Source organism: Vulpes vulpes, unplaced genomic scaffold, assembly GCF_048418805.1.
Source record: "Vulpes vulpes isolate BD-2025 unplaced genomic scaffold, VulVul3 Bu000000636, whole genome shotgun sequence".
Taxonomy (NCBI): Eukaryota; Metazoa; Chordata; class Mammalia; order Carnivora; family Canidae; genus Vulpes; species Vulpes vulpes.
This window is the reverse complement of record NW_027325694.1, coordinates 107,625-251,803: the sequence shown is the minus strand read 5'-3', so window position 1 is coordinate 251,803 and position 144,179 is coordinate 107,625. Positions and strand designations below refer to the sequence as shown.

At 35.9% G+C, this 144,179-nt stretch overlaps 1 long non-coding RNA gene, 1 other non-coding gene and 1 pseudogene across 7 annotated transcripts; 2 read left to right on the top strand and 1 right to left on the bottom strand.

Annotated features, from left to right (window-relative positions):
- Positions 1-3,474: 3,474 nt before the first annotated feature.
- Positions 3,475-3,579, bottom strand: LOC140596660 (U6 spliceosomal RNA). Its single transcript, XR_011998566.1, has one exon. It is a non-coding gene; the product is annotated as a U6 spliceosomal RNA (small nuclear RNA).
- A 63,693-nt stretch (positions 3,580-67,272) lies between these two features.
- LOC140596656 (uncharacterized) lies at positions 67,273-141,432 on the top strand. Of its 6 annotated transcripts, none has more exons than XR_011998556.1 (5): positions 67,273-67,366; positions 75,611-75,647; positions 123,995-124,151; positions 138,978-139,105; positions 141,097-141,432. It is a non-coding gene; the product is annotated as an uncharacterized lncRNA (long non-coding RNA). The 6 variants fall into 6 exon arrangements; XR_011998559.1 differs by lacking the exon at positions 67,273-67,366 and adding an exon at positions 137,595-137,768 and having other exon boundaries at positions 74,692-75,647; XR_011998557.1 differs by lacking the exon at positions 67,273-67,366 and adding an exon at positions 137,564-137,768 and having other exon boundaries at positions 74,692-75,647.
- LOC140596655 (ras-related C3 botulinum toxin substrate 1 pseudogene) lies at positions 126,049-126,805 on the top strand (annotated as a pseudogene).
- Positions 141,433-144,179: the final 2,747 nt, after the last annotated feature.

Genomic DNA, 144,179 nt, shown 5'->3' with positions numbered 1-144,179 from the left:
AAAGAAAGAACCAAAAAAAGCTTTATATTACATAAATCTCTTAGTAGGAACTTGAGATGGAAAATTACAGTAATTTATTGGGACTCCTGGGTGGCTCAGAGGTTGAGAGTCTGCCATCAGCTCAGGGCATGATCCTGGAGGCCTGGGATCGAGTCCCACATTGGGCTCCCTGCATGGAGCCTGCTTCTCCCTCTGCCTGTGTCTCTGCCTCTCTCTCTGTGTCCTCATGAATAAATAAATAAAATCTTTTAAAACAAAGAAAGTTACAATAACTTACATTTTCTCAGTATTCCAGACTTTTTAAATTATCTTCTCCTTGGATTGGAACATTTTCATTTTTGAGAGCTATATGTAAGGTAGTTTGTGTTGCCAAAAGATGTTTGTAAAGGATTTTTATGTAGTTCCCAAATATTTTAATTGCCAGTATTATCAGACCATCTATCAATAAAATGGCCTTTCACCTAAAAGCCAATATCAACTATTTTGAAAGTTTTACAAGTTACTCAAGAAAAATGTGGAAATTCTATTTATCTATACCTAGCCACATATCCAAGCTACTGCCTGATATTCCATTGTGAAATCATATAGCTCATTAGTAAGAGAACTTTTCTCTCCTCACCAAACCTAGAACTTTATGACTGGCAAGCCCATTATATTTTAATTTCCAAATGCAATAGTGGGTTCTTCTGACCTCATTGGAGAATATTTGTTAATTTTGTATTTGCACTTGATTGTTTATTATTAATGACCATTGTTCCTGCATGATGCTTAAAAATGTGATATCATTAATTTGCTTTGAAATTTACTCAAGTATAACTGTTACATTGAACAAACATCCTGTATGATGCCATCAGAAAGTGTAGTTCTTAACTCTTCCTATATGTGTAGTGTATGTTAATACAGGGTTGCAAGACTATATCTTCATCATCTTCATCAACACAAAAACATAAATATATATTGCAAAAGCTCATTATGTCTTATATTCAAACTCTATAAATTGTTTCTTTTTCTTTGGAAATGAAAGTTTTTGAACAAGCTAGGCAATGGAAATTATTTTTATAGATATTTATGCTACTACTCTCTTGGATTTAGTAGAAAAAAATCAGCAACATTATTATGTGTAGTCAGGGACCCTTTATTATTTCCCAGATGAGCCCTCAGATTTCTTTTACTATGGAATATCCATCTCTTTATCCTGATGTCTTCTTTAACTTTTCATCTTTGATTTATCTCTTCCTGCCCATATGCAGTTCTATTTTCTTTCTCTTCCAAGCTTTCATTCTTTCATTGAAAAATTTTGTTTTAATAGAAACAAGGAAAGGAGGTAAAGGCACTTCATTTTTAAGTATATGTAACTTTTATTTTAAACCTCTCTTCTGGGATGCCTGGATGGCTCAGCGGTTGAAAGTCTGCCTTAGCCCCAGGGTGTGACCCTGGGGTCCTAGAATCAAGTCCCACATTGAGATCCCTACATGAAGCCTGCTTCTCTCTCTGTGTATATCTCTGCCCCCTCTCTGAGGCTCTCATGAATAAATAAATAAATAAATAAACCCCCAAAAAACAAAACAAAACAAAAAAACCTCGCTTCTGTTTGCAACCTTCCCTGTGAATCCTATCTTTGGGGTTCATGTGCTTACTAAAACAACAGCAACAACAACAAAAAACAAAACAAACACAACAAAACAAAACAAAAACCGAAAAGACCTTGATAAAAAGTCCAGAAAAAAAAATTGTCTAAAGAGTATTGAGGGACCTCACATAAAACTTGCAGTTACAGGAAGCTTCTCTCAGTTACAAAATCACTTCTTGCTTTACAGAGTGTGATTTTATTTACTTTACTCAAAACTTCAAGATTGTTTTTAATCTGATTTGCCTATTGAGACCAATGTGATATTTAACCAGCCTCTGTTTCCTGATGGTTTCCCTCCCTGGCTTCTGAAGCTTCCCAGATGTATACATGGTGTGCTCTCACATCCTGTTACCGACATTAATATATTTCACCCTTGCAACTTGTCCTTTATGACTCTTCCTACATCCACCATTGCAGACTTCTCTATTATAATGTAATCTCGGCTACTATAAATTTACATTAGTTCAAATTATGTCTTTTTTTTAGATGAAATGCAAGCACCTTGTCCTTCAACTTTCAAGAAGGCTGTCATATAACACCGGAGGAAGCTGGCAACTTTATGGGAAGCATATGTTGAGCCCTCAACATTCACCAATTAATGACCCTAATGCAAAGCAATTTAAACAAGGAGGGAAACATGCTCCAGTGTCTAAGAGAAAACAAAACAAAATAAAACAGCAAGAATAAGATTATGTGGTTTGAAGTCAAGAGGATAAGTTTTCAAAGCCTAAACAAGTGATTTGTAAAGAATAATTCCACTTTCCATAAAACTGAGAACCTGTGAAAGCTGAGAACAAGAAATCTGCAAGCAAACTGTGGATGGCAGGGCAATAGGTTATGGTCCTGAGAATATATATATATATATATATATATATATATATATATAATCCATTAGGATATATATCCTGTATATATATATATATTATCCATCCATTAGTTCATTAGATCATCATTTTATATATATATACTTTATATATATAATATATATGCATATATATATAAATTTTACATCCTCCCCAGCAATAAAGGGAGATATATTTGTGCAAAGGTAAATCTGGATGCAAATTATTATTTTTGGAGAGAAAATTATAAAAGCATAATCTGTTGGTACTGAAAGAACACAGAGGTTAATCAGTCAAAATCTCTAATCTTACAAAAGAGAACACTGAGGTATTCATTATTGAAAGTATAACTCTTAGAATATCTCTTAATTCTACTTTTCTGTTCTTAACTTTTACTACTTGTCCTTGGCACAATATTTTGACATACATTCTTTTTGTTCTAGAACATGTTAACTGTGCTTATAAAGACAAGGTCCCACAGAGAATCAGAATAACTTTTCAGAAACTCTGCCTCCCTCCCAAACTTCTCAATGTAAAATTATAATTTAGAGAAATAGCTGATTAGGGGCAGCTGGGTGGCTCAGCTGGTTAATTTTCTGACTCATGATTTCAGCTCAGGTTATGACCTCAGGATCCTGAGATAGAGCCCTGCTTTGGGCTCCACACTAGGCGTGGAGTATGCTTAAGATTTTCTCTCTCCCACACTCTGTCCCTTCTCTCCTTGTGTGTTATGTTCTCTCTCTGTCTCAAAAGAAAAAAAAAGGAAAATATCTAATTATTCATTTCAATAAAGATATAAATGTTTTTCAGTTTTTTATTATGAAACAATTGTTAAATTTTAATTCTTTTCTAATTCAAAGATATATACATATAAAAGTTGCAAAAGACAAAAAACTTATGAAGAGAAGTAGGAGAAAATAATCAGATATCCAATACTACATTTTGATGCAGTTTTTCCTATTTATTCTTATGTTTGTTGAAATAATTTTCTTTTCTTTTTTTTTTTAATTGGAATGCTTCATGAATTTGGGCGTCATTCTTGCACAGAGTTTATGCTAATCTCCTTTGTATTGTTCCAATTTTACTATGTGTTGCTAAAGTGAGCACTATTAAAGATTTTATTTATTTATTTGAGAGAGAGAGAGAGAGAGCATGAACGAGGGGAGGGGCTGACAAGGAGGGAGAGGGAGAGAGAATCTCTCTCTGAGCACAGAGCCCAACGTGGGGCTTAATCTTATGACCCTGAGATCATGACCTGAGCTGAAACCAAGAGTTTGACACCTGACTGAGCCACCCAGACACATGAGAAGCAAGCACTATTGAAATAATTTTGTACATACAGAGTTGTGATCTATTCTATCATTTTAACATTGTTTGAGACAGTTTTTTTCTATTCCATTACACATTCAACAGGTGCATAAAATTTTGTCATGTGGCTGTATAATTGTGTGTGTGTGTGTGACCTCCACCATAATCATTTATTCCAGTATTTTATATATAAAATATTAGTTTTAAACATTATTACATAAAGATTTTTCCCCAAAATTTTAATGAATTATTTCCTTAGAAGAGATTCCTAGAAGTGTTTAAAATGTACTGACATTTTAAAGGTTAATTTGTTTTCTACAAATCTTTCCTCAGTTTATACTCTCTCACTAGTATATGAGCCTGCCTGCCTCACTACAGTTTTGCCAGTAATGAGTCCTAGAGACCAAATTATTTGACAAGATCAGGCTAGAAAAGTCATCGGTTAATTTAAAAATCTAATTAAAGTAGAAAGCACATTTTTTTCATAATTTTTCATAAAATTGAAGTGTGTATATGTATGCTAACTTGCCTCTGTTGGTTCAGTCAAGGGCTTGATTTGTTGGCCTCTTTGCTATTATCTTTCTTGCATAAGAAAGATACATCCATCTTACATCACTACATTTATCAATTTTTGGTTTTTTAGCAACAAATCAAGGATACTTATGAATAGGAATACAGAAACATTCTGACCTTTAAAGAAAAAATTTGCCTCTGTTTTTATGTTGTTTCATCCAAATTGGTTTTGACATAAATTGTTTTAGGCAGTTTACTCCTTTCAAAGCATACAATTGAATGGATTAGTTACATATAAAAGGGAAGGTAAATACATCTCTGTGGTCTTCATAATCTTTTTATTTGGTACTGGACATTCCCTATATCTCATTATTTTTGGAGTAGAAACTCATATGGAAAGTACAGGAAGATAAAGTTTAAAAATTATATCGAGCAGATCTCTTATCTTTATATTATTGTGTACACAGTAGTCTTGACTTGGCCACATGGCTATTTAAGTAGCTTTGAGTTTGTACATATTGCAAGAAGTTTTCTCGTACTCTTTGTCACTGATAAATACGGTGCTGAGCTGGAATCAGGATACCCGATCATTCCCCCACAAGAAGTTCCTGTAATCTAAGGAAGGACACGGGGGGGGGGGGGGGGCAAACGGCCTGGGCAGCAAAAGAGAATTTCTTCCCCTCACAAGAAAGCCAGAGATCTGAGTGCTGCAACCACACTTCCAAGACTGCATCCTACTTTATCCCTAAGGATGACCGTGGAGGTGGTGACAATGACCATGACCATGACAGCAGGCACTGAGGAACTGAGCTAAAGGCTCTACAGCATTATACCATCGAAGTCTTCACAACAACTCTGTGGAGAAGACGTGAATGAGGAAATTCATGACTGGAAAGGTTAAGTACCTTGCCCAGTGTCTCACGTGGGGCTGTTGGAAAACCAGAAATCTGGTTGACTTTTGAGATCATGCTATTCTAGTCTTTTGACTGGGTCTTCCATCAGATCTTCCTCCTCTGCCAGACCTTATAAGCTGAAATTCCCCCTACTTCTCACCCTATGTCTCCATCAAGATAGCTTTAATGATTGACCATACAGACTAAGAACTTCAAAGTGTTAACAACCCTAGATTTTATTTTTTTAGCTCCAAGTACATATATCCCATGGTCACTGTGAAGACAAAAAAAAAAAAAAAAAAAAGATAGGAATTCCCAAAACTTATGAATATATTGCCTTATTTTGACAAAAAAAAAAAAAAAAGAGTTTACATTTGTGACTAAGTTAAGGATTTTGAGAAAGGGAGATCATTCTGGGTTATCCGGTGTGCCCATTGTAATCATGATTCCTGATATAAGGAAGGCAAAGGTGTCAAAATCAGAGACAGATGATGGGATGACAGAGGCAAAGCTTGGAGTGGAGTACTTTGAAGATGAAGGAAGGGACCTGAGCCAAGGAGTATGGAGGGCCTTTAGAAGCTGGGAAAAGGCAATGAGGTAAAGTTTCTTTGAAGTCTCACAAGGAACACAATCCTGCCAATACCTTGATTTTAGCTCAGTGAGACACATTTTGGACTTCCTTGTGTTGTTTCAAGCCACTAGGCTTGTGGTAATTTGTTACTGAAGCAACAGGAAACTAATATAGACCTTTTTTTGTGTGTAAAAACTTAATTACTTTATTTAGTTGAGAGAGAGAGAAAACATAGGGAGAACAGTGGGAGAGGGACAAGCAGGCTCCATGCTGAGTGCAGAGCCCATCACAGGGGCTCAATCGCAGGACCCAAGATCAAGACCTAAGCTGAAACCAAGGGTTGGACTTTTAACCAACTGAAACACAGGGGCCCTGGAAATTAATATAGTCTTATAAATGATGTTTGTACTTACATACTTCAGTCATGTGCTACTTAGTATGTGAAACTAATACCAGCCAGAAACTGTTATACAGTAAGGAACAATTCTTATGTCTCAGTTTTGTAAACTCTATTATGCTTCTTCTCAGGACATTAGTCAACATGTATACTTTTTTGGGGTGTCTTAAAGTTTAGTTTTTAAAAGAACAATAACTTATGAAAAGTTAACAATTATAGCCTTAAAGTGTTGTAGAATATGTCGATCAATTAAACCTCTGACATTTCAAAATAAATCAAGGAGAAATGAGATCTTGCAGAGCTATTTGTCAGAATTGATTTTAATTTATAACTAGAATGTGAATCATGGGTAGATTCTGTAGAATATTTAAAAATCAATTATTCTTTTACCTGAAAGTGAATAAGGAAAAGGAGGACTTTAAAATGTGAAGAACTTTACAGGGAAGATAGTGACAGTGAGAAATTATTATGAAAAATATTCAGACCCAGAAGAGTCAATACAATATTGAAAGACAAGAACAAAATTGGAGAACTGATGTTAGTTGACTTCAAAATTTACTATAAAGCCACAGTAATCAAAACAGTACTGTACTGGTGAGAAAAAAAAAAAAAAAACAGATAAAAAGGTGAATGGAACACAACAGGGAGCCCAGAAGTATATCCATGTACATGTAGTCAACTAATCTTTGACAAAGGAGCAAGGGTCATAAAATAGAACAAAGACAGTTTTCTTAATAGTAGTACTGGAAAACTGGACATCCAGATGCAAAATAATAATAATAATCTACCTGCATACCATGCATCCTTCACAAATGTTAAATCAAAACGTATCACACACTGAAATATGAAATGTAAAACTATAAGGCTACCAAAATATAACACAGGAGAAAACTTAAATGACATTGGGTATGGTAATGACTTTTTGTGGATAATAACAAGGGCACAGTTCATGAAAAAAATAATAGATAAGCTTGACTTATTTAAATCAAAACCTCTGATCTGCTAAAGACAATGTCAAGAGAATGAGAAGACAAACCACAGACTGGGAGAAAATATTTGCAAAAGACACATGCAATAAAGAATTATTGCCCAAAATATATGAAAAGCACTTAAAACTCACAATAAGAAAGCAAGTATTCCAATTAAAAAATGGCCTAAGACTTTAACAGACACTTTAGCAACAACAGCAACAACAAAAAGTAGTAATGGCAAGTAAGTATCTGGAAAAATGCTTCATATCGTGTGTTATTAGGGAATTGCAAATTAAAGAAAAAAAAAAACACTGAGATACTATTACACATCTATTTGAATGGCCAAAATCCAGAACACTGACAACACTGGCGAGGATGTGGAGAATCAAGAATTCTCATAAATTACTGGTGGGGATGTTAATAATATAGCCACCTTGGAAAACAGTGTGATGATTTCTTGTTTGAACTTACTATATGACCCTGTAATCTTGCTCCTTGGTATTTACCCAGAAAAGTTGAAAATTTTGTCCATAAAAATATCTGCACATGGATGTTTATAGCATTTTTATCTGTAATTTTCAAAATTTGAAAGCAACCAAAATGCAGATGACTGAATAAATAAGCTGGTGCATTCCAACAGTGTGATATTACTGAGTGCTAAAAAGAAATGAGCTATCAAGGCATAAAAGACATGGAGAACCTTAAGTGTATATTACTAAGTGAGAAAAGCCAATCTGTCATGGCTACATGCTGTATGATTCCAACTATGTGACATTTTGGAAAAGGTGACATTATGGAAACAAAAAGATTAGTGGTTGCCCAAGGTGTGTGTTTGGGGGAGAGATGAATAAGCAGGGCAGAGAGAATTTTTATGGCAGTGATTGCAATGATGGAAAAATGTCATTATATATCTTTCCAAACCCATTGAATATATATTAAGAGTGAACTTTAAGGTAAGCCACGGACTTTGGATGATTATGATGTGTTAGTGTAGGCTCATTGTTGGTTAAAATGCACCATTCTTGTGAGTGGGGATGATCTATCAGGGAAGCTCTGAATATGTGGGGCAGAGACTGTACAGAAATCTCTGTACTTCCTTCCCAATTTTATTTTAAACCTAAAACTATTTTAAAAAATAAAGAAAAAATATTCAAGGGAGAATATATACTTAAAAACCCTTTGAAATAATTGTCCAGAAAAAATTTGAAATGTTTTCTATTTCATCCTCTAAAGGAAATTAAGATTTTTTTGAAGTAGTTCAACTGTATTTCTACCTGCACAAGATATAACAGAACCCAAAGGTTTGCTTCTAGCCCCATTAGGTTCAATTTACATATAATGGAGATTTTGCATCCATCAACACCCAGTGATGGATAAGAGCAATTTCAACTTGACCTCCATTCTATGGATAATTTTAAAAGCAGAGTAATTTAAAAGTTATAATCAATTATTGATATTACTTGGCTTCTTAAACATTATGTGATAGGTAGTGGTTTAATAATGCAATATGAAAGTGATTAGATACATGAATTAGGGTTGTTGGTATATAACGTTGCTGGCTTTTTTATATGCATTAATTAAAATTATTTGTCTGATATATTTGATTCATTAGTGGTGTTTACAGAATTATATATTATTATGATTTAACAGGGATAATATTGTCTTGTTACAATGGGAAAATTCTTACCTTCATTCTCTAAATACACTAAAGTCCTGAAAACATTTGAGTACTTTAAATAATGGATTTAAATGTTTTGCAATGGTATTAAACGTCAATGGGCTTCTGTTTCTAAAACTTCATATATTACTTTCTTACATTTCTCCATTTATATTGAACATGTTTGGGTAAAAACAACTTATTGTTGGAAATAATTGCTTTGAAGAAATGATCTGTTAATAGACATTTTTACTTCAATATGAACATTTAGCAGGAACAAAGTATCCAAATTTGGATAATTTGATTAAATAGATATGATATTGGTTCTTGATTAAATACACATGATATTAAATTTTACTTCTAAATTTCTATTCTTCAGTAGAAAGCATGTGAAAAATCAGGGTGCCTAAGTGGCTCAGTTAAGTGGCTCAGTCAGTTAAGTGGTTCACTCCTGATTTCAGCTATAGGTCATGACTTTAGGATCTTGGAATAAAGCCCTGTGTTGGACTGTACACTCAGTGGGAAGTCTGCTTGTGGATTTTCTCTCTCTTTCTCCCTCAGCTCCTCCCCCTGCTCATGGTCTCTCTTCCTCTCCTCTCTAAAATAAATAAGTAAATCTCTTAAATTTTTTTTAAAGAATGTGAAAAATTACTAATATAAAAATGAAAAATATATCTGTACATGAGAACTTGAATATTTATATACACACAAAGATTTGTATATACCAAATTTATGTCTTTAACTACATAAATACGTATGCATATAAATGTGCCTCTATTTTTAAATATACAAAGAATTCCTAATAATCAAATAATCACTAGTCAAATAAAAATACTTGATAATTACATATAAGTTAGCAATTTTAATATATTCAAGTATATTCATTTTTCTTGTAAAAATTACAACCTACATGACAGTTCTCTCTATGTGATAATTCCTACATTTATAATATATATTATTTCTTTTAATTATCATAATAATCATGAGGAATATATTAAAATGAGAGGTTGAAAACAAAAAAAATAATTAGAAGGCATCAAAGAAAAGATTTGAAAAAACATGTATCAAATACACAAAAACATACCTTCTTAAAATATATGCATCATTCACATATATAATAGAAAAACAACCAAATCAGTAGACAAAGGGGAGCAGACACAATGAATAGCTTACAAAGGCAGAATTTGTTTTGACTGTCTGTAAAGAAACATAATCCTTGGGACACCTGGGTGGCTCAGCAGTTGAGCGTCTGCGTTAGGCTCCAGGCCTGATCCTGGAGACTGGGGATCAAGTCCTACACAAGTCCTACATCGGAGCCTGCTTCTCTCTCTGCCTGGGTCTCTGCCTCTCTTTCTGTGTCTCTCATGCATAAATAAATAAAATCTAAAAAAAAAAAAAAAAAAGAAAAGAAAAGAAAGAAAGAAAGAAACAATCCTAATAAGACCATACAAGCTCTCACCCAAGGCAAGTTTCACCCATGAATTTCCAGGAGCTGTCAGGTGGCAACATAAAACCCTGCTCAAGGTTCATGCTGGTGGCAACAACTTTCCATTCCATAGAGTTAGAGCCATACAGGTGTGGTGATGAGAAAGAATGTAAGCACATAACAGAGCAGGTACCTATTGTAGTAGTTCAGTTTTTCATAATGTTTTCCACCTTAGAGACTGTGGGTGAGCAATGCCAGATGCCCATATACTATTGTCCATTGCTACTCTACTTTGCAAAGACATTGGTGGATATTAGTGGCTTCCAATGGGAATAATAATTCAATCAAAATAGGCTGGATCATAAAGATGGTTCTTTATTTTGTGAGTTTTCCAAAGTTTCTAGAGCTTCTCTGTGAGCAGTTTTAAATTTCAACCTTACATAAAGTACTTTAACAGCTTAACTTGGCTTTCTATTAAAGCTATCTTTCATTGTCAGTTTGACAAACAGTAATAAAATTAATTATTTGTTGCAAATACCTGTAGTATGCCAGGTACTGTGCTAAATTTACATACATTATCTCATTCAGTCTTCATAATAGTCCTATAAGATAGGTACATACATAAAACACATTTTTTTTCTTTCTTTCTTTCTTTCTTTCTTTCTTTCTTTCTTTCTTTCTTTCTTTCTTTTCTTTTTTTCTCCTTCTTTCTCTTTCTCTTTCCTTTTTTTTTTTTTTTTTTTTTTTTTTTAACTGATGAAGGATGTAACACATAGACTGCTCAAAGTTACACAACTGGTCAGTGTAGAGCTGGACAGTCTGATTCCAGATCTTACACCCATTGTAGTCCTTGGACACCAATAATCCAATCATAGAAATAGGGGAACTATTCAAATAGATGTTTGATGAACTTCATTAAGAGTCAAGCAGAGTCAAGCTAGTAGTTAAGACATCCTCATTCCAGTGCTCACATTCTTAATCACTACTACCTACCCTCTCTTCAAGAGGAATCAGTGACCAAATTGGTTTGTAATGCTAAGACACATTTTACATTTCCCAACTAAGTTTGTTCTGAATAAAAAAAATGAGCAAACATCTGAATTTCTTCTTTTAGGATACCCAAAGAGGAAGACTTATTGAAAAGTCTGGGAAAAAAAAAGAATGGAAATATTCTTAACTTTATGTTTACCTATTACTTATTTAAATTAACAAAATTAATCACAGATTTAAATTCTGTTGTCACAGGTTCAGAATTATTTCCCATGCATTATTGTGCCAGAAATGACACGGGGAAATTTCTCTCGCATAATTTATTTTGGAAAATTTAAAATTATAGAGTAACTACATCCTGATAGAGGTATTTGTGAACATATTACCAGAATCATTGTTTTTTTAATTTCCCCATGGGAATATGTTAAAGAAAGTAGAAATACTAATCTAAATAATCTACCTTAGAATCATCTACCTAAAAAAATGGTAATCATGGTGAAAAATGTTCCTACCCAAGTATTCTAGCATTGTTAGCCACTACCATAGTTCCATGTTTGGGATATCTGAAATGTTATATGAGGTGTGATGTAGAGGGAAGCACTCTTTTGGATGTATGCCTGTTTCCTGGAATTTACCCTGCATCAGCTGTGAAAGTGATCCAAATGTTTAGGTTTATTTGAAGATACAGCAACTTCTGGCTGACATCTGGTCTAGTTATTTGTGGTCAAAGTACACAATTTCTCTTTTTCTTTTTCTTTCTTTCTTTCTTTCTTTCTTTCTTTCTTTCTTTCTTTCTTTCTTCTTTCTTCCTTTCTTTCTTTCTCTTTCTTTCTTTCTTTCATTCTTTCTTTCTTTCATTCTTTTCTTTCTTTCTTTAGATTCCTTCCTTCCTTCTTTCCTTCCTTCCTTCCTTCCTCCCTTCCTTCCTTCTGTCTCTCCTTTTCCTTCCTCTCTGTCTCTTCTCTTCCTTCTCCTTTCCTTTCTTCCCTCCTGTCTTTCTTCTTGTTGTTTTTATTAAAATTTCAGATAAAGATACAAGGTTGGTAATAGTACCTTTTTGAAACATTTTTATAGAAAGATAATTCGGAGGCTGTGATATATTCTAATGAACTGGACATTTTAATGTATTGTTAACTTTAATTTTTACTGTAAATTTCTAGCTTGGAATAAAAAATTACTTTGATATGTCATTGCATTATATTACTTTTCATGTGCAGCAGAAGGCATTAGTCATTTATCAGCATCTTGACCTGGTGACATAATAATAATAATACCAAGAGTTGAAGTTAAAAATTTGAAATTACAGCTCTCAAAAGTAGAAAATGTTGGAGATAATAGAAAATTATTCAAGGGGCACTCAGAACCTAAGTCTGCCTTAGGTTCGGATTGTGATTTCAGGGTCCTAGAATTGAGCCCCACATTGTGCTTCCTGCTCTGTGGGGAGCCTACTTCTCTCTCTGCCTTTGTCTCCTGCTCCCTCTGCTTGTGCTCTGTCTCTCTCTCTCTCTCTCTCAAATAAATACAATCTTTAAGAAAAAAAGAGAAAAGTATTTGAAGTCTGTGATTTGTCATTGATCTTATAATTTTTTTTATATTTTAATCAAAATTTTAGCTGATTAAAAATTTTTAGCTAATTTATACCACTCTTATTTGGTAAGGAAAGTAACATTTTATTCTTTTGGTTGTTATTGTATTATTTTTAATAGTCCTGAATACTATTTCCAAGGTTGTTAATATTTATGATTCTTGGAGAAACAAAATTACAGTATCTGAAGGCTAGCCTTTTAAGGGAACTTTAATTTCACATTTTTGATTCCACATTTTACAGTCTACCTGCTTATTAACCAATACCTGTGTGTATTTTAAATATTTCATGACTTCACTACTATTAACTGATTTATTACTGAAGGTCTAAACCAGCCCATTTGAAAAATTTACTTCGTATTTGTATTCTAGTTTCCTATATTGAGGCATTCTATTAGAAACTTTTCAGAACTTATATTTTTTATAATCCAAAGGCATACATGACATTTCACAGAATCTATTAAACTGGAATAATGATTTTATCATAAGATACTATTTAACTCCCAAGACTAAATATTAGATAAACATAGACATTTTAGTTTAATGAGAGCTAGTTCTTAGCTATTTTACATCTTAATTTATTTTGGATTATTAAAAGTCATATCTAGATTAGAATTCTTGAAAGTATATATATTTCTGTTTTGAAAGGGGTTTATTGGACAAATTTAGCAGAAATTAAAATTAAATCCTGCAGCTAGAAGGAACATGCTCAAAAGTAGACTAAAATGCTTCTCCTTGATTATGAAGTTTTTGATTAATAAGAAATGAGACTATCAAACATGTTAAACAAAAATGAAAAAAAAAAAAACTTCCTAAAACCTAAGGTAGTACTTAAAACCAAATTCCATTTTATTCTAACATTTAATTAGATTAATAGATTTTGGTAGATAAAACTAGATAGATCTTGAATTACCTGAACATCAACATATTTATCATCTCTTTTTGTAATAATACAATATGTAGGATATTATTTTAGAAAGTAAAGAATCTATAGCATCTGTGAGTCTTCTAAAATGTCACACAAACTATATGACAGGTTGGTTATCATGTGTAATTGTTCCTAAGTATTCCTAAGTATTCATTGTTTCTATGGCAACAGGAGGAATAAAAATGTCTCTGCTTCACTGGTTCTTAGTTCATCATAAAATATTGTTTCATTATGCTTACAGAAATTCACAGAAGAAAAATAATCCTCATTTAAAAAAAACTTATAGATTTATCTGTATTAAGAATGGGTCCTTTGTGCTGATACAAACCATTTCATACTTACATAATGCACAGGTTTACTGGTTTCTATCAGACTTTCTATTTGTCAATCTTCCCTCCATTTTCCTCTATAACCTATCTTTTCACTAATCTACATTCATTGCTTCCTTCATCTTAGCTCAATTCAATATCACATGATTATCTCCTTAAATACTGAGAAAGTTCTAGACAGATTCAATATACATTCATGATGAAAATGATAAAGAAAATGGGACTGGAGAGATATTCTTTTAATATGATTATATTTCTCTACTAAATATCTCATATATATCTCTATGATTTGGCAATGTAGTAGAAATATTCTTAGCCAGGACAATTAAATAAGAGAAATCAGTTAGAGTTGTAAAAACGGGCAATTTAAGGAGTAAAATGATCTCTATGTTCAGTTAATATGATAAAATACATAGAAACGCCAGAGAATCGATACTAAAACTAATTCAACTATTAATGAATTGAGTAAGTTGACCAGGATATAAAATTATCATATAAAGTCAACAGTCTTCATATATACATTTAAGATTGCAACAAAGAAGACTAAATATAAAGACATAAATTTCACAAGAAATGTGTAAGATCAGCATGAGGAAAAAAATTTAAAACTAAATAGAGATGAATAGATAGAATAGATAAAATAGAAAGTCCAAAACTAGATGCAAATACATATAGAAATTTAATATATGATAAACTGGCAAATCAGTTTACCAGGGTAAAGATTGACTCGTTAATAAATAGTGATAAGACAACTAGGTAGCCATATGGAAAAAGCTAAAATTAAATTTGTCTCATATCATATAAGAGATTACTACGGATGGATTAGGTATCTAAATGTAAAGAATGAAGCCATGGATCTACTACAAAGAAACATTCATGAATTTCTCTTTAGTTTCTGCATAGGGAAGGCATAGTGAGTGTGATATAAAATTCAAAGGCATTAATTGAAAAGACTGTTGCATTTGACAACATAAAATAAAAATGGTTGAAAAAAAACAGTATTTAAAAATATAACTGACTTAACTTGTAGAGAAAAATTGCAACATTTAAAACCGACCAAAGGAAAGTGTCCTTTTTAAAATAAAGAGACAAAGGATCAAAACCCTGATAGAAACTGAGAAAAAAAAAAAGAAATAACTAAAAGAATCACAAAAAAATAGAAAAAAATGTTCTTAAAATATTCTATCATAATTAGAGAAATAATAGTTTAAAAATGCCGAGATCCTACTTATCATGTATCTAATGTACAAAAATTAACTACGTAATATTGAAATTTTCAGTGAGGCTGTGGGGAAACAAACTCTCATATTTTGCTAATGGGAAAGAAAATTAGTAAAATACATTTTTGATAAAATCTGGTAATACTTAACAAAACTACCTACACACTTACTCTTCAATCCAGAAACATTTAAAAACATACACTAAAGATACACCCCCAGTAGTAAGAATACATTTGTGTACAATGTTATTCGTTACAGCATTATTTGTAATTTCAAACTATTGGAAATAACTAATACTCATATACAGGAAAGAGATTAGATAAAATATGGTCTAAACAATGGAGGACTATGCACAAAAGAATAAGGAAGATTTGTATGAATTAATATGGAGTGATTTGTAGGATATATTCTTAAATGAGAAAACCAAATTAGAAAAGAAACTATAGTGTACTATCTTTCATATAAGAAATGTGGGGATATGAGAAAATATACACATACTTGCTCATTTGTGTGAAATAAACATAAAAAATGATACTTTTTTTACCAAAAAGTAAAGACATGGTTTATTTCTAGAAAGTGGATGAGAAGTGGTTGTAAAGGAGAAGGGAGTGTGAGCAGGGATAAGGACAGAGTAACTCTACCCTGAATATATCTTTTTGTATATTTCTGATTCTTAGATGTACAGTAATGCTTCATAGATATCTCATCTCCTCAAAACTTAGCCCAAAAAACTATGTGAGGAAAACTTATGTCACATGGAAACATGTACAAGTGAACCAAACTGAATTACAAATGAATAAAATAATCATATTGAAATAGTACAGAAAAAACAGCTAACCTGATAACTTATAATTGTAACTTTGATTGCTTACCATAAGGCAAAAAAGGCAAAAAAGAGCACTACACAAATGATCCTATCTAATTAGTAAATGTGTTTTTTATAGGTTATAGGTTAACAATTTCAAAACTATGTAATGATATAACATGTGTACTAGAACTAAAAGAAAAAAATGAAAAGGAAATATATTGATTGCATGCAATGAGAGCTGGAATTCTCATCTTTGGAAAAAGATATTAAATATAAGGAAAGGGGAAAAGCTAAATAAACACTGAGATGTTCGACTGGAATCAGATATCAGTATAAACTCATTGTTTTAACAGTTATACAAATAGATAGATCTAGAAATACAGATGTCAGTGTACACATATATTCCTACCTCTATTGGTTGTGGCCAAAAGCACTATAATTAATGACACCCACAAGCAGTGAACACACCTACAACCCAGATCTTGGAAGTACTTAATGAAAGATGTGAGCTTGTTTAAAACAAATGTAGGAGCCATCTGGAAGGAGTTTGAAGGGCCAAAACTGAAATAATTTGAGAAGAAAAAAAAGATAATTATATTGGTTTTTAACCCACATAATAAAATAAATATCCAAGAGTTTATTTTGACATGAGCAACTAATTGAATAATTAGATAGAGGACAAGAAATATTTTTTCCTTACAGAAGAATTTCAATTAATAAATGCAGGAGGTGAGAAGAAAATAGAAAATCACCATTAGACAAACACCACAACGACTGTGGCAAACCAGTCTATTGATGCTAAAAGTGTAGGGTAAAAATTTGAAGAGAAGCAGTATCCTTACATAGTGCCAAGGACATCTCTCCAGAAGGTTTTTTTTTTTTTAAGATTTTATTTATTTATTTATTTATTTATTTATTTATTTATTTATTTATTTATTATTTCTTGAGAGACACACAGAGAGAGAGGCAGAGACAAAGGCAGAGGGAAAGCAGGTTCCCCATGGGGTGCCCGACGTGGGACTTGATCCCAAGACCCTGGAATCATGCCCTGGGCCGAAGGCAGCTGCTCAACCACTGAGCCACCCTGGTGCCACCAGAAAGTGTTTACATGGAAAAAGAAATAGTAGCTTTTTAGAGGAGAAACCCTGCAGTCAACACTTTAGCCAAATCAGCAAAATTAATATCACCAGTACTGAGAAACAGTAACATTATGACTTCTATTACATGATGGCCTGAGAGGCACATAGTATCATGTTTATTCTAGTTTTACCAAATAATACATACATTAACTTCTGTCATGAGGAAGCATCAGAAAAACCCAAACGGAGGGAAATTCTACAAAATAATTCACCTCATTCTTTAAAATGTGAAGGTCCTTAAACAAAGGGAAAAGTGTGTAACTTTGCAGACTGGGGGACATGAAGGGCAAATAGCAGCAAAACAAAATATCAGATCCTGCAGATGATTCTAGAGCATAATTCTAGAGCAGAAGAAGTACATCAGTGGGGAAATAGGTTCACAATAAATAAACATAAAATAAACTCCATACTTTAGTTGATGGTAATATATCAGTATTAATTACATGGTTGTTTTTTTTTTTTTTTTTTGAAGATTTTACTTATTTATTCATGAGAGATACACAGAGAGAGGCCAGGACACAGACAGAGGGAGAAGCAGGCTCCATTCAGGGAGCCCGAGGCAGGACTCCATCCAGGGAACTTGGAATCATGACCTGAGTTGAAGGCAGATGCTCAACCACTGAGCCATCCAGGTGACCCTAATTTCCTGGTTTTCATAATTAGACTATGACAATGCAAGATGTTCACTTGAGGAGAAACTGGGGAAGAGGTATATGACAACTCCCAATTTCTGTAACTTTTCTTTAAGTCTAAAATTAGTTTAAAATGAAAAGTTGAAATAGAAAAAAACTTCAAAAACACTCCTCAAACTACATTATTGAATAAATTATCAATTTTTTTTTTTTAAATTTGAGAATTTCTTTTCTTGATGCTACTTTGTTTACAGTAATGGAATTTGTAAAATTCCTCTCAGAGAGTTCTTTGTTCTGAAAAACATGAGTGTTTTTCTAAGTCAATTAGATTGGCTCCTCTCTTCTAGAATCCCTCAGTTCTCTATCTCAATCCACACAGAAAATTTGTCTCTGCAGTTTATATTGAAGTCCCAGCAACTTACCTAGTAGCTTTGTCTACAATTTCCTTAGTATCATCCCTATTATAAAATCCTATTTTCTTAACAATTCTTTTTCCAAAATCAAAAGATTTTGGTTTGTTGCCTTATGTAAGTTTATATTTTAGCCATTTAAATCACTTTCCTAGGTAAATGAACTAATACAAGTACATGGAATTTGGGCCATATACATATTCCTCTTCAGGATTCACTAAATTTAATAAAATAACTGGTATCTGTGCTGTGATGTCCACTTATCTCACATTCCTTAAGGCATTTGCCGTCATTATTTCTACACATGTGAGGTGTCTTACATCACATTTGGGCCCTCTCTGCTTATTGCCTCTTTCAAAGGGTTGTTAGTGCAAGAATTAGAGATGCCATTGGGTTTACCTGCAGCCAAAATGCTTGCTAGATGATGGAAATTCATGGCTCTGTTTCCTTGGGACTTACTAAACTCAAGTATATTCATGTGATCCATGGAATTTCAAAGACTAGAAGAAAAAAACTCTTGTATTCTCCGTCAGATGTTCTGTAAACTCCTTATCTTGAATGTTTCTCCCCAATAACTACCAGATTTAATGACAGATTTTTAATTCTGTTCTTGAATACTTTACATACTTTCATACTTGGTTCACACAGGCATATGGTGACCAAAAGTAAGCAATAATTTTTTGTATATAATTCCTCCAAAACTATTTTTCTTTTTGTCCCAGATCTTTAATTTTCAACATTTCACAATAAGTAAAGCTTGATCACATGCATTCCTGGGCACCAAAAACAGTGCTAATAACACAGTTTCCAGAACATGGTTGTATTTCCAATAAATGTTTGTTAAATTAGTGGACAAATAGCATATCTGCTTTCAAGCTCAATGATTATCACCATGAGTACTAGCTTTACTCCCTGTTATAATAGAAATTGATTATCTCTCAGTAATTTTTCAGTGTGGTGGTTAGATTTTGCTAAGTTACATAGTAGTAATAAACTCTACGAGAATCTCAGTGGCAGACACCAATATAGGTTTGCTTCTCATGGCTGTTACATATTGGCTAACAACTGCCTGTCATTCTACTCTACTTCTCTCCACTTAAGGACCCAGGCTAGATGAATAGCCACTATCTAGGATAGTCTTGGCACAATGGAAAGAGCAATGACAGATCCACTTGACATTTTATAAAACTTCCCAGAAATAATACACATCATTTTTACTAGTATTTCTTGGCCCCAAACTGCTACTTGGCTAAGCCTGACATCCTGTAAGGATAGGCTCAGTAGGAGAGGTGATACTTTGACACTAATACGATCTATTACAGCTGCCCTCTTAATTAAACATATTTGCTTTACTTCCCACACACATAAAATATACTCAACCCCTTCCCAAAGGTTAACCCAACTCAAAGGTCCCAGTTTTAGGATATAGTGATAATCATAACATTCTCTCTATGTGGATCCTCTTTATCTGTAGACTCATTAAGTATAAAGACAATTTTTCTATTTCCCTTCACACACACTCATAAAAACAAGGGTTGAACAAATACAGAAAACCACAATAAAGACTCCTTTACAGAAAGAACAGCAGAGGCACAGGGCCATCCCTAGTACACAGTAATTCTGTAGAGTCCCATTTTGAAAATATGAGAGCCCTACCCTAAGGATGGGCAACGTTCCTTGGTTAAACTCCAGTTCTGCTCCCTGGGACTAACTCCCAAATCCATGGTTCTCTATGGCTTTTGACTCCATCATCTGAAAGATATTATTTCTTTTAATCATAGATGAGAAGACATTGGAAAATATGCTATTTTGGAAGAATGCAGAGATCTTTTAACCTGCCTCCTGTTAACAGAAGTTTCGAAGTAGGGGCATCTCAAAAGCTGTCTTAAGTCTTGGACAGGATGGAGGAAGGTTAGTCTCTTGGTTCAGCCAAGTGGTTCTTTTGATGGTGGTACCATCTCAAAACCTGAATTGGATCTTAATCTATTTGATTTCAGTCAGTAACCTCACAATTCTTTACAAAGTATGACTTGATTATAGGTTTATTAAGTTTTTCAGTTTGTCGGTAGTTCCATGTATTATTTTTCTTACTCTGAGTGATGGTGCTTTACTTATTTTTTAGTTCCAATCCCCATTTGGTACTGTGTAACTGTAATACTGAATTACCGAATTTAACACTAATCACACATCTTATATTAGAGAGTATAGGAATGGCAAGGAGAGAGAACAAATTGGTAAAGAGATACAAATAAATACTTGTCAAAGTAAAAGAGGGGCATGCATCTTCCTTTGTTCTCATTTCTGTAGCTGGTCACATAGTTGTTGTTGGTATTTACAACATCCGTTTTCCATCAGCCATCTTGCGCATACTTTAGGGTCAGTCAGTGTCTTATTTAGTGAAGTGATCTAAATCTCATTACCTGGTCAGGTGGTCCAAAAATTTTTTTTTTGATCTTTTATTTTGATATAATGCAAATTTACAGAGAAGTTACAAGAATAGTACAAAAACTCCCATATATCTTTTATCCAGGTTCACTAATTATTGACATTTTTATCTCACTTATTTTTTCACCATCTCTCTATATTTGTATATATACATAATACATTTTCCTGAACTATTCAAGAATTAAGCTAGAGGCTTTATGCCCCTTTACCACTAAGTATTTTAGCAGACACTTTCTATGAACAAGGACATTCTCTTGGCACAATTATCAAAATTAGTAAATGTATCATTGATAAGAGACTATTAGGTGATCCAAACTTTAAGTTCTCAAGTTCCTGTGTCAGTATTGGTCTTGTTGCTTTGTCTTTCTGTACTTTACCACTAACATTTGCCATGATATTTGCGAATATTATCACGTGCCCTAGAGAATTTCCTAAGTTGTAGACACCAATCAGTATATTAACCTTTCTTATTGCTTGTTGGCAAAACCATTAATAGAGGTTACCTCTACATGATGAGATGATGGTTGACATACCTTGCTTGTGTGTGAATGTGTGATTTCACATGATTTCCATGGAACATACAGTTTCAATAGAATTACAGAAAAAGCATTTTAGAATAATATCCTGCATAGAATAATTCATGAGTCAAAAGTGAAGAAAACATCACATCGCAAGTACAGGCATTTATCACTCCAGCTCATTGCCGTTGTAGCTATCCCCTCCCAAACCATATCTTTTCACACTACTGCTATGCTCTCTCTGGGTAGCAGGTATGGCATGCCTGTCCCCTTTGTCCTCTCTCCTCACTCAGTCCTGGCCCTCCTCCCAGATTGCTCAGGCTTAACCACTTATTAAGCAGCATTTTACTTTTTCCATTGAGAAACAATTTTAGCCTGGATTTTACAAAGTTAATTTACTATGAATTCACATTTGATCAAGTGATAAATATTTAAGGGAAATGAGTTAAACAAACGTGTTTTTCTTTCATAAATGGCAGAGAAAATATCTAACGTATAAATGAAAAATATCGAAAGAAAACTGCTGTAACTTAATTGGATTAATTAGATTATATTATACCTGTGGATCCATATCCTGGCCTTTATACTCTCTACATGCATGACCTGGGGCAAATTGCTTAGCTTCTGTGCCTCACTTTTATTTTCCATGAAAATGGAATCACTATTATACCTACCAAATGCAAGATTAAAAACAAAAACAAAAAAAAGAGTATGTGAGATAGCTTTTGTTAGGTTTGATGACCAAAGTCACAAATCTGAGTCTTTTTAGAAATGTAAATTAGTTTGCTCAGGGCTTACTAATACTCTTAATCACAAAACTGTTTTCTTTGGATAAGACGTCTCAACATGTTCAGGGAGGAACAATTTGAGAATTACTTTAAAGGAGTGCATGATGAAATACTTAAGGAGTGGGATATAGTGTTCTGAAAAATTGATTTAGAGTGCACAATGGTTTAAAAGCAAGAAAGCCTCCTTTTATTCCTCCTTGGTCTCCTGCATAGGTTGGGATCAAGCTGGTCCACCAAGTTGTACAGGATCAAAGGCACTTGAGCCATAGATGACATCAGTTGTTACTTCCCACATGCCACCATCTCTGGGATTAGACGGCAGCTTTATTTTGGAGTCTGGAGCACTTTGCAGACGTGGACTAGTTAATGTGCAAATCATTTGTTATTTAGATTGTGCAGATGAAGGACTAGAGGTATGTAAAGGTTAAGGACAGGGCCAAGGTTTAGTTGTGACTCAGTTTATTGAGCTACTTAACTTTATCAGAGAGATTACAAAATAAATTGTTCCTATCATCTATCTATGGTAACAGGAGACCCAGAAGGATTAGTTCTAAAAATATTTTGTTTTCAAAAAAAAAAAATTTGTTTTCTCTCTTGAGATGAGCTTGACTCTGGCAATTCTCTCATGTAATATACTTCATGACCATCCTTCAGATGAAAATAAACTTAATTTACAAGTCTTTTTAAATTTTCGAATTGAAATCATTTTTCAACTACCCCATCCTTTGATCCTCAGCAATCACCCCAGCCATTCCTCTTTACAACCTTCCCAGCCTCACTTTGCTTTTGTTTGTGGAATTCCTAAGTGACACATCCCAGTCTCCTCAGATCACTGGATCTGTGGCCAGAGGGCCACTTCTCCTTTTGTTCAAACAATGTCAGGAACATTTATTTCAAGATCCAGTTAAAATTCTTCTGTTTTAAAAACCCTTTAGGGAACAGTTACTCTGTGGAACTTGTTTACTTAATTCCTTTCCTACTAGTCTCCTCGTTGGTTTGAATTTTGCTTCCAACCTGTTTTTCTGGGGGCCATAGAACCAAAAGAGAACAGCGTTTGTTAATAGTTTCTGTTGGCTCAAGCAGCTTTCTCTCATTTCCTTAATGTGTCAATTTTCTAGCTCAGGAAATAAAACCAAAGTAAAATATTATTTTCTTCTGTTCTGTTAATTAGTTTATTTTTCTTCAAATAGTTTCATATCCAAGCCCTTATATTATAGTTAATATCTTCACCATAACGGAGGTGATACAGTAATGGGCAATAGGTAGAAAAATAAAAAGGATGTTTATGAAAAATAAAAAGTTTTAGAGAAGAAGAATAGGCAGATAGGGAGAAGGGGGAGGGGATATTCTCAATACTTCCCTACAAAAAAAAAAACAACAAAAACCAAACTTATAAAAAAAAAGAAGAAAGTAAAACAAAACAAAACAAAAAACAAAAACAAACAAACAAAAAAAAAAACAAACAAACTCCTCTACAAAATGGCCTTAATAACACATAGATAAGAATAATGCTAACAATAGCTAACCAAAGCAGAGTGGGGAAAAAATGGAAACTTTAGGATTATTTTCTAAATAATGTTAATAACTGCTTTCACAAAGCCACAGTAGAGTGGAAAATAAAATCCAGGATTAACTGGTAGTATTTCCAATTAATACATATATAAAGAATAATGGAAATAAAAATCATATTTTGGCATTACCATAGGATAACTTTTGCAGAATTATTGATGAATGCCAACATTTGTGAGCAAAAGTATAATGAGAAACAGGGTATCTGCATACTATTGAATAGAGAAAGGATGAAACTTTAGGCAGGGAAAGAATAGAGGCCTCAACCAGACTCTGAGGGAATTTCAGGTAGGAAGATCGGACAAAAACAGAGATAAGGAAAATTTAGACCACCTATCCCAGTTAGTAGGGTTAAAATGTTTTTCCTGATAATTACATTGTAGCCACAGAAAATAAAAATAACCACAAAAACTAATCAAGCCTCAAAGGAAATTTCACTATAAAGATTAACCAGACCTAGCAACCCATATCTATAGATCATAGATGTCACAGAAATGAAAACTCTCACACAATGTATAAGCACCATGTCCAGTTCCACCAACAAGTTTCCTGGTAAAGTCCTAATAAACGGCCAGAGATGAAGAGCGAAGAGCCCTCATCGGCAACCTAGTTGAAACCCTCTCATTCCTGAGAGCTTTTTCTGTATTCTCGCTTAGTAAATCTCTGTCTCTTTGCTCATCTCCTTTGCGAGATTCAGTCTTTACCTCAGTGAGACAAGAACTTCACTCTTCTGCTTCACTATCGAAGTGCTTCCCTACAAAATGCTTTTTAATTATAAAGAGAAAATAATTATAATAAACTAATAGTAATTATTGTACTAGTATATGATATCAAGATACATTTTTTTAAAGATCCTATTTTTGTTTATTCATGAGAAACACAGAGAGGCAGAGACATAGGCAGAGGGAGAAGCAGGCTCCATGCAGGGAGCTGGATATGGGACTTGATCCCAGGACCCTGGGATCACAATCTGAGCAAAAGGCAGATGCTAAATCACTGAGCCACCCAGGTGCCCCTTATAACGAGACTTATAAATACCATGTACCTCTTAATGTCATGCAATGGAGAGGCACAGAACTACTTGGCACTTTCGCAAAACAATGCAACTTAAATATAAACATGAGAAGATATCAGACAAACCCAAATGAGGGACAATACACGAAATGACTGGTGAATATTCTTCCAAAGCATCAAAGTCATGAAAGACATGAAATCATGAAAGACAAGAAGGCTAGAAACTGTCCACAGATTTGGAGGACTTTCAGGAGAGGTGACAACTAAATAAAATATATGATCCTGATGGACTCCTGGACCACAGAAAGGACATAAATAGGACAAAAAATAAATCTGAATAGGGCATATAGATTAGTTAATATCTTATTATTGTTAATTGCCTGGGTCTTGATAACTGTAATATGGTTTTATAAAGACATTAGTATTTGGAGAAACTGGGTAAAGGATATGGAAGTTATTTGTAATATTTTTAACCTTTTGGTAAGTTTGAAATTACTTCAAAATGAAGTTTTTTGAAAAAGGGACTAATAGCCTTTATAAGCACATATGATCTCCAATAAAAATTTGAAAGTTTAAAGATAAATTCAAGATATCCAAATAAAATTTCCAGAAAAGGCCTCTTTCTTATTTTATTACTTATAAAGTAATAAGTATATATACTTTATGAAGTATCCATGGAGCTATAATGGTTTTGGTTGACACTGGTAAGTCTTCTCTATTTTTTTTTTGTATGACACCAAATTAGAAGTCTAAAATTTTATTTTCATTCTAGAAGAAAAGAAAATATCAAATTCTTTCTAATTAATAACAAGCAAATGTGGGCTCACTTACCTGTTCCTTTACCCTAATCTCTTCCTAAAATAGAAAACACACACATATACCCCAAACATGCAGTTGTGCAGTGTTCAGAAAATATTGTGAAAGGTATGAAGCTAGAATGTTTCACTCAAACTCAAAGGAAGAGACTAAATTATTATTACTTAAAAAACCACTTTAACACTGTAAATATAGTATTAAAAGTTGGTAATTTCTTCCAGAACTTCAATTTAAATTGTAAAAAAGAAAAATCTACAGTGTAGTTACAACCATAACTTGGTTCTTTATCAGTAACCTGTATCTAGAAAAGCCTTCCCAGGGTATTTCTTAAACCTGATTTTTTTCCAATTCAACCAAAAATGATACAGATTTTACGGGTAAATAAAACAACCCTGAAAACTGAAAATTTTGTTAGATGAAGTTGCAGATTTTAGATGGTCACCCATTCTTTGATAATCCCTCTAATTTAAGATAGCATCAATACCCCATATCTCCCCTCTTGCATCTGATGGGATGTTGTGCCAGCTTCAAGGCCTAATTATTAAGAGTCTGGCAGCTTCTACTTCCTTTCTCATAGAATACTCACTCTTGTAGTCTAAGCTACCATGTAAGAGAGCACCTACCCACTGGAGAGATAATGTAAAGAAATCATGAGGCTTCATGAAGAAGGGAAGTGGACCAACTCAGCCCAATCTTCAGATCATGCTCCCCAAGGCTCAGAAATGAATAAAGCCTTTGTGAACTCTTCAGACTAGCCTAGGGGCCAGCTGAGTACACCGAGTGACTCCAGTTGATTCCTGGAGTAGAAAAATCACTCAGATGAGCCCTACTCAATCTCTTGCCTCATAGATCTTGAATATAAAGAATTGTTGCTTTAATCCAGTAATTTTGAAATAGATTATTATAGAGCAATAAATAACCAGAAGATATGGATGTATGTTTTTTCATGTCTGAGAATGCAACTATATATCCCATTCTCACCTTACCTTTAATATATGGATCCCAAATGTGCTGTGCCATATGCCTGGTTTAAGGACGATAATTCCCAGGCTCCATTGAAGATCTAGTCGTCAAGTGACAAGTTTCTTATACAAGTAGAAACACTGCTTGCACACTCTAGAAAATATCCTTAAAACAACTCCCCTTCTTCCCTCTTTGTACTAGTATATGTTGTGATTATTTGTATTACAACCACCATCTTGGACCATGAAGAGGACGACTCTCCCCTCAAGGTATTAGAGTTTAGTGCTGTAAGGATAGTGAAACTTTGTGATTTCAAGAAGCTAGTGAATTTATTTTCCATGAGGGAAGAATATTGTATATTACTTTATATTTTTTGATAAATGAGGCTGAGACTAATCAATTCAGTGGGTAATTAAAGTAAGACAATATAAAAGACAAAATGTAGTTTAAAGAATGGTAACAAGTATAAAATGTCATATTGGCTGGCTGTCATGATTCTCATATTCAATTACCATATAAAAGAACCCTTCATTTGTCCATGTCCATCATTAGTCAAGATCCAGAAGTTAGTGGCATGACACATCCTAGCATATGTTTGCCCATTCTTAGATGTTTAATTTACCTAATTTTGTTGTATTTTCTATTTTTTAAAAAATCATTATTTTATTGTATGAAAAATATATAACAAATGATAATATCTCCAATCTAACCAAAGAAAGAATAATCGCAAATGCAACTGAAACATTTCATATACCTCTCCCCAATTCCTTTGCATATCTTTCTAGTAATCACTATTGTGAATCTGGGCTATTTACATAAGCTAACTTTATTCTATATGTATTATTATTAATAGGCATGTAGTTTTGATTTGCATGGCTTTGAATTTCATAAAAATACTCTGATGCTGTATGTATACTTCTGCAACTTTTAGTTTTCTTTCTCTTTTAAAAAATATTTTTGTTTATTTATTTAATGGGCACTTGAGTGGCTCAGTCAGTTAAGTGTATGCCTTGGACTCATGTCATGATCCAGGGTCCTGGATGGAGCCCCTCATCAGGATCCCTGCTCAGTGAGGAGTCTGCTGTTCCCTCTGCCCCTCCTCCCTGCTCATGCTCTCTCTCTCAGATAAATAAATATTTTTAAAAAAAAATTAAGTAAAATAAAGATTTTATTTACTTATTTATTTAAGAGAAAGAGTGAGAGAGAGAGATAGAGTACAACCAAGAGGGTGAGGGAAAAGAGGAGCAGGGAGCCCAATGTTGGGCTTGATCCCTGGATTCCAGGATCGTGATTTGAGCCCAAAGCAGATGCTTAACCAAATGAGTCACCCAGGTGCCCCAACTCTTATTTTTCTAGCATCACATTTTGGAGTTTAGTCATAAATTCATGTAGCTGGTAAATTTATAAAACTTCACTGATCTACAATATTTCCCTGCACAAATATCCTAAAGTATATGATGTCATTTTATCTTCAATTAATATTTAGATTTTAGATTTGTGACTATTTCAAACTATAACAAGACTCTTGTGTAAGTGTGCTGCATGCTATGTGCTTTTACTATCAGCAAATCCTGTCATTTTCTCCATCCCCAAGGATTCTAAATTTTTTTCTTGCAATCTTAGAAACAGTTGGAGAGAATTGGTAGGAGTGGTGATTTCAGGATTTCTTTCTTTTTTTTTTTTTTTTTAATTTATGATAGTCACAGAGAGAGAGAGAGAGAGAGAGAGAGAGAGAAGCAGTGACACAGGCAGAGGGAGAAGCAGGCTCCATGCACCGGGAGCCCGACGTGGGACTTGATCCCGGGTCTTCAGGATCGCGCCCTGGGCTAAAGGCAGGCGCCAAACCGCTGGGCCACCCAGGGATCCCTGATTTCAGGATTTCTGTCTTCTAATGTTGAATTTGACAGAAATAAGCAATTCAATGCAGGACAAAATCCAAGAAATTTAGTACCTGGAATGCAAACTTTAAATCTGGTTTGGAGTATTCAAAATATCATTTTCCTTTGTCTTACTTTAGATTTTCTAATCACCCAAAACTTAAGAATGAGAAAAGAGGAAGAACCATCAGCAGATTACTATAATGATTGTGAATTTCTTGTTCAGAAAATTGTATCTTCTAATTACTCAATTACATGAAATCAACTCAATTTTCCTGTCATTTTTATGGAACAGTTTTTTTTTACCTTCTTACTGTTAGTATTTTTGAAAAATGAATAGTGATTAGGGAATTTTAGTGTAATATTTAGATGGTTTTGAAAACAGGAAAACATTTGTCATTTTTTCCATATCACCTGACTAAAAAACTAGACTTTCAGATTGTAGGGAAGGGTAATGTAGGTCAATGTGATGCAAATATATATTTAATTTACCTTGTAAAATCACTTTAGCTTTATGTGTATACTGCTTTTACTTTTCCATACTTATCTTCTTCTGTAATATAATTGCTTGGTGTCTGCTTACACTGAATTCAATTCTTACATCAAACATTTATTCTTTTATCCAGATTTACCTGGAGGAAGTATATCATGTGTTGTGCTCATGAGTAAGGTATAAAAACCTAAGAACTTAAAAAAAAAAAAAACATGCAGCAACAGTGGTTATTGCTAGGGTCTTCGTAAGGTTCAATGCCATTTGCTGAATGAAAGATCTCAATTTTTGAAAAATCAAAACTTTATCAGCACCTGGCAGTAATAGATATGAATACCCTCTGAAGAAAAGGGAGAAGCCACCCTAGGGAAGGGAACTAGATAGAAATATGGGTTTTGTTTCATCTTAAAAATACAGAGGAAAAAAAGCAAACTTTTAGGATCCGCTCATTTGAATTTTAATTTGGTGTTCTTGAGATTCTCTGAACTTTGCAATTTTACTTTCTTTTTGTTTTGTTTTGTTTTGTTTCTGCAAGTTCAGTGCTGGCCATAGAACAAATGATTCTGTGAACATTCTCTGTGAACAGAGAAGAGAAACATTTCCAGTCTGTCTCATGGTCCCCTCAGTCACACTAATTCATTCAAGATTGATACCATTCCTCCACCATGAGTTTTAATTTCTTTTTGAAGTCAACTAAGTGTCTTGATTTTTATTTATTTTTATTTTTTAAGATTTTATTTATTTCGAGAAAGAGAGAGGACACATGAGTGAAGGAGAGGGGCAGAGGGAGAGGGAGGAGCCGACTGCCCGCTGAGCAAGGAGACCAGCAGGAGACTTGATCCCAGGACCTCGGGATCATGATCTGAGCCCCTCAATATACACAGTTTTACTTGATTAATAAGATTTTCCTGGATGGTAAGAATACACAGTACAGTGAGAAAACATTGCAAAGATAAAATACATCAAGAATTATGCTTATATTTATAATTGTTCAATTTCTTAGTGGCTTATCCATCAAAATACAATTTGGAAGTATGTGTGCATGTGCACCTGTGTACAAATTTACTTCCTGTGTACTCTGCATTCTTTTCTGGTATAATGTATGGAAGCTTTCGCTAAGCCTTTTAAAATCTTTTCTACTTTTACATCAAAACTCCTTTTGGGGATAGGAGTTTGAAAGACCCCATGAACATGCAGGAAATTCATTATTCCCATTTCAAAATCAGGACACTGGGGCTCCTGGGTAGCTCAGTCAGTTAAGCATCTGCCTTTGGCTCAGGTCATGACCCCAAGGTCCTGGATCCAGCCTCCCATCGGGCTCCCTTACTCAGTGGGGAGCCTGCCTCTCCCTATCCCTCTATACCTCCCCTCCACTTGTGTCCTCTCATTCACTCTGCTCTGTCTTTCTCAAATAAATAATCTTTGAAATGTGTATTTAATAGGAATTTCCAAATTATGTATTTCTCCTATATTGAATCATGCTGGTGGGAATCAATAAAGTAGAGTTTGATATATAAAATTGTCTTCAGAAATCTCAGGTGCCAATTTTCAAAATGGAAAGACCACCATATATATGTCCCTGATGTTTGTGTTTCAAAGAAATGGAGAAGGAATGGAAGATGTGAATGAAGTTAATAGGACACAGGTATGAGGCAACCTCTAAGATGGATGATTTGATGATGTACCAGAGACCCTCCCCAAAGGCTAAATTAGTACACATTTTTCCCACCATCCTACAGTGTTGTTGTCCCTATGTTATTTAATGAGCTGAATCATCAGGATAATTTGATATAATTCAAATTAACAATTATATTAAATCAATGTAAATATTTGTAAGGAGCTGAAGTCAGTGCTTGGCAAATAATAAGCCATATGTAAGTGTTTATAAATCACATAATAAAATTAGATCCAGAGATCAATAATATTAGCTCTGGAGACCAAGCAGTTAGTTTCATGTGACAGTCTGAAGTTGTTTTATTGACAGAAGGCTCTTTCTTCTAGCTAATATACATTAAAGTGCCTAAAATAGTATTTGACATTTAAGGCATAATCATATAATAGAAGAGTATTAACTGTAAAATGTTTTGTGAAAGCTATTATTTTCAGTACTTTGCATATATTTTTTTTTAATTCCTGGAATTTCTATACATTTTTCTATTAGTTTCTTTGCAGCAGGGGTTATGATTTATCTATATTTCTGGGTCCTGGTATAAGTTAGAAATATATAGCCAAATAGCCTTGTATATTATCAAGTTAAAGCTCATTTGAGGGCTTACAATAGGTACATTTTAGCTTATATTTTTAAAAGTTTTAGTAATTGCATAAATATAGGGCTGATTGCAATTTATATTACAAAATGTATTACAGAACTACAAAATTATTTACAGAATTTTTAAAAAGCCTCACTTCATTTGTTATTTGGTAAGTTCTTTATTCACGAGCAATGCTGTGTGGAAAAACATGATGGCGTATAAAGCATTTGTAAGTCAATTGCCCACTCATTGTGGGCAGAGAAGGCAATTCCATACACAGAATAAATACTTATTCCAGTGAGAACAAAATGCAATCCCTTTCAAGGTAGAAGTGGTTAAGCTCTATAATCAGGTATCACTCAGTTCCTTATGAGAAACTCAGATCACATGGGAACCTGGTGGCTCACGGTTAAGTGTTCAGTCTTTAATAAGGCCTAGTAGCATCTGAGCTACTTTTCAAAATTAGAAGAGTTATTTATAAAAGATGGCAGAGCATTATTCAGAAATCCTCAGCTTCTTTGCTATGATTCCCATGGAGGTCTGCTAATGACTCCACACGCCACCACCTCCCATATATACCTGAAGCATCATGAGAGCTGTGATTCACATGACCCAGATATCTGAGCAAACCACATGGCAGCCTGGATATGCTGCATATCTTTCTCTTATTCAAGACACCACTCAAAACCAGTAGGTTTGGGGGTTACTTAGTAAGAGGATTGGACTGAATGTTCAAATAAGGTATATGTCTCCTTCAAAATCCAAACAAGCCTACTAGCCATTGTTTTTCTCTGTTCATAGTAGGAAAGATGTAATCCTTCATTTTCAAAGGATATCTCAACTTGCCCTAGATCACTGAACTCCTAATGGTTCACTAAAATAACAGCTTCCTGAGGTCTTGTGGAATTTGTTTCCTACCAACCCTTTGATTTGCACCTGTCTTAATAACATGTCAAAAGCATTTGCTACTTTCTCATCACCTAGTTCAATGATCAAATTATCACTAATGCAATAATCCAATGTGTTGTCCTATGGGATAGAGTGGAACTATTCTTGATAGATAATGACAAAGGAATGTAGAATTTTGGAAATTCTGGGTAAGAGAGTGAAGGTATATCACTGGCCTTGTCAGCATAAAGAGAGCCATTTCCAATGGTCTTCATTAAGAGGTACAGAATAAATAAAACATCATTGCATGAGAATTTACCAAACTTAGCAATATCACCAATTCAGTTCAGATAATTCTTTCTTGTTGGCTGCTTCTGTGCATTGTAGGATTTTAGCAGTGTCTTTGGCCTCCAACAGTAGCAACCCTCAGTTATAACAACTCAAAGTATCTCCAGAAATTGCTCGGTTTTTTCCCTACTGGGAACATCTTATGACAAAGCTATGGTGATGGGACGCCTGGGTAGCTCAGTGGTTGAGCGTCTGCTTTTGGCTGAGTTCGCGATCGTGGGTTCCTGGGATAGAGTCTCACATCAAACTCCCCGCAGGGAGCCTGCTTCTCCCTCTGCATATATCTCTGCTTCTTCCTCTGTGTCTCTCATAAATAAATAAATAAAACCTTTAAAAATAAATAAATAAATTGTAGACTTTACTCAGAGTTCACCAGTTTTAGCTCTCACATCCTTTTTCTGTTCCAGGATTCAATCCAGAATGTCATGTTGCATTTAGCAGCCATGCATTAGTCTCCTCCAATCTGTGAAAGTTTCTTGGTCTTTCCAATCATGATGGGAAATTTTGAGGAGGAATGGATATGTGTTTTGTAGAAAGGCCCTCAACTTGACTGTTTTCTGAGGATTAGACTGGGGATTATGGTTTTGGGGGAATAATACCCAAGAGGTGAGTGTTTTTCATTGAATCATATCAAGAGGAATAAAATATCAACAGAACTTATTATTGGTTGTGTTAATATTGATTAAGTGGGTAAGTGGTGCCTGCCATCTTTCTAGTTTTCTGTTGTGTTTCAATTAGATGATTTTAGTTTGAATTTATTATGAATGTATATCTTTCTTGAAAATGTGCTAAATATTTTATCAAAATAATTTACTAATTTCCTAGGTTTCATCTCTTTGCCAAGAACCTTTGAAAGTCATATTTTACTTTATTTACAAGCTAAAAAATTACTTCATATATTTCATGGATGCTGATAGAGGATAGATTTCTGAGTCAGAAACAAAGGATTTTATCACTATGGTCCAGCAAGGCCCATGAGAATTGTATTGTGTTGGTTCCCTTTCTCCTAAACACGTGATGGAGAGGGCCTAGGCAGATGACACACTGAATCTCAGCTACAGAACCCAAATCTTTTATGGTATGGGGTGAACCTGACTCTCCTTCAACCCAGATGGATGAATTATCCTTATTATGCTGAGCAGCATATAAACTTTCTCTTTGCTCCAGCAGAAGTTACTAGCTCCACCTTGTAAGACCATTTGTTACGAAACATCATTGAAAAGATAATCTGGAATAAAGATTATTAGTGTTTCTTCTTGTGTGATATACAGAACAAGAGAGACCTATGATGAATCATCTAGCAACAATATTCATCCATGGTTCCCATATTTTCTTGGCTCCAGAAGCATTTTCCCATGAGTGCACCCCTGTCAGCCACTCTGATTAATTTTACTCACAGGGTCCAGGACCAAATTTGTTCAATTTTCCTTGTATAGTATTTAGTTAAGTTTTTTTGTTTTTGTTTTTGTTTTTTTTTTTTTAGTTAAGTTTTATATCAACAGGAATCCAAAGAGCACAATGGAGCTTATCCACACTAATAACCTCAACTATACCCTCTAACATCCTGGATCTAACCAGTTAAGCAAAGGGTCAGGCCTTTTTTCAGAAGTTTCTGTATGGACTTTCACTTGGTCTGAGACATTATTTCAGGTATAGAAGAACATACAGCTTCTGCCTGGAACCATAAGGAGGAAGACTAGGACATTTTTCTCATAAGAAACCCTAGTCAGTGAGTTAATATAGATCTAAGGCCTTTGGGGGCCAAGATAGTATCACAGATCAGTGCAGAGAAAGTGAGGCAAAATTTTTTACTTACCCACCCATTGGATGATCTCAATTGTAGAGACAACTGCCCATAGGGTAAACAAAAAGAATGATTCAGCATCCACTGAAGTATCTACATAGTTTACTCTGGTCAGTTAATACATGTACAGAGATTTCCTTAAATTCCTTGAAACTGTAAGTCTTCCAAACTTTCCTGAGTCTGTGGTGTGTGTGTGTGTGTGTGTGTGTGTGTTTGTGTGTGTGTGTGTGTGTGTGTGTGTGTGTGTTGAATATAAAGCTCAGGGTTCAGGAAGTTTACAACTCTGTCATACTCTTAACTTCTTATTTGGGCAGGGCTACAAGGTCACCCAGGGATGAGAGACTAGAGTCTTCTTCTTTTGTGGGCTTATCCACAGTCCTGCATATGCCTGTAACTGTCTTGTCTTCCAGGTGTACATAGGAGCTTTCAAAGTACTTTATGGATATCTCATTCCAGAGATCTTCTTTCTACAGTTTTGGTCAGACTCTTGTTTACCCCAACTAGTCTAAACCTCAAGAAGAGGCTGCATTAAACAAGTGATTTGGGGGGGAGCAAATTCTTGGGATATGGTTTTTCCTATTCAGCAAGATCACCTTTCCAGAGATCTGCAAGACCTATTGACTAGTGACACAGTTCTGAGGATGGGAATTTTTAAGATCTCCAGTCTCTTACTCTCTCTTTTGGTGGTGGCCAGGCTGTATTAACAGCTACCATGGTGATGAGACTGCTGGCTCTGAAGAGTCTATGAAGCTGGGGAAAGAAGGATGAGAACAAGCAAAGTTAAAAAGCCCCAAATTCTGGGAACCTGGGTGGCCTAGTTGTTTAAGTAGCTGACTCTTGATTTCGGCTCAGGTCATGATCTCAGGGTCTTGAGATGGAGCTCCAAGTCAAGTCCCATGTCAAGCTCTGCATCAGGCTCCATACTCAGTGAGGAGGAGTCCACTTGAGGATTCTCTCCTTCTCTCTCTGCCCCTCCCCTGTCCCCACTCTCACTCACACACAGGTGCTCTCTCTCTTTTTAAAATAAATAAACCTTTTAAAAAAAGGCTGCAATCTGCTGTTTGCCCTGAAGTTAAGCAGCTTTTCTTGAGTAAATGATCCTCTGTTGTTCTTTTTTTTCCCCCCAAATTCATTCAATACCCAGAGTTTTGAAAAAGTAAATTTTGAAATATGGTCAGCATTTTGAGTTTTTTTTTTTTGTTGTTGTTGTTGTTTTTTAAGATTTTATTTATTTATGAGAGAGAGAGAGAGAGAGGCAGAGGGAGAAGCAGGCTCCATGCAGGGAGCCTGATGTGGGACTCAATCCCGGGACTCCAGGATCATGCCCTGGACCAAAGGCAGGCACTAAACCACTGAGCCACCCAGGGATCCCCTGGCCTTTTGATTGTTTATGTTAAATAGCAGATTTACAGAAGATCTCATTCTCATTCTCTGAGTTTTGATTTTCCTATGAGAGGTTCTGTTGTAATTACTTTTCAGTGTCTGGTGATAGTTGCTTTATATATTCTGTTGTCCAGTGTTTTTAGTTGAAATCAGTAGGAAGGATATGCTGGTATATGATCACTCTGTCTGAAGTGAACCTGGAAACTCTACAGTATGTGCTTTATTCAGTCAAAGCAGGAACATTATATAACAGACTCAATCTATTCATCATTGACTCATAACAACAACAAAAACCTTATTTTTTATTTTTCAAAGCCCAAAATAACCAAGATTATTATAAATATGTTTATGCATTAAGTGTAATTATACTGAAAGAATATTTTTTCCTTATAATACATATTTTATAACATATAATCAGTCAATGTTTAATATCAAAATAATTTTAGTTCATATAAATGCTTTGATTTGGTTATTAACAAAAATGTGCATACATATGTATGTGTAACCAAATAAAAATTTTGTTGGACTATATAAAAGGTCCACATTAGACATTGCCTTTAAAGACAGTTTTACCATTCCATTTCTGGTTGTTATTAAGTAAACAGTATTTTGAGAAAGATTTGTTAAGTGCAGGAGGATTTAAGGACAAATGCTCACAAACTCTTCATTTTCCAAGGTCTGAAAACGCTTTCTAAAAATATACATCCTATGTATACCACACTGTTGACGTATAAGGAAGTCTGTGTATGTCAGATGGGCATGTTGGAAGGATCACAATTTGAGAAACATTGAGGTACATGCTAGTTATGGTGCTACCCAAAACATTCTACAATGATGGCAAGGAAAATGTCCACAAACATACATATGTTATTTAATGTAACCTTAAAATTCATTTGCTTTCAATAAAATCTACATTTTAGTAATGGAAAGGACAATAATTAACTAAATATAACACTATATAAAGAAATATGTCTTAGCCAAAAATTTTACAACCATTGGTTTATTTGTCCTTTTCAATAACCATTTAGAAGGAAAAAAATGATTTCCTATTCAAAAATTCTAGAATCTCAGGTGCAAAAGCATAATAGTAGAACACAGTAGTGGTGTGTCTACCATAGAGCCCAACAAATTAATATATTTCTCTATATTTTACAAATTTAACATGATTCCTCTAGGATGTTTCAAAAAACATTGTATTTAAGTGCCCTGATTATTAATAAGGGAGCCACATATAACCATAAACAATATTTTGTGAATACTATTTTTATTCATAAGCAAAATGGCTTATTGCAAAAGGAAAATGAGAAATGGGATTCATAGGAGGTGATGTTATCATTTGGTACACTTTATTTCTGGCATTACAAATTATATAATCTCTCTCCACCTAGACAAACATGAATTATTATAGTACCATTTTGATTATTTATATATTTATTTGAGAGAGAGACAGAGAGAGAAGGAGAGAGAGAGAGAGAAAGAGTTCAAGCAGGGGAGGGGCAGAAGGAGAGGGAGCGAGAATTGCAAGCCAACTTCACACTGAGCAAGGAGCCCAATTTGGGACTTGATCTCATAACCTGAGCCAAAACCAAGAGTTGGATGCTCAACCAACTGAGCCACCCAGTGGCCTGATCATTATTTAAATTAAGATACTTTAAACTTGGAAGAATTAAGAATGTTTGTCCTTACGGGAGAAATGGAATGTATATACTGAAACAAGTTGGAAATTACTGTATTTCTAATTTTATGACACAAAAGTAAAACTATAATCAGAAATTATCAGGAGAAGTTAAAATATACCAAGTATTTTGGCCTGAATTATCTATCTATCTATCTATCTATCTATCTATCTATCTATCTATCATCTATCATCTATCTATCATCTATCTATCTATCTATCTATCTATCATCTATCTATCTATCTATCATCTATCATCATCTATATATATCTGTTCTTTATTGCACTATGTTTTTGAGACACAAACTTAATTTTAATTTCATAAATGTGGTGAAATCTTAAAAACTATTTCTCTAAATGCTTCTTTTGGTTTTTTATTATACTTTTGGTTCTATTCTAGAGCCTGAATGCTTTGTCATCTCTCAGCAGTTGAGCGACTAAATTAAAGGAATTTTAGGTGAAAGAAGTGATAGTTTTTCCATGCTCTTGGGTAGACATCAAAGGAAGAGGGCTTTATTTGATTCCCTGTGATTTTCTTCAGGTTTTGCGAGCCAACAAGTATCATCAGAGAACAAAACTTCCAGTTCAAAGTGAAGAAGCAAAAAAGGTCTTCACTACCAAATAATGTTCTCAAACTGAGGAGAAAAGTTTTGAAAGGGATATTAATAGATCTCTCCAAACAAAACTGCTCTGAATGAAAGAAAATGTTTTCACTTTACAGAATTTTTTGAAATTATGAGAATGCGATGTTTGCAGGCAAACGTATGGCAAAAGCATACTATTTTCTGTAGTTGTCAAACAATTGTACCAAGGAGAAGGAGTGCCTCAAGGAACTCATGAACCAGTAACTAAGTGAAGACAAGCACAGCTGATTCCAGTTTTAGATGCAGTTTTCTGCCCTGGAAGCACACCTTTGGGGAGAAAAAATAGAGGAATTCTTAGTTTCACATATGTGAGGAATTCTTAGTTTCACATTTGTGAAGCCTCTTCCCAGACACTGCCAGCCTGGCATTCTCCTTGTTGCTATCAATAATCAAATATGACTGTTTTTAGTAATATAAGGACAGTTGGGTAGAGTGATTGAGGATAGCTACTATTCCTAAAGCTTTCTGTTTCTTCAGTCTGACTCAGAGCAAATATACAAGAGACAGTAATGAAGGTATATAATGCTCTTAAGAGGTCATCAAGTTGATGTAAACAAACCCATATATAATTGAAGATATGAAGATTTGAATTGTAATTATTAATAGTCACTGACGTGAGGCCATGTTCATCTGTACTATTGCATCATTTCGTTTTAAATATAAATGCTATTAAATGTTCTTCTTAGATGAATGGAATGAAATAAGTCCAATTTCTTACCTTATGCAGGTAATCTATAAAGTAGTTCAAGACACTCTGTCATTTAGGATAGTTCTGTCCCACATGCTAAAAAAAAATCTAATGTCTTATTCAGCAGTTATATGTAAAGTATCCAACAAGTGATATGGCCTAGGCACTGAAAAACCACAGTGTGGTACAGCCAATCACAATGGTCCTGGCCCAAATGACCGGCAGGACCATACCAGAGTTATACCACACCAGGTGGTGTGTCAGCATTGGTCGTCTTGAAGTATCTTTGAGTTCCCAAGGGCTCACATTTTGATAGTCAGCTCCAAATTTCTAATGTTGCACAATTACTGCTTCCTATGCTCTTTTGTGGCTTTTCATATATTTTTGACAAATCTGTATTAGTCAAATAACCAAAGGAGAAAATGAATTTGTTAGGTGGCTATTAGTGTACAGAATATCTGGATCTATGGGTAGTCTTGAGAACCAAGTATCAAGAGCCAAGAAAAGAAGTAAAGTAACAAATCAGAGCTGCTGGTTAATGGATGGCCCTGCTGCCATGCAACCATGAAGAAGTTTTGAGCAGTGCCTGTGTCTATGTATTACCTGCTGAGGTTCCAAGGTGCTGGGCTGAAGCTTTTTATTATTTTTTTTTTTCTGAACTTCGGTTCACTGGAACTTGCATTATTACACCAGAAAACCATTGGTTTAAAATTTAATATTATACTATCCTGCTGTTAAAAAGTCCTCACACAATTTTTCCATCCTTACTCTATACTCTTCCCAACCTGCTAGATCACCTTTCCTTACCCAGAACTCTTGTACACTTATAACAAATTTTGAGCCTTATTCTAATTCTTTCCTTTAAGACTCTTCATTTCTCACCTCATGGATTTTCTCATTATTTTCCTGAAAATAGATACTTACATATATATTTAAACACATAAAGTCTTTTTCTTCCCCCAAATGAACTTTCTTCTTTGTTAAATCGTGTTAGTTTTCCCATCATAAAGTGAGATACTTAGTGATAGTGTAGGTTTCCTAACTTCCTAGTGCTAGTGTAGGATTTGGGGCCTGTGTGTGCCCTGAAAATACTTCCAGTGGGAAATGGTATACCATGGGGTAGGGAATGATGTTTTGTCAATTCTTCATAGTAATGGTCATTTATCCCTACATCTGTTGATGAAACTAATAGTAAATTTCTTTAAACCCTTCATGTCCAGGAGTTTGCAAACAATAAAAACGTCTATATTTAAATATTTAAAATAATTTTTAGTCTACTAACATGTACAAAGTTAAAAACACACGTTTGAGAGCAACAATTATAAACATTTAATATTAAATATTGCATTTAAACACTTTGTAATAGGAAAACATTTATTAATTGCTTATTTGTATATGATACTAAGCTAGGAGAAACTTAAAAACAAGAGAACTAACATGATCTGGGCCCAATTAGTCTGTGAATGATTAACTTGCTTGCTTTGAGCATGGTGCTAATGAGGCCCAGACCCCAGGTTTGATCTCCTCATGGGCTGGTTAGTTTGGCTCTTTGCCATTGCCATGTATCTCCTTTCTAACTTCCATAAGGAAGTCTGACACATAGGTCACTGGTCATATGGACAAACAAGATAGAGAGTATAGACGTACATTTCCAAATTTATCAACTCAATTGGAAAAATGAAACATGCACTCTTTTAGGGGGAAGTCAGTCATCTTCACTCAGCAACACACGTTGACTTCTAATAGTATAGCCATTATCAAAAATGAACAAACCCTCTTTATGTAGAATGCTTGACAGAGTGTAAACAGTGCCTTCAGGTATGCTATAACATTATTTATAAGCATCAAAAGATACTTAAACTCTGTACATCTATCCATCTCATCTATATGCCAGTAGGACACTAAAAAGTAGAAGATAATTTGAGACATATACTTCAACAAGGGGACTAAAACAATTAGTTACATATAATTTAATTTAGCTATACCTCACTGTTTAGATGATTTTTGTTTATGAAACTTAGTCATACTTGGTTTGCTTCAGTTTCAATCTTTTTTATATTTTTTTATTATTTTTTTAGAGATGTTGGGGGAGTGTGGGAAGAGAGGTAGAGGCAGAGAGGGAAGGAGAAAGAGACTCAAGCAGGCCCCACATCCAGCGCAGAGACTGATGTGGGTCTCAATTTCATAACGCTGAGATCATGACCTGACCAAAATCAAGGGTTGGAGGATTAACCAGGCACCCAGTTTCAATCTTTAAAAATTTTTTTTGTCAATGTCAAAAATTGTTTTAGATGAACCCTCCTTAAAGTAAAGCATTCTGCAGTTTTGTTCATTTTTATACAATAAATCAATAAATGAATATGTGAATTGGAGCACAAAAAATACTCCAAAGGTTGAAAGCTAGTTGTCTTGAAATTTCTATCTCTGTCAAATGATTTTTTATTGCATATGTGCTAGCCATTCTCCTAAACTCTCTATATTCTTGCATATCTTGCCTGAGGAAATTGTATGGGTCTTTAATAATAGTAGGATAAAATCAGTATGTTATTGCTTAAAAAACTTATTTTGGACATTTATGAGTTCTGTAACTTATGGGGAGCTGAAAACAGGTACTTAGCCAAATAACTTAGGTTAAAATAAAATATTATTTTAAAGTTAAAATCATTCCCAGGGTTTTGAGATACTACGCTAGTTTTGTTTTTTGTTTTTTGTTTTTTGTTTTTTTTAATTTTCTGAAGCCTGAAAAAATGGTTTACTTCCGCATTCATTAATTTCTGTACCAGATGTATTTTGATAATTAATGGGGGGGGCTATAATTTTTTTATTAATCATGAGTAGTTTATTAGGGCTTTCTTTATATATAGTTCTGGTCAATAAAAATTCATCTTTGAAAGATTTATTAAGGTTGACTAAGGAATTAGTACTCAGATTGATGAAAAGTGATTCAGAACTGCTTTACATGGACTAGACTATTTTTAATGATTTCTTTCTAAATGCACTTTCATCAAAAAATAAATATCTTGGGCAGCCTGGGTAGTTTAGCAGTTTAGTGCCGCCTTGGACCCAGAGCCTAATCCTGGAGATCTGGGATCGAGTCCCACATCGGGCTCCCTGCATGGAGCCTGCTTCTCCCTCTGCCTGTGTCTCTGCCTCTCTGTGTCTCTCATGAAAAAATAAATAAAATATTAAATAAATAAATAAATAAATAAATAAATAAATAAATAAATAAAAATATCTTACTCCTAACATAATTACATAATTTTAAAAGAAAATATAGTGGCGAATATAATTTAATTATAATAAAGAGAATGCTGGTGTGAGCTATACATAGGATACAAGTTTGTAAGCATTGCTGCTTTCTACATTTTTTATGTTTCTTTTGATCATCAGGGGAAATTCATTTTATTGGGGATGCAATAGGGAGGTTTTTATAGTGCAAAGCCCCTGTATGCAAAATTCAGAAAGAAGATATGATGTTATGGTAATTAAAGGATAATTCAATTATTTCTATGATTTCAATTATTATATTTTTAAGAGATTGGTGGGGGTTTGGGACCAAGGAGGAGAGAGAGAGAAAACCCTAAGCAGGCTCCACACCAGCCTGTGACAGAGCTTGGTCTCCCAGGGCTTGATCTCCTGACCCTGAGATTATGACCTGAGCTGAAATCAAGAATTGGATGCTTAACCAGCTGAACCACCAAGTGCCCCTCAACTATCATTTTTAAAACATGGTTGGTTATAGGGACACCCTGGTGGCTCAGCAGTTAAGTGTTGCCTTTGGCCCAGGGCGTGATCCTGGAGACCGGGGATTGAGTCCCCCATCGGGCTCCCTGCATGGAGCCTGCTTCTCCCTCTGCCTATGTCTCTTCCTCGCTCTCTCTCTGTGTCTTTCATGAATAAATAAATAAAATCTTTAAAAAAATGGTTGGTTATAGTGAAAGGAATAAGAATTACACAGGGCTGTGGTGCCAGCACTTACTGGGCAGTTCAAAGTGGGCAGTATCAAGTTGAATAAGAAAACACAAATATCCAGTTTTCAGAACTAAGGCATTTTGACACATCTTTTGAGATCCCAGAGAACTAATAAAGAGTACTTTCTCTCTTCCATTCACTTTGAGACTTGGCAGTAGTTCCTGAATGTATTTCTTGGAAGAGATTTTCACTTTCTTTTCTTTTCTTTCTTTCTTCTTTCTTTCTTGCTTTTTGAAGACATGTTTAAAATGTTAGGGGCAGCAACAAAACAATATATGAGAATACTGGATTGGTTAATCAACTTCCTCTCTCTTACATGTTGAAAATAAAAATTATGATCACAAAAGGAGTGGATTTCCTCTAGAAGTCATAATTTGTTTAGAATGTCTTCTTTGATCCCCCATGTATAGTTATCTTGTGTTCAGTCCCTGAGTCCAACAGATCAATTCTAGTAGAAGCAGCACTTTCACAGCAATGAGCTCAAAGAGCAAAGTTGCAAGCATAAGAACAATTTTTGTACTACATTTGCAGTTTTCAAGGAAGTTGAGGGTGAACATGTAACTTGCAAAAGTATTTGTTGATATTTAATATCTGTCATCAGGATTATGTCATTAGCCACATGCAAAACCAAAAACAAACAAAAAAACTGCTGAAAAAACATTAGCACTTACTTCAAGCTTTAGTAGTTACATTAATACGATGATGGAAGGTGAGACATCTGAATTTAGCTATCATTCTGTAAAACATGGATACACTTAAAACAAATCGGCTGTTCTAAACTGCTCATATTTTATTGCAAGTTTTTTATGCATTTATAAAAAGTGAAGGGATAGTAGGCAATGAGTTGGCTTCATTAGTAAAAGAAGAATTTTAAACACTTAAAAGATACCAATTTTATACTATCATATGATGTTTCAAATAGAGAAAAATAGTTAATTACAATGATTATTTGATGTCTTAATCCAAGTTATTAAATTTGAATGGTATATTGAGTTAGGGATTTAACATTAAATATTAAATTTTTACTCGCAGTTGTAAGAATACTAATTTCCTGAGAGCACAGCATCATGTCACAAACATTATTCTTGCTGAATTACAAAAGCGTTGGAATAAAATTGTGCTTGGAATTGGTGGTGATGCACACAAAGCTCATAATTTTGTCATACAAATTGTAATACTCTATCAATTTAAATATAAGCTTGTTGTTAAAATTTACAAACATTTCTATGTATACACAGCTATAGCAAATAAACAATAAAAATTAAGTGATGAAGCTGTTATTATTACAAAAATGTCTGTGCCATGGCAGTAAATGTCATTTCTATTTGCTACTTATTATCAATTAAATTTCGGAAGTGGTTTTGCATTGTAATTATTGAAAAGCTTTCAAAATGAAAGATATTAAAATGTATTCCTTTAAAAAATAAGAAAAAAATATGTACCATGAGAGGTTGATCTGTTTACAAATATAAGCTTGAAATTTTATTATTGGGGTTTGGAATACTTCATGTTGTGGGATAATTTCTTTATGTATCTCCTATATTTATTGGTTATGTTTGCATTCTGTACTGGAAAAGAATGCATTTGAATGGGATTCTAATTTCCAGCATCTATATTTGCCCAAACATTCAAAACAATAATAAACTTTAAAAACTTATTTTATAGGGTTACCTGGGAGCTCAGTTGGTAAGTGTCTGCCTTTGGTTCAGGTCATGATCCCAGGGTCCTGAGATGGAGCCCTGCATCTGGCTCTCTCCTCAGTGAAGAGCCTGCTTCTCTCTCTTTTTCTGCCTGCCGCTCTACCTACTTGTTCTCTCTCTGTTAAATAAATAAATAAAATTCCTTAAAAAATAAAAAAAAAACTTATTTAATAAATTTTAACTCATAAAAATATTTCTTGAAGAGTTTTATTGAGAATGGAGACCAAAAAATGATGGGACAAAGTATTTACACGTTTTATAATGTAAAAATAATTATAATTGAGAATCTTCTCCACTTAGTATTATTTCCTCTGAGCTTATTGGATATTTCAACATCTGTTGGAAGACTTTACTCAATTTAAAATATTATGAGCTGAATAGGCAGTCATATGAAAAGTGCAGCATAGGGAAAATAATCAATTATATTGTAATAAAATCTATTATGACCTGAAGGAGAAAAATCAATTGAAGACAATTATTTTTAATTTTTTAAACATAAAATAAAAGTTTGAAGAAGATTATATGAGTTTTATAAATTACAAAAATAGAGCATATTTTTAAAATAAAATTCCAAATAAATAACAAGTCCATTGTATTAAGGACATTTATATATATTTATATATACATAGTTTATATATAGATGTATAAATATATATATTAGATATAGTATATATATAATATACACACTTCAAGAATAATGATTCTGCAATTCTGCTTATGGTACTTTTAAATTAATGTTCAAATAAACAATAAAAATGACCCATTTTTCAAAATTTAATGTAGGCAGTTATATTTTATTTTTAAAATAAAAATAAGAAAGAACCTTATCTTTGAAAATAGTTTTGAAAATAACTTTTGAAGATCCATGGTAAAATAAAACATATCACCAATAAATAACTATTCAATAAAATGTATGATTTAAATTATTTTAACACACTTTCTCATCAAAAATATCTTGACTTGGATGATACATTATATAATCACAATATTCTTAGTCATCACTTCCTCCAGCAGGGTCTAAATTAAGAGCCAAGGTACCTGATGGAATATTTGAGACAATATTTGCTCACAAAGTGTAATAATCAAACTTTGAGCACTACACAGTTTTAGAGAAGGAAAAACTGAGTAGACTATAACAGATGAAACAAAGTTAATAAACAGAGAGAGAAAAAATTTGGAATTAGACTAAAAAATATTGTCAAAGAGATGAAGGACCATATGTGTAAAGCTAAGAAAGAAGGAATCATAAAGAAAAGCCAACTGTAAATAAAGTCTATGAGAAATAGTGAGGCTGAAATAGAAATTTAGTGGATGGATTGAATACTCTGCATGGGCCCAAAATAAATGTAAGCATTAGAATATTGGATTAAAATCTTTCAGAGACCACTGGGAAGCAACAAAAAATAGAAATATTAAAAGAACATTAAAAAAAAGTATGGGTGATAAGATAAAACAGAAGTGCTGTGATACCTAAATTAAGAGACTCCACACAAAAGCAAAAGTGGCAGGAAAGAGAAGTGCCTGAGTTCTGCTCAGGTCGTGGTCTCAGGATTAAGTCCCACATGTGGCTTCCTGCTCAGTGGGGAGTGTACTTCTCCTTCTGCCTCCGCATCTCCACCCTGCTCCTGGGCTCTCTCCCTCTCTTTCTCAAATAAATATATTTAAAAACTTAAAAAAAAAAAAAAAAGAATGGCAGGAAAGAAAATATTTAAGGAAATGGACTCATGGAACTTCGACTCAGAGTTTTTCCTAGTTAAAGAAAAGTGAATTCAGATCAAAAGGTTTCCGAAGCTGCCATGCAAAATAGATTTTAAATTTTCTTCATATAGACACATTATATTAAAACTAAAGATTTAAAAGATAAAATCTTCCTGAAAGAAAAAGCCAATCATCCATGAAGAAATAAGATACAGATTTATATCAATTTTCTCATTAGCAATAGTTGGGTAAGCAGGAGAATATTTTCACAGTGCTGCAGGAAAAGAAACTCTAGTCAAGATATATATATATTTTTTATCCCATGCAACTACTGTTTAAAAGTGAAGACAAAAAAAAGAATTTAAGCATACAGAGTCTCAGGAATTTTAAACTCATATAAAGACTCTCTTGGAAAATAATCTTGGATGAGGTAGTCGAATAAGAAAAATAAGTCCAGAATTCTTCAAGATAAATGGCTATGTAAGATATGCCAGTTGTGTGGTTTCCAACACTCTTCTATCTTTAAATATATCAAATGCAATGTCTTTTCTTGACTAAAACCTGACTGACAGGTCAGAAAACAAAAACAAAATCCAAAAAAAAAAAAAAGATCCAGAAGATATAATGATGAAAAAATGAAAAACATTTTCATTATTTTTCATAACATGAAAAATATTAATCTTGCAATGCTATCTCACAATTATTAAGCAAAACTTTATAGAATTTGGGTGAAGAAAGTCATCTATGCCATCAAAATTTTTTTTTTCAGGGCAGCCCTGGTGGTGCAGCAGTTTGGCGCCACCTGCAGCCTGGGGTGTGATCCTGAGGACTTGGGATCGAGTCCCACATCAGGCTCCCTGCATGGAGCCTGCTTCTCCCTCTGCCTGTATCTCTGCCCCCCTCTCTCTGTGTCTATGAATAAATAAATAAAATCTTTTAAAAAATATTTTTTTCATATAATGATAGATTGATAGAGTGAGTAAAAGTTAAGAAAAATATTTAACAGTTAATCACAGAGGATAGCTATAAAGATGGCTTATGGTCTGTACAATAAAAATCTATCAAACATAATTTGTGTAAAGAGAAATTTGTGAAACACATTAGACTTGAGTGAAGAAAACCTATTACACGTCAAAATTTAACAGATACAACAAAAAGTATTTACAAGGAAATTTATAACTATAAATACATGTATTAAAATAAATGCAAGTGACTAACAATTGAGTGATCTTATTGGAATAAAATAGAAGAAATTTTTTAAAAATAAAGATAGACATAAGTGAATAAGTGCATTGAAAATGCATAAATAAATTAAAAATAGAAAAACTATCCTACAGGTTAAAAACCTGACATTGACAAGAAATAGGGTAAGAAGGAAAAATAAATTACTTATAATTATAATATGAACTTAATCTTGTTTCTATTTGCTTCTTTCTCTAATATGTATTAGAAATATGCATGTAGAAATATGCATGTTAGGGGTGCCTGGGTGGCTTAGTTAAGCATCTCCTTTGGCTCAGGTCATGATCTCAGTGTCCCAGCTGGGGTCCTAGTATTGAGTCTGGTGTTGGGCCCCCTGCTCAGCCTGCTTCAGCCTTCCTCTCTCTCTTGCGCAAATAAATAAATAAAAAATTTAAAAAACGATATATGTCAAATATATTTTCATAAGTATGTATACATATATAATTCCCAAAACACAGCAGACATTAAAGCAAAAATAATATATGAAATTGATGAGTTATACAGTTGAAAAAATATAAATATCTAAATTTTAAAAAGAATGTAAAATTTAAAGTTGATATAAGAAAAAAAGAGAATGCCAAAAACCATTAATGTAGTTAAAATAGGAATAAAGGATTATGCAATTAGTAAGCCTAAGTTAATAAATATGAAGGATGATTTTAGTATAATTTTTATGGTCATTCATTTATTTCGTTATTTCTTAGTTGTAGAAAGCAGAAATTGACCTGGTATTTAAATGTACTGATTATATTAAGCTTCCTTCTCCAGATCAATGGAATTTATTACTTTTGGTGAAGAGTGGGCTGATCAAAAATGGTAGCAGGTCAGTTTTTTCCCCATTCGCATGCCATTGTATCACATTTGTTTTTATTCGCTCTGGCCCACTGTGCTGATTCACCCTTACTTACCCTTTGGTCAAGTATGACCATTTCTAAATTTGTCCTAAAATATTTGCACTAAGGTGAATTCATCCCACCTGGTATTTGTGGTCTTTAATTTTCTTCCATGTGATTTTTCTCTGTGCATTTTTCTTCTGAGCTTAACCCTATTTGTACTTGTTACTGTCTCTAACATATATTCGGGTAGAAATGTTAGACTAGCATTATAACTCTTAGGGGTTACCCACAGAAATGTGAGGTCAAATAGTTATTTAAATATAACTCAATTATTCACCAACAAATTTAGGGACAATAAATATTATGTAAGAGATGATCTGTTAAATGACATTTTTTGTCAAATGTTAGGATCCCAAGAGAAATGCATCAAATTATGAAATTATATAACAGTTTTAAACACGACGAATGTGTTCTGCAAGCGGAGTTTCTGTGCTACTTCATTGTTCTGTTAATTGCAGGTTAAAGACTAAAATAAAGTTATTGATATGACATTCCCTTTCCGACACTGAACACTAGGTACACGCGGAATATGGTCCTGTAGTGAACTGCCTCTATTTTTTCCCTTGAGGTTTGTCCCCATAGTATTAACTTAAAATTCTCATCTTTAAATGTATATATTTTTTTGAGAATGGATATAGAAGGAGCATCCCAGAATTTTACTGTTCTACTGCCCATATGTTTTTCTTTCTTTTTTTTTTTTTTTTGAGATCATGATTCTTTTTAAATGGATGAGTTATTTAGAACATCAAGTTGTGAGGATAAACTCCATTTGTAAGAGAAAACAGAAGAGCAGAGGTAGTCTTGAAGCTGAGGAACAGTTTTAATTTGTAGCAGAATTTGATTAACTTTGCGCTGTTCTGTAATCTCCTATTTCTCTTTCCCTGTGTCAGAGACCTCACCTTCCTGGCATCTGGGCTTGTGCAGCTTCTTGAAGCAAGCATCAGTGAGATGCCCTGGGATTTTCACACTGCTGACACCAATTTTGCTGGAAGTGGCATTCACAAATTTCTGGTGTGTTCTCTACAGAACTCAATTGAGGGCCAGAGGTCAGGTTACAAGCAGCAAGTCACTCCTCAGTGGCTTGAGGAAAACCACCCTCTTGACTCTTCGGGTGAGGATGACCAAAATGGTGCCGGGAGTGATGCTGGCTCAGAGTTTGCACACATGCTGACTGAGATTTCTTGCTGTGGCTCAACAGCTTTCCAGGCACATCTTCAGTAGAATAATATACCCAGGCGTTTTGCAAAGTTTAACCACTTGGGTACCACCATTCTTGTAACCAACAACTAGTTCCCTGACAGGAGCAAGAAACTTCTCCTTTGGCTTTTCAACTCTGGATTTGGCTGCTGAATATTTCCCCTTGTACATGGCCTTCCTGGAATACAGAGCCGATCCAGAAAATCTGCCTCCCTCCTCTGACTGGGACAGGGTTTTGGCTGCCATGGGGCTTCATCTTCTGTCTGCATTTTAGCCTTTAGGTTACCCTTCGAGACCCTGCTACCAGCATCACCTTTCCTGTCTTTAGGTTTCTTCTCATTAAAATCTACTATCTCAGTTTTTTCACCAACTGTCTTGCTTGAGGATGGAAAAGAGCTTGAGGCCCTGTTTTTTTGACTGGTCAGCACTATAAGAGTCTATGCAAGATCTAGACTAATGACAATTGGAGAGAGGAAAAGGCTGTAGGGGGAAGCCCCTGCACCAAAAACCAGCCGCATTTTTGCAGGTGGATCTATATGTACTCTATTGGCATCTTATTAGTAAACCACCCCCAAACCGTGAAATACATGGATTTAATTGTTTTTGAATCTCTACACAGAAGTACTTCATAGTGAAATTGGGCACTCCATGGGCTATTGTAAAATGTGAGGTAAGTACACTTCTCATTAGATAATCAGCACCTGCTGTTTCAGGCAGCTTAGTTGCCTAAAAATAAATTAATTTAATTAAATTCGAATATAGGATACCTTCATCTTTCTGCACATTTACATGCTTAGGATGTCAAGCTTGAATGTGAATTCCAAAGGAAATTCTGTTGTATATTTTTTTTTGCAGAGAAGCAAAAGCTGCTTTTCCCATTCCTACTGTAAGCTGCTTTGAACATCATTTCCAATGAATGTGCCAATTTGGTGAATGGTGTGAGCCAAGGTTTGCTGATTTCAAAGCCAGCTCACATCACTGCAAATATTTCATTTCTGTTTTTTGCATGCAGGATCAAAATGATGAAAGCTGACTTGTTCTCTTATGATCTAGAAAAGACTTAGTTTTGGGTCAAGAATCACTGACAACTTTACCAAATGTTTTCTTTCATGTTTTGTTTTCCCTTACTCACTCACTCACTCACTCACTCACTCTCTCACTCACTCACTTACTCACTTGGAAAGCTTGAATTCATTATTACCAATCACTACATGTACCTAGCTCTACTCGGCTGGTAGTTTTAAGGATCAGAAATGTGGTATTGGAGTAAGGGACTGGCAAGGGCTATTCGGGGGTTGGCGATCAGGACAGGTCTCCAGCTTCAGGAAAGAGTTGGAACCAGAACACGAGGGCAAAAGCATAGTCATGAGAATTGAACAGTTATTATGCAGAGACAAAGATATTTAAGAAAAAGCAGAGCCCAAGTATATGAGCAACTCAGACCAATTAAAAATTTTTCCCCAATGACATGTCAGCCTACTGATAGCTGAATGTCTGTAAATACCTGTGCCAGTCCTGGACTTTACTTAATCCCTGTCCAACTACCTGCCCTGATAATATTTCTGGAATCCCGAATTACCTAGAGTTTCCAATTAAAAATGTGGATGTCACATCTATATTTCCCTTTATTAAAGGAAGTTGGAGTCCTATTAGTTTAAACAAAGGAACACAGAGGCTTTAGAGAGCTCTGGTTCCAGATGACGACATGGAAAGATCCTGAACTCCCCTCCTCCGCTGACACACCAAATCCACACCTAGTTGTGCAACCACTCCTCCTGAAGAAGAAAAAAACTCAGGTTTTAGAAATGTAACTATCATATAATAGGGATAAAATAATAGTACGAATTTAAGCTACCCTTATCTTCCCTGCCAAAAACAAAAACAAAAACAACAACAAAAAAACTCTGATGATGGAAAAAATATACTCCTATTGTTGTAAAACTTTTGCTCTGCATTTTGCCTTTTGCATGTAGACCTAACGTTCAGTTTTTTATTTTTTTTAACATTTTATTTATTTATTCATGAGAGACACACAGAGAGAGAGAGAGAGAGAGAGGCAGAGACGCAGGCAGAGGGAGAAGCAGGCTCCATGCAGAAGCCTGACATGGGACTCGATCCCAGGTCTCCAGGATCACGCCCCGGGCCAAAGGCAGGCGCTAAACTGCTGAGCCACCCGGGCTGCCCACATTCAGTTTTTTAACATGCAAATTGTTCCCTTACCACAGCTACATTCTCAACCTTCCTGTCCTTCCTTATACCATCTTCATTGGAGACATTGGGAAAGCATAATTCTTTCCCACCAAGTAAGCGATGCTTCTATCTCTAACCCCATCCTCTCTTTCAAGCTCCAATACTTTATCTCTAAACCAGCCTCTGCCACCCCCCCACCTCAAGCTGCCTCACAATGGCAGCTTATCATTTCTCTGTTTCTGACAAGTTTATTACATAAATAAATGCACATTAGGGGCAGCCCTGGTGGCTCAGCAGTTTAGCACCACCTTCAGCCTACGGCCTGATCCTGGAGTCCCGGGATCGAGTCTCACCTCCGGCTCCCTGCACGGGGCCTGCTTCTCTCTCTGCCTGTGTCTCTGCCTCTCTCTTGCTCTCTCTCTGTATCTTTCATAAATAAATAAATAAAATCTTTAAAAAACAAAAATAATAAAAGCACATTAATACACTTTTCATATTTAGGTGATTTTTTATCACAATGTCAAAATGGGCCTTCCTATGAAAGTTTAATCTTTCTTTGGCCACCTACACAACATAAAGATAGATGGGTCAGGTGATCGATTGTACAGGATGGATTCAGCTGTCTCTATCATGGTCCATTGGTTTGACAGATTTCTTTCTTTAAACTGTAGTTGTTATTTAACATAATAATACAATTGCTTTGGAAACATATGAAAGGGTTAAATATGCAAAAACGAAGGAAGGAAGGAAGGAAGGAAGGAAGGAAGGAAGGAAGGAAAGAAAGAAAGAAAGAAAGAAAGAAAGAAGAAAGAAAAAGAAAGAAGAAAGAAAAAGAAAGAAAGAAAGAAAAAGAAAGAAAGAAAGAAAAAAGAAAGAAAGAAAGAAAGAAAGAAAGAAGAAAAGAAAGAAAAAAGAAAGAAAGAAAGAAAGAAAGAAAGAAAGAAGAAAGAAAGAGAAAGAAAGAAAGAAAGAAAAAAGAAAGAAAGAAAGAAAGAAAGAAGAAAAGAAAGAAAAAAGAAAGAAAGAAAGAAAGAAGAAAGAAAGAAAGAAAGAAAGAAAGAAAGAAAGAAAGAAAGAAAGAATTGCCTGAACTTTTTGTGCTATCCATCCACTTTCAAACTGTCAACAGAAAAAAACAGAAAAGTAAAGTTGAGAAGAAAGAAGATAAGATCCCCTTCTCCTATCGTTGCTTAGAATTTTTAGAATTAGAAGATAAAGAGAAGGTACTTTAAAAATGATTTTAGACCCAGGGATTTGGGCTCTAGTCTCCCAACCTCTCTCCTATCTCAGTATTTCTCATTCTTGGCACTATTGACATTTTGGTCTGAATAATTTCTCGTGCATTGTAAGATGTTTCACCACATTCTTGTCCTCTACCTATTGGATACCAGACAATACTCTTGAACTGTGACAACCAAAAATGTTTTCAGGCTTTGCCAAATATCTTCTGAGGAGCAAAACCATCCTCCTTGGGAAATCACTGCTTCAGCTCAACGCAAGTGATGGAGAAGGCTGTGGCTTCAGCCCATTGTTCAAATGAATCCCCTAGGCATTTTTACATTTGTGGGTTTGGCCCCATCTCTCAGCTGACCCTTAGCTGATGAATTCCTTTAATGTTTAATGTCCCTTTTGCCCCTTCACTCCTCAAATCTGTAGGTGTCATGGCAAGGCTATATCCCCCAATTGTATTTGCCCTTCGAGGTCCCGTGGGACCCTGCAGAATGCTCCCCCTGTATCCTTGGAGAAGGTGTTTCTGCTCCTTCTCGTGTCTGCAGCTTACCCATACGCACAGATACACACATTCCCTCCCCCCTCTCTTTCTTTTCTCTTTCCAATTCTCCTTCCTTCTGTTCATTTAGCACAGGAGAATTTCAGCAATCCTTGTTCCAAGCACATGTATAAACAAAGAATGAAAACTGTTTCCTCTTCTTGAAGCCTTTACCAAACTTTCAAAATAAAATTCATAGAGCCCCCTTCCATGTCCCCAAAGTGGGAAGGCTTTCCATGAACAGCAATCTCTGCAACATGTCAACCATAGTATTATTTTCCAATGTTCATTCTATAGTATTGGTAGGGATGAATGAGCAGGGTTAACGTGTGTCCTTTCTCTAACCGGCACCTCTCAACAATTCCAATTTCCGGTGGGTCTCTGAATTTAGAATGTTAAGTACTTAAAACAAGGTCCCGTCAGCTTACACCATAAGTCCAGAATACAAGAAACCACCCACATTTTGTTACACTGGATCAAAGATGATTCATGGGAGAGAAAGCAGTGGTTGCAAAGGCCCTTAAGGGCCATTGTCTTCTGGCATCTTAACAAACTCTGACTTCATCTTTGACATTTAACTGCTGAAAGTTTTCAAGCCCTGTGTCTTCTGCCCCACAACTGGCTAAGCTGATAAGAAAGGCTGGGTGCTCCCTCCTTTGGCAGGAGTAGGAAACTCCAACCATGCAAATCCCAGGAACATTCAAGGGAACATTCACTCAAGCAGATCCCCTAATTTCAAGAAAAGCCTAACTGGTCTCTTTTATCTGTTATCTCCAGGCTCTGCTTTTGGACCTGCTCGTGAGATAACAGTTTTTTTTTTTTTAAGAAGGCTTCATTATGTGAGTAATAAACCTTTCTGTATCCTCTCTGTTTTGTGGGGGTTTTTTTGTTTGTTTGTAAAAAATCACTTTTTGTTTAGGTATCCATGACATGTAACGTCATGTTGCTTTCAGGTGCACACATAATGATTCAATATTTGTATATATCATGAAATGATCATGATGCAGACTCCTGACCGCACTCCTGCCAAGGAAGAGAACCTGCCCCTGAAGCAAGCCCGGGAATCATCCTTATGATGATCCTTTGAGAACGTACCTTGCAGAAACGTAGTAGGCCTGGAGGGAGCTGACTAGTTCCCGGTGAAGACGGCCGCCTTGGAGCACTCCCATCCCCAGCTGAGGAAGCTCGACGGGGCGTCAGTTGTCCAACGTGTCGTGGAGGCCAAGCATCTGGGCAGGCAGCCCCAACTGGTCGAGGGTCTGACTAGGGGCCCAGTCACCCCACAGTGCAGCGCATCCCTGGACAATGGAGGGAGCCGGTCCTGTCACGGCAGGGAGGTGCCCCTGGAGATCTGGCTGGAAGCCCTGGAGGAGGCTCCCCACATCCAGGACCCGCCCCGTCATCCTGTGCCATGGAGCCGGCCGGCAGGTGCATGTGCTCTGCCTGCCCAGGCCTCCCCACGCAAGCAGCGCGGCCTCCCTGAGGAGAACACACACGCCGCGAGGACCCGCCAGATCTGGCGTCTTCGGCCCACGGCCCAGACCCGGGCGCTCTCCCCCGGACCGCCAGGAGCGTCTCGTGTGTGGACGAGACCCAGGACAGGCGGCGGCTCACGTCTAGGACACCGCCGAGGAGGGGCGCTGCGTGCGGCCAGCGTGCGTGACGTGCGTGCGTGACGTGCGCCTGACGTCCGGTACGCCGTGCGCAATGAGGTCACGCGGATGCCCACCGCGGAGCGCTGAGGGTGCGGCCGGGGTGTCGCCCCTGTGTCCTCTGCGGAGGGCTGAGAACCCAGCCGAGTGGTGGGGGCGTCTGTGGGCCCCAGCTGGAGCGGGGCCGCGTCGCGGAGGAGGCCCAGGAGCGCGTCCCCGTGTGTGTGACGGAAGCCGACCCGCTCTTCAGCGAGGCCCAGGCCTCCGTCCAGGCGGCGAGGCCTCTGCCGCGAGCACGTGGGAGCCCTGCAGGCCCTGCCCGGAGACCCCGTGGACAGGCCTCGCCGCAGCCGGGGACAAAGGCTGCAGGACGGCGTCCAGCTCTGGGGAACGTCCTGGACCAGCTGCAGGCGGCCTCGGGAAGGGGAAGTCGGCCCGGGCGGAGCTGCGGTGGCCCCGGGGCCTGGCGCACGGCGGCCGCGGACCCTCCACGCCCTCAACCACGTGGCGCTGCCCCTGTCGGGTGTGGGCCGGGTCCGTGCCAGCCGCTGTGCAGCGCTCAAGCTCGACGTCCTGCCCTGGATCCTGATTCCAGGACGTCAGAGGCCACAAACGCCTTCACAGCAGGTACTGATTGGGCCCGTGGGGGAGGGGACGGCGCACCACACCCTGCTGCTTCTTTTTCTTTTTTTCTTTTTCGTTTCTTCAGAGGGAAACTCAAACACCCTTTCTTTTCTTTCCTTTTCTTTTCTTATCTTTTCTTTTCTTCTCTTTTCTTTTCTTTTCTTTTTTCCACCTTTTCTTTTTTAAATGCACCAAGAGGTTTATCTGTGTGAACAGCTCATATGCATTTCTCATACGGGAAGAGGATGAAGCAGGTGCACATGTTCTTTGAACAGAGATTAGAAGGTACAAACTCCTCTGTGGGGTCCCATAAGCACCCCCAGCTATCGTAGTACCATGGGAATAATAAGTTGGATGTGCTGAAGACTGTGAGGAAAATAAAAAAATTAAAAACCACTTGAATTGAATGTGGCATAATCGGGCTTAATATCCTACCCAAAGTTGAGGTGGCACCAGTGTGCGGGTACATCCCACTTCCATGGGCGAGTGAAACAACTGGCTCTGCACGGAGGCTGGCGAGGGACCACTACCACAGGCTCTGGCGGCGGCCGGTTCCTTCTTCTAATGCCTTTTTTGGTAACTTGGTTCTGCTGCCTACTGGCAGGCTTTCACGTGAGCTGCTGAAGGACGGTTTGTGCCGTGAACTGTGTTGCACCAGGCTGCATCTGCCGAGCACTGCAGCATCTCCCTGACAGATTCAGCTGACCAACACGGGCAGGTTCTGTTAATTGACAATTAAGGACAGGAGTATGCAATTAGGGGCCTCCTTAACACGGCTGTAGCTCACGTGTGTTGTCTGGGAACTATCCTGGTGTCTCAGGCACAATCCTCTGTCTTAATTCTAACATAAGCCGTAACTGCCTCTAACTCAAAGGAATGACTTTCATCCTGTGACCATGGATTGTGCGTCTCAACCTGGCACTGGTTGCCATTATAGGATGCACTTAAAGGAAAGACTGTAAATGAATGTGGACCCATCAGTGGTTGCTGATGGGGAGCAAGAGTAGTCACTGTGTAGCATACAGAAGACCACACTCCTAAAACAAATAACACACGGTAACTTTTAAAAGTGCCTTTGTCTGTGTTGCAAAAAAAATCCATATAGTCTGGAATATAGGGAATAATATCCATAGTGCCCTCATGACACAGCTAAGGGGCTATTCCAAACCAATCTCAGGCGAGGGTTCTTAAACCCAATAAAGTTATATTGCCATGGAAAAGCCTCTAACTCTATGACACTGATTTGTTACTTTCTGGAGGAAGAAACTTATGTGAGCAGGGTATAGATTCTGGATTCCCTCAAAGTATATCCAGAAACTACAAAACAAAACATAAACCCAAAAACCAAACCAAAGGTCCGCAGTTTACTAAATTGGAGATCCAAACTTCACTGGAAATTCAAAATTTACTGAAAGAATTTCTACAACAAACAGATAAAAGAGTGCTAATTAAATTTTATGCCTTTACAACACAGGTACTGAATTAATTTTAACATCAGCTCACATACACCAATTGAAACATTTCATGGCCTTTATCTGTACTGAAGCTCAAATTTCAGTTATCCTTGGGGATCCTACTAAATTTCAGTAAGGTATCCCTTTAAGGGAAGTTACAAAATGTAAATTGGGGGGGGGGGAGTAGTATGCTTCACTGTAACTGTCAGAGCTATTACTTTGCTTAATTCCCCATTGTCAGAATACCCATTCACCTAAAATATCCCTGAGTGGCGTGGGCTCCAAGCCAAACAGTAATAAATTAAAATTAAGCTAAGTATTTGGCATTCACAATTAGATTTTTAAACTGGGCTCCGCATCAACCTTTCTACTCAATTTCCTACATTTTCTGGTTTGAGAAACAGAGGTTTCTGGTTCATTTGGTTGAGCAATGGCTTCAACAGTGTGCTTCTTTTTAATCCACACTGCCCATTCAGTGTCACTGACAAACTCAGAGTGGCAAAAGAGGAAGCCCCAAACTAGGCCATGAATGGAAGGTCTCACATGGATGAGGTGAAAAAGGATCAGGTCCGTCGTGCCTTTGGTTATTCTCCATCACCTCATTTCAACCATGGAGGATCTTACTCCTTTAGTTATAGCTACTGGTAGTCCAGATTTTGATGCGGCATCGATTTGGTGAGAATATTTGAGGTGGCAAGTAGGATGTGCTGTAGAGTGGAGGAAGAAGGAAGATGAGGATTCCCAGGAATACCATGGAAGTAAAGGATACTCAGTTTGAATTAATCTGTACAGAGAGTAATTCCTGAATCAGGACACTTAGGCTACTTTAAACTTTCTCTACCTAAAGGCAGAGTGTAGCTTTTCGCAAAGGTAGTGTTTGTGTTCAATTCTCCTCTCTGAGTAGCTTTTAGAGAAGGTTGTGTTTTTGTTCAGATGTCTGTGATCAACCTCTCTTTATTCAAAACCACTTGAGACTCAGTTTGATGAATTTAAAGTAAGGAAGATTTAATTTAAAAAAAGAAAATACAGTGCTAAAAAACTAGGTACAAAAGAAATCGCTACCAGGTGTAAGATTGAGGTGAGTTGTCTACTTGAAATAAAACAGCACATTTTCATGCAACTGTTTATTGGTTATTTCAAGATTCTAAATTTAAGATAGTAAATGATCCTTCTTGAGTCACTGTTTGTTATTAAATACGTAATACAGCAAATAAAGATCATTTTTAACAACATGCTTTTAATTTTACAAATAATGATTCTCAAATAGATAATCTTATTAATTTTATTTTTCTATTCTTAATAGAGCATATGGACATGATTTGGTTTTCAGTTACTCAGGAAGTGTTTATAGAGTCTCTACTATATTTCTATGCCAGGAAAAAAAAAATAAAATAAAAAAGGTAACGTGAGGCAGAAAAATACTGAGGAAAATAAGAAAACACAAGCCATGGACTATGATGTATATTAAAATACTTTAAAACTATTTCTGTTTCCCCAGAGATGTTAGATATACACAAATAGTAGCTTGTGAACCTTTCTCAGAGCCATCATATTTAAATAAAATCAATTACTTTTTATCTGTCATAAGTCTGACAGAGACACATACTATTGATTTCTTCTCTCTGTATCTCTAATGCCAACCTTGTCTGCTAAATGATGGGATCTGTAAAGATTTGATAAATTGGTGTTTAGTTAATGTGAGCCAATAAGGAAATAAACTCTTATAAAATGGAAACACATAGAAACATTTGTATGTGTTAAAAAAAGAAATTAAAAATAGTATATGTAGCTCTTTGTTTTAAAACCATTAAAGTTATCTTCTCTGGTAAGAGGAATATGATACCTAGATCATTTAGAGTTGAGAAGACCCAGCCTCTTCATTGATGGGATGCCAACTTTGAAGTAGGCCTGAGGGACAGCTGGTGTTTCAGGAAAAATAAGATTACTTTAACACTGATAATTTCAGCACAGAGTGTGTCATCTGTTTGGAGAATGTTTAATCAGAAGATATTGACTCCATTTTCCCCAAAAATAATAAGATGTTCTCACAAATGGAAGGATTTGGTAAGATACTTCAGGACAGGTAGAAAACAGGAAATTATCAGTGGGCGTCACAATGGCAACAATCTGAAGCTTCATCTTTACATGGAATTTACATCTTGAGTCCAGCTATCATTACAGAAACAGCTTTAAAATATCTGGATTATATCTTCACAGGAGTATTTTGTCCCTCGAAGTTTATCTATTTTTGTTCTTTGGGATTATTATTATTTTCAAAAATACACTGTCACTTTTATCAATTGTTCCCATTGAAAAAAATAAAATCATGACAATTGCCTCTACTTCATTTCTAAATAAAATTGTCTCCAAGATCTATCAATTCAACTCTACTTGCTAATTTATTTGTTTCTACCCTATTTCAGAGTAACATCAACTATGGCCAGACTAAGACCCTCAGAGTAATGCTTCTTATAGTTAACTGTTCATTTAAGTGATCTGCAGATACTGGGAAAATGATAATGGGAGTGGGTCTGGAGTGGGTCTGAAATTCTTCATTTCTAATAAACTTGCAATTTTCGGTGCTGCTGAGTTCAGACTACATTTTAAAAAGGCTTTAGAGAGTTTACCAATGTCCCCACCACTGCTACAGATGCATCATTCCAAAGAAATAAATAAACAAACAAACAAACCGATACATGGAATAAATGTACAGAGATTAAAATTCTGATTTTTTTCATATTTTAAAAGTGTATTATCTTGGAAATTGCAGAATTCATATAATAATTTACTCTGAATCTGCCTATAGAGCAATTTAGCTCATTTTCACCTCATGTTTGTATGTTTTTCTTTTTTTTCTTTTTTTTAATAAATTAATTTTTATTGGTGTTCAATTTAACAACATACAGAATAACACCCAGTGCTCATCCCATCAAGTGTCTCCCTCAGTGCCCGTCACCCATTCACCCCCACCCCCGGCCCTCCTCCCCTTCCACCACCCCTAGTTCATTTCCCAGAGTTAGGAGTCTTTATGTTCTGTCTCCCTTTCTGATATTTCCCACACGTTTCTTCTCCCTTCCTTTATATTCCCTTTCACTATTATTTATATTCCCCAAATGAATGAGGACATACACTGTTTGTCCTTCTACGTTTGACTTACTTCACTCAGCCTAATACCCTACAGTTCCTTCCACGTTGAAGCAAATAGTGGGTACTTGTCATTTCTAATGGCTGAGTAATATTCCATTGGATACATAAACCACATCTTCTTTATCCATTCATCTTTCGATGGACACCGAGGCTGCTTCCACAGTTTGGCTATTGTGGACACTGCAGCTAGAAACATCGGGGTGCAGGTGTCCTGGCTTTTCATTGCGTCTGAATCTTTGGGGTAAATCCCCAATAGTGCAATTGCTGGGTCGTAGGGCAGGTCTATTTTTAACTCTTTGAGGAACCTCCACACAGTTTTCCAGAGTGGCTGCACCTGTTCACATTCCCACCAACAGTGTAAGAGGATTCCCTTTACTCCGCATCCTCTCCAACATTTATGATTTTCTGCCATGTTAATTTTCCCCATTCTCACTGGTGTGAGGTGGTATCTCATTGTGGTTTTGATTTGTATTTCCCTGATAGCAAGCGATGCAGAGCATTTTATCATGTGCGTGTTGGCCATGTCTATGTCTTCGTCTGTGAGATATCTCTTCATGTCTTTTGCCCATTTCGTGATTGGATTGTTTGTTTCTTTGGTGTTGAGTTTAATAAGTTCTTTATAGATTTTGGAAAATAGCCCTTTATCTGATACGACATTTGCAAATATCTTCTCCCATTCTGTAGGTTGTCTTTTAGTTTTGTTGACTGTATCCTTTGCTGTGCAAAAGCTTCTTATCTTGATGAAGTCCCAATAGTTCATTTTTGCTTTTGTTTCTTTTGCCTTCGTGGATGTATCTTGCAAGAAGTTACTGTGGCCGAGTTGAAAAAGGGTGTGGCCTGTGTTCTCCTCTAGGATTTTGATGGAATCTTGTCTCACATTTAAATCTCTCATCCATTTTGAGTTGATCTTTGTGTATGGTGCAAGGGAGTGGTTCAGTTTCATTCTTCTGCATGTGGATGTCCAATTTTCCCAGCACCATTTAATGAAGAAACTGTCTTTCTTCCAATGGATAGTCTTTCCTCCTTTATCGAATATTAGTTGACCATAAAGTTCAGGGTCCACTTCTGGGTTCTCTATTCTGTTCCATTGATCTATGTGTCTGTTTTTGTGCCAGTCCCACACTGTCTTGATGACCACAGCTTTGTATTACAACCTGAAATCTGGCATTGTGATGCCCCCAGCTATGGTTTTCTTTTTTAAAATTCCCCTGGCTATTCGGGGTCTTTTCTGATTCCACACATTCTTAAAATAATTTGTTCTAACTCTCTGAAGAAAGTCCATGGTATTTTGATAAGTATTGCATTAAACGTGTAAATTGCCCTGGGTAACATTGACATTTTCACAATATTAATTCTTCCAATCCATGAGCATGGAATATTTTTCCATCTCTTTGTGTCTTCCTCAATTCCTTTCAGAAGCGTTCTGTAGTTTTTAGGGTATAGATCCTTTACGTCTTTGGTTAGGTTTATTCCTAGGTATCTTATGCTTTTGGGTGCAATTGTAAATGGGATTCACTCCTTAATTTCTCTTTCTTCAGTCTCATTGTTCGTGTGTAGAAATGCCATTGATTTCTGGGCACTGATTTTGAATCCTGCCACGCTAGCTACCAAATTGCTCTATGAGTTCTAGCAATCTTGGGGTGGAGGCTTTTGGGTTTTCTATGTAGAGTATCATGTCATCAGCGAAGAGGGAGAGTTTGACTTCTTCTTTGCCAATTTGAATGCCTTTAATGTCTTTTTGTTGTCTGATTGCTGAGGCAAGGACTTCCAGTACTCTGTTGAATAGCAGTGGTGAGAGTGGACATCCCTGTCTTGTTCCTGATCTTAGGGGAAAGGCTCCCAGTGCTTCCCCATGGAGAATGATATTTGCTGTGGGCTTTTTGTAGATGGCTTTTAAGATGTCGAGGAAAGTTCCCTCTTTCCCAACACTCTGAAGGGTTTTGATCAGGAATGGATGCTATATTTTGTCAAATGCTTTCTCTGCATCTAATGAGAGGGTCATATGGTTCTTGGTTTTTCTCTTGCTGATATTATGAACCACATTGATTGTTCTACGGGTGTTGAACCAGCCTTGTGTCCGGGGATAAATCCTACTTGGTCATGGTCAATAATTTTCTTAATGTGTTGTTGGATCCTATTGGCTAGTATCTTGTTGAGAATTTTTGCATCCATGTTCATCAGGGATAGTGGTCTGTAATTCTCCTTTTTGGTGGGGTCTTTGTCTGGTTTTGGAATTAAGGTGATGCTGGCCTCATAGAACGAATTTGAAAGTACTCCATCTCTTTCTATCTTTCCAAACAGCTTTAGTAGAATAGGTATGTTTTCTTCTTTAAATATTTGGTAGAATTCCCCTGGAAAGCCATCTGGCCCTGGAATCTTGTGTCTTGGGAGGTTTTTGATGACTGCTTCAATTTCCTCCCTGGTTATTGGCCTGTTCAGGTTTTGGATTTCTTCCTGCTCCAGTTTTGGTAGTTTGTGGCTTTCCAAGAATACGTCCATTTCTTCTAGATTGCCTAATTTATTGGCGTAGAGCTGTTTATAGTATGTTTTTAAAATCGTTTGTATTTCCTTGGTGTTGATAGTGATCTCTCCTTTCTCATTCATGATTTTATTAATTTGAGTCTTCTCTCTCTTGTTTTTAATAAGGTTGGCTAATGGTTTATCTATCCAATTAATTCTTTCAAAGAACCATTTCCTGGGTCTGTTGATCTGTTCCACAGTTCTTCTGGTCTTGATTTCGTTGAGTCCTGCTCAAATTTTAATTGACTCTCTTCTTCTGCTGGGCGTAGGGTCCATTTCCTGTTTTTTTCTCAAGCTCCTTTATGTGTAAGGTTAGCTTTTGCATTTGAGTTCTTTCCAGTTTTTGAATAGATGCTTGTATTGCGATGTATTTCCCCCTCAGGACTGCTTTTGCTGCATCCCAAAGATTTTGAATGGTTGTATCTTCATTCTCATTAGTTTCCATGAATCTTTTTAATTCTTCCTTAATTTCCTGGTTGACCTTTTCATCTTTTAGCAGGATGGTCCTTAACCTCCACGTGTTTGTGGTCCTTCCAAACTTCTTGTTGTGATTAAGTTCTAATTTCAAGGCATTATGGTCTGAGAATATACAGGGGACTATCTCGATCTTTTGGTATCGGTTCAGACCTGATTTGTGACCCAGTATGTGGTCTATTCTGGAGAAAGTTCCACGTGCAACTTGAGAAGAATGTGTATTCAGTTGAGTTTGGATGTAAAGTTCTGTAGATATCTGTGAAATCCATCTGGTCCAGTGTGTCATTTAAAGCTCTCGTTTCTTTGGATATGTTGTGCTTAGAAGACCTATCTAGTATAGAGAGAGCTAGATTGAAGTCACCAAGTATATGTGTATTATTATCAAAGTATTTCTTCGGTTTGGTTATTAATTGGTTTAAATATTTGGCAGCTCCCCAATTCGGGGCATATATATTGAGGATTGTTAAGTCCTCTTGTTGGATAGATCCTTTGAGTATGAGATAGTGTCCCTCTTCATCTCTCACTATAGTCTTCGGGGTAAATTTTAATTTATCTGATATGAGGATGGCTACCCCTGCTTTCTTTTGAGGACCATTTAAATGGTAAATGGTTCTCCAACCTTTTATTCTCAGGTTGTAGGTGTCCTTCTGTCTAAAATGAGTCTCTTGTAGACAGCAAATAGATGGGTCCTGCTTTTTTATCCAGTCTGAAACCCTGCGCCTTTTGATGGGGTCATTAAGCCCGTTCATGTTCAGAGTTACTATTGACAGATATGAGTTTAGTGTCATCATGATATCTATTCAGTCCTTGTTTTTGTGGATTGTTCCACTGAACTTCTTCTTAAAGGGGAATTTTAAGAGTCCCCCTTAAAATTTCTTGCAGAGCTCGTTTGGAGGTCACATATTCTTTAAGTTCCTGCCTGCCTTGGAAGGTCTTTATCTCTCCTTCCATTCTGAATGAGAGCCTTGCTGGATAAAGTATTCTTGGTTGCATGTTCTTCTCATTTAGGACCCTGAAGATATCCTGCCAGCCCTTTCTGGCCTGCCAGGTCTCTGTGGAGAGGTCTGCTGTTACCCTAATCCTCCTCCCCATAAAGGCCAGGGATTTCTTGTCTCTTGCTGCTTTAAGGATCTTCCCTTTATCTTTGGAATTTGCAAGCTTAACTATTAGATGTCGAGGTGTTGAACGGTTTTTATTGATTTCGCGGCGGGGGGGGGGGGATCTATCTATTTCCTGTTTCTGAATGCCTGTTTCCCTTCCCAGATTAGGAAAGTTTTCTGCTAGGATTTGTTCAAATACATATTCTGGCCCTCTGTCCCTTTCGGTGCCCTCGGGAACCCCAATTAAATGTAGGTTTTTCTTCCTCAGGCTGTTGTTTATTTCCCTTAATCTGTCTTCATGGTCTCTTAATTCTCTCTCTCTTTTCCTCAGTTTCCCTCTTTGCCATCAACTTGTCTTCTATGTCACTCACTCGTTCTTCCACCTCGTTAACCCTGGTCATTAGGACTTCTAGTTTGGATTGCATCTCATTCAATTGATTTTTAATTTCTGCCTGATTGGATCTAAATTCTGCAGTCATGAAGTCTCTTGAGTCCTTTATGCTTTTTTCTAGAGCCACCAGTAGCTGTATAATAGTGCTTCTGAATTGGCCTTCTGACATTGAATTGTAATCCAGATTTTGTAACTCTGTGGGAGAGAGGACTCTTTTTGATTCTTTCTTTTGAGGTGAGGTTTTCCTTCTAGTCATTTTGCTCAGTGCAGAGTGGCCAAAAACAAGTTGTATTGGCAAAAGGAGAAAAATAGAGAGAAGGAAAGAAAAGAGAAAAAGAAAAAAGAGAAAAGAAAAAAAAGGAAAAAAGAGAAGAAAAAGAGAAAGAAAAAGAAAGAAAGGTGAAAAAAAAGGGGTTGGGGAAGCAATCAGAAATCAAAAAGAAAGAAGAAAAACAAAACAAAATAACAAAAAACACGGGGAGTATCTTCTGTTTCTGTATACTTTAAGTCCCTTGACCTCCTCTTGAAATTGTCCATCTCGCTGGTCTTCTGGGGGAGGGGCCTGTTGTGCTGATTTTCAGGTGTTAGCACTTGGGGGGCTGCTCTGCCCCCTGCCTGGTGCAGGGCTCAGTGGGGGTTGTTTACCCCGTGAGGCCTCAGGAGGAACATCCGCAGTGCTGGCGGAAGCTCTGCAGCCCTGGAGTCAGCTCCCGCAGTAGCTCCAGGGCTCTCCATCTGCAGGGCCTGGAGGCTCCAGGGCAGGGCTGCTGATCTGCTCAGCTCGGGGCAGGAGCATCCTGGCTGTCCTGGGCCCTCCCGGCCTCTGCCTGTCCCGGGGAAGGCCGGATCATGGGCTGTGTCCCAGCGCCCTGTGCTCCGGGGCCTGCGCTGTTAGATTCGCTCGCGCCCCGCAGCCCCCTCCGCAGAGCCACCGCCCGAGCCCCTCCAAGCTGCTCTGGGTCCCGCCATGCGCGCTGCAGCCCTTAGGGAGCTCGGCGCACTCTCCAGGGGGCGCCGGTGCCTGTTAGTGTCCCAGGGAGCCCGAGGGCATCCCCGCCCTCCTGGGTCCTGCTCCACTTCCCTGCGGGCCCCTTTCCGCCCGGGAAGGTTGGTGTAGCTCCTGCTTCTCTGGGACGGGGCTCTCCTGCCTGGGGACACTCGCCCTGGCCACAGCCTGGCTCCTCGTGGATCCCTCCCCCTTGGAGGCCTTTTGTTTCTTTATTTCTTTTTCCCTGTCTTCCTACCTTGATAGAAGCATGAACTCTTCTCACTATAGCATTGCAGCTGGTCTTTCTTTAAATCTCAGGCCGAATTTGTAGATTTTCAGGATGATTTGAAGGTTATCTAGGTAATTTGGTGGTGACAGGTGATTTGGGGACCCTCCTCTTCCACCATCTTGCCCCTCCTTCATCATGTTTGTATGTTTTTAAGAATACCCTATTTGGTGTTCAATCGTTATCCTTTCCAAAAAAAGTTTCCTAGAAACTGTGTGACCATTATCATATAAATGCATATGAATTGAATGTGAGAGCTAAGAAACAAAAAAACAGAAAACTTAAACCTTTACTTTTTGTTGCAAAAAAGTTGTTACTTTTTTTATTTTAAAATATGTTATTACATAATCTTTTCATGGCACCATCAGGAGTAACAGAAAACATTATTCCCAGTTCCTAACCACATCCTGATTTTTTTTTTCAAGTATCACAATGTTTATTGATAGATATAAGCATATAAAATCAGGGCATGAACATGACTTGATAAATTAAGTAGACTTAATTTCAATACTACAATAAGAGGGACCAATTCAAATTCTCACCATTTGTTTCACACCCACAAAATCACTTCAAGGACATTAACAATCTCTCAGAAGTGATCAGTTTTGTGCAAGTAAACCATGTTTCTTTTAAAAAGACTTGTGCACTTGCCCAGGCTCAAGGATATTAAAATCTAGCACATAAAGCCCATTACTAGAGGTAGAAATACAGGCTATATACTATTATAGCAACAACCATCAATTACACTTAAGGACTTTTCTGTAACAACCAAGGGCCTATGCAAATAAGTTAGAGAAGCCAAACTGTCAACTGACTCCTTCTAATCTATTTTCTAACTTGAATATTTCTTTTGTCTAACTTAGTTTCCACATGACTTCTGCAAAGATTGAAGACTTATTGCATAATCATGTACTCATTTATGTATCAGCAGTACACAATGTTGACTCTGATAGGTGCTATTTTATGTTTTTGGGCTATATTGATGTGGAAGACAGATACAGTTCTTATTCCTATGGGATTCATATCAGTAGGGGAACCAAAATATCACACGGGTTACACAGGTAAGTTATTGTGATTATGTTTTTCAGAATTCAGTGAGATTTTAAATGAGTAGAAGCTACTATTGATGTAGGAAAAAAACATTAGGATTTGAAGCCAATGGCTAAGAAAGAATTCTTGAGACATCTTTGGTGCAAAAGGTGATTTAATTAAAACATGGGTACAGGTCTTGTGGGCAGGAAAAGTTGCACTGGGGGCATGAGAAGTGGCCCATTATATACTTTCAAGATGGGAGGGGATTAGGGAGAGTGTAAGTCTCTAAAGAATTTTGGAAGCAAGGTTTCCAGAACCGTGAGGGGGCTGGCTAAAACTGAGAAAAGGTGATTTATTGTCATCTATTAAAACCTTAGTCATGAGGCCCTTCAGATGTGTATCGGTGGGCCATATGCTTGGGGGATGATTGCCAACATGTATCTTGGGAGGCCTAGAGATAAATTTTATAAAGGAATTTTTTCGTGTTAAAGTAGACTTAACAGGATCCTGGGGGTCAGGCTAAGGTTGTCTTTTGCCTTTAGCAAAGTTTTAACATTGAAACAGTTGAGTCCCTGGAGGAATGTTGGTCTGCCTTTTTCATGGACTTGTCAGTGTGCTGTAGATGGTAAGGAAGTTTAATAATTTTTCTTCTGCCTTTGTTTCCCACATCATTCAAATTGGGATGAGTGTCTGTTTCAGTGAAGGTATTCCTGAAGAAGAGACATTAAATTCAAACTTGAAGAATGAACAGTTTTTAGGCAAATAAAAAGTAAAGAGTATGTGTGACAATCTGAAGGCGGGAATAATCAGAGCATGTTTAACAGAGTGAATGCCAGTGTAGCTAAATGACAATGAATGTAGTTGAGATGTCTTGAAAGGAGTTTAGAGAGGTAGGTAGCAACTAGATTATACAGGATGATGAAGGTCGTGTATTGAATTTCTTTAATGTAAGCCTTTACTCACACTCTCTCTATTAGCTGAAATGATTTTTTTCTTAGCTCCTCTGTGCTAATTCTTCTCATCCTCCCAAGTTCCACTACCTGGAACCTAATCATGATGGCTAAAATTTATGAAGTCTTTGTCATTTGTCAACTGCAATAGAAAATGCTTCAAGGACAGCACCTATTTATTTCCTAACTTTGTTATACATAGTGACTCTGTCATCCTCCTTTTCGAGATGTGATATGTGGAGAGATTGCATAAATTGTCCAGGATTATATGTGGCAGATCACATTACAAAGTCAGGCTGTCTGATCTAAAGATTGTTTAACCACTAAGCACTCTTGGCTCTTTTAAAAGAAATTTAATTCTATTCACTGTGTTCTAACTCTTGACAATGCAACTGATATTCTGGGGTTCTTAGTCTTTAAGGTACTTTATTGGTATATATGATCCTAGTGCCACCCACAACTTGGCATTAATTTCTGCCACTGAGACATTATGAAAATAACACGCAGGAGCGCCTGAGTGGCTCAGTTGGTTAAGCATCTGACTTTGGCTCATGTTTTGATCTCAAGGTCTGGGTATTGAGCCACACATCGGGATCCCTGCTCAGTGGGAGTCTGCTTGTCCCTCTCCCTTTGCCCCTCCCGCTGCTCCCACTCTCTCTAAAATAAATAAATTCTTAAAAAAGAAAAGATTCCCCAGTGACGCCTGGGTGGCTCAGCAGATGACCATTTGCCTTTGGCTCAGTGCATGATCCCCAGCCCTGGGATCGAATCCCACATTGGGCTCCTTGCGAGGTGTCTGCTTCTCCCTCTGCCTGTGTCTCTACCTCTCTCTCTCTCGTGAATAACTAAAATATTTTTTTTAAAAAAAGGTAAAGAAAAGATTCTTTGGAAAAGAATACTCAAACCAACCAACTTTGCCTACGATGGAGCTAGATCCACAGAAGGCTTCCAATTAATATTTTGGAGTAGATGCCTCAGTGACCAAATTTCAGATTAATTTGTGGTTTGGCCTTGATATGACCATTCAGAGGCACAGTCTCCCTGAATCATTTTATTTTTTTTTTAATTTATTATTTTTTATTTTTTATTTTTTATTTATGATAGTCACAGAGAGATAGAGAGAGAGGCAGAGACACAGGCAGAGGGAGAAGCAGGCTCCATGCACCGGGAGCCCGACGTGAGATTCGATCCCTGGTCTCCAGGATCGCGCCCTGGGCCAAAGGCAGGCGCCAAACCGCTGTGCCACCCAGGGATCCCTCCCTGAATCATTTTAAACCAGGCTGGGACACAAAGAAGATAGCCATTGTTTCTTCCAAAGGTTGTGAAATCCAGTTTTGCCCCAAGAACCCTTCAGCACCTCCTAGTGAAGGAAACAGAGGCCTGAGAATGAGGCTCTTCATTTCAAACAATATTCAATGAGCTCAATTTTCCACCTATAAAATGTAATACATTTAGGAATCAGTGGAACTCAGAATTCTAATAACCTGGATCTTTCTGGCATAACAAAATGCACAGTATTAATGACAATTAATTATATATCCATTTAAGAATTGGGATAATACTATTGAGTCCAAGCTTGCCTGTGTGGTGTGTGAGTGTGTATTATGTAGTATATATATAATACATTTTCATATTAGTATATATATATAGCACAGTGTTATGTTAGTTTCATTTTATATATGTATAATAAGGCAAAATTAAATAAATATAAATATATAAATGCAAAATTATCAGTGCCCTAGTTGGGGTACCAGTTTCAAAGGAGAATCTATTGTGTATGTTAACCATTTCTTAAAAGAGCTCTTGCAAATTAAAATCATATTTATTAAAGTAATAGAAATGATTTAACCATGAGTTAATATCTGGAGACTTTTGAATTGAGATTTCTCTCCAATTCTTGAAATGGCTTACAAGCAAGGGAGCTTAATTAACAGGGACACATGGCATAAATTTTCCTGTCTGCTATCATTGGTATTCTGTGAACATAAGGAGGAAAATCCATAGTTTGTTCAAAATCACAGTTTTCTGAACTAAAATGGTGGTAGTTTATATCAGGTGAGGAATAGTTAAGATGTTTTAACATTCTATGTCCCAAGAATAGTTCTTCCATTAAATATAAATGTTCTTAGAACTAGGTTTATCCATTGATACATCATTAAATTTAGTTGCTTTATTTTTTAAATGCATATTTGTGGTTGATATTCTGCGTCTATTGAATTTATTTCACCTTTTTTATTAGAATATTTACTTGCTCACTTTCCCTCTTAAAATTCCCATAATGAACATTCTTTAAATATCAGGGTAATAATATCATAATCTTCTTACATGAAGAAAAATAAAAAACACTTTGCTATAAGAACTTATTAAGAAAAGGTTGTAAGAATTTGTGATAGCATTTATTAGTAACACAATATATAAATATATATAGAGAGAATACACTATAGAAAGGTTCTTATTTTTTATTTGTATATATGTATATTTAGAAATGTTTACCACAATAAGTTTAGCTAACATCCGTCTTCTTACACAGTTGCAATCTTTTTTCTTATGCTGAGAATTTTTAACAGATATCTTTGCAATTTTCAATCATGTAATACCTTATTAACCAAAGTCATCATATTATGTGAATATACATTTCCTTATTTTATTTCAATTCCAGGATAGTTCACATAAAGTGTTATATTAGTTTCAAGTGTACAATACAGTGATTCAACAATTCTATGCATCACTCTTCATCACAAGTGTATTCCTTAATCCCCATCTGCTGTTTCCCCATTGCCCCAGCCACCTCCACTCTGGTAGCTATCAATTTGTCTATTTAGTTAAAAATCTGTTCCTTAGTTTCTGCCACTCTCTTTTTTTTTTTCCTTTGCTCATTTGTTTTGTTTCTTAAATTCCCCTGATGAGTGAAATCATGTGTTATCTATATGGTATTTGTCTTTGACTGACTTAATTCACTTACCATTTTTCTCTCTAGATCTATCCATATCGTTGCAAAAAACATTTCATTCTTTTTTATGGGTGAATAATATTCCATTACACACAGTGTGTGCCCGTGCAAGCATGCACACACACTACTTTTTTATCTATTCATTATTAGTGGACACTGGGCTGCTTTCATAGTTTGGCTATTGTAAATAATGCTCCTACACACATTGGGGTGCCTGTATCCCTTTGAATTAGTGTTTTTGTATTTTGAGGGGTAAAAATCCAGTAGAGTGATTACTGGATCATAGGGCAGTTCTATTTTAAAGTTTTGAGGAAACTCCTTACTGTTTTCCACAGTGGCTGCACCAGTTTGCATTCCCATGAACAGTACATGAGTGTTGCTTTTTCTCCACATCCTAACCAACACCTGTTGTTTCTTGTGTTTTTTATTTTTGCCATTCTGATAGGTATGGGGTGGAATCTCATTTTGGTTTTGATTTGCATTTCCCTGATGATCAGTGATGCTGAGCATCGTTTTATATGTCTGTTGACCATCTGGTTGTTTTCTTTGGAGAAATGTCCATTCAAGTGATTTGCCCATTTTTAATTGGATTATTCATTTTTGGGGTGTTGAGTTGTGAAAGTATATATTCTGAATACTAACCCTTTATTGGACATGTTATTTGCAAAATATCTTCTCACATTCAGTAGGTTACCTTTTAGTTTTGTTGATTGTTTCCTTTGCCGTGCATAAGCTTTTTATTTTGATGTAGTATCAATAGTTTATTTTTGATTTTGTTTCTCTTGCCTCAGGATACATATCTAGAAAAATGTTGTTACAGTCAATGTCAGAAACATTATTGCCTGTGCTCTCCTCTAGGATTTTGATGGTTTCAGGACTCACAATTAGGTCTTTAATCTATTTGGAGTTTACTTTTATGTATGGTAAAAGAGAGTGATGCAGTTTCATAGTTTTGCATGCTGCTGTCCAGTTTTCCCAACACCATTCCTTGAAGAGATATTCTTTTTTACCATTTGATATTCTTTCCTACTCTGTCAAAGATTAATTGACCATATAATTGTGGTTTTATTTTTGGTCTTTCTATCCTATTAATCTATGTGTCTATTTTTGTGTGACTATCATATTGTTTTGATTATTATAGCTCTGCAATATAACCTGAAGCCTGGGATTGTGATGCCTTCAGCTTTTTTTTCTTTTCTTTTTAAGATTTTATTTATTTATTCATGAGAGACACACAGAGAGAGGCAGAGACATAGGCAGAGGGAGAAGCAGGCGGTGAGCCTGATGTAGAACTCAATCCCAGGACCCAGGGATCAGGTCCTGGGTCAAAGTTAGATGTTCAACCACTGAGCCACCTAGGCATCCCAGCTTTGCTTTTCTTTTTTCAAAATTGCTCTGGCTATTAAGAGTCTTTTGTGATTCTATGTAAATTTTATGATGTTTTTGTTCTAGCTCTGTGAAAAATGCTGTTGGTGTTTTGATAGGCATTGCATTAACTATGTAGATTATTTTGGGTAATATAGACATTTTAATAATATTTGTTCTTTCAATCCATGAGCATGGGATGTCTTTCCATTTCTTTGTGGTCTCTTCAATTTCTTTCATCAATATTTTATAGTTTTCAAAGTACAGGTCTTTCACTTCTTTGGTTAGGGTTATTCCTGGGTAAGTTACCATTCTGGTGCAATCGTAAATGGCATTTTTTACTAATTTCTCTTCTGCTTCATCATTAGTGCATGGAAATGTAACATATTTCCACCCATTGAGTTTGTAGACTCCAACTTTACTGAATTTGTGTATTAGTTCTAGTAGTTTTTGGTGGAGTTTTTCAGGTTTTCTATGTATAGTCTCGTGTCATTGGCAAATAGAGGGAGTTTTTCTTCTTCCTTACCAATTTTGATGCCTTGCTTTCTTTTTGTTGTCTCATTGCTGTGCCTGGGACTTCCAGTACTATGTTAAATAACTGTGGTGAGAGTGGACATCTTTGTCTTTTTCCTGACCTCAGGGGGAAAGCTCTCAGTTTTTCCCAGTTGAGATGATTTATGCTGTAGGTTTTTCATATATGGCCTTTATTATGTTGAGGTGTGTTCCATCTAAACCGACTTGGTTAAGGGCTTTTATCATAACTAGTTGTTTCACTTTGTCAAATACTTCATGTCTCATGAAATGATCCTATGGTTTTTATCCTTTTTCATATTGATGTGACATATCACATTGATTGATTTGTGAATATTTGAACCACCCTTTCAGCCTGGGAATAAATCTTACCTGATCATGTTGAATGATTTTTTATGTGTGTTTCTGGATTCTGTTAGTATTTTGTTGAAGACTTTTACATCTATATTCATCAGAGATATTGTCCTGTAGTTCTTTTTTTCTGTGTGTCTTTATCTGGTTTTAGTATCAGGATGATAGTGGCCTCATGGAATGAATTTGGAAGTTTTCTTTTTCTGTTTTTTTGGGGATAGTTTTAGAAGAATAGATAATTAACTCTTTAAAAGTTTGATAGAATTCGCCTGTGAAGCTGTTTGGTCCTGGACTTTTGTTCGTTGGGAGATTTTTGATTATAGATTCCATCTCCCTGCTGGTAATTGACCCATTCAAAATTTCTATTTCTTCCTGCTTTGGTAGGTTTTGTTTCTAGGCATTCATCTATGTCTTCTAGGTTGTCAAATTTGTTGGCATACAGTTTTTCATAATATTCTCTTACAGTTGTTTTCATTTTTGTGGTGTTGGTGGTTATTTCTCCTATTTGTGATTTTGTTCATTTGAGGCCTTCCCCCCTCAATGAGTCTGGCAAGACTCATTAATTTTGTTGATCTTTTTGGAGAACCAGCTCCTGGTTTCATCAATCTGTTCTATTGTTTCTTGGTTTCTATATCCTTTGTTTCTGCTCTAATGTCTATTATTTCCTTCCTCCTACTGGTTTTGGGGTTTCTCTTATTCTTTTTCTAGCTCATTTAGGTGTAAGGTTAGATTGTTTACTTGAGAATGTTCTTGCTTCTTGAGGTAGCTATCAGCTGTCACCTTGGGAATGCTTTTGCTGCATCCCAAATGTTTTGGACCATTGTGTTTCATTTTCATTTGTTTCCATGTCCTTTTGAATTATTTGTTTGGTTTCTTGGTTGACCCATTCATTGTTTGGTAGCATGTTCTTTAACATAGAGTATTTGTGGTTTTTCTAATTTTTTTCTTGTAGTTGACTTCTGGTTTCATAGTTTAAGGTCAGAAAAGATGCATGGTATGACTTTGATTTTTTTGAACTTGTTGAAGGTTTATTTATGGCCTACTCTCCGATCTGTTCTGGAGAATGTTCTGTGTGTACTTGAAAAGAATGTATACTCTGCTGTTTCAGTATGGAATGATCCAGTGTGTCATTCAAACTCACTATTTCCTTATGGATTTTCTGTTTGGATTATCTGTCCATTGATGTACGTACACTGTTAAAGTCTCCCACTATTTTGTATCACTATCAGTTAGTTCCTTTATGTTTGTTATTACTGTTTTATGTATGTGGGTGTTTCCATATTGGGTGCATTCATATTTATAATTATTATATCTTCTTATTGGAATGTCCCCTTTATTATTATATAGTGTTCTTCTTGATCCCTTTTTACACACTCTATTTTAAAGTCTATTTTGTCCAATATAAATATTGTTACTCTAGCTTTCTTTGGACATCTTTTCACATGGTAGATATTTCTCTATCCCCTCACTTTTAATCTGCAGGTGTCGTTAGATCTGAAATGAGTCTCTTTTAGGTATCATATGGATGAGTCTTATTTTTTATCCACTTTGTCACCCTATGTCTGTTTTTTCATTCTTTGTCTTTTGATTAGGGTGTTTCATCCATTTACTTTCCAAGTAATTATTGATAGACGTGTATTTATTTGCCATTTTGTTATTTGTCTGTGGTCGTTTCTGTTTGTAGTTTTTCTCTGATCCTTTCCTCTCTTTCTCTCTTTCATGGGTTGCTCTTTCTTTAGTGATATATTCAGATTTCTTACTCTTTTAATTTTTTTTTTGATTTGTGGTTGCCATTTGGTTTATATATGACATCCTGCATATAACAGTCTTTATTAAGCTGATTGTTGCTTAATTTTGAACTCATTTTTACTCCGATCCACATTTCAGATAGTTGGTATCATATTTTACATCCTTTTATCTTGTGCTTTTATTTGTATTTTTACATAACAGTTTTGCTTTCTTTTTCTTTCGAGCTTCTGTTTCTCTTAGTCTTACTTACAGTTTTGTTTTTCACTCACAGAGTCCCCCATAACATTTCGTGGAGGACTAGTTTAATGGTTATGAATTCTTTTAATTTTTATTTGTCTGGAAAACTCTTTATCTCTCCTTCTATTGTGAATGACAGTTTTGCCAGTAAGACTATTCCTGGCTGCAGATTTTTCCCTTTCAGCGCTTTGGCTATATCAGGCCACTTTCTTCTGGCCTACCAGGTTTCTGATGAAATATCAGCTGATGGCCTTATAGGGTTTCCTTTATATGCAACTGTCTTCTTTTCTCTTGCAACCTTTAACATTCTTTATCACTTTTATTTCCACTTTAGTTACTGTGTCTTGGTGTGGACATCCTTACATTGAATTTGTTGGGGATCTCTGTACCTCCTGAATCTGTATCTCTGTTTCCTTCCCCAGCTTTGGAAAGTTTCCAGCAGTTATTTCTTCAAACACATTTTCTGCCTCCCTTTCTCTCTCTTCTTCTGGAATCCCTATAAAATGGATGTTAATACACTTGATGGAGTCACTAAGTTCTCTACATCTATTCTCATTATGCAGTATTTGTTTGTTGCTCACGTGGTCAGCTTGATGCTTTGCATTACTTTATCATCCAGGTCACTGATACATTTCTCCATTTCCTGTATCCTACTATTTATTTCATCTAATGTATTTTTAGTTTCATTTATGGAGTTCTTCATCTTTGATATGTTATTTTTTATCTCTTTCTCAAGGGTCCCATGGATGCTGTCTATGGTTTTCTGAAGTCTAGTGAGTATCTTTATCATCATTGCTTTAAATTTTCTATATGGCATATTAATTCTGTTTTGCTTAGATCTCCTGCTGTGATTTTGTCCTGTTCTTTCATGTGGGTCATATTTCTTTGTATCCTCATTTTTCTACCTCTCTGTGTCTCTTTCTCTGTGTGAGGAAAGTCAGTTATATCTTCTGCTCTTGAAAGTAGTGGCTTTATGAAGAAGAGGTCCTGCAGTGCCCTGCAGTCCAGTGTCTTCTGTTCACCTGAAACTGGCACTTTAGCGGAGTCTTCTATGTTGTTTTCTTGCATCCTTGTGCTGTATCTTAGTCATTTTTCCTTTCAGTCCAGAGGTCTTTACTGATTCTCTGCCTGTTGTGAGCTATGCTTGCTCTCTGTGATGTTAGTGAGACACAGGTAGGCCAGTTCAGGGGGGGCATGACTGAAGAATTGCAGGGAGTGAGTTGGTAGTGTTAGCAAAATTGTAGTGAGCACTAGTCTTATGTGAGATCCCCCCACCCCCGTAGGCCAGTGGTCACTCAGGGCACAGCACACTGTGGTGGTAGTGGTGGCTGAGGATGCCCTGTCTGTATACAAGGTGAATGGGCAAGATGCCTGTGTGGGATTAGCAAAGTTTGCTCTGAGCCACTATTTCTGGGTTGGAGATCTGAAGTGTGGTGGCTGAAGTGTGGTACCAAGCACTGGGGTGGTGATTGGGCAGGGTGCACACAGTATTAACAAAATTTGCCCAGAGTCGAAGGTTGAAGCCAGAAGGCTTGGAGTGGGTGCATCTTCAGGAGAATTCGTGGGTGCGGTACACTGCTAGTAGGTTAGGTAGCAACTGTCTGTGCTGCAGCACCTCCTGCAGGTGGCTCTGTGTTTATGTTGGTTAGAGGAGGAGCAAAATGGCGCCTACCAATTCCTTTGTTCTTGGAGAAGTCCTCCAATACACTCTGAAATGAGTATAAACAGATCTCCCTCCCCTTTGCCCCTGGTTTGTGCAAACTGTTGCTTATATGTTGCCTGTCTGTGGCTTGTTCTCTCTTTAAGGGTAGGAACTCATTATTACTTGTCTTCCCAGCTTTCTCAGTCCTGAGTCAGCTAATTTTTAAAGAACCAGGCCCCCTGGTTATACAAACTCAAAGATTTGGCCCCTCTGGTTTTCAAAGCCAGACATTACGGGGATTCATTTTCCCCTGGTAGGCTCCCTGGCATTTTCCCTTTTCAGTGCCCACAGGTCCCTCCCTCCTGCAGGCAGCTCCTGATCACCATTTCTACCCTTCCTAACCTCTCCAATGTGGCTTCTCTACACTAGTTGAGAAGTTTGTTATGCCAGTCTTAGCATCACTCTCTGGTTCATTTACTCAGCTAGTTGTAAACATGGGATGAGGTGAGCTTAGAGTCCTACTACTCAACTGTCTTCCCAAGCCTTTTCCTCTCATGTATTCTTTCTTGGAAAGTTGCATTTATATATAAATTTTCTAAATCTAGCTTACTTTCTTATTTCTTCTGTCCTCCCTGTGTTGTACTTTTTCACCTCTATCTATAGAAACAATGTCAAGGCATGTTCTCAGGTGCCTGTTCATTAACAGCTCTGCAGGTGATGCTCCTAGAGAGGTCTTATGTGTTGTGATGTTCTCACACAAACTATGTTAAGTTTTGATCAGTGATTATGAGGTTTTTTTTAATTTTTATTTCTTTACGATAGTCACAGAGAGAGAGAGAGAGGCAGAGACACAGGCAGAGGGAGAAGCAGGCTCCACGCACTGGGATCCCGACGTGGGATTCGATCCCGGGTCTCCGGGATTGTGCCCTGGGCCAAAGGCAGGCTTCAAACTGTTGCTCCACCCAGGGATTCCAGTGATTATGAGTTTTAATTGCGTTTAGGTAACTGGAGGTTTGGTAAATAGGCCTCACTTTGAAATGCTAAATTGGAGCAGGGAATCTTAAAACCAAGGAATCCCCTAACTTCTTGTGCTTTATTTTTGCATGTTAATTCCTGAAGAAGAAAAACTGGTAGGTCGATAAGATGTTTATACAAGCCTGAAAATGTGAATATGACTATTACTTTAATTTTTTATGAGCATGATATTTACTGATGTGTGTGTGTGTGTGTGTGTTGCCTTGCAAACTTAATCTTTAACAAATAGTCCCAGGAGCATGGAGACAGAGGGGAAGGCGTATTTATATTTTGGTCAAGTTTGCTTAGCTAGTATGATTCAGAATTTGGATTCAAATACGGGCAGTCTGACTCCTATGCAGTCTCAAGTAGGACTGATTTGGAAATTCTGGGTCTTCTGTTATATATAAATATAGGCCCTTGCCATAGAAATAAACATAATTTGTTTCTTTTAACTTAAGTATTTTCATTTTTTTCAACATTTAGACTTCTTCACATCAAGGTTCTTAGTGACTGCTTGGCACTCATTTTATAGTATATTTTATAATTTCTTACTGTTTCCCTTGCTAGTAACTGTCTCTCTGCCTTTGCAGACAGATTACTCAGGACAAAGCACCTCTTTTTGCCTCGTCAAACTCTCTCACTGTAGTTTTCTTTTTCATGTATGTTGGAAGAAGAGAAAAGAACAGATATTGCTTTTCCTTGAGATAAAATTATGCCTCTTTCTTTCTTCATTTCTTCCGTACTCCTTCTTATTGACTTTCTTAGGAAGAATTGCTGAGTCCATTGATAAGTTATTTTTGTTTTAGCATTCAGTACCCTATTGCTATTTGAGATGGTTTGAGAATAGTGACTTAAGGTAGTCAAGAAAATTTATTTAATACAACTTTCTGTAATTTATTTTTAAATAAAGTATTATTTCTGTCTCTGAAGTTGGTTTTGACTACTTAAAAATGCTAATGCAGTTGCCCCTTGAATCATATTGAAGTTAGGGACACCAATCTCCTGCACAGTTAGAAGCTCACAACTTTTGACTATCCAAAAACTTAACTGTTGATTAGAAGCCTTACTGATAACATAAACAGTCAATTACATATATTTTATGTGTTACATGTATTCTGTACTGTATAATAAATAGCTAAATTAGTTTAAAGGAATGGGTCAGAAGGTCAGAACCTGACAAGATGTTAATTTGTCCAAATTTTACCAAGCAGGTTTCCAATATTCAAGTTCATTTGTCAGGACTGAGAAGGACTCTTTTGGGCTACAATGTAAAATACTTGCATATGTGAATTATGTAAAGATTCTAAAAAGTTTGGCTTCTGATCTTATATTTCCAGAATTTGAATAGATTTTAGGGAATGATATTGGTAAAAAAAAAAATTTAGTGTTTTTATTTTTTTTTAATTTATTTATTTATGATAGACAAAGAGAGAGAGAGAGAGGCAGAGACATTGGCAGAGGGAGAAGCAGGCTCCATGCACCGGGGGCCCGACATGGGATTCGATCCCAGGTCTCCAGGATTGGGCCCTGGACCAAAGGCAGGTGCTAAACCGCTGCACCACCCAGGGATCCCAATTAGTGTTTTTAGATTAGAAGTAGGGTGTAAGGGATTTTGCTGTTGCACTTAGAAAAGTTTAACTGGATGGTAAAAAACTGAAATATTCATAAACATCATATTTCAGGAGCTATCTTCCCCTTAAAAGGCATACTCTGTTAAGGTCAGTTAGTAGTTCTTACTACCTCTGTTGTTACCTAAATTTGATGTACCCTGATGGCCCCAGGCTTTCACTTGATGATCAGGTGTGGATTGACCTTTAGAAACCACAGCTTTATGCAATGATTTGGTTTCTTATAGATCAATATTAGTTTCTGTTTCTATATAACTTTGAGGTAGCTCTTTGAGGGATCCCAGGACTAGGTGAGGCTTCATGTATGATGACAAGGCAGTCTAATTAGGGTACTCTTATATTACCTAAAGTTACAAATTTAGGTTGTAATTGTAGGGACTGCTATGAAAAAAAAAAAAGAAAGAAAGAAAAGAAAAGAAAAGAAAACAAGCAAACAAAATCCTTGAGGAAACTGAGATTCTAGCTTTCTAGCTTGTAAAAATACTATTTCAATATTTCTGTGCATATCCGTTCTAAAAATAAACTCAAGTCAGCATAGTAAGGCCCTGTCATTCACAAGCATGGTAAATTGAAGAGATACAAAAGAGAAAAGGCATAGTTCTTTACCTCAAGTTTTCAAAAATTTGGGTTTTTCTTTGTTCTTGGTAGCTCCTTGATTGGATTTCGACACTAAGTTTCTGGCCTTGTTTAAAAACAAAGCAAAAAGACAAAAAAAAAAGTGGAGAAAAAAGGGAAAGAAAGAAAAGCGGAAGAAGAAAAGAAAAGGAGAGAGGGAGGAAGAAAGGGAAGGAAATAGAAGAAAGGAAAAGATTAAAAACAAGTAAGAGGTGTATTCACATATACCTGAAAGTTGGTTGTGCTTGCAGAAAAGACAGGTATAAAATATACTCCAATTACATCTGCTTAATTTTGAGCACAGCATAAAGAATAGACTTCTCTAGTTATTTAGTGATGAGCTTAATAAGAAAATGCATTGTTTACTTGCACAATAAAGTTTTAATAACTTAGGAGAGTGTACTGGTAATTTAGAGAAAAAGCAAATCTCATTAAAATCTGTTTTTAATAGAATTATCATGTACTTAAAATTAGATGATAGATTATCATCTTCACTAGTTTTGTTTTAAGTAAGAATTGTATACAACCAAAATATCAGTGAAATTTATTCTCGGAGACCATAGGAAAACCAAGTCAATATCTCCATAGCTACATCATATTGATCATTCATTTGATTTAGGGAGAAAGAAGACAAATATGTTAGTGAAAGAGAGACAAATGAGTAGTATGCCTGGCTAATTCCTGACTCATTTACAAGGGAAGCTAATGCAACTCTCTTACTTATTTATGGGAAATGTGATAGATCTGCTTGTATAATTTATGCCTTCTCTTAGACTTTATGTACCCCACTAATTGTCTCCCTTTCTTTTCTACACTTTTTGCTTAGGTATTTGGTACGATTGCACTTTTGGAAATTTGTTTGTTTTTGATTTGTTTTGTTTTAGGATGTTACTATCAATCTTTCACATATATCTAAACAGCATGCCTATGAATAAAACCTCATTTTTAGTCTTAATATTTGAAAATTACTTGAGAGGTAATATAAGGAAAAAGTTAAATATTCACCCATATATGTCACTATGGTTTCAACATTTTACTTAAAATTGCATAATCGAAGCCTATCACTATATTTTGCTCCAAAGTGTTAAAAATAGCAAATTGATTGCTTTAAATGGATTTTTCTTTATCTTGGAACTTTGGTGCAATAAATTATTTTATGTAATGTTAATTTGGACTGGAATTGTAAATCACAGTTTTCTGAGTTAAATACATTTTAAAACTTTAGTTTTAAATTTCAGGATGCATGAATAATATTCTAAAGTTTCTGGTATTAACATACACACACACAACTCTTGAAACTTTATAGACATCAAAAGTATGCTTTAAAAAATTTAAATGTAAATAAGTTCAAAATATATAGATTGAATTCCTTTGAAATACATTTGTGTTTAAAATTTAATATGAGTAATACGTAGTTTGAATGTGTCTTGGGTTTGCCTAGTACAAACATTTGAATTATCTTATTGAACTGAACTTAGCGCTTGTAACTAGGAAAGAATATGAAAATATAACTTCTAAATCCATTGAAATAAATGCACAGTTAGCACAAATTTCTAAGAAATTCACATGAAATATAATTTATATTTTTGGTGAAAGTTACCTACACCAGTGCTTCTCAAACTTTATTGTACATATATGATTTGCCTGGAGAATTTGATAAAAACAGAATCTAATTTAGAATGTGTGAGATAGGACCTGATAGTCTGCATTTCTAAGGTGCCTCCTAGGTCTTGATGCCACTGATGTTCCATAAACCATGCTTAGGGTGGCAAGAATATTGTTCAGAGACCACAGTAGAGAGGTATTTTTTATTCTTTGTCTTAAAACTTCAAGAAAAATGTTTCTTTTGCATGATCTGATATGTGGAGTATATATTCTGAATCCTTCCTTCTAGACTTCAATTCAGAAAGTTTTAGAGATGGCATCCTTTGAAAGTCTAGAAGCAATGTACATGCACGGAGAAAATGCCCATGTCTATACTTTTCAAGACCAAAAACAAGATAACAAAGTAGAGGCAAAAAGTGTAGAGTTAATCTGATGATAGATTTTGAATTTAGGAGGCAATTGACCAGCATAATTAAAATAGCTGTCAGACATGGGCACAGGTTTCAACTTCAAGTATATTTAAGCAAAGTGTAAACATTAAGAGAGTCATGGTAGTGGTTCCAGCCATATTAGAAATAAATTTTAACAGTACCTCAGCAGAACTAAACTTGACAGGGAGACAGAACAGGCTTTGAAATTTTATGTTTTTGGTTATTCACAATCATAATTATTCTTAGGTCACACAATCATTTTAATAGGTATGTTAAGTATGAAGTGATTGTCGGATATTGTTACATCTTATTAAGATATAAGATTTTTGCATTTTTTGCTTTGTCATTTGATTTAATGAAGATACTAAATATAGAAAGATCTTAATACAAAGATTCTTGTTAAGAATGATGAGAATTTTCCACTTATGATACCTAACCAAAAATAATGCGTTCAATAAATTTAACTGAATTATAGTTCTATATTTACATTTATTGATTGGTCAAGTTAACCAAGACATACTGGGCCCTTTTGCCTATGGTCAGTTGACTGTATCAGTTAATAGAGATTCACTGGCAGTAGAGCTTAAGTAGAGGATGATTTTTAAAAAAAGAAAAATAATTGATTTTGCACATAAGAAATCTGGCAGTAAGTGAACATCAGTAACCAAGGTAGCAAGATGGGTGACCTTGGAAGATGGCTAGCTGGCCAGTTCTTAGTGATAGCAAACAACAGAAACAACAACAAGAATAACAATAACATTGGCAGTACCATTTTTAGATCTATTAGATATAGCAATATACAAGCATTTTAATATTCTATTATATAATTCCCACCAGGAACATATGAGTTAAGTATTATTATTTACTGTGAAAAAGAAAAAGAAGAAGAAAGAAAGAAAGAAAGAAAGAAAGAAAGAAAGAAAGAAAGAAAGAAAGAGAAAGGAAAGAAAGGAAAGAAAGAAAGGAAAGAAGAGGGATCCCTGGGTGGCGCAGGGGCTTAGCGCCTACCTTTGGCCCAGGGTGCGATCCTGGAGACCCGGGATCAAATCCCACGTCGGGGGAAGCAGAGCCTGCTTCTCCCTCTGCCTGTGTCTCTGCCTTCTCTCTTTCTCTCTGTGTGTGACTATCATGAATAAATAAATAAAATATTTAAAAAAAGAAAGAAAGAAGAAAGAGAAAAGGGAAAGAAAAGAAAGAAAAAGAAGAAAAGAGAAAAAGGCATCAAGTAGAATTAGTGATCTTGCCAAGTCAAGGGAATCCTAGTCAGTTGGAATACATAGCAGATCTGGGATTTGAACTCAGCTGAGTAAGATTCCAAAGCCTTTTTCTATTTATTTGTTTTACATCGTGGACTCCAGTGTCTTAAAAGCCAGAGCATAGTAAGTCTTTTATCATTTTATTTTAGACATACATTTGAACCAAAGCTGATGTACTATTTTTTTTTTTACAAAACAAAACAAAACAAAACAAAACAACAAAGCCTAGGAATAGAAACTCTCAGACTAACAATTACATCTGAAACACTAATATGAAAAAATAAGACCATAAAAGGTAACAGAAAAATGCTATAGGATGTCAAAAAAAAAAAAAAAAAACAACCTAAGAAATACAGTTTGAAAGAATACTTAATGAGGCATTTTCAATATTTTTAAGATTCCCTATCCTGTTCATTAGATTTCAAACTAAAATTAGATTGACACAATTAAACATTACTGAGTAATTATAATGAGGAAGTGTCTTTGGACTATTGATACTTCCACATCATCATATAAAAATATGGTTTCTGGGATCCCTGGGTGGCGCAGCGGTTTGGCGCCTGCCTTTGGCCCAGGGCGCGATCCTGGAGACCCGCGATCGAATCCCACGTCAGGCTCCCGGTGCATGGAGCCTGCTTCTGCCTCTGCCTGTGTCTCTGCCTCTCTCTCTCTCTCTCTCTGTATGACTATCATAAATAAATAATAAAAATAAAAAAATAAAAATATGGTTTCTTAGGATGGGTAGAGTATTGCAGCATTGAGGAACACAGGCTCTGGATTTTGTTTGCTCAGGTACAACTTAGGGCTTTGCAAACAAGCAAATGAATTTATCTATCCCTCAGTTTTTCCTCTTAATGAATAGAAGATTCACAGTACCCAGCTCAAAGGATGTTTTAAAAATTAAGTAGGGGCAACCCGGGTGGCTCAGTGGTTTAGCGCTGCCTTCAGCCCAGGGCGTGGTCCTGGAGACCCGGGCTTGAGTCCCATGTCAGGCTGCCTACATGGAGCCTGCTTCTCCTCTGCCTGTGTCTCTGCCTTTCTCTCTCTCTCTCTCCTCTCATGAATAAATAAATAAATAAATAAATAAATAAATAAATAAATAAATAAATACTTAAAAAAAATAGGACAGGTACTTGCTCATCCAGTTGGCCCATAGTAAATGCACAATGAAATTATTTAGTTGTTTTTGTAATTGCATTTTAACTTGCTTATACAATAAAGCTCAGACTGCTTACCATGACACACAACTCCTGTATTGATCTCTACTTACAACATAATCTTCAAGGCGCCTGGGTGGTGCAATGGGTTAAGCATGCAACTCTTGGTTTCCACTTAGATCTTGATTTCAGTGTCCTTTTCTCCAGGTTGTGAGATCTAGCCCCACCGCAGGCATGCTCAGCATGGAGTTTACATGAGATTGTCTGTCTCCCTCTCCCTCTGCCCCTCCTGCTAGTGTTCTCTCTCTCTCTCTCAAAATCAGTCTTTTTAAAAAACCGACATAATATTCTGCCCTTATGAGTTATTTTGCATTTTTATGTTCCTTTGCAACAATACCCTCTCACGTCTTTTCTTTCTATTTGGGATGGCCTTTCTTTCTTTTTTCACTCTACAGACATCTACTCATTCTTTACCAGACTTAGATGCAACTTCTTAGTAATACTTCTGCATATTGTCTATAACTGCTTGAATTTTAATTTCTTCTCCTCTGTACCCACAGTATTGTATTTATCTCAATTATGATAGCTATTTAGAAAACTAAAATTTTGTCATGTTGGAAAAATAACATGGCAAGGATTTCCTTTTTTTTTTTTTTTTTTCAATTAATTTAAGGCCAATGATAAAGTCGCCAACCTATTTTTCATAGTCCTTTACAATAGATAAATTCAGGTCACCAAAAGAGTAGATACATTGAGGATATAGAGGATATAAAGGATTTTTTCTGAGCTTTATTTAGTTCTTGATTTATTCTTATACAAGGCCTACCATATCTAAATTGGAAAGATTTTTTTCCAAAAGTCTCTGTGAAATCTAAAGTATACCTACTAAATATGTCTTAATTGCATGTTGTCTGTATTCTGTAGAAAGAGTAGAAAACTAGCATAAAATAGGTCAAGTTGATGTCTTTTAGCAGAATTCTTTAAAGAAAAAACTACACTTACAGCCAAATTTTCCATAGTATATGAGTTCATTTACTATGTAGATGAAAACCCACAAAAAAGCTCTGTACCATGTTTTTGTTGTTGTTAAATCCTCTTTGTGGTATTATATTTTTATAAGAGGTTGTGCCACATAAAGAGTAATGTTCTCCTTCAAAATGCCATAAAATGTAATGTTTGTAAGGCACATAAATACTAAAATAGAGTCAAAACAAAAGGACACTTTAATTAGGGTGGTGGTGATAGAAATTACTGTATAGAATTAGAAGTTTCTTATCACACATAAATTGACATAATTTATTATTTATTATTGGCTTGAAGGGAAAAATGTGATTTTTTGTTTTCTTAGTGAATGAAGAGAGAGGAAAGTCTCAGTACTTCTTCTAATAGGTTTTCTAGACTCAAATTGCAAAATGCAGTCTTGAGATGAATGATAGATCACTGGAATAGGTGTCTTGTTATACTGCAAACTAACCGTTTGACATTAATAATGAAATGTTGAAGATGCTATTTAACCTGGTTTCTATACACCATAGTGTTAACTGATACACAAGAAGTTGTGCTAATTTGCAGAATTATTTTAATGATGTTTTTGTATTTTGGATGCCCAGTTCACCATCTAACTATCATTTTTACTTTTCATCTGGCTGGAAAATAAAGGAAAATTTCAGTGAAATTATGTAGCATTTATTGACGCATCTCTAATTTACATGTCAATATTGGGAATGTGGACTTGCTTACTGATGTATGTAAGTTTACCACATATGGTTTAAAATTGTTGAAACTAGATTAAATTCACAAAATTTTGAATTATAAGTTTTTTATTTTTAATACCACATGTCCTCTCGAATTTCTTATTTCCTTGAGATTTGCTATTTTTTCAAGATTTTATGCTTTTGTCCCTGAAGAAAACCAAGTTATTTATAATGTCAAAGTCTCTCCTGTTGGGGGAAAAATATGCAACAAATATGCATGTTCTTTAGGCTCATTGCTACTACTCTTTCACCCTCTCTTCCACTGGCCTATGTCATTGCAAAAGAGATTTTGGTCTCTTATGTCTCCATCTCCTATTTCCCTAACAGTAGTATTTCATCTCCAGGTAGAAAATATGACTATGACTCCATTGTAGTATATTTTCAAAAGTAGATAATATGTAAGTAGTTTTCTCTAACATTTTCTGTTTCTTCTATTTTTTTATTTCTTTATTTTTTTTTGTTTTTTTTTGTTTCTTCTATTTTTTGCGCAATAATTTTTATTCCTATTTCCATCTCATTTTTTCACTAAAATTACGTTTGTTATTGATGTTTTTTTTTTTAATTAACTTTTATTGGTGTTCAATTTACCAACATACAGAAAAACACCCAGTGCTCATCCCGTCAAGTGTCCACCTCAGTGCCCGTCACCCATTCCCCTCCAACACCCGCCCTCCTCCCCTTCCACCACCCCTAGTTCGTTTCCCCGAGTTAGGAGTCTTTATGTTCTGTCTCCCTTCCCGATATTTCCCAACATTTCTTTTCCCTTCCTTTATATTCCCTTTCACTATTATTCATATTCCCCAAATGAATGAGAACATACACTGTTTGTCCTTCTCCGATTGACTTATTTCACTCAGCATAATACCCTCCAGTTCCATCCACGTTGAAGCAAATGGTGGGTATTTGTCGTTTCTAATCGCTGAGTAATATTCCATTGTATACATAAACCACATCTTCTTTATCCATTCATCTTTCGATGGACACCGAGGCTCCTTCCACAGTTTGGCTATTGTGGCCATTGCTGATAGAAACATCGGGGTGCAGGTGTCCTGACGTTTCATTGCATCTGAATCTTTGGGGTAAATCCCCAACAGTGCAATTGCTGGGTCGTAGGGCAGGTCTATTTTTAACTCTTTGAGGAACCTCCACACAGTTTTCCAGAGTGGCTGCACCAGTTCACATTCCCACCAACAGTGTAAGAGGGTTCCCTTTTCTCCGCATCCTCTCCAACATTTGTTGTTTCCTGCCTTGTTAATTTTCCCCATTCTCACTGGTGTGAGGTGGTATCTCATTGTGGTTTTGATTTGTATTTCCCTGATGGCAAGTGATGCAGAGCATTTTCTCATGTGCTTGTTGGCCATGTCCATGTCTTCCTCTGTGAGATTTCTCTTCATGTCTTTTGCCCATTTCATGATTGGATTGTTTGTTTCTTTGGTGTTGAGTTTAATAAGTTCTTTATAGATTTTGGAAACTAGCCCTTTATCTGATATGTCATTTGCAAATATCTTCTCCCATTCTGTAGGTTGTCTTTTAGTTTTGTTGACTGTATCCTTTGCTGTGCAAAAGCTTCTTATCTTGATGAAGTCCCAATAGTTCATTTTTGCTTTTGTTTCTTTTGCCTTTGTGGATGTATCTTGCAAGAAGTTACTGTGGCCAAGTTCAAAAAGGGTGTTGCCTGTGTTCTCCTCTAGGATTTTGATGGACTCTTGTCTCACATTTAGATCTCTCATCCATTTTGAGTTGATCTTTGTGTATGGTGAAAGAGAGTGGTCCAGTTTCATTCTTCTGCATGTGGATGTCCAATTTTCCCAGCACCATTTATTGAAGAGACTGTCTTTCTTCCAATGGATAGTCTTTCCTCCTTTATCGAATATTAGATGACCGTACATTTCAGGGTCCACTTCTGGGTTCTCTATTCTGTTCCATTGATCTATGTGTCTGTTTTTGTGCCAGTACCACACTGTCTTGATGACCACAGCTTTGTAGTACAACCTGAAATCTGGCATTGTGATGCCCCCAGCTATGGTTTTCTTTTTTAAAATTCCCCTGGCTATTCGGGGTCTTTTCTGATTCCACACAAATCTTAAAATAATTTGTTCTAACTCTCTGAAGAAAGTCCATGGTATTTTGATAGGGATTGCATTAAACGTATAAATTGCCCTGGGTAACATTGACATTTTTACAATATTAATTCTGCCAATCCATGAGCATGGAATATTTTTCCATCTCTTTGTGTCTTCCTCAATTTCTTTCAGAAGTGTTCTATAGTTTTTAGGGTATAGATCTTTTACCTCTTTGGTTAGGTTTATTCCTAGGTATCTTATGCTTTTGGGTGCAATTGTAAATGGGATTGACTCCTTAATTTCTCTTTCTTCAGTCTCATTGTTAGTGTATAGAAATGCCATTGATTTCTGGGCATTGATTTTGTATCCTGCCACGCTACCAAATTGCTGTATGAGTTCTAGCAATCTTGTGTTATTGATGTTGATATCAGATGATACATATTAGAAGATGATGAATGTTGGAGTTTTTTCAGTGGATATTTTATTAATGTACATATTAATTGAGTATTAAGTTATTCATAATTTTCTGTGTAAATTTTCTACATGCAGTATGACCCACATGAGGAAAAGGTAAGTTTAATTTTTTGACACTATCTATGGAAATTTTCAAAATGGCCAAGTCTTTAATACTAACTTGAGGAATTTATATTTTAATGATTGTCCTTCCTTTTATATTTTACTCTACCTCATATCTTTGCTTTGTGTTTTTATGTTTTACAAATAGAGTATGGTATTTATTAATCAGTCTTGTTTTGTTTAAGAGAGAGTGTATAATGGGGGAGAGGGACAAAGAGAGAGAGTGAGAGAGAGACAAGGAGAGAATTCTAAGCAGTCTCCACACCCATAATGGAGCCTGATATGGAGCTTGATTTCATGACTCTGAGATCATGACCTGAGCTGAAACCAAGAGTTGGAGGCTTAAATGACTGAGCCACCCAGATGCCCCGGTTTGTCAGTTTTTATTCATAAACTTTACCATCTCCTCCGGTGTTACTTCTATCTTTATCTCATAAGTTATGTACTCTTATAGTCAACCAGTTACAAAGACCATGATTCTCATTTTAAAGTGCTAAATACCGTGCTTCCATAACTAAAATGTCAAAACCTTGTTGTTTTCCCATGTGCTCTAATTCATCTTTTTTAAGTTTTCCTGATTCTATTCAAATGCAATATAAAATGTGACTTTATTAGACTATCTCATATATTGAGTATATCTTTGCTAAAGTTTAGTTATGCTAACTTCTCTCTCCATTACTATGTATTCGTAAAGCAGGATATAATTTTAGTTTTCAATAAAATGTTTAGGGAAATAAACCAAAACTTAAGGAATTTGTGTGTACATTAAAATCTTGCATATTAAACTTTTTGATTAGATTATTTTAGCTAGTTTTGCAATAGTATTCTGGATGCCCCTTATAAAACTTTCCTTAAGTTGGTGTTTTTATATTATACAAATAAAACCATTATAGAAAAAAGTGTTTTTAATTTCCTATATATTAAGATGGAAGAGATATTATTAAATGCGGATGAGAAGATGGGAGATAAGGCAAAAAGAGTTATTCAAAAAGTAGAGGTCCAACTTTGCAATATTTACCATTTAAATGAGAAAGTTTGTAATACGAGTCACCAGACACAGTGTTGACTGGCATTGCTTATTACTAAGTAATAATTCCAGTCAACAATACATAGTTTCTATGGCCTTTTCCAGGTGCTATTCTCTTGAGTGTTACGCTGGGCCCTGCAGGCAGCCATACTGAGATGGTTGGCAGTTAGGACAGCTCCATTAATGATGTGAAAGAGGGACGCCTGGTGGCTCAGTGGTTGAGCATCTGCCTTCAGCTCAGGGAGTGATCCCAGGTCTGGGAATCAACTCCCACATCAAGCTTGCTGCATGGAACCTGCTTCTCCCTCTTCCTATGTCTCTGCCTCTCTCTCTCTCTGAGATAGAAAGGAAAGAATATTTTGAAAAATAAGAGAAATAACAATGTGAGAGAGAAAGGAAAGAATATTTTGGCACACTGCCCAAGTTTCTTAGGAATGAGTATTTAAATATTAAATTATTGTTTACATCAATTTATTTTTGTCTTTCTGGTACCAAGGGGATATTTCTTAGCAAAGTGTCCCCAGTTACAAATACCAGTTCCCCCTCTCATGATATAGTTTCAATTTTTTTTCCATTTTCCACATCTGTAAGCAAAACCACTATTTTTCCCAATCCCTATGTTTACAGATGAGACCTGGCAAGTGATTTCTGCCCAGAGGAATGTTGGTGAAAATGCTTTGTGCCACATGCATGCTCCACCATATAATCCCTCACCCTCTCTCAGGTGTTCTCTTACCCACACTCCTAGACATGAAGGACTGAGAAAAAAGTTGTGTGAGGGAAAGAGCCTAGATTCTAAGGGCACTGTGTAGAATAAGCTTGCCTACCATACACCTGATCAAAAATATCTGCAATGGATTTGCTTGAAAGAAATAAAATTCATGTATTACACTAAGACATTTGGGATTGGTTTATTTTATTAAAACAATATCTAACACCATGTCTCAGGAGGTGGTAGCAGTGAAAACTAGGCCTTCTACTCTGTTTGACCTGTGTCGGAGAGTGGTGTCCCACCCCCACCCACCCCACCCCACCGCCCATGTCACAAGCCCAGTACATCAAGGCATCTTACCTTGGCTCAGTATGTATTACGTTGAGAAGACTGAGGAAATAGACTTCAAGAAAGGCCACTCTGCTTAGGCTATTTGATGCTCACTCTGATATGAGCTGATAAAGATTAGGCCTTCAGTTTGGTTATAACACAAATCAGAGAAGGGCAGAAATCACAGTGAATGATAGAATCAAGATTCATAGAAGTCTTGTCATAGCTGGAGCAATGGAAAACTCTAACAAGAGGAATTTAATAGAGATAAACCAACTCTTCACACATGCCCTCTACATAGCAGGTGAAGGGTCTTGCCTTAGTAGCAGATTGTTTGAAAAGACTTAGGAGATTTAGTTCACAATATGCTGAAGCAATCTCACAGTGACTGTGACATAAACTTGTGAACTAGGGATGCCTGCTGGCTCAGCGGGTTTAGCACCTGCCTTCGGCCCGGGGCATGATCCTGGAGACCCAGGATCGAGTCCCACGTTGGGCTCCCTGTGTGGAGCCTGCTTCTCCCTCTGCCTGTGTCTCTGCCTCTCTCTCTCTCTCTCTTTCTCTCTCTCTCTCGTCTCTCATGAATAAACAAATAAAATCTTTAAAAAAATAAACTTGTGAACTGTAAAATATAAGATGAAGGACAGGGAGAAGGGGGTGGGAGGTTGATGGTATAGCATAATTCTATGGTGGTCAGCCTACCTCTGAAGAATGGAGACAGAAGTTGGAACCATACTGGTCAGCCAAATTTGGAAGACTTGGAATATTTTTTTCTGAAATAAAAAGATACTATATCTTGAAATATTTGAATGGTTGTGATATGAAAGAGCTATCAGTAGACTTGCTTTGGGTGGAAGTTAAAGGAGAGTAGGCTTTTGCTGACCTGAAAGTAGAACTTTAAAGCTTTAAAAGTTTTATAAGTTTAAAACTCTGAGCCTACTGGTAATGAAATAAGCTAATTCCAGAAGGTATATGCTGCTCATCATTAAGTGTTCAAATAGAATGTAATGCGTAAATTCACGCATTAGAAGAGGTGTTGTACGAGATGACTTTTAGGCCTGCTTGTGGCCCTGCAAGTCCATGATTCTTTGATTCAGATATAATTTACTGGGACCTTCATTTAAACAAAATTTCCTTTGCTGCTCCATTATTAGGTGACAGAACTAATTTAATTCAATAAACATGAACTAAAACTTATAGTGTATAAACCCATAATACTTAGTAACATAATATTAGTGGAATTAAGCCACTCTCTAGTAGTATTTTGCACTTGGAGGATGTTGGATACAGTAAACAATTGAGTATTTTCACTATGTTCAGCTCAGTATTTTAGGTGTAGTATGCTCTAAGAGATCTGTGGGGTTGTAGTACACCTCCGTGGGGTAAATGTAAACCCTTGTACATTTATGAAGAAACCATGATCCACATTAAGTAACTACTTCCTTTGTCGAAATAACCATTATCTTCCGTGTTTCTGTTCTCAGTCATTACTCCTGTGTTTCTAGGACTTTTTGCTCTAGCATACCCTCTAGTCCTTTTATTCCACTACACCTTCAAATATTCTTGCTGACTTAATCATAGCTCTTTTGTGCTACAATCAACTTTATCAAGAACTTTCTTCTCTAGGAAATTTACAAAAATAATATTTTTGCTCATAGTCTTGGGGCATCTATTGCTTAATTAATAAGCTGTTTCCATATTTTAGTAACATGTTTGAATTTCACCAGGAATCCTTAAATCATCAACTTCAGGGAATTTTTATCAAGGGATATTCAGGCAACATATCCAGTATTTAAAAGATATTACTTTGGGCATGTGTTCTGTTTACAGCCCTAATATCCTTTAATCATGTTCTATTGTTGTCATGTGTGAAGTTGATTCTATTAAATGTTTTATTTTTCTTTTGACTTGTCATTGGATTATAATGTTAAATCATTTTCTATTTTCTTGTCCTTATACTTGTGAATAATATATGTTTACTTTTTGTGTTTGAAGCTGACTTTCATGTTTTCGCTTTTCCCTTTTTCGTAATTGAACTTCTTTACACTGCTCCAGAACCAGAATTTCAAACAAAATGTAACCACATAAACACACATACACAAAGACCCTTATCAAAAAGCAAAAAAAAAAAAACAAAAAACAAAAAACAAATTTAACTTTGATCTTGATCTTGTGCAGCTATGGTTTCCTTAGATCTATACTAAGAAAAAATTCACAAATCTTGTTCTTAATTTTTGAAGAGCACCTAAACACTCACACACAGCCTGCAGAGTGCAACACATCGGTTAATTGAAAAGACTTATAGAGTCACCATAAAGCATATTAATGCAAATCTTTTAATAAGGGCAAAAGATACTATAGAGCAGAAAAAAAGAGTTCAGGCAAGATTTAGGGGCCCCAAAACTTCCAGAAGCACCTGCCTTAAGCATTACTATGAACACAAGGATGTATTTTGTTTCTAGATTGAATTACCAAAATTTGTAAAACAAATACTAATTTGGGGAGAGCAACTGGAAAGTTTCCAGTGAGGTCTTTCATGACCCTGTTTACATAATTAATTCAGGCTAACTGGTTACACAAGGTGTAAGCTATCAATAAACCAACTGGGCCTAAGAGCCACAAGGGAGTTTCAGGTATTAAATAGCACATGATAAATCATTAGTAAATGCCTAAAGGTAAATGCCTTTATCTTGGCTGAAAGACAGTGCCGGATTTCCAGGCATCCACACAATAAGCACAGAGCTGTGTGACTAGAGCTGAAAATAACTCTATACTAAATGATAATTGCATGTTCATTATTATAGGGCCTTTATAAAAATAATAAAAATATCAAAATTCAAACAAATTGCCTTTTTAGAAATATTAAGTATGCTTGTATAATAAGATAGCTTTGGCTATATAAAAAATCATCCCAAAGATTTAATGGTTTAAAACAACAATCTTTTATTTAGCTCCTGATTCTGCTATTTAGCAATTTGGGCTGGGCTCAGCTAGGCTCTTCTTCTAGTTTAAAATGCGTCTGTTTATGTGTGTACAGTGAGCTGCTGGGTTGATTGGTTTCTTGTTGCTTTGGAAGACCTCTGATATGGTTCATTGCTGTTTTATTGGCCTCTCATGACATGTTGATAGGATGCCTTGGTAGGGTTCCCAGAGTGAAAGTCTACAAGATTTTTTGAAGTCTAGTCTCAGAGCTGGTACAGTGGCCACATTTTATTGGCTAGAACAAGCATCATAGAAGCAGATACTGTGATGGTAGTTGGGGTGTAAGTTATTTATTATGAACTAACATCTATAAAAGAAAAAGAGAGGAAATAGGATTGGGTGGAGGAAGAAGTTGATCTGCATGTAGATCCAACAGTCTCAGCCAATGTGGAAAGCTTCAGAGTAAGGCTTATCTGTCAGAGTATCCTGCATTACGCCACAAAGACTAGATTCTTATTCTCCTGTCTTGCTCAGGCACTGAAATTAGGAAAAAGAATGACTTTAGGTAATAATGGTTCTTTCTAACTGAGGCAGAATGATCACAGTAAGCTCTCTAATGACTATATCTCATAGCTAGTCAGTAAGTATTCCCTTGAAGGGGAATCTGGGCAACCCAGATTCAAGGAGAGAGAAAATAGATTTGGCAACCTAAGGCCAACTGACACAGGTGATGCCAACTGTGACCATGTTTACCTACTTTCATGACATTCAAGGGTACCTTGAACACAATTTGTACTTAATACAAATTTATCTAATTGAATGAACTGCTAAAAAGCAAATAAGTACATGGAAGGTTATCAAGTAGGTACATTGCATGGTAAGTAGGTATAGTAAGCACATCTACTTTCTTGTTTCTAGATGAAATTATATGATCTCTGCTCTTAGGGATGACTATTGTCAACTATACATTCAGCATCCTAAATACAATTCTTGAGTTGCTAAGTGGTTTCACTTTATAATTAATGGTCTTATCCTTTTCCCATTCTAGACAGGCCAGGAACTTTGATATCATTTCACTATCTGAAATATGATTTGATTTTTCACTCATCTACTAAAATTTGATAGCCTGGTCTGCCAAAAAGAAAAACTTAGACAAGAGTCCAAGAGGACTGAGATGTAACCCAACATATTCACCTAAATTTTGTATTAATTCTGGGCAGAACATTCTCATTTGTGGCCTTATCAGTAGTAAAATAGAAATTCCTAAGTACTTTGCCCTCTTTATCTTTTACCATTTTTTTAAAGCACAGGTTTTGTGACTTATCTTTTCAAAGTATTTTTCATTTGGAACTCTTTCCATCTAGTAAATGCTTCCTGTTAAGTCCTTAATTACAGACTTCATTTATCCACTTTTATTTTATTTCACATAGATTTTTCTCAGGGTGTCTTTCATGAATCTGCATCTTGGTATCAGCTCCCTTCTCATTTTGCAGAGGTGAGCTATCAGATGGCAGCTGGTTCATAAATCGGTCGACTTGTCATATGCTTTTCAAGTTAGCAAAACTAATTGTGGATGAGTAAAGGAAAGCCTGGCATTCTTTTTGAAGCAACAACAAGACACTTGAAGGATTTGTTCTTTACATTGGGTAATTCTCGGTAAGTGGTGGCTTAATGTAGAACAACTGTAACTATGTAGCCTTCAGGGAGATGTTCTCTATTCCTAGCAATGGGTCTCAGCTGTCAGTGTGAGAGTCACTTTTCAGAAAATCCCCAAATTTTGCAGTCTGAATCTAAGCACTGTGTCACCAACATCAGTGACTCTGCCCTGGACATGACAAATAGTAATAAGAGAAAAATATTTTACTGCTATCCAGACAAATTCATTGCTGTAATACCAACATATAATGTGGTAATAATAGTATAAGATTTCTGTATGTGTGATAACACTGTTGCCAACATGTTCTATAGGTAAAAATGTGTCTCACTGGATTGGAAAGAAAAACACAAAATTATGGGACACCTGGTGACTCAACAGTTGAGCGTCTGCCTTTGGCTTAAGGCATGATCCCCAAATCCTGGTATTGATTACCACATTGGGCTTCCTGCATCTCCATCTGCTTATGTCTCTGCCTCTCTCTCTCTCTCTGTCTCTCATGAATAAATAAATAATAAAAATTTAAAAAAACACACAAAATTCTGACTAAACACTTCATCAGTAAAGAATGTGCTAGCATAATTAAGAACTATTTGGATATGATATTTATTAATATTATTATATTGGAAAACAGCAAGCAAAAACTAACAGAGAAGTGTGAGGTGAGTAACAGAAACAACAAAACTCAGATGTAGTAAATGTGGGCCATTCTTTGAGTTGACACTCTATTCATGATTATAAATAAAACCTATTGTTAGTGTTATAAATGAGACTTATATTTAATATTTCCAGGTAGGTCCAAATGTTTTCTAAAACAGCAATTAAAAAACAGTGTCTGTCCTTGGCTGAATTTTAAGTAATTCATCTAAAGGGAAATGCTTTCAAGCTATATATATATATATATATATATATATATATATATATATATTTGTCCGAAAGTGGTTTCTTTTTTGTTTCTTTGCTTCAGAAGGCAAGAAAGGTTGTTAAAAATAGGCCGGGTTAGAATATACCATATTGGCAAACAATTTACTCAGGAAATCTACTATGGGGAATTTACTGTGGGTATTTACTCCCCCAATTTACTATGGGAAATGTGAAAAGTTGTAAAAAAAATGACAAGAGATTATTACCTCGCTTTTTTCATTGAACAATTCAATTCTAGTTGAATTTCTATAACATTGATTAATTTAGAACACCAAGATGCAGAAACATCAACTCATGGTTGTGTAGGGATCCCCTGATTCAGTTGAAGTAAATGTATCACTCGATACATTTCCTTTTGTCAAAAGTTTTGTATTATATGACTTAAATTATTCTGTATATAACATTTTGAAATTTAGCATTTAGAGGAAACTTCATATATAAGTGCTAGGTAACTCAAGCTACCAAATTTCAAAGCTATTTTTGTCCCCAATTGAGTTAATTCTCTATTTTCCATAAACTCTTAAACACTTCACTTGGAAATAGAAGACATGTTTCACCAACTGCTTGTTTAAATTTAAAATTCCACAGCTATAGGATCAAGTAGGCAGTAACGTGGCAAGTGTATTTTTTCTAGGGTTTAAGGTAAAGAAGCTAAAATGAAACATGAAATAGTTAAGATCATTAATTGCATATATATAGAATCTTGAATTTTATCTGGGTTGTAATTCTTTCGTTCAGTTAAGTCAGCTGAATTCAAATTTCCTTTTTATTTATGGTCTTTTCTTAGATTCTTGAAATGGATAAAGCAAAATCAAGAGAAGATATTCATCAACACACATTGTTGTGACTTATAAAGGTCATGTTACTCCTTATCAGAACTAAGCCACAGTTGACTACTCACTCCCCCTGACATTGAGTCACTGCCATATTCTCCATCAGCTCCAAAATAAAGTAGCAGATTTTTAAGGGTGGAATAAGAAAAGCACAGGTGGTACCACCTACTGTAAATGCTTTAGTTCTTCTTAGATCAGTAACAGCTGTTGGTCTTCTCAGTGTTAAAAAGCAAAACAAGGCGTAGAATGTGGGCTATTGACGTTGTGCAGCAATACAATTTGTTTGCTCAGATCATGATAACCAATAGCAACTTGAGAAGTGTTTCCTTTTTGGGCTTTTGATAAAAAATCTTCAGGCCTGACTGCCTACCTTGCAAATAGTGCTGTTGATCTATTGATTAATTCTGGACACATTATAAATTATATAACTACCATGTGTTTTAATCTCACTAATCTGAGAGTGTACATTATATAGTTTAAAGGGATTTTAAGAATTAATGAGCATCTGTTTCATCCTGTCTAGGCATATGGGGGAGAGAGGTGAAAAGAAAAGGGGACAAACTGTTTTGAGGTTTGTGATAATGTTACCTTAAATGCCCCCTCTCATTGAGGATAGGACTACCCTCTCTCATCTTTTACAAGAAGCCAGGCTTTCCACTCATTGAGGGTACAGCAAGAAGTAAAATTGCATATTTGTGATTAGGACTGGGCCACCGAAGAAGAGTCTTAGGTATAGGGCTGGTCATTTGTTGGAAGAAAAGGAGTCTTAATTAGAATAATTAAAGGGAGGTAGCACATGTGGGCATGATTTAGGCTATCTTCAAGATGCTGTGTGGTTCACCTTGATGGATAAAGTGTGTAATAGGATATTCTAGATCACAGCATCAGTCAGGCAAGAGTGTGTTTCCATTTGGTCTATTTTGAAACAGGATCCTAAGTAAGGCATAAATAGGAGAAAGCAGTCAGAAAATAGCTCCTAGGGAGCAAGGTTTATAACAAGATTAACATCAGCCTGCCCAGAACGATGACGTCTGAGGATATCCTGATATCCTGAAGATGTATTCAGAAATAAATCAGCAGCTCGGTACGGCTGAGGCTGGGTATTAGTAATGATTAGGCCAAGAGTTGACAGAAGTTGGAAAACACAAAGGTAAATAAAAGAATTTATAGCAGTAGCTTAGTAACACTAAGCATTTAAAAGAATAAAGTTCAGTGTATCATACAGAAAATAATGGCAAGTCTTCCTGTAGTTCTAGAATCAATTCCAGGAATTTGCCTTTTAAAACCCCAAATGATTTCAATATGGAAGATCCTTCCCCCCAAATTACAATTTATAAGCAGTGCTTACTGTCTATCAAGGAAATAAATGAATGTCTAAACAAACATAATAAATGGTAAAAAGTGGTACATTGCAATAAGAGAGGTATGGGCATCAGGGACAGCATTAGGATTGTTTTGAATTCACTTCGACTTTTAAGAGTATTCATCAGGGATAATGTAAAGAGGGGGATAATCTCGGGGAGTTGTAAACTGCTTAGCAGATGTATGCAGGTGGGTTGTCTCATGTTACACTCACTCTAAATATCCAGAGGAAGATAATATCGTGCAAGGTGCCTGGGTGGCTCAGATAGTTAAGCATCTGCCTTCTGCCCAGGTCATGATCCTGGAGTCCTAGAATGGAGCCCCACAGCAGATTCACTCCTCAGAGGGGAGATTGCTTCTCCCTCTCCTGTAGCTCTGCCTTGCTCATGTGGTCTCTCTCTCTCTTTATTAAATAAAGAAAATCGTTTTTAAAAAGATAACACTGCAATAGTAAAACTGAAAGGGATATTAGAAACCACCTCATCCAAATTAATGAGAAAACAAGCCTAGAAAGCTATCTCATTCTATCTCTAGACAACCTTAACTATTCTGTAATGTCAAAAAAGTGTAGCCCCTTAATTTTTAAACACTAATCTGAAAACTATAGTCATGAATCATGAATAATTGATCTATTTTCTCTTCTAATAAAGTATTTAAATATTGGAGGACACTTTAAAAAATGTTTTTATTCCTCTTTAAAAAATTTACTCCTAGTTCTTTCATTTCTAATTCAAATGGCTTCTTTCTTTTCTCCTTTCTTTCTTCTTTGTTCTTTTTTCTTTTCTTTTCTTTCTTTTCTTTCTTTCTTTCTTTTCTTTCTTTCTTTCTTTTCCTTCTTTCTTTTTTCATTCTGTTTTTAGAATTATGCCAAACTTTATCCCATAGGTACTTTTCAGTAATATTCCAGGTTCTGTTTATTTTGAACATAAAAAAAATAAATCTGCAAGATTATAAATGCCATGAGTAAGTTTCCTCAATGTCTTCTCTTTGAAGATGCCTTTCTTAGACTTTGTCCTTCCTAAAATGTGAAGGAAGTTAAACTATAGGGAGTTAAAAGGAAACATAGTAGTTACCCTGAAACTGTGTTCTGAATTTCCTCACTAGCTTGGAAATATCTGGAGAAGACAATATAAATCATGAAAAATTATAGAAGTAATGGAGTGGTGATATCAGTTAACCACACAACCTACTCTTAAGTACATCCTTACATGATTCTACTTAGCCACAGAATTCTTCCCTTGAAGCTCAGTTTTATACTGTTTTGACTTTAAAACTCTTTACTGAGTGAAAGAACAAAATAATAATTTCTATTTGCCATAAATTTGTACTATGGAAGTGTAAAACATTTTCAAAAAAATAATCTCAAGTAAGTTGAATAACAATAATAAATTATAGAGAAACAAATATAGAAGAAATGGATGCATGTTCATCTGACAAAATATTTTATTCCATGAGCTTTTCTCCTTATTTTTAAAATAAATCTGTACTATTTTTACAAGGATGTTGAGATGATTAAATAAGAAAAAATATAAAGCAGTATAGAATCTGTTATTAATATTAAAACATTGAAGTATAAAGATAAAATGTATTTTAGTATAATAGTATTAAATTTGTGCTATTTTTCCTTGTGGCTACTGCTAGATATTCAGTATGAGATATTGAAATATATTTTAATATTTTTATAAGTCCAAAATGAGGTTAAAAAATAGATTTTAATATTGACATAGGGAATCATTAGTTTTAGTGAGAATGGTTTTCAGTGAGGACTCAAGTAACATTTAATTGTTTTATGGTATCTTTTACAGAAAGAGAGATTCTGTTGCAACCATTTTGGTCTCAAAGGTCCCTTTAGAGAGAGCTAAATACTGTTAGAATCTTTTAATAAGTGAAACTACCAAGAAGTTCATAAAGATAGAACAGATAAAGGTAGAACAGAGGTTACATATAGGATGTCACACAGATTCTCATTTAAATTAATTCCATTACCATATAATGAGGAAGAACTGTATTATATACTAAAATTTCTTTCTATTGTCCTTCTTTTATTATATTTAAAGGTAAAAAGATCTTCACAGTTGAGATGTACTTTATAGTACATATTTATATCATTTTAATAATTCAGATATTTGGCATTTTGGGGGTGTCCTCTTAACATAAGTTGACATCTTAATTTCTAAATATTTGATTGAGCTAACCCCAATAAAGTTCATCTTTATTAGACCTAATACTTTTAGCCTAATATTTACATTTATGCAATATTGATGGTATTAAGATCTTCAATATATTTATAGTACATTCACTTTGGGTTTGTATTCTGTGTTACTTTTTTTTTCTTCTTTTTACCTACTGCCTTTCTCTTGTTAAATTTTTTTTATTATTTTTTTATTTTTTAATTTTTATTTTTTATGATAGTCACACAGAGAAAGAGAGAGAGAGAGAGAGAGGCAGAGACATAGGCAGAGGGAGAAGCAGGCTCCATGCACCGGGAGCCCGACGTGGGATTTGATCCCGAGTCTCCAGGATCGCGCCCTGGGCCAAAGGCAGGTGCTAAACCACTGCGCCACCCAGGGATCCCCTTTCTCTTGTTAAATCACATTTTTTTCTCTTTAGCTCTCCTTCTATTTTAATATTTACACGTCAACATCTGTGTAATATTTATATGTTGAATACATAGAATCCTGCATGTCAAGGAGCCAAAAGGTCACTTGATTCATGTTTAATTAAAACTATGAGCACATCAAGAACACTTTCTTTCATTTTTTTTAAAGATTTTTTATTTATGTGAGGTGCCGGAAGAGGTTGTGTGAAAAGCATGTGGAAGCGACAGGACTCTACTTCGTGTATCTGAGTTCAATGCAGAGATTGCACACGTCCTTCTTCAATGAGAGTGTAGCTCGGTCCTAGCTCCCATCAGTAAGTAAGTGTCCAGCACACGTCGGCCTGCACAGCTCACACACGTCTGAGAGTTGAGCTCATGGCCTGTCCCTCCCGCATCCTGACTGCCTGTACGGTTCGCTTCCACAGCATTTCGTTCGGTTATTTTCATGTCGATTTGATCATTTTGGTTTCGATTTGATTATTTTCGTTTGGATTGATTATTTTTGATTCGATTTGATTATTTTCGATTCGATTTGATTATTTTTGTTTCGATTTGATTATTTTCGATTCAATTTGATTATTTTCGATTCCATTCGATTTTAGTTTCGATTTGATATTTTCGATTCGATTTGATTTTTTTCATGTCAATTTGATTATTTTGGTTTCGATTTGATTTTCATTTCGATTGATTATTTTCGTTTCGTTTTGATCATTTTCTATTCGATTCGATTATTTTAGTTTCTATTTGATTACTTTCGATTCGATTCCATTATTTTCATGTCGATTTGATTATTTTGGTTTCGTTTCGATTATTTTCGTTTTGATTGATTATTTTCGATTCGATTTGATTATTTTCGATTCAATGTGATTATTTTCGATTCAATTCAATTATTTTCATTTTGTGTGATTATTTTGGTTTTGATTCGATTATTTTCGTTTCAATTATGTTTTTATTCAACTCGAATATCTTCGTTTCGATTCGATTATTTTCATTTCGATTCGATTTTTTTCGATTCAATTCGATTCCATTCCATTCGATTTCTATCGATTCGATGCGATTTGATTTTCTTAGATTCGATGCGATTCGATTCCATTTTTTTCATTTCGATTTGATTATTTTTGTTTACATTCTATTCTTTTTATTCCATTCGATTATTTTCGTTTAGATTCGATTATTTTCATGTCGATTCGATTATTTTGGTCGCGACTCGATTATTTTCGTTTCGATTCGGTTATTTTCGATTTGATTCGATTATTTTCGTTTCTATTTTATTATTTCGATTCGATTATTTTCATGTCAATTTAATTATTTTGGTTTCAATTCTATTATTTTCGCTTCTACTTGATTGTTTTCATTTCGATTCGATTATTTTCTATTCAATTTGGTTATTTTCGATTCGATTCGATTATTTTAGTTTCGATTTGATTATTTTCGATTCGATTCGATTATTTTCATGTGGATTTGATTATTTTGGTTTCAATTTGATTATTTTTGTTTCGATTGATTATTTTCGTTTCGATTCGATTATTTTCATGTCGATTCAATTCGTTTCTTTTCGATTCGAATTTTTTCGATTATTTTCGATTATTTTCTTTTCGATTCGATTTTTCTCGTTTCGATTCATTATTTTTGTTTCGATTCGATTATTTTCTATTCGATTTGATTATTTTCATGTCGATTTAATTCGTTTCTTTTCGATTCGAATTTTTTCCATTCCATTCGATTATTTTCGATTCAATTCAACTTTTCTCATTTCGATTTGATTATTTTCGATTCAATTTGATTTTTTTCGATTCGATTCAATTTGTGTCTTTTCAATTCGATTATTTTCATTTCGATTTGACTTTTCTCATCTAAATTCGATTATTTTCATTTCTATTTGATTATTTTCAATTCGATTATTTTGATTCGATTTTTTTCGCTTCTACATGATTTTTTCATTTCGATTCATTTATTTTCGTTTCGATTCGATCATTATTGTTTTGATTCGTTTATTTTCTTTTTTATTCGATATTTTCGATTCGATTTGATTCGATTTTTTCAATTCGATGCTATTCGATTCGATTTTTTTCTTTTCGATTCGATTATTTTTGTTTTAATTTGATTTTTTTCATTTCGATTCGATTTTTTTGTTTCGATTAATTATTTTCGTTTTGATTCAATTATTTTCATTTCGATTCGATTATTTTCTTTTCGATTGATTATTTTCATTTCGATTCGATTATTTTCTATTCGATTTGATTATTTTCGATTAGATTTGATTTTTTTCGATTCGATTCAATTCGTTTCTTTTCGATTCGAATTTTTTCGATTCGATTTGATTATTTTCAGTTAGATTTGTTTATTTTAGATTCGATTCAATTATTTTTTATTCGATTCGATTTTTCTCATTTCGATTTGATTATTTTCCATTCGATTTGATTTTTTTCGATTCAATTCAATTCGTTTCTTTTCGATTCTATTATTTTCGTTTCTATTTGATTATTTTCGTTTCGATTTGATTATTTTTATTTCGATTCGATTATTTTCGATTCGATTTAATTATTTTCGCTTCTACTTGATTTTTTTCATTTCGATTCGATTATTTTAGTTTTGATTTGATTATTTTTGATTCGATTCAATTATTTTCATCTCAATTTGATTATTTTCGTTTCGATTCGATTATTTTTGTTTCGATTGATTATTTTCGTTTCAATTTGATTATTTTCAATTCGATTTGATTATTTTCGATTCGATTCTGTTATTTTCATTTCGATTTAATTATTTTGGTTTCGATTAGATTATTTTCGCCTCTACTTGAATTTTTTCATTTCGATTCGATTATTTTCTATCCGATTTGATTTTTTTCGATTCGATTCAATTCGTTTCTTTTCGATTCGATTTTTTCGATTCGATTCGATTATTTTCATTTCGATTTGTTTATTTTTGATTCAATTCGATTATTTTCGACTCGATTAGATTTTTCTCGTTTCGATTTGATTATTTTCGATTCGACTTGATTTTTTTCGATTCGATTCAATTTGTTTCTTTTTGATTCGATTATTTTCGTTTCAGTTCGATTATTTTCATTTCGATTTGATTATTTTCGTTCCTATTTGATTATTTTTTATTCGATTTGATTATTTTCGATAGGATTTGATTTTTTCGATTCGTTTCGATTTTTTCGCTTCTACTTTGTTTTTCGTTTTGATTCATTTATTTTCGTTTCGATTCAATTACTATTGTTTCGATTATTTGTTTTCGTTTTGATTCTTTTTTTTCCGATTCGATGCTATTCAATTCGATTTTTTTTTTATTCGATTTTTTTGTTTCGATTCGATTTTGTCCGTTTCGATTCGATTTGTTTCGTTTCAATTTGCTTATTTCCGTTTCAATTAATTATTTTTGTTTCAATTCGATTATTTTCATTTCGATTTGATTATTCTCGATTCGATTTGATTACTTTTGATTCTATCCTATTTTCATTTCGATTTGATTATTTTCGATTCGATTCAATTATTTTCGTTTCGATTTGATTATTTTCAATTCGATTAGATTATTTTCATTTTGATAGATTATTTTGGTTTCGATTCGATTATTTTTGTTTTGATGCGATTTTTTTCGTTTCGATTCGATTATTTACGTTTCTATTATGTTTTTATTCGATTCGAATATCTTCGTTTCGATTCGATTATCTTCGTTTTGATTCAATTCCATTCCATTCGATTTTTATCGATTCGATGCGATTTGATTTTCTTCGATTCGATTTGATTCGATTCCATTTTTTTCATTTCGATTTGATTATTTTTCTTTTGATTGTATTCTTTTTATTCCATTCGATAATTTCGTTTCGATTCGATTATTTTCATTTCGATTGGATTATTTTTGTTTCAACTCAATTATTTTCGATTCGACTCGATTATTTTCGATTCGATTCGATTATTTTCGTTTCAATTCGATTTTTTAAATCGATTCGTTTATTTTCATTTCGATTTGATTATTTACGTTTCGATTCGATTATTTTCGTTTTGATTCGATTTTTTTCATTTCGATTCAATTATTTTTGTTTCGATTCGGATATTTTCGTTTTGATTCGATTATTTTCGATTCGATTCAATATTTTTGATTCGATTCGATTATTTTTATTTTGATTCGATTATTTTCGATTCGATTTGATTATTTTCATGTCGATTTAATTATTTTGGTTTCGATTCGATTATTTTCGCTTGTACTTGATTTTTTTCATTTCGATTCAATTATTTTCTATTTGGTTTGATTATTTTCAATTCGATTCGATATTTTAGTTTCGATTTATTTTCAATTCGATTCGATTATTTTCATGTCGGTTTGATTATTTTGGTTTCGATTTGAATATTTTCGTTTCGATTCGATTATTTTCGTTTCTATATGATTATTTCCGATTCGATTTGAATATTTTAGTTTCGATTTGATTATTTTCAATTCGATTATTTTCATGTCCATTTGATTATTTTGGTTTGATTCGATTATTTTCGTTTCGATTGATTACTTTCGTTTCAATTTGATTATTTTCAATTCTATTTGATTTTTTTCGATTCAATTCATTTCTTTTCGATTCGAATTTTTTCGATTTGATTCGATTATTTTCAGTTAGATTTGTTTATTTTCGATTCGATTCAATTATTTTCGATTCGATTTGATTTTTCTCATTTCGATTTGATTATTTTCAATTCGGTTTGATTATTTCGATTCGATTTGATATTATTCGATTCAATTCAATTTGTTTCTTTTTGATTCGATTATTTTCGTTTCGATTCGATTATTTTCATTTCGATTTGACTTTTCTCATTTCGATTCGATTATTTTCGTTTCTATTTTTTTATTTTCGATTCGATTCGATTAATTTCGATTCAATTTGATTATTTTCGATTCGATTTGATTTTTTTCGCTTCAACATGATTTTCATTTCGATTCATTTATTTTCGTTTCGATTCGATTATTATTGTTTCGATTCGTTTATTTTCGTTTCAATTCTATTTTTTCAATTGGATTCGACTCGATTTTTTTCGATTTGATGCTATTTGATTCGATTTTTTTCTTTTCAATTCGATTATTTTCGTTTTGATTCGATTTTTTTCGTTTGGATTCGATTATTTTCATTTCGATTCAATTATCGTTTCGATTTGACTTTCTCGTTTCGATTCATTATTTTCATTTCTATTAGATTATTTTTGTTTCGATTCGAGTATTTTTGATTCTATTCGATTATTTTCATTTCGATTTGATTATTTTCGATTCGATTCGATTATTTTCGTTTCTATTTGATTATTTTCGATTCGATTTGATTATTTTTGATACGATTTGATTATTTTCGATTCGTTTCGATTTTTTTCACTTCTACTTGATTTTTTTTCATTTCGATTCATTTATTTTCATTTCGATTGATTATTTTCCTTTCTATTTGTTTATTTTCTATTCTATTTGATTTTTTCGAATCGATTCAATTCGTTTCTTTCGATTGGAATTTTTTCAATTCGATTCGATTATTTTCATTTCGATTTGTGTATTTTTGATTCGATTCGATTATTTTCGATTCGATTTGATTTCTCTCGTTTCAATTTGGTTAATTTCGATTCGATTTGATTTTTTTCGATTCAATTCAATTTGTTTCTTTTCGATTCGATTATTTTCGTTTTGATTCGATTATTTTCATTTCGATTTGACTTTTGTCATTTCGATTCGATTATTTTTGTTTCTATTTGATTATTTTCATTTCGATTTTTTTTCAATTCGATTTGATTATTTTCGATTCAATTTGATATTATTCGATTCAATTCAATTTGTTTCTTTTCAATTCGATTATTTTCGTTTCGATTCGATTATTTTCATTTCGATTTGACTCTTCTCGTTTCGATCAATTATTTTCATTTCCAAAAACAGAAACAGTCTTGCATTGAATTACTCATAAATTGCTTATTAAGGTGCTAACATTACACTCGTACTGCTTCTTGACATTCCACAGGCCTTAGGAGCTATCAACCATGGCATTTTATTATTATACTTGCTCTCCATTTTAGGTCGGCTGTGTAGAATAGCTTTCAGTGATACCTTTCTAATTGGTTTCGGCTTCTTAAGTATGGTTGGCTTCACATCCTCCCCATCTGCTGCTCTTTTTTTCATCTCTTCATGTTTAGTTCTTGGCCATTTAGTATTCGTAAAGTAAAAGTTTTCAATTTTAAAATGCAAAAATATTGCTTGCAACCACCTATAACTTTATCATTAAAATACATAATATTCATGGGAGACATAATAGAGAGATTGATGCAGAGACATAGGCAGAGGGAGCAGCAGGCTCCATGCGGGGAGCCCGACGTGGGACTTGATCCCGGGTCTCCAGGATCATGCCTTGGGCTGAAGGCGGCACTAAACCGCTGAGCCACCAGGGCTGCCCTCATAATAAAATTCTTAAGTGAAGTATTTAACATATATAGTTCTGAACGCCATGCTTCTTAAGCATATTACATACATGATTAGTAAAATAAAATTTTAACCATATTAAAGAGATTTTGGGTTTAACTGATGAACATCTTATTTTTTACATGTGACATCTTTAATTTTTATATATTAAGTTTCTCAATCAATAATATGTAGCTTCATATTTGAAATAATTCCTCATGACTGTAAGGAAAAAATGACAACATATTGCTGCCCTTATTAATATATTAATAAACTTGAATGTCAGTTTAGAATAGACATTTTTATTAGTTGCTTCAAATGTTAAAATAATATATTCTGCCTTCTCATAATACTTCTCAGAGTCCTGGAATTCTTAGTATATTTCAAGTTCTGACTGAACAACAATAAAAATGCATGTCTTAGACCATCAATACCGTTTTTCCAATTCATAGGAGGCAGTGAATAGCTGTCATGCTGTTAGTTCTTTCACTAGATAAAATTCTATTCAAATGCATGTAGTCATGTTACTTAGCAAAATGGACTACGTACATAATTATGTATCTTATATTCATTGGTGTAGAAGTTAAAATTTTGAAGTCTACAACTAAAGGACTTGCATGTTTATCTGACAAACTACTAAAATTCCTTGGGGCACCTGGGTATCTCAGTGGTTAGATGTCTGCCTCTGGCTTAGGCTGTGATCCCGGGGTTCTGGGATTGCATCCCACATCGGGCTCCTCATCGGGAGCATACTTCTCCTTCTGCCAATGTCTCTGCTTCTCTCTCTGTCTGTCATGAATAAATAAATAAAATTTAAAAAAATACTACTATAATTCCTTAAGTAGTAATAGATTATATATTTTAATATATCAATCTTATTGAGCTATATTATTAATCTTATAGTGCATTAAAATTTCATGGTCATCCTTTAGAAGTACAGTAGATATTTCATTTATTTTGCTCACTTTATAATGTTTCAGTAAAAACATTTTACTCTACCTAATAATTTTCTGTATTCAACTATCACTACAATGAACTCTGAGAGATTTAAAGATGAATCATATTTCCTGGTTAAGGTAAGATTAACTTGATATAGCATTCTATTGCATTTGTCTATATGCCTGCCTCATCTCTTAAATTTTGGTGCTCTTTCTTTGTCACTGGAATCATTCTATGATATAAATTACTTCACACTAAGGATTTTTTTCCATACTTTGGGGAGATTTTTGGCAGGACTGGATGCCAACACCACTATTTTTTCTATATTGATAATGTCCCCGATTCCTCTATTCAATTTCTGGCAACCTTATGTCTCATTCATTACTACCTTTTCCCCTTTAATTGTTAACTAGAAAAACATTTGAAGGCTTGTAGTATGATCAACATTCTATATAAAACTCTTTTTATAAAAAAAATGAAAATGAAAATAAAAAAAATAAAACTCTTTTTACATTTATTTTTCTACCGGGATCAGCCATTTCTAGTCTCTTTTTTCTTTCTCTTAATAAAGTAGCATCCATCATGTATTTTCCTAGAAATTGTCAGTCCTATCTAATGTCTCTATCACTCTAAGTAAATCTTGATGCTCTAATATGTGACTTAGAGTCACATATATACATGTATTTCATAACTTTTCCCATCAATAAATCTTGATAATTTTGTCCTTAATAAATCTGGATCCCTTATCAACTCATATTTCACTTTATAGAAATCAGCTATTTTATTTCTTTTATTTTAGTAATTTGATTTTTCGATTCACACCAGACCTTAACATAGCTATTAGGATTTTCTTTTCTTTTTTTTTTAAGATTTTATTTATTTATTCATGAGACACACACACACACACACAGAGAGAGAGAGAGAGAGAGAGAGAGAGAGAGGCAGAGACACAGGCAGAGGGAGAAGCAGGCTCCATGCAGGGAGCCTGATGTGGGACTCAATCCCAGGTCTCCAGAATCATGCCCTGGGCTTAAGGCAGGGCTAAACCGCTGGACCACCAGGGCTGCCCAAAGATTTTCTTTTTCAAATGCTATATACTCCCATACTCCTCTTTGAGGACTTAGATTGATTTCACTTCTGCCTATGAAATGCAAACTCTTTTTCCTCTAGGTAAGACTCAAAATAACTGTTGTCTTCCATATACTTCTGTGTATATCTGCATTTTATTTTAAATTATCTATGTTAACCAATGCACATTTAATTCACTCATATTATTTTCTTGCTTCTGACCTTAAATTTAACCAAACCATAAAGGGATAGTTTGTAGAAATTGGTTATTCTTCTACACATAAAATGATGGTAGGTTGTAATATAGATGATTTCGTTCCTTTTCTTGGTCTATTTTTCTTCAGTGTTCCTTTTCCAGTGACTGAACAGCACCCATAATTCCTTTGAAGAATAACTGGTTATTTCAATACTGTTGAATGAAAAAAAAATATTTAATCTGTTTGGTTAGGTTTTGCTATGATTTATTTATCAATTCTTTTTTGAGAACCCTAAGAAATTGACTATGTGAATGGGTCAGGGCATAGGGGCAGAGGGAGGAACTAGGAGACACTATAGGAAGGTCACCTAATGGGCACCTGGATGACTCAGTTGGGTAAGTGTCTGACTCTTACTTTTGGCTCAGGTCATGACCTCAGAGTCCTGGGAAAGTCAAGCCCTGCCTAGGCTCTGCACTCAGTACAGTCTGCCTGGAATTCTCTCCCTCTCCTTCTGCCCCTCTCCCTGCTCTCTCTCTCTCTCTCAAAAAATAAATAAAATCTTGTTTAAAAAAATGAAGGTCAACTGAGCAGGGGTGATAGATGAGAATGAGGCACGAGCATTAGGGAGTCAACATTAGGGACTAATTTTCAAGTGTAGCAACTCTGGCAGACCTTCTATCACCTGGAATGAACAAAGCATTTCATCTGTGCTGAGGAACAGATCTTTAAGTCACTGGTAGATAAGAGCCTCTGTTAACAGGGACTGAATCTTGTACAGCATCCAGAAAAAGGTCAAATTCTAGTTTTGGGCCTCTCTATCTGAATGATCCTGGGAAAACTGCCTTACTTTTCTACATCCTTAGTTTCAACTATAAAATAGAAGCATAATGATAAGAATATCTAATTTTAGAGTTATTGTGAACATTAATGTGACAATGTATGTAGAAAGCTTCGGAAATAGTAGCTGTGTATTTGTTACTGCTTATTTACCAACTCAAATCTCATAAGTTCCACCTTAGATTCCAGAATCCAGCAACTTTGGGTGTAATTTAACAATGCCTTGACACGAGCTCGTGCCATGTGAAATACTCCTTTCTTCTCTTACACACAATGAGGAGACCACAGTAATCTAGTCAACATTCTCACATGCACAACTCCAAAATTTCTAAGTGGCACAGGAAAGCAGGAAATAATTCTCAGATGGGGGAATAAAAATCAATGTTTCCCCTTTTCCTCCCTCAGATATGTATCTCTGAAAAAAATATTTCAGGAGCGTCCCCAGAGTGTGTACCATGGGATCCAGCAAAAATGAAGAGATGCCTACCTTACTGTTGGATTTCCTACTTCCCTATTTAACTACCTGCCCCTTCCCACCTCACCTCACTACTTTGTTCCTCCCTTCTGCTCTCTGGGCTCAAATTCCAAATAAACTCCACACATGCAAGCTAGCCTCAGGCATAAGAGAATCTGAGCTACAACAAATCCTCTGCCTAGGTAGCTAAAGTCATTTATCATGCAGATTTCACTATTAATTTGTACTTTAAATTTGTTCACACATACTTTGTAAGGATGTGTTTTAACTATTTCAGATAACAGTGTCTTGCTCCCAGGCAGAAATTTGAAAGTCTTAAATTTGGGAATTTTATTTTCAATGAGCTCTTTTAGTGTTTCATAACAGTATGTGTGTGTGTGTGTGTGTGTGTGTGTATTTCATATAGTATAAAAATATAAATATATGTCATAATGTATAACATATTTCATAATAGTTTTTTCAAAACATTCTTAGAAATAGGAAGCTACCTCAAAATGGTTGCAACTCACAAGGTGGCCAGAGCACAGCTACATCACCTCGACAATATCCCCAGATGCGCCTCTGTTGCCTGCCAGTAGATGATTAAGAGAGGGAGCCAACAGTGGTGACACCAAGTACTTAGCAACAGGGCCGGATGCTTTGAATAGAACATACATTCAGATTTTGGCATCTGGTTCCTACTTTTGCCAAATGTGCCTTGTTTGTATCCACAGCTGTTAAATGTGTTTGTTGAAAACGGATAGATCATGGGGAAGGAAGAGACTGGCAAGAGATATACCCGCTTCTGTGGGAGGCAGTGTCAAGCCAAAGTGCAATTTACTCACAGGGAATTATTTGCTTTAGAAATCTGGTGTCAAAAAAATAAAAAATAAAAAAATAAAAAAAAAGAAATCTGGTGTCATTTATTCGAGTAACTGTGGTATGTGGTAAGCATGAAGCTCATGTTAGAACAGTAATCTTTACGCTTCATTGTAAATCAAGAATTTATAGTTTTGCTGAAATAATTAACACCTAAAGGGCAAGCATATCTTCATTTACTTCAAATAATATAAATCAGTTGTTTAGATTGAATTATTAAAAGCAAGGATTCATATAATTTTCTAATCATACTCATGACTTTTGGCTTTTCCAAACATATTAGCAAAATAAAAGTCTTTCTATTAACTATGTTAATATAGCTAATAGGTGTTTATTAACTATATGAAATTGCTAGCCATTGAAAAATGGCTGAATAATATATGTAATATTTAAATCTTTAGAAGTGTGCATGTTTATTTCTACTCTATGCTTCATTACTATAGCAAAAATTTATTTAAACTATTTTGAAAATGCAAGATCAATTCAACTGTGTATTTGAATAGTTGGCATGGTGAAAATGTATTGAATTCAGTTTTTCTATTACTAAAATGATTTAGAAAAATAGTATAATTTGTCATAAAAAGGAATATATAAGTTTGAGAATGTCCTCAAGCAGTCCTATTACTACTTACCATTTTTTGTTAACTACAAATAAAGTCATAATTGATGGGTAATATAAAATTAATCAGAAGTGGGATAGTTTGAACAGTGTGTACATAGTGTGATAAGAAATGTATAGTTTACCCACTAAAAAGTCAATTTCACTTGTCATTTCAATCTAATGACTGTTGACTAAATTACAAGAGTTCTTCTTACTCTAAAGTTTCACATTGTCTTACATTGCACATATTGCATACTTTAATTTTATATTGTCTTATCTCCAGTAACCAAGTGCCCATAGAATGTTCTGCAGCACTCAAGGAATCACAGGAATGAATAAACAAATTTATGAATCACTATATTTTTCTATTTTAATTTTTCTAATTCCTTGGCCATTAGGGTTTAATACATTAGGATGATTTTTATAGTTGAAAAAGCAATCTTAGAAGTTAAACAACTTTTTCAAATTAGAAAATAAGCCTAAAAATTCTAAATTGTCTCAGAATCAATTCTTCCTTCCTAAAATTTATGATCCTCTATTCCAAAAGGTGTTTCAAAAAGAGAAATGGGAAAAGAGATTCCCTTTTCTCAGGATAAAGGGAGACTCCTGCTGCTCTTGTGATAAAAGAAAAAGACTTCTCTTGTCATAACTTTCCTCTTCCTTTGTGATTAAACTATCTCTCATGATCATATGAAACTTTCTTCTACTTTTGTGACAATAAAAACTAATGACAAGGGCCCTGAAAGCAATAATAATAGTAAAAGAATATTTTTCTTCACCTCTGTCCTTTTTTTTCAGAAGTAACATGTAAGTGAGAAGTCTAAACTGACATTCTATTTCAGGATATTGTAAAGAATGGTCAATCCCGTGGATAATTTTATTTTGGGTAACTGTGCTGGTATTGACCATACTGTAATAACTGAAAAAGCGAGGGGGGGGGTAGTTTAAATTAGATTTGATGTTTCTACTAGCTACTGTTGAGGTAGGTATGCTGCCAGGACCAGCCAGTAGACCATGTTCATAGGCTCCTTAGTCCATCTACCTCTTTTTTTTTTTTCATCTACCTCTTTTCCAGCATATATCTATGTGTGTGTGTGTGTGTGCGTGTGTGTGTTGCCTACCTTTAAACTGTTGCCATTGGAGTATCTTAATTATTCATAATTTTATCATGATCCTTAAAAATAGTTTATGACATAACTATGAATATCTAGACTCACACAGATGTGAAGCACATAAACATTATATAAACACAAAAATGATATATTTTAATTTAAAAATGAAATTTAGATTACCAGCTTGAATGCTTTCATTTGCAGTTAATGACACCTAAACTAAAAGAGTTTAAACAAATTTCTCTGGCCTGTAACTGAAAAATGGAAATTTCGATTGGTCTCCAGGGCTTCAGTTCCCACTTTGGGAGGGCTCTATTTCACATTTGCACATGTCTTAGATTATATTATAATTGGCAATTTGCTGACACCAGTTGAAGCCACGTATTTCCTCCTTCATATGTAAGGGAAGACAAATAATTGTTTTTCACAATTCAGAACAAACTTTGGAACATTGATCTAAATGGATCAACTAGAACCAATCACTGTGGTCAGCATAATGTCAAGCAATGATTGGTTTAACTATCTGGCTCTCCTGGATTACCACTCACTCTGGATCCGTCTTTGTCATGGAGATTTCATTACATTTGGCCTAAGTAAGATGTTAACTAGTGTCATTGCAACAGAATAATTGATCTTCTAAAATTTAGTTAATGTTATAAAAGGGAGACGTGTATTGTAAAAGTAATTATTTCCCCTTCCTAACATTTCAAAAAACAAAAAATAAAAGGGTGTTAGTTGCTATTTAGAAAAAAAGTTTTCAGATTTCTTTGTGTCTACAGAATAATAGCATTTCTTTTTGCTTTCAGTTAACTTGAAAATACTATGTATTTTACATGCATATTTCTAAATTTGTGTAAGTTGTGATTATGTTTTATATTTTGTAAATATTTAGTCAAATATGAAATAATTATTTGATCTTGGGTAAAAAATGTGTATATAAAAATACATGTATATATATATGTATATATGCAAGTGGTAGGGAATACACCGATTAATTCATTTATTTTTCAGTTATTTTTAGTAAGTACCCATCTCTATTTTACAAAGAAAAGATATATACTTGAGAGATTATGAATTTTCAAAGTATTAAATGTTCTCACTGGGACCCCTACCACTGTTTGCTATGCAGTGCTTGTTGTTAGGACCATAAATCTGGGCATATAATATTAAGGACAGAGTTGGAGCTGTCTGATTTGAAGCATATAAAGTCTTAACTGCCACAGATAATGTCAATCCAAATTATTATTTCCATTTTAATACAGATTATAGGACAAAAAGACATAAATGGAAATTAAAAAATAAATTCACCACATATTTCAGAAAGTACCTTTTCATGTGGAGAATAATTAATGCTTAGAAGAGCCTGTGGCAAAGTTGTTGAGGCAAAAACAGGGATGTCATTCAAGAAATTAGATGCCATCCTTGGGGAAATGGAGTACTAAAAAGGCTATGCCTTGATGGACCAAATGACCTTTATTCTCTCTCCAAAAATCTCTCATGTTCTTATAATTCTAATCAAGAGATATTTCAGCATTTTGGCCTCCAGCAATGTCAATTCTTACTTGAATTATTCACCTCACCAGTTCACGGCTGAGGAAGAACCTTTCTCGTAGTGCTACAAAGACTTCATATTGACCACACGTAATTCCCAACATTGTTGCTCATGCATGCTTTATTCATAAAGATGCCTTAGGTCTGATACTATAAAGTGCTTGATTATAGAAAGAGTCTTTTTTAAATCCATTGTGATTGCACACAGGCCCAAATTGGAGAAGAGTGGACATAACTAACTTCATTAATTACGGAGGGAATGTGGAGTTTTAAAAAAATTTTCTTGGCAAAAGTTATTTCAAAATATAGTTGATTCTTGAGGGATGTGGCATATATAAATCTGTTTGTTTCTCAATTATCTTGGATATGTTAATGCACTATCTCTAGTTATTGACTTTACTTCAATAGAAGATTATAAAATAAACATTTTAAAAAATGTTCGATTTAAAAAGAGGTTAATTACAGTTGATCTAAAATCACACTAAAAATACACACTTTTAAAAGCTAGCAATGTACACTGAATACATGAAATATACAAAGTTGACTCTGTGCATTTGAGTAAAGTTGGGGAAATCAGCTATCTACAGTCTTCTAATTTTCAATAGAGTTAGCTGAGTTTTTGAGGCTCTGAAGATATTGTGAAAGCTACATTCCCCCTATTAGGTTCTTAAAGTGATATTCGGTGAAAGAAAAAGGACATGTTTCTATCTGTCATATAAATGGACTCCTACTAGAGTTCCCTCTGTGTATCACAAATTGGAACTCAGTGGTGAACTAAGTGTTGAGAGCATATTTTCAAAAGCTAGCCAAAGGTCACATAAATTGGACAGTTCAAAGCTAAAGAAACTAGAGGCTTGAAAAATGCCAGTATATTTAAGTGTTTTTATTTATTTATTTATTTATTTAATTTATTTATTATTTTTATTTTTTATTTAAGTGTTTTTAAAACAAATATTTTATGAATAGTTGCCAAAGATAAAAGCTATATCAAATATACTAAAAATATATATGTATATATATAGCACAAGTTGTTTCACAATAGATTAAATCTGCTAGTAATTTGTAAATGATAGTTTTTTGAAGTACTCTAAGAAAATATTATACTAACAAATGACAAAATTTATAAAATAGTCTGTGCTAAAGAGAAAATGGGTAAAAACATTATTCTAAATAATATGTTCTGTGTACTAGCTCTTTTTTTCATTTCTTTTTTTTAATTTGTTTTAATTTATTTATGATAGTCACACACACAGAGAGAGAGAGGCAGAGACCCAGGCAGAGGGAGAAGCAGGCTCCATGCACCGGGAGCCCCACGTGGGATTCAATCCCGGGTCTCCAGGATCGCGCCCTGGGCCAAATGCAGGCGCTAAACCACCCTGTACTAGCTCTTATAACCTTTTAAATTATGCACAGCACAAGCTATCTGCCTCTATCTGCACCTCTCCGTGGATGATGGGATGGTGAAAGTCTGACATAACTGAGTCTTCATTTTAGGATTTTTAAAGAGGGATTTATCTAATATTAGGGTATAATCAGTTGTATTCAAGTAGCCATAAAACCCTGTGGTCATGTCATTCAGAAGACAAGCCAAGGGATACCTGGGTGGCTCAGTGGTTGAGTGTGCCTTCAGCTCAGGGCGTGATCCCGGAGTCCCGGGATCCAGTCCTGCTTGGGGTCTCTGTGGAGAGTCTGCTTCTCTCTCTGCCTATGTCTCTGCCCCGTCTCAGTGTCTCTAATGAATAGACAAATAAATTAATTTAAAAAAAGCCAAGCCAAATGGGTGATTTGAAGAGAGAAATGAGGCCTGATGGCTTATGAGATATAGGTACAAGTATATTTGTTGAGAGGGGAGAAGACTGTACAGGATGATGAGCCCTTGAGCGATCTAAGATATAGTTGTAAGACTACTGAATGGGTAGAGAAAGCCTAGCTGTGGTTCACAGAAGGGATGAGGGAGATATGAGAGGCTAAAAACCCAGAAATTAGTAATACTACCAGGCTTGCAATGCTTAATGCTTGGCTTCCTTGAGAACCTTTATACTTGCCCAACTCATTTGAAAAATCACCGCTTTAAACATTATATCTTATTACTTTCTGATATTGAAACATAGATATTCCCAGGACAGAGAATTTAGGGTACATAAAAGAAAATGTCAAAAAGGCTTATATTTCCAAAAATAAGAAAGAGTCAAGCAGAAAAGAAAAGCAGTATAAATATTTCTAGGTGATAATTGTGCGTTTTAACTTGCCTGATCTTTCACTCTTCTATGAGGCAACAGAGAATGATTTTTGTGACCCCATTTTCCCTTTAATACATTCCATGACAATCAGTTGTTTTCTGGATGTATCCCTTACTAGATTAAAAGTTTCATAAAAAGAATTACTTGGTCTTATTCCCAGGATGCAAACCCTAGGGCCTGAAACATAACAGTTAGTAAATATTAAAACAATACAAAAAAAACACCCTGAAATCATACTTTGAGGTTTAGGTGTTTTTTTTTTCTTTTTTCCCAGCAATTCTATACATTTCTCAGTGCTCATCAAGCTAAGTTTACTCTCCATTCTTTTTATCTAATTCACTGATCACCTCCATTGACCTCCCCTCTGGCATCTACCAGTTTGTTCTCTAAGAATTTTGGTCTCTTCTTTGCTTTGTTTTTTCCTTTGTTTTATTTCCTAAATTCCACATGAGTGAAATCTGTTGTATTTGTCTCTGAGGGACTTATTTCACATAACATTATACTCTCGAGATTCATCCATGTTGTGGTAATGGCAAGATTTCATTCTTTTTTATGGCTGAGTAATATTTCACCATGTATATACACCACATCTTTTTTATCCATTCATCTATCAATGGACGTAGGTTGACTATTGCAAATAATACTGCAATAAACAAAGGGGTGCATATATTTTTTTTCAAATTAGTGTTTTCATTTTCTCTGACTGAATACCCAAAAGTGGAATTACTAGATTACGTGGTAATTCTATTTTTGATTTTTGTGGAAACTCCACACTGTTTTCCACAATGGCTGCACCAATTTGCATTCCTCCAGTGTAACAGGATTCCTTTGTCTCTACATCTTCACCAACATTTGTATTTTTGATTCTAGACATTTTGACAGGTGTGAGGTGATATCTCATTGCAGTTTAGATTTGCATTTCCCTGATGTTGAGTGATATGGAGCATCTTTTTATGCGTTTCTTGGTCATCTGTATATCTTCCTTGGGAAAATGTCTATTCAGATCCTCTGCCCGTTTTTGATTGGATTATTGGGGGTGGGAGGGTTGATGTTGAGTTGCATGAGTTATTTATATATTTTGTTATTAACCCTTATTGAAGAAGTCATTTGCAAATATTTTTCCTGCAATAGGCTGCCTTTTTCTTTTGTTGATAGTTTCCTTTGCTGTGCAAAAGCTTTTTATTTTGATGTAGTCCCAATAGTTTAATTTTGCTTTTGTTCCCTTTGCCAGAGGAGACATATCTAGAAAAATGTTTCTATGGTTGACATCAAAGAACTTACTATGTTCTTACTATGTTTTCGTCTAGGAATTTTGTGGTTTCAGGTCTCACATGTAGGTCTTAATCCATTTTGAGATCATTTTTGTGTATGGTGTAAGAAACTGGTTCAGTTTTATTCTTTATTCTTTTGCACATAGCTATCCAGTTTTCCCACACCATTAATCGAAGAGACTCTCTTTTCCCCATGATATATTCTCAGATCCTTTGCCGTAGATTAATCAACCATAAATTACATGGATTCATTTCTGGATTCTCTATTCTGTTCTGTTGATCTATGTGTCTATTCTTGTGCCAGTACGATAATGCTTTGATTACCACAGCTTTGTAACATAACTTAAAATCCAGGATTCTGATACCTCTGGCTCTGTTCTTCCTTCTCAAGTCTGGTGCTCAACTAGTAGTACCTTAGCACCTTACTCTGGTGCAAGTCTACAATATATTTTTAGAAATACTTTGAGCCCAATAGTTTTTAAATACAGAATATTTTGGATGTTAGGGAGGTAAAATGATGGAACATATTCTGGATATTGCAAAATGTCCTCACTGGGGATGCCCAGGTGGTTCAGTGGTTGAGCATCTGCCTTTGGCTTGGAGTGTGATCCCTGGGTCTTGGGATTGAGTCCTGCTCAGGCTCCCCAGAGGGAGAGCCTGTGTCTCTGCCTCTGTGTGTGTGTGTCTCTCATGAATAAATAAATAAAATCTTTCAAAAAAATCCTCACTGGCCTCTGGGGAGCATGTTAAGATTTTAGGAGAATCAAGCATGTTAAGATTTTAGGAGCAAAATGTATAATTAAGTATAAATGCATACATACTAAAATAATATGTCAGTTCAGGTTATGTGTGTTTACCCATTAAGCTAAGTTCAAGTCAGGTTTTATGGTCAAATGAATTTAAAACGGCTTCTGGGCTTCAGACATTTTGGATTTAGGAACTGAAGATAATGGTTTATAGACTTAGACTAACTTCTTTTGCATAGCTCTTTCTTCTTTTTCAAATATTTCTTTCCCACAATTAATGTTTCTCAATTATAAGTAGATACAGTGCTTGTTTTTGAATATAAATAACTTACAACATTCTCTTTATACTCCTAAAATAAAGCACAGAGATAATACGATGTATCTAAAGGAATAAGTTTTAAAGGAATTAATATAAAATCCTAATATACAAAACAGAAATTTTAAAATGCATAATAATATATGTGACAATATGTATATGTTTATGCATATATTAGGTTTGTGGAAATGTGGATTAAGTGGACAAAGGTTCTAACTCGGGCAAACATAATGAAGTAGTCCAATAATTGTACCTGTGGTTAGAATCACTATGATTGTGCCGCTGCAAATGTAGGCAAAGTGTGATTTATCCGCTATGCGCATATCTAGAGTAGTGTTCCCAAGGGCATGACTTACAAAATGCTAAACAAGCCTTGGAAAATTATGTATATTTATATACAGACATATGTATATATATAATACATACATGCACATATATATGTGCATGTATATATGTGCATCCATATACATACATATACATGCACACATATATATGTATATATATTTGGTGATAGCTGTTTTCCCGAAAAATTTATTTCATAAATCAGTTAAAAAAAAACTTGGCAATTATCTACAAACTGTAAAATGCTCTAAGACCAGATAATTATAAGCTGGCTTTCCCTCTAAAATGAGGGGCAGGATATTGGAAAGTTTGCGGCATCTGAGCAGTTGTGGCGCCCTGCAGGACTGCTCTGTCCCTCACACCACCAGACAGCTCTCATCCCTGGCTCTCCTCACTAAATGTCAGCAGTGCTCCACTAATCATGTTGACAACAAAAGCTGCCCCCACACATTTGCCAAATGCCCTCCGCCTCCCATGAGAATCACTGACCCATCTCATCCTCGCGACCACCCAGTCAACTGATCTTCTTATTCTCACTGTGTTAGATGAAGCCACTGAGGGACAGAAAAACTTGGCAGACCGTTATTACTGACTTTCAAAGCAGGACTCTACCTGACAGACATCCTAACCTCTAGCTCAGCTATCTCTCCACCACACTGGCCAATCCTTACGGGGCTATAAGTATTGTTGCTTCTCATTTTCCACATGTTTGGGAGCTAACTCTGTTGCCTTGTGCTTTCTATTCTCTTCCTGCAAGTCCTTAAGTTCTAATGGTTTTGGGGTGGAGAAGGAATTGGTTCCTGACTGTCAGTTACACGGAGAGTGAGACTCAGTTGTATTTTTGAGGTGTCAGTCTAGTCTTGCACTTCTGCTACATTCTGTTTGAAAATAAATGATCTAGCACTTTTCATGTAAGAAAAGCCAGGTCTATCAACAGGAGACTGAGTGGTTGTATTAATTATCTATTCCAATGTGACGGGTCACCGTTAACACTTGGTATCTTTTTTTTTTTTTTTTTTTTTTTTAATTTTATTTTATTTATGATAGTCACAGAGAGATAGAGAGAGAGGCAGAGACACAGGCAGAGGGAGAAGCAGGCTCCATGCACCGGGAGCCCGACGTGGGATTCGATCCCGGGTCTCCAGGATCGCGCCCCGGGCCAAAGGCAGGCGCCAAACCGCTGCGCCACCCAGGGATCCCAACACTTGGTATCTTAAAACAATTAGCATTTTTTTATTTCAATAGGTTTCTGGGGGGGGCAGGAATCCAGGGGAGGCTCCGTTGGGTAGCTTTGGTTTAGGGTCTCCTCATAAGATTTCAGCCAGGATATAGGCTCCAGCTGCATCATCTCAAGTAAGCAGGCCCAGAGGATTCACTTCCAAGCCCATTCTCACGGCTGTTGGCAGAAGCCCTCCGGTCCTCACCATGTGGGCCTCTCTTGATTATGACAGGATAGCTGGCTTCCTCACAACAGATCATCTGAGAGAGAAAAAGAGAGAGCAAGAGAGAGAGAGGATGCAGGAAGTCATTTTTGCCTTTTATGCCCTCATCTCCAATTCACAAACAATCACTTCTACTGTATTTGTTGGAAAAGAGCCACCAGTTCCAGCCTATACTCAGGTGAGAGGAATTAAAATGTGTTTCTTGAAAGAAGGATTAGCAACAATTGTAGATATATCTTTTTTTTTTAACATATCTTTTTTTTTTTTTTTTTTAAACCACGGTAGAGGTCATTCCAGTTTTGAGACTCTTGTCTGGTACTTGGTTGCGGTTGGGAAACAGTTCTACTCATGACACCTCACCTAGAATCCCTCAGTCCTTTTCCCTAGTTTTGTGCACCCAAACTCCAGCTTCCTGTTTCACTGCCAAAGGCGAGCATTTGTCATGCTGGGAGGTTTGAGCTTGACCACTAAAGTGCCTCACACATTTGGAAAGGCAGAACAGTGAAGTCTCTCCATGTCCCAAGGACACACACACACACACACACACACACACACACACACACTGTAACCGGTGGCTGACTGGGATAAACCTAACAAAGCCCAGCTGCTCTCCTCTGAGGCAGAGAATAACCTCTAAGACGGACTTTCCCTTCTACCACTCCCCCTGAGAGCGGGCTAAATCTGGGACTTCATCTACGGTTGCACTTGGCCTCACTCTTTCCTCTTCCCCAGTCTGCTTCCCTCTAGCCTGGACTATCTTCTCCTGAGACATTGTCTTTCATAAATTACTTGCAAGGGTTCAGGGTTTGCTTCTGATCCACAGAGAGAGCATGTAGTATTTTGTTTGCCTAGAGCTTTGCAAAAATTTTAAACTCTATGTTTATGTTATGGATGGTATTTTATTCAGAGCTATACTGTCAGCAAGAAAAAAAAAAAAGAAAAGAAAAGGAAAGAAAAGAAACAGATTCAGGTTAGCTCAAGGGAAGAGCAGAGTTCTTTAGCCATATGATCTCACAGATATTTGGGGAAGATATTTAATGTCAGCATGGAATCACGGGGACTTAACATGGAAAAGAGACTTTCCGTCTCTCAGGGGACATATGACCTCTCCCATCACTGCCCTCCTGGTGGATATTCCATCATTCTCTTTTCTCAAATGGCTTTTCAGCTTCTTTTCCTTAAACGTGGTTTGATGCAGCTATTCCATGCCTCTCTCCATTTTCATGAGCTCTGTTCCATTATCCATCATAAAGTTCCTATTTCTTGCTTTGTTTCATGTTTCAAATTAAGAAAAATAAAAAAAAAAAATTAAAAAGTCCTAACTGAAGTTTCTCACCCCCCCCCCCGCCCCCGCCATAGCCCAACCTGAGTGTGCTGGTGGTGCTGCCCACCCAACAGTCAATTGCTTGTGCTTCACCAGCTCTGTAGAGGGGATGTGGACAGGACTGATCTCTTAGAAGATTGGTTCGAGGGAGATCTCTTTGAGTGGGGGAAAGAGTGAAACTATGGCCAATAATGCTAGTGATAGTTTGATAGAAACAGAGAAAATAGTTTATGAGATACAAATTATTTTTCTGTGGTGTTTTAGGAGTCATCACATGTGTACACCAGTTAGCTTTAAGTGAAGTTCTATAAATTTAGGAGCTGGTGGTAGTAATCACACAAGTTGCCCCACGTCAACTTATACACTCCTCATTCTGTAAGAACACCCTTGAGTACTTGAGTTAAAGCCACATAAGTCAGAGCAATGTTTTGCTGATCTAAGATGAAAAGGATCTCTAATGCGATAGTGTCTTTGGTGTTTGCTCCTTTAAAACATACTAATGCATATGTTTGCCCCCGTGAAAATGTAAAGCAAAAATGTTTGTTTAAAATACTCTGTAATTCCCTTTACCACCATTTTAAGATGGCACTTAAAGAAGTAAGTGCAACATTCCTTCTAGTACAAAAGCCATGAACAAGACTCACTATATAAATATTTTGCTCCATGGCACAAGCATTAACATATCATGGCTATAAAAACAACACTCAATCATAGTGCCAGACTTTGGGTACCGTCTTAAATGTGGTAGCTGAGGTTTAAATGCTTGTAAACACAAAAAGATTCCCTTGAATGATGTCTGGAAAGGTAGAGCTTCAATGGACTTGCCTTCTTCATTCTCCTTATTGGGGAGGAAAAAAAGAGAAGCAAGTATATGAAACGCTTCCACGTGCCTATCCAACGGGTCCCACTATGCTCTGAGTGGCCAGACCTACATATATTCTGGGATCTCACGGAGGGTGTGTGTCAGTCATGGTTGTCGCTTGCCAACCACAGAATCCTTTCTGACTAGTGTAAAAAAAAAAAAAAAAAAGAAGAAGAAGAATGGAATGAAAGAATATTAGGTTGTTTACAAACTCTCTGCGAGGGCCAGAGATTCATGTTCTATTCTCTGCTTGCTTTTCTTGCCATTTTTTCTCTCTACGGTTAGTCTGTGGTGAGGGTGGTGGTGGAACCAATCAGCAAGAAAAGTGTATTTGAGTTATTAAATGAGAGACTTATTTTATTTTTTTATTTTTTTTTTAATTTTTTTTTAATTTTTTTTTTTTATTTATTTATGATAGTCACAGAGAGAGAGAGAGAGGCAGAGACAGAAGCAGGCTCCATGCACCGGGAGCCCGACGTGGGATTCGATCCCGGGTCTCCAGGATCGCGCCCTGGGCCAAAGGCAGGCGCCAAACCGCTGCGCCACCCAGGGATCCCAAGATCTCCCTTTTAACAGTAAGCCTTGCACCTCCTTTCTATCATCTCTCTAACCCCTGACAACAACAATCTATTCTTGATCTCTATAATTTTGACATTTGGAGATTTGTAGTGTCTCAGACTGCATTTTTTTCTATAGCTTTTTTTAGTGGTTGCTATAGGGTTTTTTGGCTCAACTTATCAGTGTCTATTGGTGTCAACACTTTACCAGCTCAAGTGAAGTGTAGAAACTTACCTGTCTTTATATTTGATTTTCCCCTTTTGTAATAGTCTTAAGTATTCCTTCTACGTACCCTGAAAAACTACATTAGGTAGTGTGATAATTTTTGTTACAACCATCAAATACAACTTAGAAAACTCGAGAGAAGAGGAAGTTCTAGAAGGTACCCATATTTTTGCTTTTTCCATTTTTCTTTTTTTTCTTCCTGATGTTTCAAAGATTCTGCCTTCCATAATTTTATTTCTGGTTAGAGAATTTCCTTTAGGCATTCTTTTTGGGTAGGTGTGCTGGTAATGGTTTTAGTTTTAGTCCTTAGTTTTCCTTTATCTGGGGAAGGAGGATTCTTTCAGTTCTGAAGGATGTTTTTGAGAATATAGGATTCTTTTTTTAAAAAAGATTTTATTTATTCATGAGAGACACACAGAGATAGGCAGAGACATAGGCAGAGAGAGAAGCAGGCCCCTGTAGGGAGCCCAATGCACAACTCGATCCTAGGACCCAGGGATCACGACCTGGGCCAAAGGCAGACGCTCAACCACTAAGCCACCCAGGTGTCTGGAGAATATAGGATTCTGAATGAATAGTTCTTTTCTTTTGATGCTTGAAAAATGCTGGGCTACTTTTTTTCTGGTTTCCGTGCACTCACATGAGAAATCTGCTATCATTCAATTGTTTTGGGCCTATATGTAATGTATCGTTTCTCTCTACTTTAAGACTTTTTTCTTTGTTTTTAAGTTTCCAGAAGTTTGACTGTGATGTGTCTTGGTATGGATTTCTTTGAATTTATTTTGTTTAGTTTTTACTTAGCTTCTTGAATCTTTAAGCTTATGTCTTTTGCCAAATTTGGAAAATTTTCAGCCATTTTTTTAATTTGAGTAACTTTTAGCTCCATCTCCTTTGTCCTCTGCTTCTGGGAACTCACATGACATAAAAGTTAGATGTTCTGTTACATTCTCCTGGGTCCCTGTTTATTTATCTTCTCAATCCATTTGATCTCCTAGTTGCTCAGAATGGATATTTTCTGCTGCTTTATTAAGGGTTTTATTTCAGGTTTTGTAGTTTTCAATTCTAAAATTTCAATTTGCTTCTTCCTTCTACCTTATATTTCTTTGTTAAAACATACTATTTTCAAAATCTATTTTAAGTATGTTCATAATTGCTTGTGGAAGTATTTTTTATGAAGGCTCCTGGAAATCCTTATCAGATGATTCTAACATCTGTGCTGTTTGGATGTTAGTGTGCATTGATTGTCTTTTCTCAGTAGTTGACATCTTCCTGGTTCTTTGTAAGATGAGCGGCTTTTCATTTAAATTTGGACAGTTTTAGTATAATACTATGAGATCTTATTTAAATCATGTGTTTTAAAAGAAATCGTGTATTTTTGCAGGCTTCTCTTGATACGTCTTTGGCAAAGGAAGTGAGGAAGTGAATGCTACTTTGTTACTGTCCTGTGGGAGTAGAAGTCTAGGTTCACCACCTGGCCTCACTGACAGGGGAAGTAGGGGCTCTCTGTTACTAATGGGTGGAAGTGGAGTTCAGGCTTCCTGAAGGCCTCCATCTATAACACTCTGGCTAGGCTTTGGGTGGTGGCCGCGGCTGGGCTCCGGCTTTCCGTCCGCGGAGGGCGAGGCGGCGTGGACAGCGGCCCCGGCACCCCGCGCCCCCCTGCCGCCTGCAGCCGCGCGCCCGCCCGCGGCGCCCCGAGCCCGCCGCCCGCCGCCGCCGCGGCCCAGCGAGCGGCCCAGATGCAGGCCATCAAGTGTGTGGTGGTGGGAGACAGAGCTGTAGGTAGAACTTCTCTACTGATCAGTTACACAACCAATGCATTTCCTGGAGAATACATCCCCACTGTCTTTGACAACTACTCTGCCAACGTTATGGTAGATGGAAAACGAGTGAATCTGGGCTTATGGGATACAGCTGGACAAGGAGATTATGACAGATTACGTCCCTTATCCTATCCGCAAACAGATGTATTCTTGATTTGCTTTTCTCTTGTGAGTCCTGCATCATTTGAAAATGTTCGAGCAAAGTGGTACCCCGAAGTGCGACACCACTGTCCCAACACCCCTATCATCTTGGTGGGGACTGAACTTGATCTCAGGGACGACAAAGACACGATTGAGAAACTGAAGGAGAAGAAGCTGACTCCCATCACCTACCCACAGGGTCTGGCCATGGCTAAGGAGATCGGTGCTGTGAAATACCTGGAGTGCTCTGCTCTCACGCAGCGAGGCCTCAAGACAGTGTTTGATGAAGCTATTCGAGCGGTTCTCTGCCCCCCTCCCGTCAAGAAGAGGAAGAGAAAATGCCTGCTGTTGTAAATGTTGGGTTCCCCTGCCCCATCCCCCTCAGAACCTTTGTACGCTTTGCTCAAAAATGGTGGAGCCTTCGCACTCAATGCCAAGTTTTTGTTACAGATTAGTTTTTCCATAAAACCATTTTGAACCAATCAGTAATTTTTAGGTTTTGTTTAAAGTGTAAGACTTCAAACTTTCACATTAAAATTTAGCCCTAAAATGGCCAGCTTTCTTAAAGCCTTATTTTTCAAAAGCCCCTATTCTTGCTCAGATTAAGAGTTGCCAAAATACCTTGTGAACTAAGTTGCATTGTTGTGCTGAGAACACTAAGCACTAAACCGTTCAAGATCCCTGTCCTTCAGAAGAGACGGCAGTGTCTCAGGTTTGGACCTGCAGACCTGTGCTTGCTAGTTTCCAGTAGGAAAGCCGCACAGCCTCCTCGAGCTGTAGCCACATGGCCATCTAAGCCCGGGGCCACGCCCTAACTGTACTGTATGTCCTCACGGAAGGAGCATAATGACTCAATTCTTTGGATCAGTCTTTTTGATTTTGTAGTGAAATTTTTTTAAAAAGTTAGTGTATTCCATTGTATACATAAACCACAAAGGAAGGGAGAAGAAATGTTGGGAAATATCAGGAGGGGAGACAGAACATAAAGACTCCTAACTCGGGGAAACGAACTAGGGGTGGTGGAAGGGGGGAGGAGGGCGGGTGTTGGAGGGGAATGGGTGATGGGCACTGAGGTGGACACTTGACGGGATGAGCACTGGGTGTTTTTCTGTATGTTGGTAAATTGAACACCAATAAAAATTAATTAAAAAAATAAAAAATAAAAAATAAAAAGTGAAAAAAAAAAAAAAAAGTTAGTGTATTCGCTTTTGCTGACATTTTGAACAGACCTCTCACTCCCATGTTCCTCCAATGAGGGCGGGGGGCACAGCATGTGACGTGATCAAAGGATAAAGACAGTATTTTGACAAAATCCGGAGGTTAATTTACACTACATTGTACACGTCATAATCAAACTGAGTAAAAGTGTCACGGGTAAAATTTTAAAAGGTTAATTTCTGTCAAATGCAGTAAATGAAGAAAGGTCGGTATTATCACTAAGTGTTTTAAGCTTTTCCTTTTTCTTAGACCTGCCATCCTTCCTGAAATTGGGCATTTAATTCATCTTTGAACTGGTTGTACCCATAGTTGCTAACTTAGTGCTTTTCTTATAGAACCCCTTCTTAACGAGCAATATGCCTCCTTGTATTATAAAATCTTTCTGATAATGCGTTAGAAATTTTTTTTTGTAGATTAGTAAAGTGCATTCCTGTTTCCTTGTTACTTTATTCAAAGCTAATAAGTACTCTCCTTAGTTTTCTAGTAACTAGGTGTAAAAATCATGTGTTGCAGCTTTACAGTTTTTGAAATATTTTAGATATTCCTAAACTTTGAACTTTCTTAACATCACTGTCTTGCCAGATCACCAATACTGTCCCCTAACGCTGGCCCTCCTCTGCCTCACCCCCCGGACACACGCTTCCCGTTGCCCTGCCTGACCATGTTCCCTTGGGTCTGTGACATTCTGTAAGCCCGTGCTTGTGCTAACGAAGTTCTGTACGACTTACCCGCTGGCAACAATACAAGGTTGGACCTCTCAACCAATAAAATAGAACAACATTTTTTAAATTGACAGTTGCAGAATCGTGGAGTGTTTTTACATTGATCTTTTGCTAATGCAATTAGCAGTATGTTTTGCATGTATGACTTAATAAATCCTTGAATCATAAAAAAAAAAAAAAAAAAAAAGTAACACTCTGGCTAAAAGGGAAAGAGTGCATCATTATTGCCCTTCATGTGGTCTCTCCTAACACTGTGGGGGGTGGTTCTATTATTGCTGAGTGATGGTATAAGGAACAACTTTCCTCCATTGGGCCTCCTGTATATTACTCCAGCAAGGATGAAGAAGTGGGTGCTTTCTTCATCACTACTGGATAGGATGGAAGTCCAGGCATAGACTTAAGAACAGGCATAAACTTCTTATTTTTCTTTGATTAAAATCAATTGTGCTTTATTTAGTACCCTAATTCTGTCTAAATTAGCCTCACAAATGGAGCATGCAAAAAGTAGGCTTTCAAAAACTAAGCCAAGAGTAAGTTGGCACTGTTATGATGAGCGTGATGTTAGCACTTGGACACCCAGGATCGTGAGAATTATAGAAGAAACGAACGGAAAGACTTGTAACAGTATTAACCTGTCTTTGGAGAAGCTGACTTCATGATTCATTTCAGACCATTGTTTCTAGTAATCATGTAAGCTTTTATGGAACAAATTTATACATTTGCATTTTATTTTTACTACCAAAGTAGTGTTGTCTTTGAGGTAAGTTAAAATTTTAATTTTCTAGCAAACTGAATCTGTTTCCTTTTAATAACGTTACAGTAAGCTGTTTAACAGAGACTAACTAAGCTCCCAGATCTTCTGATAAAATGCACACATGGAAAAAGAGAGAAATATACCATATTTGGTGGGGGTAATAAAAGTGGGAGAAAATACAATTATTTGATTTTCAAAAAGTATTTTAATAAGACAATTATTTCACTTGTTACAGATTTCCATTACAATATGGTTGCCAATTCTTTAGTAAAAAATCCTAAGTATTACCTACCTCTTATTCAACGAATGTGTAGTGATGCCCTATACAGGCAAAGCATTGTATTATATGCAGTATGGAGTAGCGACAGAGAAATACAGAAAATGATCCACACTTTGTACACTGTTCTCATAAAAAAAAAAACAAAACACGAAGTCTGATTCAAGAGGCAAGATATACATCCTTGAAAATGGTGATAAAAGAAAGTTTTTAAAATGTCAAATGAATTGTAATAACCAAATGCTGGAACATCTGTTGGATGAAATAGAAAATTCAGAGGAAACTGAATTGATTGGGAGGTCAGGGTAGCAGCATAAATGGAAAGCAATAGAATCAGTGTGAACAACGTTGAAGTGGTAAAGCATAAGTGCTATGGGTCCAGACACTGGGCCATGAAGTGTGTTGGGTAGATAATGGAAATCAAGAGGGAAGGAGCGCTTTAAAAAAGAGGTGTTCTGTAGAGCCATGGAAGAGATGGAAAAGTGACTTGGTGTCAGATTTCATACCTTGAAAGATTTGGAAATTTGGTAGAGAAGTTTCTACAACAGACTCAGATAAAAAGGCAAATAAATGATCCCAGTAGGAGGTTACATACTGCAGGAGTGTTATTCTATCTATTGGAAAAGTGGAAGATGCACCAGTGAAAGATTAGGATGGCAAAATCAGTTTTGAACCCATCAAGCTTAGTGATTCCAGTAGAAATAAAAAAGAAATGTGAGTATGAAAGAACTCTCAAAGATCTTGGTTCCTGGACTGTTAGCAGGTGGGAAAGGTGGGAGGAAGAGAGGGATGGAAGGGCCAGGAATCAGGAAGAACCAACAAGGACTCTAAACATCTTTTGTTGTTATTGTTGGAAACCAATTTGTAGGTTGTTTCAAATGTTTGATAAAAAACATGGAGGTCACATTTTCAGAATACCTCTGTAAGATATTGTCAGAGGAAAGAAATAGAGAAATAAGATGATCATAAAAGTGAAGGTCGGTACATACGTTTGTTGGTCAAGTGGAGGGGGTCAAATAAAGCAGAGAAGAAGTTATTTAATGGGAATAATTGAACACAAGGGCTAGACACTATGGAATGAGAAGAAAATTGAGAGATATAGGATCAACATTTGACGTGGATGGATAGGATGGGGAGCAGAGATGGCCATTGGAAAGGAAACATATAAACTTTTTCTCCAAGGTGGGAAAGAATAAAGAGAAGATGGGTGTGGGGACATATTTTGAAAAACAGTTTATGTAACCCGGGGTCAGTGTCCCGGGGTTGGGACTTGAGTTCACTTTCCTTCCGACTAGTTCTGTAACCTTAAGAAAATACTTATCTTTCCAATTTTCAGGAGTTCCCAAAACTAGAGATACTAGTAATACCTCTCTGGTTGGGTTATTGTAAGGGATACGTGAGATAAATTATATAAAATATTAGCACAATATCTGGTACATTGCAATCTAAGAAATGATAATATTGTTGTTATTTCAGATCGATTATTTTGAGTTGGAGATGGGCTCATGAAACTTTGTGCTTGAAATAGCATATAGATAATTTAGCTATTTCAGCCAATTTTTCCTTTGCCTTCAGGGCTCTACTCAGAAAGTTAATCCACCCAGAGAATATTTGCATTTTAATAAGGGCCTTCAAGCCTAGGGGGAGAGGATGTAAGAGAAAAGGAGCTTTTCTGCTTCTCAAGTAACATCACATAAATGAACATTTTTATGCCTGTCTTTGTGTAAACTGATCCTGCTCTGCACCACATTTGTAATAGGATTTTTGAAAAATTTTCTAGTTAGTTTCACCTAGTTAAAGATGTATTTAATAATATGTTTAGCTTTAAATCATTTATAAATTCCCTTAAAGTCACATAGCGCTGGTCGGGTTGGATTTCATTACAGCATAGGATTAAACTCCTGTAATACTGGGCCTCTGAACAGAGCACCTGTCACTTCTTTTGTCATCCCTGCGTTGCTTTTCTGGAAGGGTGCGCTCTCAGAAGCCTGCACCTGTGGATGTACCTATGCCACGGTGATAGAATTCACCAGAAGATTGTATCTTTTAAAAAGGGAAGATAAATCAGAGAACGATTTATACATTTGATTGGTGCTTTCTTGGTTTTGAATTAGTATAAATCAACACCAAAGATTATTTGTGAGAAACAAATATTTACCAAAATTGGTAAATACATTTGGAGCTTAAGCTCCTTTTACAATATCCGTTCACTGGCATAAGCACATGTTTTATTTTATAGTCACTTACGTATATGTGTTAAGATGGCAAATACTGGAGAATATTCATGTAATATTTCAAAATGTTTTTGAAAAATAAAGGTTTTGGATTGGATTTAGAAAATAAATTGAGAGTTGTGCTCTCCTCGGAACCCAAATGACTTAGAGGAATTTATTAATGTCAGTACTTACAGCCTGGACGCTGAAGACAATTATTCAGAAATCTCAGTGAAAACAGTAAATATTCTGCTCGATGTTGAATCAGTGGTAAAAAATTGAATTACATATAGTTGGGGTTAATTTCTTTTGTGGGAGTTAAATTCAGGAAATGGGAAATTCTACAAATTAGGATATTGCATAAAAACATATTAATTTACTTCTCTGCATCTCAGGGCAATGTTGTGCAATTAAGACAAGTGAAAACACAGAGAATTTGGCACAGTCATTACCCAGAACCGGGTAGTGATGGTGTACTTGATGAATGAGCTCACACCTGGTTCATATCCATAGCTAGACTCAGCAGTCGTGACTGCTTCTCTGAGCCGGCAAATGCAACAGGTTTCAACTGAAACATGGAACACGTCCTATTCCTCAGTGATAACAGATCAATTACCATCAAAGACAAGATTGGCATTTTGATGGCAATATTTCATATCCTGCTTCTCCCCGAAGCACAGAAAAATCCAAGTGTAGATTAAAAAAAAAAACCTGATTTGACATCTTCTTTTTTAATCCCCCTGCAATCCAAATTTTAAGGAATTCATTAATATCAAAGCTTTGTTTCCAAAGATAAAAAATCAAGCTAGTTTATTCTTTCTCTAAATGGAATGTTAGCTCTAACAATGAAGATATTTCTGTATGCATTTTTCGTTTTGGCTCTCATAAACTAAATTATCTCTCTGATCAGCAGTTTCTTATACTTGCCAAACCTATGGCTCTCTGCTCATTACATAATTTAAATAAATAAGCGTAATTTTCTCATTAAGCTATTTCCATTTTTGTGAATGCTTTTGAAAATGACACTAATTTTCCAGCCAGGGTAATATTACCAGCAAATTTCTTCATTTATTAGATATTTTGGACTAGGAGAATCTTTAGGTCTGGTTCCCTGAAGTGCAGACTAAGAGGTATAGATTAACAGGTAGACAGTTTATTAGGGAAACGGGTTTGGGTTCAATACCTAAGTGGCAAGGACAGGAAGCATGACTGGGCTGAGGACGATCATGAGCTGTAAGATGGTCTTTTTGGTTTTAGTTTAGTTTAGTTTTCTTTTATCAAGATTCTATTTATTCATGAGAGACACTGAGAGGGAGGCAGAGACATAGGCAGAGGGAGAGGCAGGTGTGGGAGCTTGATGTAGGACTCAATCCCAGGACCCCTGGATCATGACCTGAGCCAAAGGCAGATCCTCACCCACTGAACCACCCAGGTGCCCCTGTAAGGCAGTCTTAAGTAATGCTTCCTTCCACTTTGTGGGAAGCGCTGGAGTTGGGACGGCCCTTCAGAGTGATAGAGTAGGTAGTTAGCTAGATTTGGGCAGGGAACAAGTCCTTTCCCACTGATAAGATGATGGAGGCCCAGTTCTAAACAGTTGGGACAGATCCCAGGGGATGCCACAGGAGCTCTTCCCTACTGCCCAACAGTAACCGATAGCTTCATTATGATACATGTACACTGTGGTCTCTCTTCCCACCCCCCAACAGACAATGGCTGCCATGACAGTTCCCACAAGGATCATATAGGGCCAAGCCTCCCTCTCCTAATTCCTTAGAAGACTGGCTGCAACCTTAGTCAGAAACCGCCCTAGCTATGACCCATGGCCTATCCAAAAATAAGAGGAAAAGACAACCCTGACCCCCCCCCCCCCCCCCAGTTCAGCTGTCACCTCTGGGCCTGCCTACGCTCCCATCTCGAGAGTGTACTTTCGTTTAAACTGCTATTAAACCTTTGCTTGCTTAAGAGTTTGGCTCTGAATTCTTTCTTGGCTGAATACAAGAACCAAGACCAGGGAACAGGACATGCTGTTGACAAGAGTAGTCCTAAATTGGGACACTGTAGGTGCTAGGCTGATATTCTCCTGCACTGAACAGTCATTGGACAGAGTCTACCCCCAGAAAGTAAGCATGGCCTACCCCATCATGGGGCAATTTCTGGAGAGGGCTGACATCTATGGACCAGAGCCCGGCTTTACCCCTTGAACTGCAGAATAGTCCTTCACACCTGGGGGAAAAGGGGCTGCGCTGGGTATCTTGGTATACCCTATAAAGAACTAGCACCATTAAAAAAATGTGTAGCCTAAAGGATTTCAGACTGTTATCATCTTAGAGAAATGAATTTAGTGAAGTGGTGTTAAAAAAGTACAAATTGTTAAAAAAAATGAAAATAAATTATAATCATTGTTGAGATGATCACAAATTCTATCTCTCACACAGATTTATTATATTAGTGTATTCTCTACCCACCCCCCTCTAGCTTTCTTTTTTTTTTTTTTTTTTCAAAATAGTTTTCGGAAGCAAAGTTATAGACAAAAGCAACATGGACTTTGGAGTTAGACTTGACCGTGTGCACACTTAGGTTTTACTACTCACTAAGTGCCCAATCTTGGACAATAACATCTTGGAACCTCTGTTTTCTTGTTTTTACAAAATGACTACAATTGTGGGGGGGAAATTAAGTGAGATGACATTTTTAATAGAGTCCACTTTAATGTTTTTGACTTAGAAGTAGCTTACAAAAATGTAGCTGAGAGTTTTGTTTTTCCCCTATTATAAGTCTAAAGCCATTGCATTAAATTTTTTAAAAGATTTATTTATTTATTCATGAGAGACACGGGGTGGGGGGGACAGAGACATAGGCAGAGAGAGAAGCAGGCTCCCTGCAGGAAGCTTGACGTGGGACTCAATCCTGGGTCCCCAGGATCATGCCCTGGGCCGAAGGCGATGTTAAACCACTGAGCCACCCGGGCTGCCCTGCTTTAAAAATTAATATCAATATTAGGAATTTTGTATTCCGTTGTTAACTTGGAAATCATTCTTCTGTTTCGGGTGATGACATTCTTCTTCTTTGGTGACATTAATGCATCCCCAAAGAAATTTCAGCCTGCAGGAAAGAAGTGTAAGTAAGGGTGCCAAAATATACTGGTGACTGTCACCACACTGAAGACTTAGTGTCTCTTTCAAAATAGTTGGTTAGAAAACAATACTTGCACAACAAAATATGGCCGGCTGTTTTGTCAATCTTTTTCATGGTCATTAACTTTTTATCTCTTCCAATTAACATCTCAATTTTCAAAGACTTCACAGAACTAAAGTGAATTTATTTCAAAATAATTTACCGAACTAAAAGTTCTCTCAGAAGACGATGGTTGACATTCTACTTTTAGCTACTCCCACCATCCATAAGAAGGGATGAGATAGCTAGAAATAGTGCCACTGTAAGGAAGAATGATGCCAGTGGTGGCTTGTCTGTACTTATTAGATCTCTGTATTTTCTTTTTCGGTTCTGATATTTAAATTCCCTCTGACTGTTTGGGTGGCTTGGCAATACGATCTATCTTTCCATTCCTCGTCTGCTAAAATGTACCTTTCCTCTCTCCCTCACTCCTTCAAGTTCTTTTATGCTCAGTATGTCTTGAGCTTGAGTCTAACCAAACCATTGATTTAGAGAGTGAAGCCTCTATAGCTAACTTAATGGGTAAATCCTTTGTAGAGAGGATATGTGCTTGCTAACTCAGCACCCCTTAAAGCGAATTTGTGGGAGAAGAGATCAGACCAGCGAGGGAGGCTGGATCATGGAAGGTCTCCTATGCAGTGCTGAAGAGTTTAGATTTCTTCCTACGTGTGATGGAGCCAGTTAAAAATTTAGGGGCAGGGAAATGGAATGATTAAATTATATGATGGATAATTAAAGATAGAATCAGATTAGGCTTGTTTTGTTCAAAGTTCTAGTATCTAAAAATTAATGACATGCAAAGGTTTTCTGATCCTCAATATTGTTAGTGGACTCCCTACTCTATAAATGAGCCTGATATGATCAGATTAAGCTCTCCTTGATACTAGGATACATCCTCGGAAGCTAAAAGTGTTTTATTTCATTTAATACCCACTGAAGATGGACTAGTCTTACTCAAATACTAACAATGTATTCTAAATTGAAGGTGACAGTGCTACTTCACTGAGAAAAAAAAAAACCTTCAATTCCTTCCCATGCATTACAGTTTCTATTTTTAACTAGACCCGCATTTTCAATATTTTGCTGGACATTTCTGTACATGTGTGCTGCTCTCTTCTTTCTATATGATGCAAACCAGCTTGTTTCTCTGACCCCTAGCTTCACCACTTACTAACTTCTGCTGCTGCATTTCACTTCCAATCAGTTAGAGAGCCCTTGATTGTTTACTTCAAAATTAGTCTCAAATATTTGCCCTTTCCCCCCATATCCATTGTTTTTACACTGGTACAGACCCTTATCATTTTCATTCTGAACTGTTAAAATAGTCCCTGGACTTTGACTCTGTCTCTAATTTCTCATCTCTCAATGCTCTCAGCGTGCTACTATCATAATTATGTCTCCAAAGCACAACTTGGATAATGTCACTTCCCTGGAGGGCCTTCTGTGTTCTCCCAGGATCAAGTCTAAGCTTTCTAGCATTCAAAGTCAGTCACAATCTACCCATATTCTTTCTTCCGTAAGAACTACGAAAAAGGAACTCTGATCCATTTGGAGTAAATTTGCTCATGAATGTAAAAATTAAAAGAAAAAAAATTTGAACAGAGGATGAAAGGTTAAAATTGCCCTGTGGTAGCACGTTTTTTGACCCTTGGGTAGAAAGAAGGGATTGGTTATCTAGGTGTGGGTGCAAACTGGTGCTGGATGAAAGGGTCTCTTGAGATCCACTAAGTTTAAGATTTAGGGAGCAGTCACTCTGACATCTGAAAAATCCAGTGGAACAGCGAGAAAAGCAGCTGCTTGAAATGGTTGATGGCAAAGCTCTGACAGCGATGTCCTTTGGGAGGTAACAGTGACAGCCAAAGAATTAGAAAAGAGAGACTGGGGTGACTTTTTAGTGGCCAGAATCCTAGGAGAAAAATAATTCTTTTGGAGACAAACCTATGAATTCCCTGCCCACCGAAAAATGGAGTGAATATTTTTTACAAGTTGAAAAGAACTGAATTAACGAGTTTTGCTGGAAACCAGAATTTCAGCTCGTCATGGTCAGATAGAAATATCTCTTAACGTTTTGCTGGCCTTGTCTTCCAGAACATGCTCTTCCCTTCTATCCACTATGCAGCCTCTCCTGAGTCACACTTGCTTGTCCATTGTTGACTTTGTGGGCCTCTGGCCTCTCGCATGATTGGTTTCCTGGTCAAGTTCCCTTTCTTTCCCTGCTGATCAAAATTCCAAAGATCTGTATTGAGAACCAGTTTAAGCCACTTTCTGTGTTCTTTTTGGTAGACATCAGTACCCACAGGAAACTTTGAGGTGATAGTCTAATACTCTCCCCACCCTCACATTTAGACTTTAATGAATATACATCTCAGACCAAATGCTGTCTCTCACATATACTTACACACACACACACACACACACACTTAATAAGCAAACTGTTAAAAAACAGTACGTATATCCTATTTTCCCAGTTCAGGGCTCCATAAATTCCTGGATGTAAGAAGTCCTTAGAAATCATATAGCTCTGGGTTAAACTTTAGCTCCATGACTTAGCTGTTGAATGACCTCAGACATGTTACTTAGCTTTTCTGATTCTCTCTTTCTTCATCTATGAATTAGGGTAATGATCCAGCCATGTAGATATCCTATAAACAAAATATCTACACGTGTGCAGGAGTTGTCGTGGAGGAGATTTCAAGAGTTTATGAGACAGTTGTTAACATAATCATCTAAAAAATCAAATTATATAAACTTACAGTAAATAAATTATAATTACAGTAAATAAGTTATATAATAAACAAAGGCAAGCAACATTAAAAATTATGACTTCCTAATTGACCACATTTTACTATTTTTCTATGTTTTTATGCTACTTATGTTTACAGTATAATGTGCCGCTGCAAATCTCTTCTCAAGGTTGTTTTCACTGACGTGATGTAGCTTGGGAGCTGGCAATCAGACATGCTGGGAGTATTACACCAAGGAAGTCAGCAAGCACTAAAAATCAGAGTTGGATCTGTCCTTTGGTTGATTGTCTCTAGACTCAAAAAATCATGAGGAAAGTGTCAATAATGTGAATTAAACTCGAAGGTATGTCATGCTTGTGGTTTTTAGATAGCAAATAGCCCCCCAAAATGAAGAAATATATTCTTAGTATTCAAAAACTATCATCAATTCTATAAACTTGACACACTATTAAAGTTCCAACATTGGACATTTGCAATTGTGTTCATTTTTTAATTGCAAACATAGACTGTCTATAGACACAAGAGGTTAGCAACAATCAATGAATACTGTGAGAATCTGTCTATATGGAAATTACAATAAAAATTATAGTATATCTTATTATTTGTAAATTGTGTGCTAAATATGTTTATATCATTAATTTTTATAATAAAATTAGGCATATAGGGATCCCTGGGTGGCGCAGCGGTTTGGCGCCTGCCTTTGGCCCAGGGCGCGATCCTGGAGACCCGGGATCGAATCCCACGTCGGGCTCCCGGTGCATGGAGCCTGCTTCTCCCTCTGCCTATGTCTCTGCCTCTCTCTCTCTCTCTGTGACTATAATAAATAAATAAAAATAAATAAATAAAAAATAAAATTAGGCATATATATATACCTATATACACGTATATATTTTTTCAGACAGTTGTTAAGATTTTGTCAGCACCCTTTTGCGTATATCCTTCTCTTGAGTTTCTGCTCAAATGTCATATTCCCCATGAAATCCTTTTGGATCTTGTCTAAACCGGTATTAAATGCACCTTCTGCCTTCCATAGCAACTTGGGACCTAATTAAAATGCTTTTTATCCTAAAGAGTACTTAGTTTTATGCATATATCTATTTATCTCTCTGTCTGGTAACCTCCTAGAAAATAAAAGAAAAAGTATTATAGATCTTAATCTTGGCATGCAGCTTAACATTTAGCATGAAACTATACTGTAAGACTCTCAGGAAATATTTGTCAAAAAATCAAATATTTCACAGGGTTTGATTTAGATGGCATTATAAAATAGTTTCCTTTTTCCAGTGGATTCTAGATATCTTCTCATTGCCTGCGAGGAGATCAGCTGACAATAGAGTGGATTTGAAGTAAAAGAAATTGAATTAATATTTTTCTTTCACCACATTAGTGAAATGTAACACATTAGTAAATCTCTTAGAATTAATTTATTGATTAATTTTAAGAAAAACCAATCTTCCTTCTTCACAAAATATTCTTACTAAATAAGAAGAATTGGGGTCAGGATAAAATTAATAGGTACTGAGCCAGCTTTTTCTTTCCTGCATTTTTCTAGGTCTAAGATTCTTTACCCAGCTTTTACCTGATAATAATATCAATAATAATAACAGTTAATGCTTTTATGTGCCTCCTGTGCTCCAAGTGCTTCACATATTTATCAAATACTCATCACATTTCTATAAGGTAAGTAGTATATGTATTATTTAACATGTATAATTTACTATATATGTATGTACAGACACACAGGGAAATTGAGTACCAGAGCATTTAAATAACCGTAAAACTAGTAAGTGACAGAGCTGGAATTTGAACCCTGGCAGTCTAGCCTCAGAGTTAAATTTGACAAAGCAGTTTTCATATCTTAGAGAGAGACTATCTTATAAAAAAAAAACAATGAAATTTTTGTGTTCTTAAAAAATAAGAGCCTGAAAGAATCGGAGCATATAATTTATCCATAAACCATAATTTTGGGAAGAATTCATGAAACTATAAGTGGCAGATTTCCTCCCAAAAAGAGATAACAGAGGCACCTGGGTGGCTCAGTCAATTAAGCGTCTGCCTTCCGCTTGGGTCATGACCCCTCATTGGGCTCTGTTCAGCAGGGAGTCTGCTTCTCCCTCTCCTTCTCCCCTCACCCCCCAACCACTCATGCTCTTGCTCTCTCTCTCAAATAAATAAATAAAATATTTAAAAACAAACAAGCCAAACCAAAGGAGATAACATTTCACTGTCTGAGAGAGGAAAGGTTAACAAGAGGAAAGCTAACCACTGCAGGGTTAGATACTAGTGTGGTCTCAGAAAAGATGGTGCTAAAGATGGTGCTAAAAGATGGTCATCTCTGCCAGGTTGGCAGGGAAAAGGAGCAATATCCCCAGATAGGTTTGGGGGGATCCAAGAACAGAGAGGATCCAGGTCTTCCCAGTAGACTACAGCTGGGAGAGAAACAGCCTTCCAGAGGAAGCCTAGACCAGAGCTGTGCCCAACTGGGCAGACAAATGGTGGCCAGGATGGTCTACTGGAGAGGAGACCTAGGAAAGCTCCAGGAGACTCTGGAGTCCCCGGGATGCTAGAAGAGCAATTCAACAATTTCCCATACCTATAGAGGTATGAGAGGATTGAAAAGGTCCTACAGTCACAATGAAGCCATGCCATCTGCAGATCTCCCTCAGGTACAGGGATATTCAAAGACCAGACAGAAAGAATGAAAGGCCACAGAAGCAATATGATAGGAAGAACTTTCCAGATTTAAATTCAGAGCTAACTGATTTTTAACCTGGAGTTATAGAGTAATTTCTAATTTCACTGACTTTACCTGAGGGATGATTAAATAAATGCGATGGAGAGAATAGGGATTTAGACAAAGTATTAGATTAAATTACAGAAACTAAATTTAGAATTCTCATAAACTAGAGTTAGAAACTATGAAATTTAAACTGGTTGTACACTCTCCTCATAGGTGTATAAGTCCATTTAAGAGATAATAACTGAAATTTAATAGAGAATTAATGTCCTAACAGACATGTATTCATTTAATATATATGTGTATGTATTTGTACATGTGCGTGTATAACAAACATATACACCTTTGACTGACTATGACTGATTTATAGATTATTTATCTGTCTGTTTATAGAACACCATCACTGGGATGTACAGTTAACTTTTTGAAGATGTCACAGTAGTTAAGAGTTCAGGTCTGGAGAGGTGCTTGGGTCAGTCAGTTAAGTGTCTGCCTTCCAGCCCACCTCAGGCTCTCTGCTCAGTGGGGAGTCTGCTTCTCCTTTTCTCTTTCCCTCAGCACCCTCTCTGCCCCCTCCCTCTTCTTGCACGTGCATGCCCTCTTTCTCAAATAAATAAATAAACAAAATCTTTAAAAAACAAAGAGTATAGGTCTAAGGGCCAGACTCCTAGAGTTTATACCCTGACTGCTTCATACTCCATGTGAAACCTTGAGTAAGTTATTTGACCTGTTGCAGATATAGTTTCCTCATCTGTAAGTCTTCACAGGGTTGTTGGGAAAATCCCATGTGTTAATAGTCCTAATGTATAGAAAGGTGGGGGTGCCTTTGTAAGTCCTCAGAAATGTTAGCCACAGGCATTTCATATGGTCTTCAGTCAGCATGACTGGGGGTCATGTTCAAACTTCTTTCCTTGTTTTCATATCGGTGAACTAGGCCATGCAGTCATTGGCAGTGGGCATGACCTCCACGCTCTTCAGTCTCCTATGGAATCTGGAGCATCACTTGGAGAAGCTTGGACTCTTCCCAGGTGCACTTCTTCTGAGTGTGCTGCAACCTACCATATGTGAGTCCAGCCCCTTCACTCTCTTACCTACCTTTGTACATTTCAGCCTTTTTATGGGAAAGGGAAGCCATCTTTGAAGACAGTAGAAGAGCAATTATCTCTTCTTTTATCTCTTCTGGAGGAAGATAATCATGGAAATCACCTTTTAAAAAATTACTATTAAAAATGTGAGTGTTGAATAAAGAGAATGCTTTTAGTTATAAAAACTCATGTTTCCTTTGTGTTCATTTAAATTGATATCATAGATGATATTGTGTTTTCTGTCTTTTCATCTTATTCTTCAGTGTCTAGGTCACAGATTAGTGCTTCTAGGGAATGATTTTGCTGCCAATGTGTTGAAGTCATGAATCCATTTTCTGATCTGCTGGCTTTAGAGTTTTGGTTTTTTTTGTTTTGTTTTGTTTTTAAAGAAAGAGGTTTGCCCCTTTTTTATTTAGATTCCTGCATGAATTTGTTAGCATTTAATGAGTATTTACTTTTCTGTTAAAAAACATGAGTTATGGGACACCTGGGTGGCTCAGTCGTTGAGCATCTGCTTTTGGCTCAGGGCATGATCCCTGGGTCCAGGATCGAGTCCCGCACCGGGCTCCCTGCGTGGAGCCTGCTTCTCCCTCTGCCTGTATCTCTGCGTCTCATGAATAAATAAATAAAGTCTTAAAAAAAAAAGTTATCAGTACTTGGATGATTATTTCTGTTTATCGACATGTCACCACCAAAGCCTCCAGTTTCAAGAGTGACTTTAATAGAGAGGCCAGCAAAAACATGTAATGAACAATGATTTTAAGAAAACAGGCTTACCTGGTTGACTAATACTACCTCCAAGAAGAGGAGCAGCAAATAGCTTGTTTCTTGTGCTTAGATTCTATTGTTAGTAAGTTATCAAAATAATACTGATCAAAATTTGAATCTAAATTGAAGTTAAACTGTGAAACCAAGACGATCAATCTGATTTAAGTCCCTTGAAGGTGGCAAATGGAGATTTAGTTTCTGTTCTTTCATTTAATGGAAGTTTAGAATAGTTTTGAAAATATTATTGTGATTTTTTTGTCATGAGACTTACAGAATAATTCCAAATCTGAAGTGGCAAGTACATGAAATTACTTTAGTGTTTTTTTAATACTCGTGAGAACTTTTTAAAGCCAACTCAAAGACTATACATTCTGAAATATTCCAGAGAAGTAAATTTTGAGGTAAATTGACATAAAGTTGTCTTAAAAGAAAATTCTGGAGGCACATGGGTGGTTCAATGGTTGAGCATCTGCCTTTGGCTCAGAGTGTGATCCTGGAATCCCAGGATCGAGTCCCGTATCGGGCTCCTTGCATGGAGCCTGCTTCTCCCTCTGCCTATGTCTCTGCCTCTCTCTCTGTGTCTCACATGAATAAATAAATAAATTCTTCAGAACAAAAGAAAATTTCAGAACATAAGCTAATATTACACATTAATTTTTTTAAAGCCAAAAGAATTTCTTTGCTTTTTTTCCTTACAAATTTAAAGTTATTCATAGTTTTAAGGAAATAGAAGACTGAAATATAATTGAAGTTGTATATTTAGTAGTATAGATAGACTCTAATATTTTGTCTTTTAACATTTGATTTTGTGTTCTTGTCAGTGAACCATTAGGTAAAAAAAAAAAAAAAAATGAGGAAATAAAGCACTATTTTCCTTACTCTTTACTAGGAGTAAGTGTTCCTGAGGCTGACATTGAGTAAAATTCTGAAAATCAAGAAAATGTGACATGGTTTCTTGGGAAGTCTGAGAAATCATTGAAAACGTTATATTGTATAATTAAGTCACTTACCTTCTGACTAGTCAAAATGTCAATCCTAGATCTTTTCAAGAAAGAAAACTTGAAATTTCATATCTCGCTGGGAACTATGAAACGTTTGCATGAGACACATCTGGTCTAAGACAGACCTTGGGGTCCCAGGTTTCTCATGTGTAAGGTGACGTTTCTTAGATTATCCACCTCGCTCTAATATTCTTCATTTTCTTAAAACTCTAAGTGAAAAATAAGCAAACGTGATTCCAAAAGAAAATGTTTATCAAAGACAGTTCTAATGATTTTTCTACCTGTATTTCCACCTGAGTAATTACAGAATTAACATAAAGTGAGTAGGTAATAGCAGCTACTTAGCTTGTTGCTACCAGATTAGTTTCAGGCCACTGCATTCCATGGTGAAACTTCAGAGTTCCGCAGCGTTTATCATACAATCCACCATAGTACTGGAGGTGTGACCTTGAAATTTGGGAAAACACTAGGGATTGAAGCCCACCTGGAATAATCTACTAGTAGTTTCCACGGTTAAAAAAAAAATAAAAACAAAACAAAACCTAAATGACCTCATTAGTTTCTAATTTCCAGGATGCCCAAATTGCCTTGCCCAAGAAAAATGCTACATTTTATTTCATCCACAATCTGTGGTACTTGATATCATTGTTGTTCTCTGCATATGTGTATTCATTTCAGGAATATCTCAGTTCTTGATATAAAGTCTCATTTCTTTCCTTAATGCAGATTCCGTCAGGTTTTACTAACTCTCAGTACCTCTGCAAACCTGAGAAAAGTTCAGTGGGAGGAAATGATTCTCCATAAAATTCTTGTAGCTGTTTCAGCAATGAAAAATACACAAACATTTCAAATAATTAAAATCGGAAGACAATGTGGTTGTGTGTTCTCAGTTGCTCAGTCCCTTAGTTTCCTGTGATATATGTATTTTTTCTCCAAAAAAAATGGTATTATTGTGCTTTAAGCTAGAAATATCAATGAAATTCGCACTCTTGGATAAACCTTTTTAACAAATAAATCTTCCATAGAGTGACATCAGCATCACTGAGAAGTTCAGTAACGTCTGTCCTTACCTAGGCCAGGGCTGATAGTAGGATGTGCTGTCGTAGAAATGGGCTCCTTTCCAGCAATGCTGACAATATGATTCCAAAGTAATAAAGGTCAGG